Source organism: Gadus macrocephalus, chromosome 9, assembly GCF_031168955.1.
Source record: "Gadus macrocephalus chromosome 9, ASM3116895v1".
Taxonomy (NCBI): domain Eukaryota; kingdom Metazoa; phylum Chordata; class Actinopteri; order Gadiformes; family Gadidae; genus Gadus; species Gadus macrocephalus.
This window is the reverse complement of record NC_082390.1, coordinates 21,579,229-21,711,296: the sequence shown is the minus strand read 5'-3', so window position 1 is coordinate 21,711,296 and position 132,068 is coordinate 21,579,229. Positions and strand designations below refer to the sequence as shown.

The 132,068-nt window shown below is 44.9% G+C and overlaps 4 protein-coding genes and 1 long non-coding RNA gene across 11 annotated transcripts in view; 2 read left to right on the top strand and 3 right to left on the bottom strand.

Moving 5' to 3' along the window:
* The first annotated feature begins 10,543 nt into the window (after nucleotides 1-10,543).
* Nucleotides 10,544-20,056, top strand: LOC132464816 (GTPase KRas). 4 transcript variants are annotated; one of them, XM_060061424.1, is made up of 7 exons: nucleotides 10,544-10,803; nucleotides 13,402-13,519; nucleotides 14,158-14,336; nucleotides 14,860-15,019; nucleotides 15,735-15,848; nucleotides 16,039-16,173; nucleotides 17,959-18,175. In XM_060061424.1, exons 2-6 carry the CDS (start codon nucleotides 13,409-13,411, stop codon nucleotides 16,156-16,158), a joined length of 684 nt encoding a protein of 227 aa, XP_059917407.1. In that variant the 5' UTR covers nucleotides 10,544-10,803; nucleotides 13,402-13,408; the 3' UTR covers nucleotides 16,159-16,173; nucleotides 17,959-18,175. The 4 variants fall into 4 exon arrangements, with proteins under 4 accessions (XP_059917407.1, XP_059917408.1, XP_059917409.1 ...); XM_060061425.1 differs by having other exon boundaries at nucleotides 16,790-18,043; XM_060061426.1 differs by lacking the exon at nucleotides 15,735-15,848 and having other exon boundaries at nucleotides 10,546-10,803.
* Nucleotides 20,057-26,020: 5,964 nt separating this feature from the next.
* LOC132464818 (uncharacterized) lies at nucleotides 26,021-27,338 on the top strand. Its single transcript, XR_009527356.1, has 2 exons — nucleotides 26,021-26,127; nucleotides 26,618-27,338. It is a non-coding gene; the product is annotated as an uncharacterized LOC132464818 (long non-coding RNA).
* A 13,368-nt stretch (nucleotides 27,339-40,706) lies between these two features.
* Nucleotides 40,707-69,276, bottom strand: ampd3b (adenosine monophosphate deaminase 3b). 3 transcript variants are annotated; one of them, XM_060061423.1, is made up of 16 exons: nucleotides 68,930-69,275; nucleotides 60,619-60,923; nucleotides 58,672-58,885; nucleotides 57,101-57,248; nucleotides 56,567-56,732; nucleotides 55,780-55,999; nucleotides 54,369-54,498; nucleotides 50,988-51,182; nucleotides 49,882-50,013; nucleotides 48,375-48,538; nucleotides 47,571-47,697; nucleotides 46,946-47,109; nucleotides 46,056-46,176; nucleotides 45,564-45,737; nucleotides 42,113-42,223; nucleotides 40,707-41,354 (listed from the first exon to the last, which is right to left on the bottom strand). In XM_060061423.1, the coding sequence occupies exons 3-16, from the start codon at nucleotides 58,881-58,883 to the stop codon at nucleotides 41,172-41,174; spliced, it is 2,247 nt and encodes a 748-aa protein (XP_059917406.1). In that variant the 5' UTR covers nucleotides 58,884-58,885; nucleotides 60,619-60,923; nucleotides 68,930-69,275; the 3' UTR covers nucleotides 40,707-41,171. The 3 variants fall into 3 exon arrangements, with proteins under 3 accessions (XP_059917406.1, XP_059917404.1, XP_059917405.1); XM_060061421.1 differs by lacking the exon at nucleotides 60,619-60,923 and having other exon boundaries at nucleotides 68,930-69,276; XM_060061422.1 differs by lacking the exons at nucleotides 60,619-60,923; nucleotides 68,930-69,275 and adding an exon at nucleotides 66,274-66,517.
* A 5,417-nt stretch (nucleotides 69,277-74,693) lies between these two features.
* On the bottom strand, nucleotides 74,694-76,472 carry LOC132463916 (pro-adrenomedullin-like). The gene is made up of 4 exons (XM_060060039.1): nucleotides 76,248-76,472; nucleotides 75,704-75,862; nucleotides 75,230-75,364; nucleotides 74,694-75,130 (listed from the first exon to the last, which is right to left on the bottom strand). Exons 1-4 carry the CDS (start codon nucleotides 76,361-76,363, stop codon nucleotides 74,896-74,898), a joined length of 645 nt encoding a protein of 214 aa, XP_059916022.1. The 5' UTR covers nucleotides 76,364-76,472; the 3' UTR covers nucleotides 74,694-74,895.
* A 23,176-nt stretch (nucleotides 76,473-99,648) lies between these two features.
* Nucleotides 99,649-132,068, bottom strand: part of swap70b (switching B cell complex subunit SWAP70b) — a 58,619-nt gene continuing 26,199 nt past the window's right edge. For both annotated transcript variants that reach the window (XM_060061420.1, XM_060061419.1), the window contains 6 exons: nucleotides 124,205-124,386; nucleotides 112,812-112,919; nucleotides 112,263-112,429; nucleotides 107,845-108,043; nucleotides 104,628-104,724; nucleotides 99,649-100,392 (listed from right to left, as the gene is read on the bottom strand). In XM_060061420.1, the coding sequence (XP_059917403.1) occupies nucleotides 100,283-100,392; nucleotides 104,628-104,724; nucleotides 107,845-108,043; nucleotides 112,263-112,429; nucleotides 112,812-112,919; nucleotides 124,205-124,386 (863 nt within the window). In that variant the 3' untranslated portion in view covers nucleotides 99,649-100,282. The remainder of the gene's footprint in view (nucleotides 100,393-104,627; nucleotides 104,725-107,844; nucleotides 108,044-112,262; nucleotides 112,430-112,811; nucleotides 112,920-124,204; nucleotides 124,387-132,068) is intronic.

Genomic DNA, 132,068 nt, shown 5'->3' with positions numbered 1-132,068 from the left:
TAGGCTTCGCCTTATGGGCTAAGGTGAAGCTGCGAACGGAGCCCGATCAATGTACTCCTGCTGGACCCCAGTCAAAACGACTTAAGTCATCAGCACATTAAGGCTGTGTCCCAATTCCTAGGACGCATCCTTCGAAGGCTGCATTCGAAGGATGCGTCGACGCCGATTGCGTCACAGCGACGCGCCAAGTGCTGTCCCAATTCCAAGGGTCCTTCAAATGCGGCCTACGAATGCAGCCTTCTTTTCCCGGGCTGTGTCCCAATTCATAGGACGCATCCTTTGTAGACCGCGTCCTTCGAAGGATGCGGCCTTCGTAGACCGCGAAGGACACTCCGAAGGCCGAAGAAATGGGACGGTCTAGCCTACGGAGCATTTCTGGTTTACGTAACAAACCGTTACCGCAATTTCACTTGCGTGACCACGCGCTGCTCCTGTCACCTAGCAACCCTGACAGCTGAACTGACCTGTTAGTAAACAGAAGTTAAACCGGACAGTGCGAAAAAAAGAAACCAACAAAAATTATTATTGATCATTATGTTTTTGTATATAGTAGTTTTATAATAATTGTTGTAAATAGTCACATGAATGTTTGTTGTAAATAGTTTTATTGTTGTATATATGTTTTATAAGTTATATACGAATACATTAGTCAATACAAAAAAGTTAGTAAGGGTTTTAATAAATAGTTAATCAAAAAAGTTAGTTAAATAGTTAGTTAAATAAGTAAGTTTCAATAAAAATTTAAATAATAATAAACAATGTGTTAAATATAACAGAACATAAGTTATTTGTCCACCAAACGCTCCAAATTTGAGAAAAACCTATCCATTCTTTCGCTGCTTTCCTGGGCTCTTCTCTCCTCTGCCTCCCTTTGTAGCCTCATGTCCTCTTATTAACTGGAACATTGACATTTAACATTTAGGGCATTTAGCAGACGCTTTTATCCAAAGCGACTTACAATAAGTACATTTGTCATAAGAAGTGCATCAATATATCGCTGTCGGTACAGAAAGGATGTTCATAGAACCAAGTGCAAGTACCACAATCGCTAGGCTAACCCATTCCCCGTGTTACAGCCATGATAGCAGCTACTGCAGTTGCTACACAGTTAAGTACTATAATACAATACAATACAACACAGTGTACAATGGTTGCCAGAAGGGGGAGGGTGGCTATGCAGTCGAGGTGGACTCTGAACAGGTGAATCTTGAGTCCTTTTCGGAAGATAGTGAGCGACTCTGGAACATGTCTTCCTCTCTGTCCCTCTTTCTGGACCTTGGCCCTCGCTGTCTTTCCTCCTCCTGATCCTTGTCCTCAACCTCCTGATCCACCACTGCTGTACTTGCTGTACTTGGCCCTGGTGTGTTCTCAGGGATGGAGGCAATTAGGACAGGGGGGTTGGTGGAATGCATCTGTCACAATACCTCATCCATGGGGACAAACCAGGTCCAAGTGGCAGCAGTGGGTTTCCCACCTACCCCCTCTCCTGACCCTGGATACTTGCAATCCTAAGGCAGAGGAAATCAATCATGGCAGTTAACAACAAGAGCAGTATCAAAACTAATTTCAGCAAAAGTTTTTCTTTGCCAGCGGGGGAGTCACCTTACCCTGCAGGCCTATTTTCTCCAGAATTGTCCTAAACAGTAAACACAGAGACATTATTAATCAGAGAAAACAAGAGACACATTTATCAATCATGTTAATAGCCCATGTTAACAATAGGCCATTTATAATATATATATTTGACCATCTTGTAAAGGTTACATTTAAATTAGCCCTCATCCTATATGAAGCCCATAATAATAAGACAACCAGTAGAAGTCAAAACACCCTTTTTCTTTGTGTGTTTTTCTAGTGCTGTCTAATAATAATAATGCATTGAATTTATATAGCGCTTTTTCCTAGACACTCAAAGACGCTTTACATTGAAGGGGGGGACCTCACTCACCACCACCAGTGTGTAGCACCCACTAGGGGTGATGCGAGCTGTGACTTTTTTTTGTCTTTCTTTCTTTAATAACCCAAAATAGGACATCGTAGTAAAGGATTTCTGGGGATGTTGTATCGGTCCTGCTGTTTAATGAGGGCTAATTTAACTAACCTTTACAAGATGGTCAAATGAAGATATATAAATGGCCTATAATAATTTTTATAAACTAACTTACGATATAAATAAACGATTGTTTCTTTACCCCCAAGCCACACTTGCTGAGTATTTCACCCCGGTGAACAGCTCATCATTCTCCCCCCTCAATAGAATAAACCGAGCAGTATGCTGCTGGCCCCCTAAACCAAAACCAAATGTTAGAATTAGTTTTGCTTTACACTACCAAACCAAAGCAGCTTAAATAGCAAAATAACCAAGTTAACTGTGTAATCAATCCCAACGTCTGTAACGTTACGGTCTGAAAACCAGGGTCCACAACCTGTGTTCGCGTTGGTCCATTTATCTAACGTTACAGAATAGCAAATTATCTATATAATCGCCACAATTTCGGTAAATATAACCATTTTAACCTCTTAAATTTGAAACTATAGGACTTAACGGGTGTTCTTAGTTAACGTTACAGCGTCACTAACTGTAACGTTACCTTACTTATATTGCCTATTACTTTAATGAAAAAAGTTTTAAGGGCCCTTGTATTTTTAACATTTGTATCGTTAAATACTCGAGTGACTAGAAACCAAATACTTACATTTAAATGCAGAACTTAAATCGCCATTCTCCGCCATCTCCATTGATTGAATGCGCAATGAATCTTGGGAGGGATACGTTGGGCCGTGAAGGATCTTGGGATACGTTGGGCCGTGAAGGATACAGCCGATGCATCCTTGAGTACACGGTTAACTTGGTTATTTTGCTATTTAAGCTGCTTTTGTTTGGTAGTGTAAAGCAAAACTAATTCTAACATTTGTTTTTGGTTTAGGGAGCCAGCAGCATACTGCTCGATTTATTCTATAGAGGGGGGAGAACGATGAGCTGTTCACCGGGGTGAAATACTCAGCAAGTGTGGCTTGGGGGTAAGGAAACAATCGTTTATTTATATCGTAAGTTAGTTTATAAAAATGATTATAGGCCATTTATATATCTACATTTGACCATCTTGTAAAGGTTAGTTAAATTAGCCCTCATTAAACAGCAGGACAGATACAACATCCCCAGAAATCGTTTACTATGTTACGTATTTTAAGAATCTAAGCTACCCACACATGGACACAATGAAGCAGGACCAAACATATAAGCCGTAAATACTATACATAGCCACAAGGGGAGCAAGACCTTATTGGATGCTGCTCCAGCCACAGATAGCAGCGCTTTTATATATACGAAGAAGCCGAAGCCAGTACGGCACCCCGGCCACGCCCACTAGGCCACGCCCACTTGACGGTCGCTACCTGAGGACACGAGGTGGGGATCGCCAGCAGAGTTCAATAGGTAGATGACAGAGAGCCACCCGGGCTGGCCCGGGGGCTTGAAGTAGATCACAGTATTTTCCTCTCACACGTGTTAGATTAAATTCCCTCCGTATAGCTTCACTTACCATGCCGAAACATGCCGACGACTTTATAATAAATGAAGTGAGTTAAAGCAACCCAGGATTGGACAACTTTCTTCGAGAATATGCAATAACTACGATGTCCTATTTTGGGTTATTAAAGAAAGAAAGACAAAAAAAGTCACAGCTCGCATCAGTACTAGACAGCACTAGAAAAACACACAAAGAAAAAGGGTGTTTTGACTTCTACTGGTTGTCTTATTATTATGGGCTTCATATAGGATGAGGACTAATTTAAATGTAACCTTTACAAGATGGTCAAATATATATATTATAAATGGCCTATTGTTAACATGGGCTATTAACATGATTGGTAAATGTGTCTCTTGTGAAAATAGGCCTGCAGGGGAAGGTGACTCCCCTGCAGGCAAAGAAAAAATGGGACAATTTAAAAAAATATATAAAGTATGTACATGTCATTTTATATATACATTATTTGTTTTAACCATGCAAGTTAACCATGCTGAAATTTGTTTTAATACTGCTGTTGTTGTTAATAGCCATGATTGATTTCCTCTGCCTTAGGATTGCAAGTATCCAGGGTCAGGAGAGGGGGTAGGTGGGAAACCCACTGCTGCAACTTGGCCCTGGTTGGTCCTCATGGATGAGGTATTGGGACAGAGGCATTCCACCAACCCCCCTGTCCTAATTGCCTGCATCTCTGAGAACACACCAGGGCCAAGTACAGCAGTGGTGGATCAGGAGGTGGAGGACAAGGATCAGGAGGAGGAAAGACAGCGAGGGCCAAGGTCCAGAAAGAGGGACAGAGAGGAAGACATGTTCCAGAGTCGCTCACTATCTTCCGAAAAGGACTCAAGATTCACCTGTTCAGAGTCCACCTCGACTCTGCATAGCCACCCTCCCCCTTCTGGCCACCATTGTACACTGTGTTGTATTGTATTGTATTGTATTGTATTGTATTATAGACAGTACTTAACTGTGTAACAACTGCAGTAGCTGCTATCATGGCTGTAACACGGGGAATTGATTAGCCGATTGTGGTACTTGCACTTGGTTCTATGAACATCCTTTCTGTACCGACAGCGATATATTGATGCACTTCTTATGACAAATGTACTTATTGTAAGTCGCTTTGGATAAAAGCGTCTGCTAAATGCCCTAAATTTAAATGTAAAATGTAAATGTTCCAGTTAATAAAAGAGGACATGAGGCTACAAAGGGAGGCAGAGGAGAGAAGAGCCCAGGAGAGAAGGGAAAGAATGGATAGGTTTTTCTCAATTTGAGCGAACATAACTTATGTTCTGTTATATTTAACACATTGTTTATTATTATTTACATATTTATTGAAACTAACTATTTAACTAACTTTTTTGATTAACTATTTATTAAAACCCTAACTAACTTTTTTGTATTGACTAATGTATTTGTGTATAACTTATAAAACATATATACAACAATAAAACTATTTACAACAAAAAACATTCATGTGACTATTTACAACAATTATTATTAAACTAGTATATACAAAAACAATGATCAATATTAATTGTTGTTGGTTTCTTAGTTCTTTTTTTCGCGCTGTCCGGTTTAACTTCTGTTTACTAACAGGTCAGCTGTCAGGGTTGCTAGGTGACGGGAGCAGCCCGTGGTCACGCAAGATAAAGGGCGGTAACGGTTTGTTACGTAAACCGGAAATGCTCCGTAGACTTGACCGTCCCATTTCTTCGGCCTTCGGAGTGTCCTTTGCGGTCTACGAAGGCCGCATCCTTCGAAGGACGCGGTCTACGAAGGATGCGTCCTATGAATTGGGACACAGTGTAAGACTCAAAAAGCCAAGGAAGTGTAAAACACAACAGCTTAATAAAAAACTAATTCCTCCTAGATCAAGCAAGGCAATGATCAAGAGAGAAAAAAGTGAGTCTGTATAGACTCCGGCTCAAATCCGTGCTTCATGGAACCCATGAAAAGGAAAAGAAAAACCAGAGCAACACGGTTTCCATTAGGTCCGCTACCACCGGGGGCGGAGCTACGGAATCCGGCTCTCCAATAAGGGGTCTCTCTCGGCCGTTTCTTATTTGAAAGATGGCGGGAGTGCCATACTGGCAAACAAAACCACCTGACAATTGGCGGGCCAATAGAAAAAAACCCTAGCCTGTTTTTCATTTGAAAAACGGTGGGAGAGTAAGACTGGTAGTCAAGCCCAACTCGCCAGCCGGCGAGAGGAAATCCAACCACGCCGCTTTAAAGAACATGTCTATATTCTTTAGCCGTAAAAGGGGTCCCGGACTCCAGCACAGAGTTGTCGAGTGAACCCCTGGACATGTCTACCATGTAATAACGGACAAAGGGGCCGGGCGAAGACCAAGACGCAGCCGCGCAGATGTCTTCCACCAAAACACCCTTGAGTAGAGCCGTTGAAGCGGCCACGCTCCAGGTGGAGTGAGCTTTAACGCCCAACGGTGGCGCCAAGCCCTGCCGAGAGTAGGCTAAGCAAACACCCTCACATACCCAGCGAGAAAACCGCTGTTTAGAGAGAGCGCGGCCCCTGCTAGCGTCGCTATAACACACAAACAACTGTTGTGTGGAGCGGAACGCGGCCGAGTGATTCACGTATATAGCCAATGCCCGAACCGGGCACAGGAGATGCAACTCCGCCTCCGCCTCACTAGAATGAGGCGGGGGGTGAAAAGCCTTAAGCACAATATCCCTCGACCGAAAATAACTATTAATGTTCTTCGGGAGGAACGCAGAATGAGGTCTGAGCAACGCGAAGGAGCTGTTCTCGTTTAGCAACAAGCAACTCGGGCTGACAGACAGAGCGGTTAGCTCACCGGCCCGCTTGGCAGAAACCAAGGCCAACAAGAGCGCCGTCTTAAAGGACAGGGCATCCAAAGGGGCCTGAGAAAGAGGCTTGAAAGGATCCCTGGACAATCCGCGCAACACGGTGGGGAGATCCCAGCGTGGTGTAAGCACGCGTGAAAACAGGACTAACCCGTCTAGCCCCACGCAAGAATCTCTTGACCAGTGGATGGCTGAAGATCGGTCCACCATCACAGCCTGCATGGCCAGCCGAAACGGCTGCCGCATAGACCTTGATAGTGGAGAAGGCCAAACCTTTCTCCAATAAGTTTTGCAGAAACGAAAGCACGCTTCCTACTTCACATTGAGATGGGACAGCGTGGTTCCTCTAACACCAATTAGAGAAGGCGCACCACTTCGCCGCATAGAGGGAAGAAGTAGAAGGCGCACGAGCACTCTGAATAGTGTTGATAACCGTCTCAGGCAAACCTTTGCCCTGCAGGATCAACCTCTCAGGAGCCAAACCAACAGCCGTCCCGAGACATCGGGCAGGTGGTGCACCGTCCCGTGGGCCTGTGAAAGCGCATCCGGCCTGAATGGTACCGGCCACGGCGCCGACCGCGCGAGCGCGGCCAGCTCTGGAAACCACAGAGCTGATCGGTTCTCCGGGGCCACTAATATCAGGGACAGTCTCTCCTGTCTGACCCGTTCCAGAAGAGGAAGGATCAGCTGGAGCGGGGGAAACGCATACAAGAGAGCCCGCGGCCAAGGTGTGTGTGCCAACGCATCTACCCCCAACGGGGGGAGATCCCGAGGGAGAACCACCACCTGCAGTGCGTGTTCTCCCTGGACGCGAAGAGGTCCACCTGCGCCGTCCCGAACCTCTGCCAGATCAGTCTGACAATGTCGGGATGTAGCCGTCACTCGCCTCGGCGGGGACCGCCTCGAGACATGAGGTCCGCCCAAAAGTTCTGGGCACCCGCGATATGCAGGGCTCTCAGACTGAGGAGATACTGATGAGCCCAAAGCCAGAGCTCGACCGCCTTTCGGTGGAGAGCAGGGGAGCGGACTCCCCCCTGTCTGTTGATGTACGCCGCCGTCGACACGCTGTCTGTCCTGATCAGAACGTGGCGGCCGCGCACCAGGTGAAAGAAATGCAACAGCACTTTCCTCACAGCGTCGAGCTCCAACACATTTATGTGTACTGCACCTCTCGCCAAGGAGGTGAAAGCATCGCAGTCATGGTGGCTGAGTCTAGGCAAAGCCCCGAGTAGACTGTCTGCCGGCTGGGGAGCGGGGAGCTCTTCTCCCAGTTGATGGCAAAACCCAGGAAGGAGAGATGGTTTATCACCAACATGGTGTCCCTTCTCGCGGTCCCCTCTGAGTTGCTCAGAATAAGCAGGTCGTCTAGGTAGAAGAGAATCCTCTTTCCCTGACGCCTGAGCGGTTCCAACGCCGTCCCCACACACTTTGAGAAGGTGCGCGGAGCCAGGGAGACACTGGTACTCGTACGCCATCCCCATAAAAGGCAAAGCGGAGAAACTTCCTGTGTGCCTGCCGAACAGGGACGTGGAAGTAAGCATCCTTGAGATCCAGGGATGTGAACCAATCGCCCTCTCTCACACACCGGAACAACGCTCTGACAGTGAGCATTCTGAACTTAGGGGCCTGTTGAACGGTAGGGGCCTGCGGTAGGGGCCTGTTGAACACGCGAAGATCCAGAATAGGTCTCTTTTCCCCTGACTTCTTGGAAACCAGGAAGTAGCGGGAATAAAACCCTAGGTATGACTCGTCGGGGGGAACGACAGTGATGGCCCCCTTCACCAAGAGACGGGCCACCTCTGCTGCCACAGCCGTGCTCGCAGCCGGGTCCCGTAGCGTGGTCTCCACCAACCCCATAAAGGGTGGGGGACGACGATTGAACTGTATGGGATGGCCCCATCTCAACGTGTTGTCCAACCACGATTGTAGAACGCACCGCCGACAATCTGTCTCTGGAGGCGGCTTTTCGTTAGGGCGCCATCCGGCGCCCGGATAGAGAAGCGCTGCCAGGGGAGGCTCCAGGCGAGGGATCCCCCTCGCCTGGCGTCGGCGTCGTCGTCCAGATCAGGGCCGGCCCTGAACAGGTCGATGGCGTCAGCGAGGTCAAACGCAGGAGAAAAGAAGAGATGCCTGGAGAGGATCCCCTCTTCAGGCAGCTCCCGGCAGGCGACACAGGAGACGGGGGCCGCCATAGCAGCCGCGGCATGGTCGGCGCCGAAGCACCGAAAGCACGCCAAGTGCCCGTCACCCGGTGCCAGGGAGGCGCATAGGGGTCCTGAAAAGGACCTAGCTCCAGGAGCGCTCTCAGGTGGCCCTGAAGAGGGCCGTTTGTCCAAGGCCTCGCCCGAGCCGCTCTGTTATTTTGATAACAGAGTTGCCCAGTTTGTGACCTATGGTTTACACGCATGGACTTTGCGGAATATGAAAGTTTTACTCAATATAAAATAATCACCATCATATCACATACTTCATTGCACTGCAACTCGGAAGGCTGGCGTCCGACGATTTAGGAACACACCATAAATTCTGTTTAGTTCTGACCGTTTTTTATCAAAAAAAAAAAACCTCCTGTGAAGAATTCCGATTCCGAACACAGTGCCCATGAACAGTCGCTGTCGGGAACACGGGTTAGCATGAGCGACATCACCGAGGAGGCATCTCGTTCTTACCAGGAGGACAATGACCCAGGCTCCGCAGTATAAAGGCGCGTACACTGTCCTGGTGATAACGAGATGGCTCGCCAGTGATGACGCTCACGCTTATGCGTGTTCCCGACAGCGACCGTTCATGTGCACTGCATTGGGAATTTAAGAGTTCTTCACAGCAGGGGTTTTTAATCCAATAAAAAACAGTCAGAACTAAACAGAACTTTTCAGTTTCAGTTTTTAGGATCAGTTTCATGTTTGCATGCCTTTATTTCCTTGATGCCTATCACCTCCTATCCTCTTGCTTTTAATTATGAGAAGCACATACAGTATTGCCACTGTATGGAAGGCAACACTTCCCCTTATCCTAGAGCCGGTTTACCAGTACACAACGTTTAAAACTGAGCAAAGTCATGCCAACAGATGTTACAACGTCAATCAATAGTAAAGTATGTGATATGATGGTTGATTATTTTATATTGAGCAAAACGTTCATGTTCTGCCATGTTCACTAGTAAACCATACATCACCAACTGGGCAACTCTGTTATCAAAATTTGGCCCGAGTTGCCGAACGGAAGTAGAATCATAACAGCGTCATGGGGTGTCGTTCACGCGAACTTTCCGACGTCGCGAAAATGTTTTCCCCATAATTTCCAGCTGTGAACGCAGTCAACTGTATCGGATCTTTCGTCACAGGGTGCGGGACACCGGGACTTCCTGTTGACCAGTTAGACAACTTCGAAATTGTTTACCCTTTGTAGTTTATTTTTAATATTTTTTAAAAGACACAAATCACACTGTGGTCTAATGGTTTAGATAGGTTTGGAAATCCCATTAAACGTAAGAATTACACTGAGTGACTGTAATATTAATGTTCGAGAGAGTAAATGTTTTCATTGTCACCTATTTAAATCCCATTTTGCAACTCTTCAGCACCCTGTAGCTGTGGGTGGGGCCGACATCAGGAATGGACCGACGGATTGTTTCCTGGATGACGTCCTCAGCCCGTTGGTTATATTTAGAGCCTATATAAAGAGAGGCGCCCCCTGCGCTCCGAACACTCTGCAGGCAGAGAGCTGCATGCAGAGGGCTGGGCCCTGCTCTGACACCACCTTTCCGGCATGTGAAACTGGTTCACAAGCAATAGTTTCCCCATTTGTTTTATAATGTTTTCAGACATATGATGATATATTTGTTATTATTTACGACTTAGTATATTTTAGGAACGAATGGTCGAATCACAAGCCATGCGTTACTACATCTAGGATCACCCTGAACGTAGCCCCTAAAAAAACGACTTGAAGTTTAATTTTATTTTCATATCCTCATTAGCATTGCATTTATATCGTATTTATATTGTATTTATGTGGGCCTCTGAAGGCTCTAACGAAACAGGGCTGTGTGGAAGTGTTGCCAGATTGGGCCAGATTTCCCGCCCAATCTGGCAACACTGGCTGCAGCGCGCCTCAGCCAGTGTTGCCAGATCGGGCAGGAAATCTGGTCCAATCTGGCAACACTGCTGTGTGGACGCTGGCTGCGGTGCATTGTGGGTAGCAGAGCTCCACCCGTCTCCTCCGCCCGGACTCCACCTCGACGTCAGGCCGATCGCCCGGCCCAATGGAAAGTTACACCGATTAATATCCAAACCTTCCTATATTCCTGTTTTCCTACCACCCGGCCGTGCGGAGGTGAATGAGGGGATCGGGGCGGACAGGACCCTCGGAGCGGGACTGAAGACGGAGGATCATCCGCCTGATCGTCGGTCGACACTGCGGACGCGGAACTGCTCAGCTAAAGGTAAAGCGACGCTAATGGCCCGGGTGGGGAACAAACGGGAGACCAGTACGGGAATCACACAGTGAGAATAAGATCCGCCGTTAGATATTTAAACTAGTGGGGTTACGTTTGAACCCTGACCGTTAGCGAATCGGTATCGAGTGAAAGAACTGTTCTGAACGCAAACTACGCCCAACACTACCCCGCCGTGTGGCCCTGACGCCTCCAGCAGCCCGGAGCCCCACCGCTGTTCCCCGTCTACACCCGGTGCAGGGGTGGGGGTGGGGGGGAGGGTCTGGACCGCTGCTGGTCTCCGTCTACAACAGGTATGGGGGGGGGGTCTGGACCGTCTTCACCCGGTGCAGGGGGGGGGGGGGTGGGGGGCTGGACCGCTGCACCGGTGCACCGCTGCTGGTATCCGTCTACACCCAGTACAGGCGGGACCCTGGACCGCAGCGGACACCGGTCCTCATGTCAACATTCTTGTGCTATATTGTTATTGAGATGAAATGGCCGTAGATTTGGGTAATCTCGGTCACCTCTGCCACTGGGCTGCTATGAGCTGCTAGGCTAACCAGTGGTGCTGCTCCGCGACCGACACAAGGGCCACACGGCTCTCGGTGGGCGGCTAACCAGTGGTGCTGCTCCCCGACCGACACAAGGGCCACACGGCTCCTGGAGGCCGGGCGTTAAACCACCAAATAGAAGCACACTCGGTTCTTCCTTTAAATAATGGCTGTTATTTGCTTGTCAACAGTAGTAGGGTCATAAGTGGGAAAGTTGTATGGCCGATTGAAATCCAGTGTGATCTGCCTGCATTGTGTTCAGCAGTAGGCTGTTGGACCACACTGTTCACTTCTGGATACACTTGATGCTCCATAAAAAGCATCAAATCTTGCTACTTTCTGCTACACACAATGCGTGTTTCTATATAGGGACTCTTCAAAGTGGTTTAAAATGTTGAAACCCACAGTCAAGTGTCAATCTAGCTCAGCATGACGGCTATTTGCAGACCGTTTATTGACATCTCTAATGGGAACTGTTTTTGCTTTATCTTTGTTATGTCCAAACAGATACGAGCCTGTTATAGACAAAGGCATACGTTGAAACTGCTCGATTATTCCTTGTTTCCCAGGACTAGACTTCTTCCTTTAGTGTAGACCAGAAGGAGTTGGTTCATCCTTCTTCGTTTTTTCGTCAATTTATTTTATTTATTTTGTTGCAGTTCTCAAATATTGTCTGGTTTTAAGTCATTCACTTGTCTCTGTCTCCAGGATAACATGCTAAGGGAACTCCTCCTTGACCCTAGGGCTATCCACACAAGTATGCAATGTACTGGAAGGTTGGCCTGACACTAATGATTGTTTTCAAAGCTGACGCCCATTTTCTCGTCTTTTTTTTTTTTTGCCTTAATGATTTGTTATGGATTTATGCCTGGCTAAAGTTTTCATTGTTTTGACAGAACATGCCATTAATATAATTTCAGGAGAAACCTTAATGCTAGCTTTGAGGCACAGTATTCAATAGTTTGGTCCGGACCAGAAAATGTGTATTTATTACTTTCCCTTATAATCGGGCACTGGTGGTTTAAGATCTTTCAGCACACCCTCATTAAAGCTCATCCTAGTTTTCTTGAGGATCAATTTTCAAACAAATAACGTTTTCTGAGCCTTTGGTAATTAATCCACACATTCTTCACAATAAATGGCAGAACCAAGTACAGGAAGGAGATATTTATTTATTTATTCAACTTCAAGGAGTGGGAGTTTCCAAAGATGGCCTGACTCCACATTCATTCCAGTATGACTTCAATATTCAAATCAATTGTTTATATTAAAACCACATTTAGTGCACATCGTTTTGTTTTTATATTTATCTATAAATAATCACATGAACGGCGCTCTGTGATTTTGTTACAGGGATTCCCTCAGTGTGTGGGGTGCTGTCTGCATACATCCTCACACACTGACACAGCCTCTTGATTTCTATGGAACGCGCATTCCCCGACTCAGTTGGGGATTGATGTATTTTTTAAATGTATATATCAAATATCAGCAATGTATTTAAAACCCATCACTTGTAGTGCTGGACGATAAATCAATTATTTATATTTGATTTATCTTCTAGCATTACGAGTTACACAAATATATCCTCTAGTTCTGTCATGCATAACAACACACTATTAACTAGCATAACACGATGCGCAATAATGAACAATTAGGGTTATCATTAACAAGATAACCCTAATTACCACAGTCTTCAAAAATCTCCTGGTGGAGATTTGTTTTTATTGCATTGCTGTATCTGTAGAACTACTGTTTTGTCTATAAATATTGTCTAGACCCAGTAGGCCATCATACCTCCACCTTCTACTAACTGCTTCTTACCTTCCATCCCTAATGTTTAGGTTTTTAACCTGAAGCATACTGACTCCTGCTCATTGTGTAACATTGGACCATCCTTTACTGCGCACAGCTCCGCCTGCTAGTCTTTTTCTAGCTGGCAAACACTTTGGAAAACCTCCTCTTTGAAGTTAAATAGTACCAAAAAACCTCTCTATATATATGTCTCTATTGCTATCTATATGTTTAATAAAACAGTATTCCTGCTATTCCCCAGGTGAATCATGACCGAGTATAAGCTGGTGGTGGTGGGGGCTGGAGGCGTAGGCAAGAGCGCATTGACCATCCAGCTCATCCAGAACCATTTTGTGGACGAGTATGACCCAACCATCGAGGTAAAGTCCATTTCACAACGTCGACGTACGTTACCTTCACATTAACCTCTTGGTCCCAGTATACTTGCAGAGTAGGTAGAGTAACAACCCTGTATCTCTACCCCCCAACAGGAAGGAAAATAGGGAGAATGTTGAAGGAACTTGTACCAGTGACCACAGTGAATTGCTAGGAGTGAAATATTGGCAGAGTGTCAGGCATATTATGTAAATTGACTTACAATTAAATCACATTTATGTTAAAGCTAAAAACAAAGTGTGTAGATGTCATGATGGACTGTCTCTTGAGGGTAGGATTATTTGAGTCCCTAAAAATGTTTTGTTTTCTAATTAGAGTCGCTTAAGAGGTAATTTACTGTCAGTTTAAGTCCTTTGGCCTATTTTCTCCAGGGACAATGCAACAGTATTTGGGTGTTTGGAAATTTGTGATCTGAATACAATGTATCTTGTGTATGCGTTATTGGAAGATCAACCAGTGTATAACTATTTAAGATGATCTGGAGTCAACATAATGAAATACATTTTATTAAATTTCTAGCACCCTGATAATTTGAATTAATCCAAATTAAAAATGGACAGGAATCTTGATCATATGTCTCAGAGGTAGTGGTTGACCCTGCCCGTCCTCCTCTTGTCTCCAGGACTCGTACAGAAAGCAGGTGGTGATAGACGGGGAGACGTGTCTACTGGACATCCTGGACACAGCGGGCCAGGAGGAGTACAGCGCCATGCGGGACCAGTACATGAGGACCGGCGAGGGCTTCCTCTGCGTCTTCGCTATCAACAACACCAAGTCCTTTGAGGACATCCACCACTATAGGTGAGTCCTTACCCCGTCCTCATGAGTTACTAAAGGGATCCACACTATAGGTGAGTCCTTACCCCGTCCTCATGAGTTACTAAAGGGATCCACACTATAGGTGAGTCCTTACCCCGTCCTCATGAGTTACTAAAGGGATCCATACTTGAGTCCTTACCCCGTCCTCATGAGTTACTAAAGGGATCCACAAAAGTGTTTAGTGATTTATTTTATTTTTGTTCAGTGATTTATTTAGTCTGAATTAAATATGAGGAGACTTCAGAAAAAATAAAATGCAGGTTTTTTTTAACCAAAATATTTCACAAGAAGCAGTTACGATGCATATAATAAATGAATATGAGACTCGATAAACTGAGCAGAAGGGAACATTATCCATCATTAAAGAAGCATTTAAATAACACAATCAAATGCTAACAGATGTAATAATATGACGGTATTATTAAATACTGTCTCAATGCATGAGCCTCTCCTGTGCGTCCACCTTAATAACCCTGGATGATAAAAGCTGCCCTCCTGTCTCCAGAGAGCAGATCAAGAGGGTGAAGGACTCCGAGGACGTGCCCATGGTCTTGGTGGGCAACAAGTGTGACCTCCCATCCCGGACGGTGGACACCAAGCAGGCCCAGGACCTGGCCCGCAGCTACGTCATCCCCTTCATCGAGACCTCTGCCAAGACCAGACAGGTGGGGGTCCTGGGAGCATGGCCTGGACACAACGTGCTCCCTGTGTATCTATAGAGACGTAGATCATATTACCTGGACCCTTCATGGTTTCAAATGCCTCCGCCGCCCTCCTTGGTACTAACTGACCTGCCATCTTCTCATGATGACATTTGGTCTGTGAAGCATGCAAACACTGGTCTGGTCACGGCTGGTGTCGTCGCCTCAGCTCTTCATAATGATGGTGCTACACATTGATCTAGAGTGGTATTCTTCTTGCGGTGCCTGTATTTTGTGTTTCAGTGGCTCTCTGGGCCCTTCTGATGTTCTGCCTCTCGGACCACGCGCTGTTCTGTACTTCCTCTTTGGATTGATTATAAATGGGCGATGAGGGTTTCGTTGCATGCTACCCTATCATACTCATGGAAATTAATTAATCATGGCCTAAAATGGATTACGATTCTTAATTAATCAACAATAATCATTAAGATTGGGTCATGGAACCTGCACGACGGGACATGTATTATTGGTCATTGTTATCGTGGTTTTAATTATTCTGGTGTGTGTGTGTGTGTGTGGCGTTGTGTATCTGGTGCCGGAATTCACGACATGTATTCATGACCTTTCCTGGACCTTTATCAATGAGGGCAATCAGACTCTGTTGGGCGCCAGCTCCAGTGATTCCTGTCCGTGCCGATCTGTCTCTCTCCTTGTGGCGGGCTTGTTGTTGACTTTCCAGAAGGCGTTTCTGTCCCGGCATACGTTTGCGTGTCCACCCCCCTCCCCAACGACATGGTTATCAGACCACACTGAAGCCACCAACTCCCATTTAACATTTCCTACTCCTACAACGGTTGAGTACAAGCCAAAGGTCCTCCTGGTCCTAATGTAACACCCATGTTAATCTATCAGACCAACCCGGGCCTTATCATACTGAATGTGTGTGGCTTGTGTACACACAAACCTTTTGCTTTGTAAACCATTGGTGCTTGTGTGCCCCCTGTGTACCATAACATTGAGGGAGGTTGTGTCTCGCAATGCAGAGAGTGGAGGATGCCTTTTACACTCTGGTGCGGGAGATCAGGCTGCACCGACTCAGTAAGCTCTGCAAGGAAGAAAAGACGCCGCGCTGTGTCAAGCTTAAAAAGTGTGTTGTGATGTAAAAAAACAAAACAGGGGTAAGTTCAGCCCTCCTCTGCCAGGTGTGTGTGTGTGTGTTTGATTTCTAGAGGTCAGTCAATGAGAGGCTGGGGCATTATGCTTACTTGCTAGGTGGGGCGGGGCTGTCTAGCTGCTTACTAACCAGGAAAAAGGGATGGTTGGTCTCCTCCTTTCCTCTTCTGGTAGTCTTCTTGTGTTTCGTGGTTGATCTCCCCCCCCCCAAAAAAACAACAACAACCAATCAACATGCTGGACAATCTGGGAGAGGTTAATGTCGTGATGTTGTGCGTTCCTTGGCCTGTGCGGTCATCTTGAGTGGGGCGCTGAGGGGTCCCTGCCGGGTCAGGTAATGAGCGGCTCCTGGATGGTAGGATCACACTGGGCAGAAAGCTGTGTGCTTGGCTTTTTCTTCTAATGCTCCAGACATCTGTCGCTCAAATCAAAGTGTTCCTGGTTCTCTTTGTCTTTTACACCTGTGTTCTGCGCCCCCCCACCCCCCTTGTCTTCAGAGTCCTTTCCCTTGCAATGGGTTAACCGTTCGGTTCTTTCCGTGTCTTTTCCCTGTGTCAATAAAATAATCATAAACCATCGAGCTATGGGACAGAACACTAATGGCGTGATTTCCATCTTCAGATATGCAACATTAATTGTCACCAAACCTATAGCGCAACTTCTGATGGGGAGGCATGCGATTTCAATCAGGATGACATCACAATCTGGAGACATATTTTTCGTGGTCACCATGGTGACTGAATATGTTGTAGGATATAGGGGTAGTGGTGGGCTATGTACACAGTCCTCTTGGTGCATCTGAGTGCTAACCTACATTCATACACCTGTAAATATCAGGATCTTGGAATATGTATTGATTATTCACCTCAATAGAAGACAATATTTCCCTGCACTGCAGTACTTGAATATAGGTTGTTTTTGGATAACATCATGGTGTGCAGTTGTATTGTAACAGGTTTTTTTGGGTACCAACAGACTGATTTAAGATTATACCTACTTAAAATTATGCTGGATTATGCTGCATATTCCTGTTGTTAATGTTAATGCCTGATGCCATTTAGTTATTTTATCTTTGTTTATTGGTTGATTCTTTACATATCTGCTGTGGAAGGACCTTTACTCTCGGCCTTACTCATTAAAGATAGGGTAGGCAATATATTTTATTGCCTGCCCTTTTTTATTATTTTCATATTTTTGGAAATTCTCTTAACATCCCGTACATAAATTGTACGTGCTGACACAAATAATCCAAAATTACAGTATCTGTGGCTCACAGACCTGAAATAAACCTGTCAAATAGCATTTGCATTGCGCCCGATCGAGATGCCTACCCGTCGGTGTACCTTCCTACACTGCTAGCTGTGTGCACCCTGCCCAAACCCTCATCCTCCACAAGGCTAGCCAACCTAATGCTAGAGCTAGCCAACTAGTCCCTGGTTCAGGGGAGCATGGAGGCCTGGGTTTTATTTCTATGGCATAGTTTAAAGATCTAGCTGCCTCTGGATGGTTTCTCCCAGAGATCGACCCTAGCTTTAATCGTACCATCTAAACACATCGTTTACGGGTCGATGTTGAAGTGTAATTCTCAATCCTAGATTGAAATATGGCACAGATTTGATTTGTATTGTTAAATGGCTTCCTCTCTACTTCTGTTTCAAATTGCATTCTATTTGAGATTCTGTTTCCAGAATATAACCCAAACAGCACCTCAGCCACGTGGTGGTGACCTGCTCTTGGGAGCCCCTGGCGTGCTGCACCTGTAACAATGCGTCTGTGTTTGTGTTTCCCAGGGCGTGGACGACGCCTTTTACACATTAGTGCGAGAAATCCGGAAACACAAGGAGAAGATGAGTAAGGACGGCAAGAAGAAGAAAAAGAAGTCAAAGACAAAGTGTACTCTAATGTAAAGGAACACGCCAACCTCCCCCGCACGCTTCAAGACAGACTGGAGAGAAAACAAGTTGAACATTTTAAGTAATACATTTGTACATTACACTAAATTATTACTCTATTTCTTAGTGCCCACCGTACTGAATTCTAAAATGAGCTAGATTCAGCTGCAGTTATTTTATTTTATTTGTTTTGCTACTAGGTAACCAGTAAGCTTGATCTGACCTTCCGTCTAGAACCAGGTGCCCCGTGCACTGGTCAGGAGGTCTTACCTGCTAGGAGGAAACTCTACTGAGGTGGGAGGAACTGATCTGAGTTTATGTCACTACTCCTTTTGGATCAATGTGTTAAGTAGCAACTTGTTTTACTCTTCATCAGGCCATGACCTACAGACGTTTGGTGATTCCTTCAGATCCTACGGGATGCCAAAGAATAAATTAAAATCCCATTGAATTAGAAATAAAAGAACACATGGAAAATGGACCAGCACTTACCTGGATAAATCCAGATGTACTAGCCACTGTGTAATATCCCATTCCTCTTTGAACTTCGAGATATGACTTGATAATGTCATTAAAGTTATGTTGTGGATCAAAGTATGCATGAGAACTCCTACTCTTCCCAGAATGTTTTAACACCCTAATTATCTCCTAATTACTTTGAAATTCATCTGCCTTTTGTATTGTGTGGGTAGTGATCTATTGCCTACAGAAGATGTTGTCCTTGCATGCATCGTGTCCTTAATGCCCTTAGAAATACTCGTTGCTAATACTGTATAGAGGCAACAGAGCCAGGAATGTGGAACTGTGACCATAGTGGAAATCTGTCACTTTCAAGTGATCATTACTTTTGCATTTCTGAGAACCAAAACCACCAGAATAGTTGGGTTTTAATAAATGTATGATTTAATGAAACCGCTGTAAGTAGACCTACCAGACCCATGCTTTTATATTCTCTTGCTTCTTAGCTCATTTCTGTGAGATTTGTTAAATTTCCACATTAGCCTTTTAAAATACTTCCTTCCACTAATTTCCCCCCAAATTCTTGTAGATAATTAGCTTAGTCTGGTGTCATGGAGGACGTTCAATATGTTGGTGAAATTGAGCTTCCTCCTGTTGTTTGGCCTTTTCAGGTTTTTGATTTACTTGCTCATCTTCTCAAATTGTTTGCTGGGCTGCCTTTCAAACAAGTTATTGTCCAGTGAAATAATTAACCATAATCACTCGCGTAACATGTGAAATGAAGTGATGTAACTGAAGCTATTTTTGGTAAATGGGCACAAATTGCCAATCATTTAGTTTTGAGACATTCAAATTTGGAGGGGAAAAAATTAACGTTCTCCTTGGAATCTTCTCTTTTCTCTGCAAATCGTAAACCTTCTGCTGGGAATTCTACATCTTTCAAAACTTTAGCATTAGTTGATGTGGGCGTTGGAAAATCAGAGGAACATTCACTGTCAGGCTTAATACGGTTTGTGTGGAGGAGAGACATGGAATATGATTAATGGATTTTAACCCACTGTATTACATATTGCTCATGAAGTAGATAACTGTTAATGCGATTGAATTCTAGAATCCACTTGTTCACAATACTGTTTCCTGAAAAATAGTTTTACTGAAAATGTTAATGTCCCTCTTATTGCGTGCCAACCGCTGATTTTTTGGAAATGTATCATTTATACCTTGATCGTATTTTAACAACCTTTGTATAGTTGTGATACTGAAAGGTGCATATTTTGTAAATTGTGCTTAATTTCTTTGGTGTGTCTAAATGAATGTTGCTTTAACGGAGCCCGGCTCCTGTCGGTGTATGTGATTAGGGAGTGCGACTGGGTCCTCTGGGAGTGGGTGAATGGATCACGACTCCACGCCCGTTGTGGGTGATGTCGTGCTGATCGATCTCAAATGAGTCTATTTTTTTGCCATGAATCTCACCACTCCTATTTAATGTGTAATAAAGAACACAAATAAAGAGGAGCTTATGTTGGTTGTTCTTGTTCATGTTTAGTAGTTCTTTAAGAAGCATTTACGATTCATGTTGGATAATATTCATTCACTTCAACAGCAGAAGCCTGTACGCAAACATTACTTCTATCAGGGAATACTTGGATACATTTTCACAACCATTCAATATCATCGCAATATCTGAAACCTGGATCAATAAGGACAGAGAACTGGACTTTGACATGGCTGGTTATGAACTTGGTTATATAAATAGACAAAATAAAGGAGGAGGTTGAGTAGACATATATGTGGACAAGACATTAAACTTCAAGGTGCTGGACAGTATTACAACAGTAGTGGATAATGTTTAGGAATGCATATCAATAGAAAACTGCAAAGAAAAAAGCAAAAATCGGATAATTAGTTGTTTTTATAGGGCACCTGGCTCTAATATTGAGGTTTTTAAAGACTGGATGGAAGACATTTTCGTTTCACTCAAGAGAATAATATCGAACCATCATAAAATGATGGTTCGATATTAATAAATTAACGTTAAACTTGAGCAAAACAAAATGTATGTTATTTGCAATCTGCAGAACAAATGAACAAATAAAGATACCGATTGATGGCGTAGACATTGAATGAGTTAGTCAAATAAAATTCCTCGGTGTAACAATTGATGAGAAACTAAACTGGAAATCTCACATAAAACATACACTCCAAGATGTCAAGAAGCATTGCAGTAATTATTCAAAGCTAAACAGGTTCTGGATCATAAATCACTACACATTCTCTATTGTTCACTGGTTTCACCTTATTTAAGTTACTGTGTAGAGGTTTGCGGCAATAATTACAAAAGTACATAACACTCACTGCTTATTCTGCAGAAAAGAGCTATACGGACTACTTTCAATGCTGGTAGGGATCACACAAACTTATTATTCATACAGTCAAAAATACTCAAATTAACTTGAATTTCAAATAGCACAATTAATGTTTAAAGGTCCCATGAGATGAAAATCTCACTTTATGAGGTTTTCTAACATAAATATGAGTTCCCCTAGCCTGCCTATGGTCCCCCAATGGCTAAAACTTGCGTTTGGTGTAAAACGAGCACTAGCTGTTCTGCTCGCCTTTGAAAAAACGGAGGCTCAAGTGCGCTGATTTGGAATGTCTGTATTCATGACGTCATCAGGAATCTCAGCTCCTCCCCTTACTCTGCCTGGCCCGCCCAGAGACGTTGGCCCGCCAACGAGACTCGACCGTGCGAGCGCCACATGTGTGTGTGTGTGTGTGTGTGTGTGTGTGTGAATACACACACTGTAACGCAAGTGTTTCTTGTTGGTTCTTTGACGTGTCTTGTATTTCCACAACGAGACTGTTGTGGGGGTTATCTGAGCCATGGTTGAGAAGGAATTGGGGGAAAGGAACTTTGGCTTTGACTGGCTGAAGTACATGAACTGCGACATGCCGCCGGTTGCCGCGAGGCACCATCGCCCGGCAGCGGGCAGCCGGCAGCAGGCAGCGCCCGGTTCAGTCGACTTCAGGTTGATGTGAAAGTGAAAGAACCAGAGACGTCGCAGAACCCGACAAAGTCGTTTGTGATTCATTATATCGTCTGGAGGCGCACACAGCTTTTGGCCGTGATAATATGTATCGTCTCTGGTATTTCTACAACGAGACTCGTATTGGGGGTTATCTCAGCCAAGGTTGAGAATGAATTGGGGGGAAGGAACTTTGGCTTTGACTCCCTCAAGAACATGAACCACGACATGGAGGAGAAAGGGATTGTTGGCGGCGAATGTCTCCAGCTTGAGACCCGCTGAGGGACCACCGCCGGAGGCGGAGGTGCCTAAGCGCTGCCCGGCAACGATCCCTTTCTCCTCCTTGTCGCGGTTCAGTCTACTTCACATTGATGAGGACGTTGAAGAACCAGGAACGTCGGAGAACCCAACGCGGTCGTTTGAGAATCATAATATCGGCTCACACAGCTTTTTGCCGTTATAATATATATCATATGATATAGATATCTATGTAGGCTATATGATAATATTTAGATATAGAGCTCCAGGACTCCCGTGTGTTCTAGAATATTTACAGAACACGGCTAAAGTCTGTGTGCGCCTCGCCATTGCGATACATCCACTGTAAACAGAGCGCATGGTACCGTGGCTGCAAGCTGCTCAGGGCCACACCCCTATGGAGTCAGTTTCCTGCCATAATTCAAACCTGAAAAAAAATGTTTCAAAGGCTTGTAAGTCTGGGTTTGAAAACTCAACACCTTGTGAAAAAGGTTTTGCAACACTGAAAAAAAGAGATTATAACCTGAAAAAAAATAAAACAAAAATTCAAACATCTGTAAACATCATTTTGTGTTCTATTTTATCTTCTTCATCATTTTCACCAAGACATTTTCAAAGTTCAAACAATTTCACCAGCGCATTTGCAGAGTTTCAAATCTGGCACTGTTCTAACAGTGTATTTCATTGTTGCCCGGTTTTGAAACCTTGTAAATGGGATTCTGCCAACAGGTGTTCATACATTGAGAAATACGTTTTGAAAGTTTGAATATTTAGTTTTAAAAACTTGTAAAGGTGTACGTTTACGACATTGCAACGTATTTTTTCAGAACTGACTTTTCAGCACTGACTTTTCAGAGATTTGACCACACAGGCGCAAGCTTTGAGTCACGTGAATATTGGCAGTGTTCTGACGCCACTCGTTTTGAAACTCCTGACAGTCGAATCTGAAAAAATAAAAAACGTTCCTGGGGGCGGGACCATTTAGCTCTAAACCTATTGGTTGCTCTCGGCTGACGTACATTCCAATCACATGTGCCGAGGTGGAAAGTAACGAATTACATTACTCGCGTTACTGTAATTGAGTAGCTTTTTTGTGTACTTGTACCTTTTTAACTACTTTTTAAAATGTGTAATTTTACTTTTACTTAAGTACATTTTCTTTGGAGTAATGTACTTCGGTACATTTTACAGCACAAGCGTTACTGAGTAAAAAAAAATCTCACTGAAACAAAAAAAACGTGTTCTGGTAATGAATTATGGGATGTAAAAAACTGAACGTTGTGCCCCTGCGTGCCGGCAGCTCTAGAATTCTAGCCTAGAACCTAGTTCTTTTATAAAGAGTGTTGGCGCGTACGATCTGTCTCTCACTCAAACGATGATGGCTGACATGGAGGCAGACGATGGAGATTCACCTGCTACTTCAGAGGAGACCAACACGAGCCGTTCATCCTCTAACCTAGTGCACCCCTGGCCCTATCTTGAAAACATGTTCAGCTTCGTGGAGAAACGTGGAGAAAGCTATATCATGTAATGTTAACTATGTGTGCCGAAGAAGTCCAACATATCAGCTTACAAGAATTCGAAGTCGAATCTCCGAAAGCACGTTGAGGTAAGTCATGTTTCTCGTGCCTTTCCAGGTTTAAACTGACAACAAGCTAGCCATATCCCGAAAACTGTATGGTACTGCTAATACTGTAATACAATATTGAAGTAGCAACCTGTTGGCACTGTGATGGCAGTTAGCTAGAACTATGCCCACTAATGTGCTTATTCAGTTGGCTAATAATAGTATAAGCACGTTAGCTTGCTAACCTGCCGTTATCCGTCCTACCAAATGCATCCATCAGGCCAGAAAGCATTTTAAACAAAACAAATAAGCCCAATGTTTCAATTGACAGCCGCAGATATGTAAACGGTCAACTGTCAACTGCCATTGCCAATGCCAACTACGACAGATTTGAGCTGAAGCATACTATGACAGAGGTGATCCCGCGCTAGTTTGCTACTCCACTCTGCCATTTGACATCCGTTAGAGGCGTCGTCAGGCCCTTTTTACTGGGGCACGTGCCCCAGTAAAAGTCTCCAGTGCCCCAGTAAAATTCCATTGATCATCATTAAATTAATCTGCAGAAGCGCCGCTCTCGCTATGGAATCGGCAGGATTCATCAAGTGCATCTCCTGCTGCCTCGGGAGTCCTCAGTCGAGCCTGCCACTTACCAGCCAATCAAAAAACGAAAGGGGCCACATAAAAGCCAATCAGAAAATTTACGATTTAACGCAACAACCAATGAAAAAAATCAGTTATTTCCGGATTCGTCCACGTGACTCTTCTGAATGTTTCGTTGGAAACCACGGGAGCTGGAAACAGCGCAGAGTATAGTCATCTCCTGTTTTAACGTTACAACAAATGCACAACTTGTTTGACACAAACAATGACAACTTGATTGCTGTTAGAGAATGTTGCCCACATAAATAGCACCAGTTTTTCAATACTGAGCGTCTGTAGCCTGTCGTTTTATAACACACACACGCGCACGCACGCACGCACGCGCACGCACACACACACACACACACACACACACACACGGAAAATTAATAATCTTCAAAATTTGAGGAAGTTTTAGTGGCCAAAAACTTCCTTAACACTAAAAAGGAAAATACAGCTTAATAGTGAAAAAATAATCATTTAAAAAGGCTCTATGCAGTAGTGTATGGCCTTATTTAGTTAAATTTAAGAGCTTTGATGTTCTATAACATTTTCCAGGTTGATTGGTGACAATGAGCCACCTCACCTTAAGTCAGAAATTATATTTTAAACCTTGTTTCTGGCCTTTATAGTCCATGTCGTTCTGGCAAAATTATGCTGTTTCCACACAGCTTCTAAATAAATATAGATGTGTAGACTTCTCCTGATAAAGAGGTGAAGGTCATAAAGAGACTTTTTGTTTATTTGTCAGTTACCTTATTTGTAAATCTTTGAGATGTGTATGTGTTTAAATACATATCATTGTACGGTACTCATGAATCTATCTTTGAATCTTTACCTTTACCAGTGCTTTAATATAGCCTACAGTATGACAGTGACAATGATTTTGAAGCTCGTACATACCCTTCTGTATCCATCTATTTCATATTGTGCCCACGTAATAAAATAAAATAAAATAAGTATTGGCAGTTGGAGGCCTGTGCCCCAGTAAAACTCTAGGTCTAGCAACGCCCCTGGGGTTAAACACAGCACACTGATGATTAGCGAGTGCGAGACATGTTGCAGGTTTTGTGACCAAAATGTTCATTCAGATGCACAAAATATATAGTGTGTATAGATTCAGAAAACATGTCTGCATATAATAAATAGTTAAAATGCTAAATGTTAAATTAAGGTAATGATATACATACCAATGAAAATATTTGTGTATTTGTGTGTTTTCAGAGGAGACATCCGTCAAAAATTAAGGCCTTCATTGACTGCTTGGCAACACGAAAACGGGCATTGGACTCGGAGCCTCAAGAAGTGGTAGCCAAGCAAGTCAAACTGGATGAGATGATGGCAGCTGGTGTCGGCAGACGTGTGCCACAGTCAAAACTTGACAAGCTTGTGATGACCTTTATTTGTGATGGGCATCATGCCCTTTCTGTGGTAGAGCAACCAGCGTTCAAGGACCTCATAACCACGCTGAATCCCCAAAGCCATGTGATTTCAAGACCGACTCTTCGCATCAGAATACAGGAAGCAGCAAATCACATGAAGACAAACTTGATGTCACATCTCGCCAAGGTCCGTTATGTTGGTACCACCACTGACTGTTGGACGGCGCACCAACAAAGTTTCTTAGGAATGACGTTCCATTGGATAGACGAGCACACCCTGGAGAGGCAGTCTGCTGCACTGGCGTGCAAGCGGTTGAAGGGTTCCCACACTTTTGACATCTTGGCAGCTGCAATCGATGATATCCACTGTCAATATAAAATCAGGGGAAAAGTCGTGAGGACGACAACCGACAGTGGGTCCAATTTCATCAAAGCTTTCGCTGTCGTTGGGGAACACAGCCAGGATCCAGAGGAGTCCGACCCAGATTGTGAAGAACCCGATACCAATGAGCTGGTAGACGCATTCAGCATTTTGGAAGAGGACACTCGGCTGGAATTTCAACTCCCCTCACAACAAAGGTGTGCGTGCCATCTGCTGAACCTCGTGGCAACAACCGATGCAATGAAGGCAGAAGCCTTTGTGAGGTGAAGGAGGACCCAGAGCTCATTGCTGCTGCCATCCTCCTGCCTAAATTCAAGAGCAACTGGACTGACAGAGCCGATGTCATTGAAGCAGGTATAATCTCATTTTTTGACACTATGCCGTAATTATGCAGACATAATCTTTTGACATTATGCCCCCTAATTACTTGTGTTTCTACATTATTTGTGAAGTATGTGTGGCCCCGCTCCACTTCTACACACTCACTCACACACACACACACACACACTTGCGGCTGAGCATACAAAAAGTGATCATCCTGTATGGCTGTATTGGAGAAAAACTCCAAGTGCAGCACAGTAATTGTCCTAGTGCAGAGTGCAGATTCCTAGAGCAGAAAAGTTGTTCCTGATTGTTGGGGTGGGGTTATCCACCCAGGCATAATAATCCAGGTAGAAGCATGGGTGGTGGAAACAGCGACGAGAGGCATGCATGAATTCTGGAAATAAATTACTAAAAATTGTATGGTGATTTCTGCATTTGTATAAACTCCTCTTGTCTATTTAATCAAAACATGTCAGAAATACTCAATATGTGCATATGTTGTGTGTTTGGCTCTCAACAGGCCTGACCTATGTGAGGCAGCACCTTGACAGGATGGCAGAGGTGGAAGAGGTCGTTGGGGAAACTTCATCTGATGATGAGGAGGACTTCTTCACATCCATGAAGGTCAGAAGATCACAAGGCACGGGGGAGCTGGATGGGTATCTTGCCTGTGCATCAAGTAAGATGGATCTCCTCCAGTCATTTCCACACATCAAGAAACTCGCCCTCAAACTCACAGGTCTGCCTGCGTCAGCTGCCTGTGAAAGGCTTTTCAGCTGTGCCGGCCTGCTTTTCACCCCGAAGCGCGCTAGGATGAACGCAGTGAACTTTGAGAACCAACTCCTGCTCAAACTGAACAGGAAGTTTAGAGATTAATTCATAGTCCATCTAGCGTCTCTCTCTCTCACACACACACACACACACACACACACACACACACACACACACACACACACACACACACACACACACACACACACACACACACACACACACACACACACACACACACACACACACACACACACACACACAGAGCTCCCTCTCTCTCTCTCTCTCACACACACACACACACATAGAGCTCCCTCTCTCTCGCTCTCTCTTTCTCACACACACACACACACACACACACACACACACACACACACACACACACACACACACACACACACACACACACACACACACACACACACACACACACACACACACACACACACACACACACACACACACACACACACACACACACACAGAGCTCTCTCGCGCTCTCTCTCTCACACACAGACAGCCACAACAGCCAACAAGAGTATTTGTTTGTTTTCTATTTCCATTGTTTATTTATGGAATGTTTTGAAACCTGTTCTTTTTTTTTAAATGTCTGCACTTTTGATGAGTCTCTTTAGGTTTTTCTATGAAGATGTTCTGTTAAGATGTTAGATGTTTCTGTGGAATGTTTATTGGCGAGTTGAAACTGAAATGAAACCACAGTCAGTGCACAAGCACTTTTTGCTGAATGTAGCACTATGTAGTTTATGTAGCACTTTTTTAAATAAAAATAAATGTTTTGGAAATGATTTTACCGTGAGTAGTCATTTTGCCATTTGGGGCTGCTCCCTTGCATGGGTGAGGCATAAATGCAATTTTGTTGTGTGCAGTGACTGAGCACTGTGTGCTGTGTCACAATGACAATGGGAATTTGCCAGGTGGGCTTTCGATTTCCCAGGTGGGCTTTTGCACATCACAGTAGAGGCAGAAAACACTGATTGTAAAAAAGTTACTTTTTACTTTTACTTAAAGTACATTTTAAATTATTTACTTTTACTTGAGTAGATTTTTTGACCGGTAAATTTACTCGTACTTGAGTACAATTTCAACAGAGTAACAGTACTTGTACTTGAGTAAAATATTTTAGTACTCTTTCCACCTCTGTGTGCCGTTCACCGGGCTGTGCGGGATTATCACGCTTCCGGGTTCCGTTGGCGGGATTTGTCTTCGTTGTGCATGAACACTTCCGGCGTACTTCAACAATGGCTGAAACAAAGGCTAGATGTCACTGCTCTGTTCCACTTTGTACATCTAACAAACAACACCAACCCTACTTAAGTTTTCATGGATTCCCGACTGAATTTAGTCTATGGAAGAAGTGGATTCAAGCGGTTCGCCGGGATGAAGGGCCAAACTTTGAAATAAAACAAGGTAGCACGTTTGTTTGTAGCCGGCACTTTAGTGAATCAGACTACACTAACGCTACAGCTAGCAACCAACCGGGGTCACACCAAGCGACTGAAAATCGGGTCTGTACCCTCCTGTTTCCAGTGGAACAACTGGGGACTGCCAAGAAGTGGGTCTGTTTATAAAAAATCATCAACTCGCTTAGGCCATGACGTTCACCCAGCCCTCCCTCATGAGCAACCGCTGCCCTGTGAATAAGAGCCGATGGAGGAGATCGCAGCTTCGGTGGTGATGACAGAACATGATTTCGGTTCTGCTCCTAAACCAGGTTTGTCAGTGTTTGTTAGTGTTCTGAAATATTGGCCTACTATTACCCCATACTGTTCTTAAACCACCTACCTGACAGGATGTGCTACCTATGGTTTAATCACAGAATGGGCTCTTAGTAGGTTATACCGAGGAGGTAGGTCAACTTTTCAGAACTCGGGCACAAAATGTTTAGTCTTATTGATGTCCCAGCATTTGACCAAACCACAATGTGAAAAGCTTCATCACAAGTACAAATGTTGCATTCTATATCTGTAAAGGTGAATATTGAGCTATAAAAAGCAAATTTTAAAAGCAATATTGAGCTACAAAAAGCAATTTCTTTAGAGGTCCAAACTGCTTCCAATATGCAAGTCACAGCCAAAATCTGGGTTTTAATTTTTTTTCCTCATCTCATACAGGTGCACTGGATGCTGCTGCTGTACGCATACAGCAATTGGAAGAAACAGTTAAGGAGCTGATGAGAGCTGTCACAGCTGAAAGTGGTTCAAGACTTCAAGTGCCTTTTCACAGATTTTGTGTCTCAGACAAGGACATCCTTTTTTACACCAGATTCACATCAAGAGATGTTTTTTGTGACTTCCGGGAGGTTATTCAACCATCTGCTTCCATGTTGGTTTATTGGTCAAAAGCTCAGAAAAAGAAACAAACATTTTAACCCATTTCTCCCAATCCAACGTGTAGACTGCAACTGGTTGAGTTTTTTTCTCTTCTGCTGCCGGGTTGCTGCAGGCCTGCAAGAGAAGGTGCTGGCTGACATGTTTCAGGTCAGTGTGTTGTTGTTATACCGTGGGCCAACTACCGTTACCTGCTCCTTGGCTCCCTCCCCATCTGGATAAGTAAACAGCATGTCCACCATGCCAAGCAAATTTGTGCAGTACAGTCCAGATGATGATGTTCGGGTAATCATCGACTGCACCAAGGTGCAGTCGACGATTACCCGAACATCATCTTACAAGAACACAACAACCTTTAAGGCCTTGATTGGGATTGCCCCTTGTAGTGCTGTGACTTTTGTGTCAAATCTCTTCACCGGCTCCATCTCCGACCCAGAGCTGACTGAACGAAGTGGACTGCTGGATTTACTGGAGCCAGGAGATGGCTGCATGGCAGACAAGGGTTTCACCATCGAGAAGCCACTAGCTGATCGTGGGGCAACGCTGATTATACCACCCTTCAAGATGACAGGTAGGCATGAAAGGAATGAACATTTCAAATTAAAACTTTGACCCAAATGTGACCATTAAGATATGTAGACAAATGTTTAAGATGGACTGAAGCATTCACAATAATAATACGAATTAATTTATCTCTAACCACTGCGCAGTTCACCGAAGAGGATGCTCTGAAAACACAAGCAATCGCCCGACTTCGAATCCTCGTAGAAAGAGCAATAGGCAGAGTCAAGGAATACCGCATCTGGGAACGCACTGTCCTTTCACCTTGTCTGCGACAGTCAACCAGCTGTGGACCGTCTGCTGTGTGATGACCAACTTCCAGGGACCACTTGATTTAAAAGGCTACATCCCTGTTGAATAGTGTTTCTACTCAAACATGTACCTATAAATATAATATATAAATATTAAAACGAGAGGCACTGAACATTTGGAGTGGTCCCTTCATTTTTTCCGGAGCTGTAATTCTGTATACTGAAAACATTGTATATATTGAATGACATGTATGTAATTGAATGAGAAGTCTTTCATCTATAATCAATTTTAAAGTCGTCAGTCCATCCTGAAAGTATTCAAAATAATGTTAATATGTAATGTAGTAAATTATGTACTCAGAAAAAGGGAATGAATTAAATCATTTTATTCTTTCAGTTCCTTTATTCATTCAGTTCATTTCACATTCATTTCACTTTCTGCTGAAGATACACATTCATATATGTACCAAAGAAGTACAAGTCTACCTTATTTTTCATGTCTTATCATTTCATCATCCCTCCAGACTGAGCTGACGCCAAACTGACGTTAGCATAAGCCAACCTACCTAGCGTAAGCTAGCTTGCAGACACTCACATTCGTAGTCGATATATTTCTCGAAAAATAAACAATCCCTTGTCCAGTTTGGAGCGGGCTGTTATGGAGTGTTGTTCGGTAAGTCTGTAAACTTCAGAAAACGTGACTTTGGGTACATTTACCAGGGATGTCGTGAAAGTGAACTGCCGGTCCTCCATCATCAGTTCGCCAGAGTGATGAGTGATTCACCGGATGTCACAGTGCACAAAGAACACCGAATGCGGAAGTACTACGTATCAGCGTGATAATCCCTCTGCCGATGACACGAATAACAAGCGACTTTCGCGGTTGATTTTGATTTCCATTTTCTGGAACCAGGTGTGTTTGAAACCGCCTACTTGCTTACTGCTTACTACCTACTAAATATTTGGCTTAGGCCTACTTCTCGAATCCTTAAATAATGATTGAGCAATCCATTTGAGTAATCGACGTTCAGAAGACCGTCCTTACTTAACCACCTCAGATGACGTGAATCAAATGACGTGTCAATAACCTACCGCCCGGGCGCCGTTAATAAATATTATAAATAAATATATAAACGTCACATTTAACGTCACAGTACACCTTCAACCTAAGGATTTGCGGTGATATGTTAAAACAATTATTAAACAATTATTAAAAGCACTGCTGCTGCGGCTCCCCGTTTAGCGCCATTGCTTCCACTGTTCTTTTGAATAGACGCAGTGCATTCTGGGGCAGTTGAGTACGTCTAGTAAGCTAGCGATGCTTACTCAAAATCTTTCCGGAAGTAGAAGACATTCGGATACTACTCGCTTACCTAAAACTCGCTTACTACGTTCTGCTTACTCAATTTGACTTCATAGTTAGTAGGAGTAGTAAGCAAGTACGCGGTTTCGAACACACCCATAGTCTCATCTCCATAGGATGCGACTAGCAAGGACGCGTCCTAGCAAGGCTGCAGCCTTCACTTTGGGAAACAGCCATGGTTCCAGAAAATGGAAATCAAAATCAACCGCAAAAGTCGCTTGTTATTCGTGTCATCGGCAGAGCACTGTCAATCACGCACAGCCCGGTGAACGGCACATGTGATTGGAATGTACGTCAGCCGAGAGCAACCAATAGGTTTAGAGCTAAATGGTCCCGCCCCCAGGAACGTTTTTTTTCTTTTCAGATTCGACTGTCAGGAGTTTCAAAACGAGTGGCGTCAGAACACTGCCAATATTCACGTGACTCAAAGCTTGCGCCTGTGTGGTCAAATCTCTGAAAAGTCAGTGCTGAAAAGTCAGTTCTGAAAAAATACGTTGCAATGTCGTAAACGTACACCTTTACAAGTTTTTAAAACTAAATATTCAAACTTTCAAAACGTATTTCTCAATGTATGAACACCTGTTTGCAGAATCCCATTTACAAGGTTTCAAAACCGGGCAACAATGAAATACACTGTTAGAACAGTGCCAGATTTGAAACTCTGCAAATGCGCTGGTGAAATTGTTTGAACTTTGAAAATGTCTTGGTGTAAATGAAGATAAAATAGAACCCAAAATCATGTTTAGAGATGTTTGAATTTTAGTTTTAGTTTTTTTCAGGTTATAATCTCTTTTTTCAGTGTTGCAAAACCTTTTTTACAAGGTGTTGAGTTTTCAAACCCAGACTTACAAGCCTTTGAAACTTTTTTTTTCAGGTTTGAATTATGGCAGGAAACTGACTCCATACACCCCCACCCTCCTCCTTGACCCGCCTCGCTCCTCCTCATTTGCATTATAGCTACAGACACCAAAACAGCGCATTTGGGGGAAGCTCAATGTGCGACTGGCTCGGAGTGGCTGTAACTCTGCACCACGGCTGAATTTCGGGAACGTCTTTGAATACTGTGTTAGTTGCCCACTAATACCTATATTAAAGAATACATAAAATAGCATGTCATGGGACCTTTAAAGCAAAAAATAACAAACCGGCAAATATTCAATAAATGTTTGCTCAAAGAGAAGGGAGTTATTTTTTACGGGGATAATGAGCACGGGGAGACCAGTTTCCTTCGTCCCTTTGTTGGGAACTTGTTTATTTTGTAAAGCAAACATAACACATGCTCCAAACTAAATCATAACGGTCGATCCATGCGCTTCCTGGTTCCATCGAGGTCTCCGGATCTCTCTCTCTCACAGGTAACACCTCTCTCACAGGTAACACCTCTCTCAGGTAACACCTCTCTCAGGTAACACCTCTCTCAGGTAACATCTCACTCCTACTGCAACACAAAGCAGGCACATAAATACACATTCCCTGATTGGACCTGATCGCGGGCACCTGCTCGCAACCAGGTCCAACCCCCCCAGCCGATCCGGTGTTTTCCCAACCGTCCCCTACCTCCCCCTGCAGGCCAGACGTCGCACGTTCCCCCCTACATACCCCCACCGCCCGACACAGGCCGGGACATATCCGGCCGCCAACCTTCTCCCCCCCCCCGGAACGGGAGAGGAAGTCCGCCACGGCCATCTGCGCCCCGGGCCTGTGCACGACCCGAAAGTTGAAGGGCTGCAACGCGAGATACCACCGGGTGATCCTCGCGTTGACGTCCTTCATGCGGTGGAGCCACTGGAGGGGGGCGTGGTCGGAGTAGAGGGTGAACGCGCGCCCCAGCAGGTAGTAGCGAAGAGCCGACCGCCCATCGGATGGCGAGACATTCCTTTTCGACCTTTTCGACCCTCCCGATCCGATAGTTTTCTGCTCAGGTACAGCACCGGGCGGTCGACCCCTTCCACCTGCTGGGTCAGGACCACGCCCAACCCCCTATCAAACGCGTCCGTCTGCAGGGAAAAAGGGAGATCAAAGTCAGGAGCACACAGGACCGACTTTCCACAGAGGGCTGTTTTAATAGCCTCAAACAACACCTGACATGGCTCCAACCACTGGACTGTATTTGGGGCCCTCTTACGGGTGGGGTCGTTCAGGGGGCTGGCCAGGTCGGAGAAGTGTGGTACAAACTGCCGGTAGTACCCTGCCAGCCCCAAGAACCGCCTCATCTCTTTCTTGGTCCTGGGCCGAGGGGAGGCGGCGACCGCTGCGGTCTTCGCGACCTGTGACCGGACCACCCCCCCCCCCCAGGTGGTACCCCAGATACTGGATCTCCCTCCGCCCGATCACGCACTTCTTCGGGTTGGTCGTGAGCCCCGCCCGTCTCAGCGACTGAAGAACAGCCGCCACCTGCCGCATATGCTGCTCCCACGTTCCACTATAGATGACGATGTCATCAATGTAGGCAGCAGCATACGCGGCGTGGGGCCGTAACACCCGGTCCATCAGCCGCTGAAACGTGGCCGGGGCCCTGAACAACCCGAACGGAAGCACCTTAAACTGGTACAGACCGAGCGGAGTGGAGAACGCCGTTTTTTCCCGGGCTGCTGGAGACAGCGGAATCTGCCAGTAGCCCTTCGTGCAGTCCAGGGTCGTGTAATATGTGGCCATGCAAAGCCGGTCCACGAGTTCGTCGATCCGAGGCATTGGGTAGGCGTCGAACTTCGACACCGCATTCACTCTACGGTAGTCTACACAGAACCGGACAGACCCGTCCGGCTTCCCCACAAGCAGGACGGGACTGCACCAGTCACTGCGAGACTCCTCGACCACGCCCAACTCCAACATGGTTGCCAATTCACGCCGCACCACATCTTGTTTGTGGACGGGTAGCCTGTAGGGGCGTGTCCGCACCGTTAACCCGGGCTGCGTCTCGATGTTGTGAGTAATTAGCGGGGTGCGACAGGGCAGGGGCGAAAAGACGTCGGCGAACCGTAGTTGCAGACCGGCAACGTCCCGCGCCTGACTCCCTGAGAGACCCTCGCCCTGACCAACAGGGGGGGTGAGGCCTGGGCTAGGGACGTCCGGCCCGAGCTCTTCCTTCTCCGGTAACGTTGGCGCAAACGCGACAGGGACCGCAACGTTACACCTCTTTAGGAGGTTGATGTGATAGACCTGCTTGTTTTCGCCCCGGTCCGTCCGCACTACCTCGTAATCCACATCCCCAACCCGCCGTGTGACCACAAAGGGCCCTTGCCACTTCGCGAGTAATTTGTTGCTAGAGGTGGGCAATAGTACGAGGACCTTATCCCCCGGGGTGAGATGGCGTAATCTAGTCCCTCTGTCGTACAGGCGTCTCTGACTCTCCTGGGCTCGGTGCAAGTGCTCAAGTGACATTACCCCTAGTGAGTGAAGCTTCGCACGCAAGTCCATGACGTACTGGATTTCGTTCTTGCCGTCACTGGACCCCTCCTCCCAGTTTTCTTTAATGAGGTCCAGGACGCCCCTGGGCTTGCGCCCATAAAGCAACTCAAATGGGGAAAACCCTGTGGAAGCCTGGGGCACTTCCCGCACTGCAAACAACAGAGGGTCTAGCCATTGATGCCAATTCCGAGCATCCTCGTGTACGAATTTACGGATCATGGACTTTAACGTTAAAACGTTAAACCTCTCACACAAGCCGTCCGCGGCTGGGTGATAGACGCTTGTGCGGATGGCTTTGACCCTCAATAACCCGTAAAGTTCCCTAATCGTGCGTGACATGAAATTGGTGCCCTGGTCAGTGAGAATCTCCTTCGGGATTCCCACCCGCGATATGACCTGAAACAACGCCTGCGCAACACTCTTCGCGGAGATGTTGCGCAACGGAATTGCTTCCGGCCTCCGGGTTGCGTAGTCGATCAGGACTAACACAAATCGATACCCGTGTGTGGAACGTTCTAATGGCCCGATAATGTCCATGCCGACGCGATCGAAAGGGGCTTCCACCAGGGGAAGGGGCCGTAAGGGAGCCCTGGGGACGGCCGGGGGATTCACCAGTTGGCACTCGGGGCAGGATGCGCACCACCTGCGCACCTCTGCCCGAATCCCCGGCCGATAGAAGCGGGTCATTATCCGGTTAAGTGTTTTGTCGTACCCTAAGTGGCCCGCCATTGGGTTATAATGCGCCGCCTGGAAAACCATTTCCCGGCGGCTCCTGGGTACCAGCAACTGGGTGACAACCTCCTCACTCGGTGTCACGACTCACCCGATAAAGCCTATCCCTAACCACTATAAAGTGTGGGTAAGTCAGCGTTGCGTCTGGCCGGGCCTTACTCCCATCAATAACCATCACCTGGTTGTAGGCTGAGCTCAGTGTGGCGTCACGAGACTCCTCGAGGGGGAAATCCTCCACCGGTGGGAACCTCGGCGCTGGGACCTCGGGTTGGGGATCCCCCACCTCCCCCGATCCCTGAGCAGCGTCAGCCGCCCCCGCCTCGGCGCAGAACACAGCAAACGACTTACATGTCCCTACCGGTCGTGCCCGCACCCCCATAGTCCCCCTAAAAGCCTGTGGAAACCCAGCCCAATCCAACTCAAGAATCAGGGGATGCGTGAGGCTCGAACTAACCGCCGCCTTAACACTATGCTTTTTCCCCAACGAATTTCGATAGGGACCCAAGGATACTCGTGCACATCCCCGTGTACACACCTCACCACAACGCTCGACGCCTCTGTAACGGGCTCAATGATGAGATTGATTTCTTGGTCTCACAATCGATTTATTTGATCATGTTTTCTGTAACAGACAAAACACATTCCGTTTCTGGCAACAGTTCGCAATGAACGTCTTTCATTCAGAACTCGCGATACATTCTATTTCTTCATAAAACACAACAGGACGATCCCCTTGCGTGGTCACATGACCTTACTGGAGGGAAACATCGGCTACTACTACGCGCCAATGACTAGTCCGCAAACACATCGAGTCTAACTTAAACAAATGGCATAATTAACCTTTACATGTTATATTACAATCTATTAACTGATAGCATCATTGTGCACGAAACTAACACCAGCTCACCTGTAACAGACAAAACACATTCCGTTTCTGGCAACAGTTCGCAATGAACGTCTTTCATTCAGAACTCGCGATACATTCTATTTCTTCGAGCTCTGGTGATGCGTACCATAGCGCTGCTGCCCCCTAGTGGAATGGCTGGTGCATTTACAACCAACCTAACAGAAACTGGTTGAACTCAGCAGAACTACTAACTATCCTGAACCCAGGGTGCCACACCTCCACCAATGCCTCGGACCGCACCAGACGCTGGTGGATCATGGTTTGCATGCAGCCTGAGTCCAACAGCGCCTGGTTCGTACCCCGCTGTATCGTCACCGGGATTCGGTACGCCTCACCGGGACCGTGGGGAGGAGACGGGGCACCGATGACGCGGACGACCTGACCCACCTCCATCATAGGGCATTCCCGCCGGAGGTGGCCAGGCCGGCCGCACCGCCAGCACCCCTCCCCTGCCGTCTGAGCTCCTGTCTGTGGAGTGGGGGGGGGAAGCAACTCATGTGCCCGCTCTGGACCGGGCTCCCCCCTCTCGCCCTTGGTGCCGGTGTTGGTCTCTCCCGCCGCAGGGCCGCCGCACCGGCCCGTGGGCCTGCTACCGGCAGTCGCTGGCTCGCCGTTGGTGGAGGCAGGTGGCTCTCTGCTTGGACGACCGCAGCGGAGAGACTCTCGGGCCGGTGATATCGGACCCAGGCGGATGTCCTCGCCGGCAGCCCCTCCACAAATCTCTCCATGGCGACCTGCTCCACCACCTCCTCCGCTGTATTCCGGTTTGGAACCAGCCATCTCCTGGCCTGGTCCCTTGGCTGTTGGGCGAAGGCGAAGGGCCTGTCCCCCTCGCCGAAGGCCAGCGCCCGGAACCGCCGCCGATGTTCCTCCGGGTGCAGGCCCAGCCGATCCCGGATGGCTCGGGTGATGGCGTCATAGTCCCACTGAGCCCCGACCGGCAGACTGTGGGCGGCTAGCTGCGCCTCGCCCGTCAGGAGCGGTAGGAGACGGTGCGCCCACTCCTGGCGAGGCCACCCCGAGACCTCGGCCACCCCCTGGAAGGTCCCCAGAAAGACCTCTTTCAATCAATCAATCAATACAGTTCATACTGGCAAGTGAACTTCATCAGTTAAAGGTGCAGCAATTTCAGTATTTTTTTCAATTGACACTGCTCAACAGGCTATATTCATTACTACGTACTAACGTGTATACTACGCAATACTGGATACTCAGCCTGAAGTCAATGCTACAATACTAGATACTGAATTCTATACCACTTACTTAATACTCTACTAGTCAAGACTACAATACTGGGTACAGCAGTCAACACTACAATACTAGGAGCCGAAGACTACCACTCAATACCCTGTACCAGCAAGCACTTCAATGCTGGTACCAGCTCGACACGACTCGACTCAGCTCGCATTTTTTGCGTTTCCACCGCGAAAACATGGTATCTGGTACCTGAAGTGGCTGCTTTTTCTAGTACCGCCTCGCTCTAGGTTCCAAGCGAGCTGAGCCGATGCTAAAAGGTGACGTCGGCAGACGGCCGGCCACTGATTGGCCAGAGAGTGTGACGAAGTCACGAGAGCGACATGGCAACCATGCTGGTAACAGCCATAGCAGCGCCGCAGCCAACATATTCCACTTCTTCAACTTCTTCAACATGCCAGCTAATAATACGAACACGAATACCATCGCATCGATGTCCTCCATTGTTGTTATGTGGGTTCTGTCCATGTGTGGGTTGCGTAGGTGTTGTTTGCGTCGCGTACAAAAATACGTCACGGCCCTTTCGCGCAGCCGACCCCGCCCACGTCCAGGAGGTATTATTTGCGGTGGAAAAGGACCCGTGCTGCTACCGTGTCGAGTCGTGTCGTGTCGAGTCGTGTCGAGTCGAGTCGAGCTACATGTGCGGTGGAAAAGCGGCATAAACGACTCAATGCTGGGTACTACAGGCTACACTAATCACTAATGGGTACTAGAGTCTACAGTTATCCTATACATAGACGCAGAATTGGCTGCTGGGACGTGAGAAATGCGGCCGCCATCTTGAAGTTGGGATGGGAAGACAGGGAGCAGCATAAAGTCAGAGGGGAGATTGGAACAGAGGATGTATTTCTGCTTGGGGAACACAGTTTGGCATCGACAACCACCATTCGGACTTGCTCATTGGTTGTGTCTGTGTTTCATAAGATAATGCTGCACGGTTGCACCACATTGCCAAACTCGCCTCTCTTGAACTTCAGAAAGGATGTACGAAAAAGAAGCTATGCAAAACAGTCCTCTTTCAGGGTTTTAATCCCACACAGATATTGACATTTTTTACATTCACATTGCCTTGCGTACACTACATTGGTCAGTCTGCATTTACCCTTACTGCTTTTTATTTTATTTTGAATTTCACTCTTAATTCATGATAATCAGGCCTAATGCAATAGATTTATTTTCCACGTTAAACATTTTGTAATTTATTCTCTTATTTTTCAAACAGTGTAAATGGTCAGTCTGCATTTACCCTGGCTGCTTTTTATTGTATTTTGTCTCGTCCTGTATCAATTCCCACCTGCAAACTCCAGTCCATTCCATCCATCCATCCACAAATAAACATTCCATCAGCAGATTTGTATCATGACGCATTCTCATTTTAGTCAAAGTATAAGATAAAAACTTTCTTAACAGTATAATTGTAACCATGATATAAATGGAGTAATTTAAGTAACAATATTCAAATACTAACATTGTTGGGTAAGACAGAATTTGGTTTTATCTGAATCCAGTGAAACAGTTTTAGCTGATATAAAAACTTTCAGGTGTTTATATATGTTGTTTAAGTATTTGGCAGACGCTTATATATAAAACAATCAATATAAACATAATAATCTAAGGAAAGAATGTTGAACGATAAAAGTAAATACAAAATATCAATACAAAGCCCCAAGACAGAATAAACTTTGCTGCTGCAGCAAAGGTCAGACATACAGTCTATTAGCAGTCCCTCCAGAAAAACGTGATTATGTAATCGCATAATTCAACGCATAATCATACAAAGTCTGCATATTTATGCGGGGGCCGCATTTTTTCAAATATGCCGCACTTTCACCGAATAAATTGCTGATTTCCGCGCAAAATATGTGGGGCTTGCATGATTTCATAATCCCTGCATTTTCGTTGCAAAAAAGTCACATATATTTGTGACTTGTAGCACATATATAGTTGGAAAATTTTGCGTTTACTTCACACAAGAGCAGCCATTTCCCCCTGTTGCCATTGGAATGTTATGAAGTGACGTTATAACGCGACATGAACGTCATCGAAAAGCTGCATTTTTCGCATGTTCCCGCATTTTTCGCAAGTTCCCGCAATTTTTGCATGTTCCGGCAATTTCATTGCATAAATTGCAGAAATATGCCGCATATTTCATCGCATTTTTCAAGAAAACGTGCCGCATAATCAAGGATTTTTGGCCGCAACAATCACAAAAATGCCGCATTTTTCTGGAGGGACTGTATAAGGTAAGATATATAGATATCTAATGTATTCAAATTCATAAATTGTTTATGTAGGATATATATGTATATATAGCCTAAAGTAATCATATATTGTTGCTTCAAGTTAAAAATAGCTGACCGTTTTTTTTCCCCTTCTCTGGGATTATGTTCCCAGTTTTGATCTCGGACGTCTGGTCACTTGTAGCATATAAGAATATTCTATTACTGTTAAGCCAACTATGAATAATAAAACACGCTAAACCATGTGTCCTTTATCATAGCTACACATATGACGAAAAAACGCGTGAAAATCTGTGGTATTAAGTGAGGTACGATTAATTAAATGCGCTGACAGTTCATTGCTCCTGCCAAATGGATTGCACTGAGTGGAGCGGATCACCATTCCAAGATGGCTGCCCCGCGTCTCGTCAGCGCCAAGAGGGAATGCGTTCGATGCTCCGCCTATGATAATTTAAACTGAAATCTCATTGCTGGAACAGTGCTGGAGGAAATCCATTCAAGCGAGACCAAAGCCCAGTCTATGGACAAGAAGGCAACCTCCTGCAAAAAAGACCTATATGGAACCTTAGTCCTGCTCAAACTAAGGCCTAAGAACGCCAGCACAGGTACATATTCGTATTGTGAGCAGCAGAGTCAAAATTGTTGCGACTCTATGCTGCTGAATCAGTACCCTTCAGGTACGGAAGTTTCCGGAATTGTTACTGTGAGCACGAATAGAAAACCCCACTTTTGATTCCCCATGATCTGTAAGCATTGCACAAAATTACACTAGTATATCAAATAACGCTATGCTTTATTAATCATAGTTTCAAATGCAAAATACAGCTCAGTTAAGGATGGAGGATGTTGAACTTTAGGTGGCAGCAAACTCAAACAGAAATAGTGCAGTGTCAACTGCTCATATTGACCAGTTGAAGTCCACTGGTCTCAACTTGTAGGCTGTTCTGTTGGAACATCCTGCATCTGAAAGTCTCACTTGTGTTGTCAAAAATATATTGATTTTGAAAAAGTTCTGAAATGGTCAATCAAAATAAAACACAAAATAAATCATGGCGCTTAATAAAGCAGGAGCATTAAGCCAGTGCCGATGCAGTCACTTCCAAGACAAAGTTGATAAAAAAACATAAACAGAACACTCAAACTGGCAGGGCACTGATTGTTAAACGGGACGTCACGTCACTACGTCACGTCACTACGTCAGGTGACCTGTATGCACTGGTAGAATGTGAAAGGCGGACATCACTGGTCCGGGACGGGTGTAGTGGCAGCATCCATCTTCATGGCGTCCACCAGGAAGCTGAGCTCGTTGCACAGCGTCTCGTAGCGGTACGCCAGCCGGATCTGGGCCACGTTGGTCCGCCGGATGTCATTGCCCTGGTGGCCGTCCTGCAGGTAATTTGGACCCAGGAAGTGCTGTTTCTCCTGGGGGGGGGAGGTTGTTAATCAGCATCCAGTTAGTTAGACTAGTGTTATGCTAGCTAAAGGTGTATTCCTCAACGGCTCCTCCGGCAAAGTGCCCTACGTCCAGCCCTACACCACACACCCCCTGGGGGTACTTATTATTATATATTTATATCCAAAAGTGAGCCCTAAGGACTAAGGACTCACAGACTTAATTGATCTCAGGTGCTAAGTGAGTGAGTGTGTGAGGCCACATGGGCTCAGATTGGTATAAATGGGATTGGGACAGCACTTCACGATAGCACATGTTACCTTGACAACATTTAATGTCAAAGATGTTTTGTATGGACACTTCTCATTTTGAGATTTTTTTAGTTTTTTTGTAAATACAATGAAAACAATCGGCTACAGCAATTTATTGATATTAGAAAATATAATTTTTACTTTTGAATACTTCAGTATAAAGGATGTATTGAATAATGTAGGTGATTATTGGCCTACACATACTAATCATAAGTCAGAGCGGGCTACATTTGGCTGGATTATAAAAGGTACAAGTAGTAATATGATGAGCCATTTTGGAGCCAAAAGAGCAGGCTCTTGTTGGTGAGCTGATCCAAATTATCCCACAAAAAGGTTTGTGACGTACTACAAAAGGCCTACTATATACCAGTCAAGTATGAGTATTCGGATGCAGCCTAGTGTTATACTAGTTAGACTAGTGGGGTGCTAGCTACACTGGCAGGATAATAGTATCATACTAGGTAGGGGTACTGTACCTTGTGTGAGAGGCCGCTCTGCAGGACACTGTTCCTGGCTATCTCACACACATCACAAGTGCTTAGCTTCCACAGCTGGGCGGCGATGGCGTACTCCTCCATCAATGCTTCCTAAGGAGTAAGGACATGACTGTCAGGGTGTGTGTGTTTCCCTCCTGTGTTGATTACTGTTCCCTCCCCTAATGTGTCTCAGCTGTTCCTCGTTGTGTTTGTTATTTAAGCCCTTGTCTTTCCTTTGTTCCTTGTGCTGTCATTATAGTTTGTTGGTCCTGCGTGCTCTCTGTGGCTACCTGTGTTCCCTTACTCCTTACTCCTTACTCCTTACTCCTTGCTCCTTGCTCCTTGCTCCTTGCTCCTTGCCTTAGCCTTTTGGCAGAAATAAAGTGCCGTTTCCTTTACCCGTCTGCATCTGGGTCCTACCTGCCTGCCTGCACCCTCAACCTTAACAGAATGACAGCACCAAGTTTGGACCCAGCGGACGCTCTGTTTTTCCGTGAGTTGGAGGATTTGTTGGTGACGATAATCCTAGCTATGGATGGCTGGGAGAACATTCCCAGCAGGAAGGAGCAGGAGGCTGTGTTGGGGCGTATGTGCAGGGCTGTTGCGTCAAGGCCAGAGTTGGAGGACGCCTTACCCGAGTGGGCAGTCGAGCTGCTCAACCCCACAACCTTTTGGCCGGAGAGCTACATGCCACTGCCACCGGACTTTGGTGACCGGCCTAAGCCTCCACGCTCCTGCTCTCAGCCTCTGATCCCCAGCTACCGGCCTCTGCCCCCAGCTACCGGCCTCTGTCCCCGGTTCCCAGCTACAGGCCTCTGCCCCCGGCCCCCAGCTACCGGCCTCTGTCCCCGGTTCCCAGCTGCAGGCCTCTGCCCCCGGCCCCCAGCTACCGGCCTCTGTCCCCGGCCCCCAGCTACCGGCCTCTGTCCCCGGCCCCCAGCTACCAGCCTCTGTCCCCGGTTCCCAGCTACCGGCCTTAGCCCCCGGTCCCCAGCTACCAGCCTCTGCCCCCGGTCCCTAGCTACCAGCCTCTGCCCCCGGTCCCTAGCTACCAGCCTCTGCCCCCGGTCCCTAGCTACCAGCCTCTGCCCCCGGTCCCTAGCTACCAGCCTCTGCCCCCGGTCCCTAGCTACCAGCCTCTGCCCCCGGTCCCTAGCTACCAGCCTCTGCCCCCAGTCCCTAGCTACCAGCCTCTGCCCCCGGTCCCTAGCTACCAGCCTCTGCTCCTGCCGGAGGTGGCCCGCCCTCCAGACCGTCCAGGGGAGGCACGCCCTCCGCTCCTGCCGGTGGGGGCCCTCCTCCACTCCTTCCCGAGGGGGGTTCCCCTTCAAGGCCTTCCTCCTGAGGGGACCCGCCCTCTACCTGGCCTGCCTCCTGAGGGGACCCGCCCTCTACCTGGCCTTCCTCCTGAGGGGACCCGCCCTCTACCTGGCCTTCCTCCTGAGGGGACCCGCCCTCTACCTGGCCTTCCTCCTGAGGGGACCCGCCCTCTACCTGGCCTGCCTCCTGAGGGGACCCGCCCTCTACCTGGCCTTCCTCCTGAGGGTACCCGCCCTCTACCTTGCCTTCCAGTGGGGACCCGCCCTCTACCTGGCCTTCCTCCTGAGGGGACCCGCCCTCTACCTGGCCTGCCTCCTGAGGGGACCCGCCCTCTACCTCGCCTTCGCCGGCCTCCTGAAGGGTTCCGCCTTCACCGCTGCCGGCCTTCTGAGGGGGTTCTTTGCCACTGCAGGCCTCCTGAGGGACTGAGCCCTCATCGTCCTTGCCGCCGGCCTCCTGAAGGGTTCCGCCTTCACTCTGCCTCTGCTTGCCCCCCAGGCCGTCCGCCTGAGGCTCCCTGCCATGCCCTGGGGCAGTTTTCTGGCCGCCCGCCTGACGTCCCTCGGCTCTGCCCCAGTCCATTAATTTTTTTTTTGATTCCCCCCTCCTGGCGCCCCTCCACCCACCCGTTTTGGGTTTGACTTTCTTTGGTTTTTTTTGCTTGTCATGGGTCGCCTGGGAGTCGACCCTTAAGGGGGGGGGGTACTGTCAGGGTGTGTGTGTTTCCCTCCTGTGTTGATTACTGTTCCCTCCCCTAATGTGTCTCAGCTGTTCCTCGTTGTGTTTGTTATTTAAGCCCTTGTCTTTCCTTTGTTCCTTGTGCAGTCATTATAGTTTGTTGGTCCTGCGTGCTCTCTGTGGCTACCTGTGTTCCCTTACTCCTTGCTCCTTGCTCCTTGCCTTAGCCTTTTGGCAGAAATAAAGTGCCGTTTCCTTTACCCGTCTGCATCTGGGTCCTACCTGCCTGCACCCTCAACCTTAACAATGACACTTCAAACACAAAAGATAATACAAGACAAAAATGGAAATAAGGAATGTAAAACAAAAGATACAAATAATAGAAGGTAAAATTATAAATATATCACTGCTATCCATATTATTAAAAATATTACATTAATACATTTTCTGATGCTCAACGCACACCTTGATAACCCATAATACATAATTAGAAGCAAATTAAGGATATATGTTCACATCAGAATTCATTCCATTCTGACGCTATGACGTCACTATGACTTCTTGAAGTAGAGTGCGATTAATGAAGTTGTTTTCTTTAGCGCCACTGAGGGTGAAAATACCTAATGTTATCTTCCCAATTTACAACTAATGAGTCGTCTACTCGGACAGCTGTAGACAACGCTATTGGTCTGTGGTGAATATGACCGCTGGGTTATCCGTGGAGAAAATAATCATGAATAACATATTATAAATAATAAGCCTGTTAAACATTGTTTTAATGTTATAACGTTAGCCTATGTTTAAGCTTGGGGGCTGGCATGAACCACCAGAATAGAACATGATAGTAAGATAGATCAATATTGAAATATCATAGCAATAAATTATCTCTACTGGATTACTGCTCTCTCTGGTTCCCCGGAAGTTAGAAGGTAAAGAACGACCATCAAATGAAACAGTATTACCTTGAATAAAACAACTTATTTCTCTGGGTCGGCTTACTAGTACTTTGATACTTGAACGTAAAATGATACATATTATACCTTTCAGAGTCTCCAAAATCTCTTGGCCAACAGAATAACAGAACATGATCAACCGAAACGTTGATAAAACATACTTACATTTCTCTATAGGGATCCTTTCCATAATGATGGATGAATATAACTGAGCCAAATTAAGCACTTTTAGGGGACGGATTATGGCTGCAGTGCTCCTACTCAATGCCCTACCAATTTTTTTAAATGTAGCCCACATTATTCATGTAGACCCAAAATTATTAAAAGAAAAATCCAGGTTGAACAATTTTCAAACAAACAAAGTAAAATACCAAATTCCTCATTCTCTTGGTTAATTGGCATGTAGAGTTGCATGAAAAAAAAACAGTGATGGTATGAATGGGTTGGGTAAATGGATGATGCATCATTAGATGGCCGGTACTCAGGCTGGGAGGGCTGACCTTGGTGTAGTGGAACAGCAGGGGATCGTCAGTGGACAGGGACACACACAAGCCTTTGTGGAGGAACTCGCGCAGAGGGTTCTTGGAGTACTCCAGGAACAGGCCGTTGTTGCTCAGAGGGGACATAGCGATGGGCACCTGGCAGAGGTAGTAGAGATACTGGAGCACTGGACTCTGAAGAGGACAAGAGGACACTTAATTTGAAGGTTATTCTTGAATGTGTTACTGATGCATTTATATGAATACCAGAGGTTTAAGGTCGACCATTTAGATCCCACCTCCACTGCTTGATGAACATGTTTTCTTTTAAACTTTGATATCCAAAAGTCATTACTTTCATGAAAATGTTGTGCCAACCAAAATTTTTACAGATCAAATGCCTATCCAAAAGTATAAACACCAGAGACCAACTCATCTAAACAATTCCTGGCTCTTTAGAAATAACCATTCACACTTCAACTGGCCCCGCCAGCAGTCAGGGTTCTGGCCCACCTTCTTGAGGTTGAGGCCGTGGGAGATGTTGTCTGCGGTGAGGAAGGCGGACACTAGGTGGGTGATGGATCCAGCCTCGCCACAGTGGGGCCGGAACTGGAAGGTGTTCAGGCCTCTTTCCCTTCAGACCCGAGACAGAGTACTTCACTAAGTAGGACTGACCTTCACATCTTCGTTTGATGAAGGTCAGACTCTGAGTCCTTTCATACAACAATGAAAGGTGTACCTTTCAGGCTCAAATGGTGTTGGACGTTTGTCAATAAAGTTCGAAGACCAAAAACGCTCTTGTTTATCTATCTGATGAATTAGCGGTTTCCGCTCTTACAAAGTTCTCTTTGAATATGGTTTGGCACTAGCCTGGCTCCGCCCGCCTACGTGCTACGCTCAGTTTTAATTTCCCTTCAGTACTACGTCTGGATTTGCGGTATATTCGTGGGTTTTCTCCGGCCAAATTTTGCCAGTCCAATCAGAGAAAAGATGGAGTGGCTGAGAAAAATGACATTGAGGGCGTAAGCTAGTTTCAGTTGTAGTAAAATGTTAGCGATTGGTTATGGCAGATCCAGAGTGGCACTGGGCAGACTCAATTGTTCTAAACTCCAACCGACACCCGCCTTCAAGTGAGTTAACGTTTTTCAATGTAGAGTGGCCTAACTCTCTGTGCAAATGAAAAAAGTACGAGAGTCTGGTAGGACCAGGCTAGTTTGACACTAGTTCCCTCCCTCAATTTCTGCCATTTTTGATTAGTAATTGAATAAACCCTAATACAGCATGGAGACATTCCAGTTCATTCATCGTTAAAGAGCCTGTTAGCATGTGCCTGTGCTACTACTTCTGTTGCTATGTATGCAGTGCACCCATCCATTAGACGGGGGGGACTTAGGAGGACTTACTTGCGCAGGTTGTTGAGCACCATGATGTTGGCGTACATGTGGAAGAGGTAGTAGCTGTAGGGGGGGTTTTCCTCTGAGGTCCAGCTCTCAGGCTTGGGACTACTGAAGGAGAACATGTGGTCGCTGTGTTTGGACTCGTCGTCCACACTGTCGAACCCTGTCAGCTGCAGCGGGACAGGACCGTGTTAACAGTTCAACAGATCCTCCTCCAAGGGAACAGAACATTAAGGGGGGGGGGGGGGGGGGCTTCATGAACCGATGTGTAAAGAGTTCACAGTGTACAGTAGCTACGGGAACGGCTTTATGGGAGCAGGGTAGTCTAGTTGTGGTACTCCACTACCAGTTGAACGGTTCTGGGTTCAAATCCCATTTCCACAGCATACCTGTAGGCATCCTTGAACAAGATGTCTAACCCCTACCTGTCAACTGAATGACCAAATAGTGTAATTAAATAATCCAAATCAATAGCAGCTTAACATTCCAAGACCTGGGAGCCGTATCTAACCGTATATATAACCATATCTGACAAATATCATTCAAAGATCAGTTTTTCAATTTTCAATAACAATAATTTTAGATGAACCCATATTTCGGCAAATGTATTGAATCCTCTTGCATGACTTACGTATTTCAAAAACACATGCACTTCCTTGTTCTGCTGTGGGTTGACTGTGGCCTCAAACAGTGGGAGGAAAATATTCTCCAACATCTTGGCAAAGTTTGGTATGATCTTCTTGGCCCTGAAAATATCACTGAAAGACAAATATGGTAACATTTTTTGTTTTATCAACATTTCTCACTTTGAGATGTAAATCATTTCCCTACCTGCCACAGTTAGTACAAAAAGCTCTGCTTGCTGAACATTTAGCTGACTTAAGATTACTTTATTGATAGGTAAAGGTTAGCCACTTGTTCGCCACTATTAAGAAAATGTCTCAAAAAAATGTGTTCGCTTAGAACCCAACACTGGGTTACATAAAACCTACATTTTGTGAAACACCTCAGAAGGAGGTTCAGCATTATGGACCATCTGGAACAGCGTAACTAGCAAATAATTATGTCCAGTTTGCACCCAATGCTGACAATGCTAACCGATGGGAAAGAAACATAACAGTATATTGTACGTTAACCTAAAACGATACTTCTGTTTAGCGAGTCATTCACCAGATGTTTTTCGAAAGTGATCTACAGTGAACTCAGTTCCATGTCATTAAGAGCTTCTTGCTGAAGGACACCTCCAGAAGGCCTGGCGGATCAGGTGGATCATCATCCCGTTGGGCCAGACTACCCTAACCACTATACTAATGTCAGGAACCCCTTGGTGGGGTAGGGGGGACCTTCAAAACCTATAATCCAACCTTCAAAGTCAAACCCACACTTAAATGTATGTATACATCCCATAGTTATAGTGATGGTACGAGGAGCTCACTAGATGCGTGGGACCTGGATCATCCATTGCAGGTTGGGGGAGTGGAGGCGCTGCTGGACGAACCAGGAGGCCAGGGTCCGCCACTCGTCTGGAGAGCGTCCGTAGATGGAGAGGCGTGGCTCGGCGTGCTGGTATTTGCTCTCCTCCAGCCCATGAGCCACTTCCTGTTGGAGGATACCAAGCAGTCCATTAATGGGGAGACATGGGGGAATCCCTTCTGATGCTGCTGCTACCCCACGTCTGCTCCCACAAGCAGCACTGCACTAAGTCACATGCTGCCGTGGATACAGATGTCTTCTATATATTTTATGGCTCTTTATTCATATTTTTAATCTATAAAAATAAAATATTAGACCACTGTCTAGTACTTGCTGCTGTGTAACCCAAATATGTATGTCTGGAATAAATAAAAAATCGGTTTATTATTAATTCCAAATCAAACGATAAACTTCAGAAGGAATTCTATTTTCGGATTTATAATTTATAAAGTGTTTTTCTGGCACTGACAGGCTGGATATTTGGACATATAAGACAATTAGACGTTTATACATGCCACTAAGCTTCTATTGGTGCATAAAGACTGATTATAACTAACACAAAGCTGGCTCGCGCACTTTGTTAGTTTGTCACAGTCACATTTCACTTATGTTTTATCTTCTGGATCTTAAATCTCACCCTAACGAACGTGAGGTATTTGGGAAGTGAATGCTTAGTTTAAATATGTTAACAATTATTGTTAATAACGTCTACATCAAATGTCTGTAATGAAATGGACGGCATGGATCTTTTTGCATATTGCTACTACTATTAAAGTGTATATAGTAGGGCTGTCAAGCGATTAAAATATTTAATCACGATTAATCGCATTAATGCCATAGTTAACTCACGATTAATCGCAATTAATCATTATTTATTTTTTTGAATTGAATTCTTTGTCCCATTAATTTTTCTAATTGTAATGCTCTTATCAACATGGAGAAGTGCATCGGCTTGCCTTGTGCAAATGTTTTTTTATTGATAACAACATTGGCATATACTGATCAAAACAGGACGGTACAAAAAAAAAGCCTATGATGCAATTAAACGATGAACATACAAAGATACCCCTTGAACATAGCAGTCAGGCTATTGCTTCTTTGTTTTGAGCACAAAAAAAAAAAAAAAATGTTATTTTTTCAAAAATAATAATTTGCGTTAATCGCGTGTTAAAAAAATTGACGTCGTTAAATTTGGTTTGCGTTAACGCCGTTAATAACGCGTTTAACTGACAGCTCTAGTATATAGATATATTTTCTGCATTGTTCCTTGTTGTTCTTACTTTAACTTTAATTGTGTATCTCTTATTCATTTAGTGTCAACTAATGTCTTTCTGCTGGGATACCCAAATTTCCCGTCTCGGATTAATAAAGTACCCTATCATCTTGTATTTATGGCATATGAGGGACTGTTACCCTCTGAAGGCAATTTCACCCTGTTGTTCATATTTGCGGAATGATTGATACTGTACCTTAATCAGGCGTGCAAAGTATTCTCCATTGATATAGTTGTCTGTCTTCAGGTAGATTTCTCTCAGCTCGCTGGCCCCTACAGGGTTGTATTTGGAGTTGAACTTGTCAAAGCGGTGAAATGTTTGTCTTCCCTAGGGATTGGGAAGATGTGTGAGCTGTGCAATCAGCCAGAAAACATCAAATCACTCTGACTCTGAAGACCTTGCATGAAGCCCAATCAAATTATATCAACAGATTAAATGTGTCAACAACACATTCTGTGCCCCTGTGCCAGGAAATGCTGTGTGTTCTGTCCTTACTTTTTAGTTCAAATGTATAATTAAATGTTATAAACCTTTAATTAAGTCATTCATGAATTAAATATTGAATAGTATTGTAATGGAATGGCCACATTAAACAGATACTTATAAAACAGGCTTCAATGGAGTCTATTTGAGTTCAGTTAAAATGCTCTTTGTTGTGGTACTTTCTTCTTGTTCAATTACTTTGTCTGTAGCCTTGTCTTATTATCTAGTCTGAATCAGACTTATTTAACTCATCATTTAACACATCAGTAGGTAGACCGTTGCTCTCTACGTTTCTCTTCTACATAATCAATGGTGACATGTCCATTGATTGTGGTGGTGGTCTTTATAATGAGTTGTATTGATTAAATAAATTACCCAGATAGGTCATCGTGTTCATCGAGCTGACCGACCATCTGACGGCCTTCGTGCTGCCCAACCATCCGACCAACCATCTGACCAACCATCTGACCAACCATCCAACCGACCATTCAACCGACTATCCAACCGACCATCTGACTGACCATCTGACCAACCATCTGACCGACCATCTGACCAACCATCTGACCAACCATCTGACCGACCATCTGACCAACCATCCAACCGACCATCCGACCAACCATCTGACCGACCATCTGACCGACCATCCAACCGACCATCTGACCGACCATCCAACCAACCATCTGACCAACCATCTGCCCAACCGTCCAACCGACCATCCAACCAACCATCTGACCAACCATCCTACCGACCATCGTGCTGACCGACCATCTGACCAACCATCCAACCGACCATCTAGGTAAGTAGGGAGCGTTTCTTACGGCGTGCACGTCCAGGGAGTCCACGGTGAGGTCGTAGGGGTCCATGGCCAGGTTCTGGAACACCTGGCCCAGGGTCAGCTTCTCCCCGCCCCTCTCCAGCACCACGCGCTCCGCCTCCGTCTTATACGTTGTCTGGATGAACTTCAGCAGATGTTTCTGGTTCATGCAGGCAGCTGCATGAATGTGCGTGTCAACCTGGTTGAGAAGTGCATCCACACACACACACAAACACACACAAACAATGATGTCCGTGAGGTGCAGCAGATCTCTGGAGAACAAGCTTCATCCATAAAACATAGTTGAGAAGAATGTGCTGAATGTGCTGACGATTTTGTTGAGTTTTTGCTATTGATACTGTGGAACTCTTGCTGTTCTTGCACAATCTTGTGACTCGATATCCCAAGACTTTAATATTTTCTGCTAATAAATGGATTCGGTCCACTCATTGTCACGTGAAGAACACATGTTTTTAGTGGAATGTGCACTAACGGGAATAAGATACCAAACAAAACGACCAGCCCGGAGCCAAACAGGAAGATGCAATCATCTAAGCAACACGCAAAGACACGTTTTTCAAGTTTCATTTCCAGCACTACCCTAGATGGCCATGGCCCATGTCCAAGGACTAAGTTCAGTTGCTTTGCAGGAAGCGGAACAGTAATATCCCCTGACAGGCATCCGCCCGCAACTCAAACAAGGCTTGGAAAGGGAGGAGACAAGGCAGGCTCTTATCACACAAGGACCCAATGCAGGGAGCACTGCGGCTGGAGCCGGGGGCTGGAGCCAGGGCCTGGAGCCCGGGGCTGGAGTACTGAGGCTGGAGCCTGGATCTGGAGCCTGGAGCTGCAAACTGGAGCTGGAGCACTGAGGCTGGAGCACTGAGGCTGGAGCCTGAGGCTGGAGGCTGGAGCCTAAGGCTGGAGCACTGAGGCTAGAGCACTGAGGCTGGAGGCTGGAGCCCTGGGCTTGAGCACTGAGGCTTGAGCCCGGTGCCTGAGGCTGGAGCCGGGGGCTGGAGCACTGAGGCTGTGTCCTTACTCCCCTAGTGTCGACTAACCAGAACCTCTGTTTGTGGAAGGATTTTCAATTCTGGAGGTCATCCAAAAATGTTCGAGAAAAGTTTGATATGATGAGATAGCAAGCAATTGACAGTGTGTTACTTCCTGTGTAGTAACCCTTTTCATGAGCCAGATAAACAGACTACTAGGCCAGTTTAGCTAACACACAAAAGAGTATTAGTCATTGTCATGAATGATTGTTTTTACTTATGATCATTATTGCTACTACAGTTTCCGACTTTTTCTCAACCTCTAGTTGTAATTAAACCCATAGCTATAATGTGGAAACCCCAGTCGATAATGTAACAAATTTCTGAGTGCATAATATAATAACAATTTGCCTATCATTTTACAATGTATAACATTTTTGGTTCACCTGTTACTTAATGAAGCAAGCATAATCATTTTCACCTTACGTTATGAAGCAAGCATAACATTTTTCTACTTATAAGTCGTTTCACCCATGACCTCAGCATTTTCGCTTTATTTGTATATCAAGAGATTCGATCCTGAGGGTGATTCACACTTGATGGAGATTCCTGCTTTATATGCGGACATCGATGTCGTTTAGATATCAGTAGAATCAACAGGGGGTTTAGGGGGATGGGCTTGCAAGTAGCGGGATATGGCGTAGGGTCTAAGTTTGCAAGAGATAAGTGCGGCCGCTGACACTGTAGTTTGTTTTGGTTTGACAACAGACAACATGGAGGCAGAATGGGCAGAACTTATCGCAATCATCTTAAATGTTGCTAAAATTATGCATCATATATTCCATTGCATCCACAAAATCCGAAGCATCGATCGATGAAAGATTGGAGCATGAGTTGGAGACAAATAGAAGAAACGACGAAGAGGAAAGGCATCACAAACGACTGCGTTACCGGAGAAAGAGCGTCTATTTTTGCTTAATTTCACATATAACAAACACTGGGACAAATATAGTAGATTTCTGTGTTTAACTTGGAAAACAGAGAGTGGAAGGACGTTAACCTATAATGTTCAGCTAACTGTTGTCAATAATATATAATAATAATAAAAATTACATTTTTTATATACGCGTGCAGCTGTGAACTCATGTATTGTAATTTATTGTACGATGTGTACTTTTAGGATTATGATAAGACCTATTTTTTAGCGTTCACCCAAAATGACTCTTAAAACCAGTGCCAGCATTTAAATATCTTTTAACCATTCACTGAACAAAAGGCAACAGGCTGACTATCATTTAGGGGGCCACTCAGTGAAATGCAGAAGTGTCATCACGTCATCATGCGACTTTCTACTCCTCATTCACATATAAGGTAATTTACATTTCTTACGGAGAAAATACTACCTCTGCGGTAGAATTATTCAGGAGATTTTCAGGGAACAAATGTCAGGATATGTTGTTCGTTATAGGACGCTGTCTCTTTAAGAGATCGCGCGACTTGTTTGTTGATATGCCGGTCGGCGCAATGCTTTAACTTAAAGGGGTAGTTCGGAATTTTGGATAAGGGCCCAATACCCAGTTAGCCTGGGTGTTCTTTATCATTGGAGACAGTTTTCAACACATTTCATTCAGTCCTTCTAGTTGCAGAGTTTGCTCGTGCTAGTCTAGCGCACGGCAATACTAGCCTGCTAATAAAACAGTCTTACCCACTCCACAGTACACCCGAGGCAAATCCACTATAACGCCAGACGGTCGATGTAAATGTCTGTGTTGATAGAATAATGTTAGAAATAAAACCAACCTTGTATTGCATTGTATTTTGAGGGATTTGCTGTGTCTCGGCAACAGTGTAATATTCCTGGTAGTAGGCTACGGGGGGCCTGCCCGTAATTCCGACACCTCATTGTTCCGACGTCTCAATGGTCCGAAATATTTCGCATTAGATCGAAATCTGATAAAATAAACGACCTGCCGTTGCGTTGTCGACGTGAGAAAGTGTCTCTTCACTTCCTTTATCGCCATTTCTACAGTCTATAGAGAGAACGACTTTACTGGGAGAGTTTGTCAACGGCGGGTCCGTTAAAAAGATATCAATATCGCAAGACATTGTGGGATGCTCAAGGAGAGATGGGTAATATTGAAAAATAAATGCAGTTTTTTCTACGTGTATGTGGTGTATGAGGTGTGTGTGTGTGGGCGTGAGTGTGTGCGTGTGTGTGTGAGCTGAAGGCTGCTTGGCACATGCGCACTTGACCAAGTGTGCAGTAACTTGACAGGCCTGCTATTATATATTAGTAAGATAAGATATTCACAGGCCAACATTTAGCAGGGGGTGTTTGATGTTGGGCTCTATTCATGTGGGTATGTGTTTCAGGGAGTGGTGGAGGTTCAGACCTTTCTGACGTTGTAAAAGTCTCTGTGTGGGACCTTCTTCAGCTCCTTCAGTTCAGCCATCTCATTCAGCATCTCATGGAGATGGAACTTAGACTCCAAGAAGTTCAGCCTTCTGTGGCAGTAGGTCTTTCTGCCCGGCGGCGGTTTGGAGATCGGGTAGAGGGAAAACAGTAACAGTAACAGTAAGGAACCAATGTACTGGTGAGGAGATTGAACTGGGAACGCCCTGTCTCCTCCTCCTCCTCGTCTCCTCTATAACGCATGGGTTCTCCTCCTCATCTCCTCTATAACGTATCTCCTCATCTCCTCTATAACGTATGGGTTCTCCTCCTCATCTCCTTTATAACGTATGGGTTCTCCTCATCTCCTCTATAACGTATGGGTTCTCCCCTCTTCTCCTCTATAACGTATGTGTTCTCCTCTTCTCCTCTATATCGTATGTGTTCTCCTCATCTCCTCTATAACGCATGGGTTCTCCTCATCTCCTCTATAACGTATGGGTTCTCCTCTTCTCCTCTATAAAGTATGTGTTCTCCTCATCTCTTCTATAACGTATGGGTTCTCCTCATCTCCTCTATAACGTACGTATGGGTTCTCCTCCTCATCTCCTCTATAACATATGGGTTCTCCTCCTCTTCTCCAACTATAATGTATGGGTTCTCCCCTCTTCTCCTCTATAACGCATGGGTTCTCCTCCTCATCTCCTCTATAACGTATCTCCTCATCTCCTCTATAACGTATGGGTTCTCCTCCTCATCTCCTTTATAACGTATGGGTTCTCCTCCTCATCTCCTCTATAACGTATGGGTTCTCCTCCTCATCTCCTCTATAACGTATAGGTTCTCCTCCTCTTCTCCTCTATATCGTATGTGTTCTCCTCTATAACGTATCTCCTCTTTTCCTCGATATCGTATGGGTTCTCCTCATCTCCTCTATAACGTATGGGTTCTCCCCTCTTCTCCTCTATAACGTATGGGTTCTCCCCTCTTCTCCTCTATAACGTATGGGTTCTCCTCATCTCCTCTATAACGTATGGGTTCTCCTCCTCATCTCCTCTATAACATATGGGTTCTCCTCCTCTTCTCCAACTATAATGTATGGGTTCTCCCCTCTTCTCCTCTATAACGTATGGGTTCTCCCCTCTTCTCCTCTATAACGTATGGGTTCTCCTCATCTCCTCTATAACGTATGGGTTCTCCTCATCTCCTCTATAACGTATGGGTTCTCCCCTCTTCTCCTCTATAACGTATGGGTTCTCCTCTTCTCCTCTATATCGTATGTGTTATCCTCATCTCCTCTATAACGTATGGGTTCTCCTCATCTCCTCTATAACGTATGGGTTCTCCTCCTCATCTCTTCTAGAACGTTTGAGTTCTCCTCATCTCTTCTAGAACGTTTGAGTTTTCCTTACGTGGGTCCGTCCACGATCATGGCGAGGACCTGGCCCATGTCCACAGAGAAGGTCTCCAGGTCGGGGTAGGGGAGGTCCCGGGGCTGCTGCTGCTCCAGGGTCTCTGGGCTGCTGTACACACGCACGATGCCGTCCGTCATCTGCAGCAGGTAGCCCAGGTCCTCTGGGAGGTCCTCCAGGGAGTAGGGGTCCTGGCCCGGCCCCGGGCAGGGGCTGACGTCTGCTCAAACGCAGCGTTAGAGTTTAGAGGCAGACGGAATCCCCCCTTAAAGTGCATGTGACCCCAAATCCTCCTCTTTTTATTTTAAACAGCATGTCGTCTGTTATCTTCAACAGAGTAAGCTTTGCCATTTTATCCCACTCACTAAAATAACAATGCAGGAAACACAAAGCTCCGTATGGGGAAAGGTTAGAGGTGATGTTTGCGATCAAGAGTGTCAAGCTCATAGAATTTAACGCACAGTGCAGTTCATACAGAATATTACTCATTATAACGTTCATACCCAACCATGGGTGCAAGCTTAAAGGAAGGATGTGCTGGGGGCCATGATGGGTGTGTACTCCCCCACCTCTGATATCTCCGCCCAAAGCTATTCCTCCAAAGATCTTCCCCAGGTGAAATCGTATGAAAGGATGCCTTCCTGATTACTCCACACACACACACACACACACACATACACACACACACACACACACACACACACACACACACACACACACACACACACACACACACACACACACACAAAACCACCCACATGCACACATGCACAAACACACACCCCACCTGGCAGGACCTCGTCCTCCTGGCTCCAGGTGCGGTCCTCTGCGCTACGGAGGAAGTGCGCTGTGGTCCGTGAGAAGCGGTGGAAGGCCAGCCTGGAGTACTTCTCCCTGATCTGGAGAGCTTTCAGCAGGCTTTTGGAGGCCTGCTCATAGTCCTCCACCGTGATCTGGACCAGGGTGGACCACAACACTTTTAGAACATGTCTCAAACACCTACACACAAAGACGGAGCCTTTTTGGAGACAATCCATGGGATTGCCTCTGGGCCCAGCGTGTCAAAGAGCATGACCCTGGCTCAGCTGACCTCTGGCCCCTGAGCTCGGTACTCAGCTGATCTTTGACCCCTGAGCTCGGTACTCAGCTGATCTCTGAACCCTGAGTTCCGTATTCAGCTGGCCTGTGACCCCTGAGCTCGGTACTCAGCTGACCCCTGACCCCTGAGCTCGGTACTCAGCTGACCTGTGTCCCCTGAGCTCGGTACTCTTAGTATGCTTAGTATTATAGTATGATAGTATAGTATAGAGTTCCAGTTTACCCCCGCACAGTAATCCCCACTGATGGTCACTCTCTGGTAGTCTGGGAGGTCCTCTTGGGGCGGGGCCTGGCCAGTGGCCGGGCCGGGGAGGTGCGGCTCCGATTGTAAGAACAGAGACTGAGAACGCTTCATCTTAAAGCTCTTCATTCTGGAGGAACATGAGAGCAGAGCAATACAAAGGAAGGTTACCATGCTGGTCTGATGGAGCTGGATTGTCATTATACACCATGGATGTATCATAAGAACGCTGCAAGGTCAGGGGTTTAGTCCCAGTGCGGCCGTCCATGATAAGATGGTACCATAAAGGACCCTGCATTGATGGCACTCATTGACGTTTCAGATAAAGGAAATCAAACAATAGCGCAGGATATTCAAAGGAAGCTGCAGCATAGGATGAGGTTGTATAAGTACATTGGGGTCCCTGTCTACTGAGAAGCATTCCAACTGCATGGTGTCCCTGGCCACGCCCACTTAACACTTCTGGACATGTTGTGTGACAAGGATGTAACCCTGTGTTCGTACACCTTGGTGTGTCGTTAAGGTCTTATCCCCGGTGTGTCAGTAGTTAAGGTCTTATCCCCGGTGTGTCAGTAGTTAAGGTCTTATCCCCAGTGTGTCAGTAGTTAAGGCCTTATCCCCGGTGTGTCAGTAGTTAAGGTCTTATCCCCGGTGTGGCATTAGTTAAAGGTTGGGTATGGAATTCGCTTTTTTGGCAATTTTTGCAAAATTACTTGAAATCCTTAACATAACCCACTTACAGCCACTGAGTCAGAAGTACTGACATGAAAATTAAACAAGTCAATCATCTGTGGAACGGGCAGGGCTCGAAAAACTCCAGCCAATGATTTCCAGAGCCACCGAGTTGCATTGGACAGTAAGTACGTCAATCAAACGGTCGTACTGCACTCCCCCTCCCCCGCGCCCCGCGCGCGACCCCTTTGTGCATTACTCGTGACCCAGAGCTCGTGACCCAGAGCAAGCTCCTGTTTGTTGTTATCCTGCGGTAGCTACTGGAACTAGTTAATCCACATTTGGACCTAGCAGTAGAAGACAATTTCCATGGCAGACAAGACGCCACCATCCCCACCACCAACACCACCACCAGCAAAGAGAAGGAAAACCCTACGCTAGCCTGGCTCGCTCTCGCGCATCTGTGTTCGCGCTCGTGCATGATTGCGCGTCCAGGTACTTGGAATGGGTGGAGTCAGAGTCAGCGTTGAAGGAGACCATTTGAGTTGTGTATTTTCAAAATCTGCTGGTGTTTCGCAAATCCCATACCCAACCTTTAAGGTCTTATCCCCGGTGTGTCAGTAGTTAAGGTCTTATCCCCGGTGTGTCAGTAGTTAAGGTCTTATCCCCGGTGTGTCAGTAGTTAAGGTCTTATCCCCGGTGTGTCAGTAGTTAAGGTCTTATCCCCGGTGTGTCAGTAGTTAAGGTCTTATCCCCGGTGTGTCAGTAGTTAAGGTCTTATCCCCGGTGTGTCAGTAGTTAAGGTCTTATCCCCGGTGTGTCAGTAGTTAAGGTCTTATCCCCGGTGTGTCAGTAGTTAAGGTCTTATTCCCAGTCCAGACCTCCTGGCCGAATCCTCGGACCGCTGCTCCTTCAGGCCCTTCTGCATCTCCCTCTCGCGCTCCTCCTGCAGGCCGATGGGGCAGTCCTCGGGGACGGTGAACAGGGCCAGGGCGTCCCGGTTGTTCTCCTCCTTCAGGGCGCAGGCGTACACCCTCTCGGCCAGCTGCCGCAGGCCCTCGTCCATCTCGCTCTTTGGGAATAGCTTCAGCATCTCTGAGACAGAAAGAGAAGAGAAACAAACAAACCATGAACATTATATTGATATTAAGACTTTAAAATATCATTTTAATCATCATGATAACGTAAGGCTTTATTTTCCATTATTTTATGTCCAGTTGCAGCACATTAATTTCGTTGTTGTTGTTGCTATTCAGATTTCTTGATAGTACCATGATAGGTTCCATGGTCTTTGCGGTCACTTTAGTCACAAAGCAATGACTTTCTGCTCGCAGAACCTCTGGGGCAGAGGGGCGGAGCCTGGGACCAGGTCAGCAGAGCCCCGCCTTGTTCCTGTTCCGCTAGAGGGACCTTCTACCCAATAACAGTTAGAGGCTCTAATGTGTCTGCCCTGGCCAGTCAACACAGTGACCATATGGAGCCTCTAAACACGCTTTACAGTTAGCTGCTGCTGGCAGAGGTTGTTGTCCCCAACTACGCTCTCACAGGTCCTGCCTCCTGAACAATGAGGCAACGTGAAGCGAAACGCTCAGCTCACAAGACCTCAGCTGGTCTGCCATCACATTAAACATTATCCTCCAACATCTGATTTGTGAGGCGATAGGGATTCAATAACGCAATACATTAGAAGTACCAGACCCTGAATTCCTCTTCATACCTGCACAGACACAAACACACACACACACACACACACACACACACACACACACACACACACACACACACACACACACACACACACACACACACACACACACACACACACACACACACACAGACACACACTATTGTAGTGTGTAACGTTGGTTCAATAAAGATAAGTTGAATAAATACTGTGGCTCTCAGCCTAACAGGAAGTCGATTCAAATCTGGGTCAATCTTCCTCAAACATCTCAAAACAAGCCGGGCCCTCAAAGGATTACTTTGTTAAATACATAGCAGCTTATTTACATATAGGACATGGCAGTGTTTATTCAACAAAACCTAGTTTTAATATTCTGTTTAATTCTAATAACATGATCTGTGTATTGTTAAGGAGTGCCATCCTTTTTGGAGTTAATCTGCCTTGAAACCCGATGGAGTGACAATCCATAATGGAGGTGATGGTGAGTCATGTTCACTCGCTGAGCTAGGTAGCCTAGCCTCATCTGAAGACTGAGACAGGAATAAACACGCTGCATAGCCAGCATATTTGGTGTCAAGTGGCACAGATTCCCAGCCACTTGAGAAGCCACAACAACTCTGCCCCACAAATGAATGCTACAAGTGGTACATTTGCTACATGTGCTACATGTGTACATGTGCTTCCTTCCTGACACTTGTTCTATGCTCCATGTTCTGGTGCCTGCTTTCCTAAGAGGTCTTTACGGTACAGTGTGCTCAGCTCACTGACCCACTAGGCAATCTAACCAAATAACATGCACACACACACACACACACACACACACACACACACACACACACACACACACACACACACACACACACAGACTCACAGGCTACATGTTTTCACTGCAGCTTTCAGTTTTGTTCAGATTTCTTTAAAATGATGTAGTTATTATAATAAGCATATTTTGCAGTTTCCTCCCCATCGCTAACATAACATCCTCTGGGACCAGAGTTTTCCCTGCATCATTTTCCTTGAATGAACATGATGGCTGAAACAGTACAAATTCAAAAACGTCAGGTAGCGGACCACAGCATGGTTGTGACATCATTACACAACTGGTTGAGGAACAAACAGGAAGTGAAGGTATCTAGTCCCTTACCTTCCACAGTAACCAGGGCAAGATCTTCAAACCCAACTCTCCCTGAGTACCAAGTGAACCACAGACCCTGTGTGGACTAAGGCTGAGACCTCCTTCGTCTCTCAACGTATTTTTGCTTTCTTATTGCTAGATCTCAAGGTCTGCGCTGTCAGAGCAGGTCTGCACTGTACAGTCGCTCTGTATTAAAGTGCCCTGAGAACAGCATGGCTGGGGAGGAACCCGTCTGGCTGGTTTGAAGGGCGTTGCCCGGGGGCATCGGGGCGGTTTGTAAAGACTGGGAACGCTTCAGTTCAGGGCTCTTCATTCTGGAGGAACATGAAAGCAGAGCAATACAAAGCAAGGTTACCATGCTGGTCTGATGGAGCTGGAATGTCAGGCATTATACACCATGGATGTATCATAAGAACACTGCAAGGTCAGAGGTTTAGTCCCATTGAGGCCGTCCATGATAAGATGGTACCATAAAGGACCATGCACTCAGGGCACTCATTGACGTTTCAGATAAAAGCATCAAACAACAGCGCAGGATATTCAAAGGAAGCTGCAGCATAGGATGAGGTTGTATATGCACATGAGTTAACCCTGTCTACTGAGAAGCATTCCACTTGCATGGTGTCCCTGGCCACACCCACTAAACTGGTCTGGTCACGCCCACTAAACTAGTCTGGACACTGTGGTATTATGGAATAATAGTGTAAGGAATGCCTTTATTTTGTAGCAACCGGATGGACGGCGGTACTGAAGAAAGGAGGCATACAGTCATGATGACCAGACTGAGGTTGGGGCATTGTGGACTAGCATGGGACTTACACAAAATTGGGAAACATGAGGATGGACTGTGTGGGGAGTGTGGCAAAAACCAAACAGTGGAACATGTCCTGATGGAGTGTGCAGGACTCGCACTGGAGAGGGAACGGCTGTATGCAGCGGTGGGCACAACACCCGTTACTCTGAGGAGCCTTCTGGGTCCCATCGAGGACCAGCGTGGGATTGTAAAAGCTGTGCTGGAATTTATGGCAGCCACTCGACAGATAAAAATGGACTGATTGCGGTTTGGAATTTTGTTTTTGTTTTATTTATTTTTTTGTTTTATTTTTGTCCTGTGGATGGCAGCAATGTGGCGCAAAGGCATACAGTCTGCCGGAAATTAAAGGAAGAAGAAGACGGCGGTACCGGGGGCGGGGTTATCTGGAGTCCCGTGCATGCACACTAGTCTACGACTGCTGTACAGAGTTGATAATAAAGACGGACTCTGATAACGTTGTTGTACGAGCCTCATTATAATAATAACACGACATGGTGTCAGAACTGTGCAGCTTGTAAGCAGAGAGAAAGTAAAAGACGAAGAAGAGGAAAGTGTATGTTTTGGCGGATGAATGGGAGACGAGCTGGCAGCTATGGCGCAACCTACACCAACTGCTACGTTCACAATACAACCTCCAGAGCCATTCGATTTTACCAAGTCTCAAGATTGGGAACGTTGGATTAGGAGATTCTTCCGCTTTCGGCTTGCAAGCAACATAAACGCGACGTCGGAAGAAAACCAGGTGAAAACGTTAGTTTAACTTTAGTGCATGGGCGATGAAGCTGAAGATGTGCTAAATGGGACAACGCTAACTGCGGATGAGAGGAAGATATAATCTACGAAAGAGCCGAGTTCAATCAGCGTGTGCAACTGCCAGGAGAAACACTGCTCTATACGGACTAGCTGAACACTGCAAATATGGACAGTTACAGAACGAGCTGATCCGCGACAGGTTAGTGGTCGGGCTGAGAAACGTCTCATTGTCAGAGAAGCTACAGTTAGACAGAGACCTAACCCTTGAAACTGCTATAACAAAGACAAGGCAGTCTGAAGAAGTAAGATGACAGCAGTTTGACAAATGAAAATGGCGGGGCTGGCAAGTGCTCTAATGTCGATGCTGTGCATGCTAAAAGCTACAGAAAACTCAAATTTCCCTCAAAGCCTCAGTCACAAGCACAAACACCAGGCAAAAATAAACCTACTGCATGGCCACAGTCAGGCTCAAAGGCCTGTAATAGATGTGGAAAAATGCCCTCGCATGGAATATTGGAATGCCCTACTAAAGATGCTGGGTGTCACAACTGTGGCAAAAATGGACATTATGGCAAGGTGTGCAGAAACAGTGCTAAATCTCTGAATGATGTCACTACAGAGGAAGAAGAGAGCTTTTTCCTGGGCGCCGTGGATGCTGGAAAAGACCCGTGTCTCAGCTACAACTGAGACAAAAACAAGTGTGCTTTAAAATAGACACTGGTGCTGATGTCACCGCCCTGCCAGCCGAGGTGTACCATGACATTACAGGGGGGCATGATGTGAAGCAACTGGCAGTGTCGACACGCCCTTTGTTTGGACCAGGTGGCAATGTACTCTCTGTCCTAGGTGTAGCCAGAGAAACGCTGCGCAGAGGCAAAAAGACAGCCATAGAGGTCATTTATGTTGTAAAGGACCTGCACACTGCACTGTTGGGAAGGCCTGCCATAGAAAAGGCTGTGCCCTTCTCTCTCCACACACCACGCAGAGTACCTCTACAGCTTATGGGAAAGGTGAAGGAGGAGATAGACTGTATGGAGAAGATGGGCGTAATCACCAAGATTGAGGAGCCGACTGATTGGTGTGCCGGGATGGTGGTGGTGCCGAAAAAAGCAAGGAATGTTCGCATTTATGTGGATTTCACAAAAATGAATGAATCAATATGTAGAGAAAAGTTTATCCTGCCTTCTGTCGAACAAACTCTGGGCATGCCAGCTGGCGCAACAGTATTCAGCAAATTAGATGCCAACATGGGCTTTTGGCAAGTACCATTGACAAAAGAGTCTGCCAAATACACCACCTTCATCACGCCTTTTGTGCGCTACTATTTTAACCGTCTAGCCTTCGGCATAGCATATCATCCTGGGAAGACCATTCGAGCTGGAAACTGACCATAAGCCGTTGGTGAGTCTGCTGGGAGGGAAAGCTTTGGATGACCTCCCACCAAGAATCCAAAGATTTAGGATGAGACTCATGAGGTACAACTATACAGTCAATCATGTCCCTGGCAAAAGCCTGTCGACGGCCGACACCTTATCTCTTGCTCCTCTGAGAGCCGCAAGAGCACACACGGATACAAGCCTACTAGAGGTCACCAACATGTATGTAGACTGTCATCAGCAACATTCCTGTCATTGGAGATTATCTTTGCAGCCTACGTGACCACCTGAAGGCAGACAGCACATGCTCTGCAGTGACGGAGTACTGCACAGACGGCTGGCCTGACAAAAGCCAACTGCAGGGAGTGCTGAGACATTACTGGGCTGATAGAGCAGTGCTGACTGTGCACGATGGACTGCTGCTGCGGGGCACGCAGCTCGTCATCCCATCGGCCTTACAAGGTGATGTGCTGCAGAGGCTGCATGAGGGACACCTGGGGGTGACAAAGTGCAGGGGCCGGGCCAAACAGACCATATGGTGGCCAGGACTCAGCAGCCAGCTGAATGACATGATGCTGAAATGTAGGACCTGCATTCAAGAGAGAAGGAACGTCAAAGAGCCGCTGATGCCAACAGAGTTGCCAGACAGGCCTTGGCCAACCTTGGGAGCTGACCTTTTCACGCTGAAAGGCAAGACCTATCTACTGGTCGTAGATTATTTCTCAAGGTATGTGGAAGTTGCGCTGCTGTCACCCACAAGGTCCACAGATGTGGTGGTGCACCTGAAATGTTTTCTTGTCATGGAATTTGTGAATTTCTTAAAAGTGACAATGGGCCCCAGTTCTCAGTTAACCACTTTAAAGCCTTTGCAGCTGAGTATGGCTCTGTGCACATCAGGAGCAGCCCCAAGTTTCCTCAGAGGGGAGGCAGAACGTGCTGTACATACCGTGAAAAACCTGCTAACAAAGGCATCAGACCCATATCTTGCATTGCTGGCCTACAGAGCAACCCCTCTACAGAACGGCTATAGCCCAGACGAGCTGTTGATGGGGCGCCGCCTCCGCACTACAGTTCCTGCCCTTCCAACCCTGCTGAATCCAGTTTTGCCTGACTACAATGTGCTGGAGGCCAAAGAAAGGTAAAAGAGGAGGAACGACGCAAGATCCTTCGACAAGAGACACAGAGCGAGAAACCTGGAGCCACTCGTACCTGGGGAGGATGTGTGGATCACTGATGAACGAGTCCAGGGCACAGTGCTATCTACACACAGCACCCCTCGCTCTTATATCGTCCAGGTGCTCAGGGCACACTGAGGAGGAACCGGCATCAATTGGTGCCACTGCAGACCAACAGTGGGGTAGTCGACGCTGATGAGCAACCGGTCGGGAGAGGATCACCTGCACCAGAGCCAGCTCCACCAGTGACAACATCACCCAGCAGAGAGGGCCCCACCACAGAGACTGTGCGGACCAGGTGTGGGAGAGAGGTTAGAAAGCCGCAGAGACTTGATTGGTGATTTATTGAATTGTTTTCTACAGTAAAAAAATGAAATAAAAAGAGAGTGAAATGTGATTGTTAAATTGTTCTACTTTACTGTTTACATTTACCTGAAACCTGAGAGTTTACATTTTGAGAACACAGCCTGCTAAAGTAATAGTTCACAGTATGGTAATGTGTAAGTTATTTTATTCATATTTTGCATGCTTGAAACAGGGACAGATCAGGGACAGATCTTCGAGCAAAAGGGCCGAATAAACCCCTTAATACCTGCAGAGACAAAGGTAGTCCACACTTTGTTCTCAAAGAAAGAGAGATGTGGTATTACGGAATAATAGTGAAAGGAATGCCTTTATTTTGTAGTAACGTCGTTACCAGGTCGGGTTAGCTGGAGTCTTGCATGCACACTAGTCTACGACTGCTATACAGAGTTGCTAATAAAGACAGACTCCGATTACGTTGTTGTACGATCCTCATTATAATAATAACACGACAGACACGTCACTGGCTGTAAGCCTGTTGCATGACGCGGCTGTAACCCTATGTTGGTAAACCTTTTGTGGACAAACATATCCAGCATATTTGGTGTCAAGTGGCACAGATTCTCAGCCACTTGAGAAGCCACAACAACAACTCTGCCCCACAGATGATGCTGTCAACATGTGCCGCTGCACCCCTGAAACATGTTCCATGGTCCCTGACACATGCTCCATGGTCCATGTTCCATGGACCCTGACACATGCTCCATGGTCCATACTCCAATTTCTAGTTCCTGCGCTCCTAGCAGGCCTTTGAGGCACAGTATGCTCAGCTCACTGACACACTATGCATTCTAACGAAACACGCACGCAAGCACACACATACACATACACACACACACACACACACACACACACACACACACACACACACACACACACACACACACACACACACACACACACACACACACACACACACACACACACACACACACACACAGGCTACTGGTTTTCACTGCAGCTTTAAGTTTTGTTTAGATTTACTTGATAAAGTTATAATATTGAACAAATGTGATAGCTGAACGTGAATGAACATGATGGCTGCGCAAGTATGAATGCAGATACATCAAGTAGCGGACCACGAAGAAATGTATAACTAAAGCCATGAACATGTATATTTATGGTACAGCCTGGTCTACACAACTGGTTGAGTAACAGGAAGTGATGGTATCTAGTCTCTTACCTTCCACAGTAACCAGGGCAAGATCATCAAATCTAACCCCCCCCCCCCCCAGTACCAACTGAACCACAGGTCCTTTGTTGATCAACGCTGAGACTTCCTCTGTCGCTCACTGTTCTCCAAGTCTGCACTTAACCCTCACTCTGTGGAAACCGCTAGACTAGAGTGGAGCCTCTTCAAAGCTCTGACTGCTCTGTGTTAAGGAATTCAATGGTGTCCTCTGCCCAAGTGCTAATCTTCTGGTGTGTGTGTGTGTGTGTGTGTGTGTGTGTGTGTGTGTGTGTGTGTGTGTGTGTGTGTGTGTGTGTGTGTGTGTGTGTGTGTGTGTGTGATGCAGTTGTTGTTGTCTTGAAGGCCTGCCCTTCTTATTCCCTGTTCTATTTTAGGGGTGTTGAGATCACCATGGCAATCCAGACTCAATCAAATATGTATAATATATATATTATATAATATATCATTAATATATTCATCATCAAGATGTTGTGATCGAACCGCAGTGAATGTGCTGCCTGACTTCCCAAGGCCAGTTAACAGTCCTGAAGCAGGACTGTTAACTATCTAACTAACTAACTACTAACTAACTACTAGCTATGACTACTTCTCTGTATGTGTGGTTTGATTCTGAAACAAAAGTGTAACTCTATTTCTCCCCTGGTTTGAATCTTTAGGATTGTTTTAATGAATTGTTCAGGGGCGGTGAACAGCAGCTGTTAACAGATCTTCTATTAATATCATCAGTGTACTGTAAACAGGGGTTGATGAGAGTCTGTCCATGGAAAACATATCTAGGGTATGATGCTTGTTGCTATTTCAAAAACCAGAAACTGTTACCATTCGCAAATTACCAAAGACATTAAAGGTCCCATGACATGCTATTTTATGTATTCTTTAATATAGGTATTAGTGGGCAACTAACACAGTATTCAAAGACGTTCCCGAAATTCAGCCGTGGTGCAGAGTTACAGCCACTCCGAGCCAGTCGCACATTGAGCTTCCCCCAAACCCGCTGTTTTGGTGTCTGTAGCTATAATGCAAATGAGGAGGAGCGAGGCGGGTCAAGGAGGAGGGTGGGGGTGTGGACCTGAGCAGCTTGCAGCCACGGTACCATGCGCTCTGTTTACAGTGGATGTATCGCAATGGCGAGGAGCACACAGCCATTAGCCGTGTTCTGTAAATCTGTAAAAATATTCTAGAACACACGGGAGTCCTGGAGCTCTATATCTAAATATTATCATATAGCCTACATAGATATCTATATCATATGATACATATAATCACGGCCAAAAGCTATGTGAGCCGATATTATGAATCTCAAACGACCTCGTTGGTTTCTTAGACGTTCCTGGTTCTTCAATGTCCACATCAATGTGAAGTAGACTGAACCGCGACAAGGAGAAGGATTGTTGCCGGGCAGCGCTTAGGCACCTCCGCCTCCGGCGGTGGTTCCTCAGCGGGGCTCAAGCGGGAGACATTCGCCGCCAACAATCCCTTTCTCCTCCATGTCGTGGTTCATGTTCTTGAGGGAGTCAAAGCCAAAGTTACTTCCCCCCAATTCATTCTCAACCTTGGCTGAGATAACCCCCACTACGAGTCTCGTTGTAGAAATACCAGAGACGAGAGTCCGACGTGTTATGCGCCATAACACCAAAAGCAGAACGGTTATCCAAATAACAAGGAAGTGTACAACACTTGCGTTACAGTCCTGGAGCTCTATAACTAAATAATATCATATAATACATAGATATCTATATCATATAATACTTATTATCACGGCCAAAAGCTGTGTGCGCCTCCAGACGATATTATGAATCACAAACGACTTTGTCGGGTTCTGCGACGTCTCTGGTTGTTCCACTTTCACATCAAGACTGAACCGCACGCTGCCTGCTGCCGGCTGCCTGCTGCCGGCTGCCCGCTGCCGGGCGATGGTGCCTCGCGGCAACCGGCGGCATGTCGCAGTTCATGTACTTCAGCGAGTCAAAGCCAAAGTTCCTTTCCCCCAATTCCTTCTCAACCATGGCTCAGATAACCCCCACGACAGTCTCGTTGTGGAAATACAAGAGACGTCAAAGAACCGACAAGAAACACTTGCGTTACAGTGTGTGTATTCACACACACACATGTGGCGCTCGCACGGTCTCATTGGCGGGCCAACGTCTCTGGGCGGGCCAGGCAGAGTAAGGGGAGGAGCTTAGATGCTTTATGACGTCCTAAATAAAGACATTCCAAATCAGCGCGCTTGAGCCTCCGTTTTTTCAAAGGCGAGCAGAACAGCTAGTGCTCGTTTTACACCAAACGCAAGTTTTAGCCACTGGGGGACCATAGGCAGGCTAGGGGAACTCATATTTATGTTAGAAAACCTCATAAAGTGAGATTTTCATGTCATGGGACCTTTAACACATTACTATTTTTGCAGCTATTTTTCACAAGTTCAATCCTAGAGGTTTCAGCAGGCCAAGCCTTTTACATACCCCACTGAGCACTAACATGCAGTGAAGAAATCCCAATCCCAGTTTGTTGAGAAAGAAAACCTTCTAGAAAGGTTTCGAAGAACCGTCATAGACCTGTTGAGGTGTTCTATGCTGAGAAACATGATGAAAAAACAAACACAAAACATGAAGTCATGAAGTCCGGCTGGTAAAGTCTTCCTTGTACTCACCGTGTGTGGGGAAGCTGGCCATGACAAGAGTCCAATGTGAGGAGGTGAAGGGTCTTACTATAGTGGCCGTAAGCAATCCAATGTGAGGAGGTGAAGGGTCTTACTATCGTGTCCGTAAGCAGTCCAATGTGAGGAGGTGAAGGCTCTATCTATAGGGAACCTTACACAGCTGCCAACTTCTGCTTCCTTCCGCACCACAGCCACAGCCACAGCTTAACTGCTGTTAGTCTGCTGGTTGAGGCCCATGAGATATCACTAAAGAAAGGTAATGAACACATTTTTCTTGGCAAACAGCCAGACAGTAGAATGAGTGCATCAGGAAGTGAGTTTACTTCTGGGACCCGGAGAAGAGGGGGAGTAGCACAGCAGAACTATTTATAAACAAACCACATTCCACCAGCGACCTTCCCAGTGTTTTACAAGATCCCTTTTCATTTGGGCGTGGGAACTGAAGAATTACCAGTCAGAAGAGCCACCTGGGGCCTGATAAAGTCTGCCCATTAGATAAACACCGGACTTAACAGTCAAACGGTGGTTGGTTTGCATAGCGTTACCATGCAGAGATACAGGGCAACAAAGGAGTAAAGTAGAGTTATGTTTATGAGGAACCACTCTGCCACCAGCCGGGCAGTCAAAGAAAAACTTCCACTCAGATAAATAATATAATAAATATAACAATATCGTACCCGACTCGCGTGGGAGTCGGGTACAGTGCCAAAGGAGTGGCAAACCGGGGTGGTGGTTCCCTTGTTCAAAAAGGGGGACCAGAGAGTGTGTGCCAATTACCGGGGTATCACACTTCTCAGCCTCCCTGGTAAAGTCTACTCCAAGGTACTGGAAAGGAGGGTTCGGCCGATCGTCGAACCTCAGATTGAAGAGGAACAATGCGGTTTTCGCCCCGGACGTGGAACTACGGACCAGCTCTTCACTCTCGCAAGGATCCTGGAGGGGGCCTGGGAGTATGCCCATCCGGTCTACATGTGTTTTGTGGATCTGGAGAAGGCGTATGACCGGGTCCCCCGGGAGAAACTGTGGGAGGTGCTGCGGGAGTATGGGGTAAGGGGGTCTATCCTCAGGGCCATCCAATCCCTGTACTCCCAAAGCGAGTGCTGTGTTCGCGTCCTCGGCAGCCAGTCAGTTTCGTTCTCGGTGGGTGCTGGGCTCCGCCAGGGCTGCGCCTTGTCACCAATCCTGTTTGTGATATACATGGACAGGATATCGAGGCGTAGTCGTGGTGGGGAGGGGTTGCAGTTCGGTGGTCTGAGGATCTCGTCACTGCTTTTTGCAGATGATGTGGTCCTCATGGGATCATCGGCCTGTGACCTTCAGCACTCACTGGATCGGCTGGCGGCCGAGTGTGAAGCGGCTGGGATGAGGATCAGCACCGCTAAATCTGAGGCCATGACTCTTAGCAGGAAACCGATGGATTGCTTACTCCGGGTAGGAAATGAGTCCTTAGCCCAAGTTAAGGAGTTCAAGTACCTCGGGGTCTTGTTCGCGAGTGAGGGTACTATGGAACGTGAGATTGGCCGGAGAATCGGAGCAGCGGGGGCGGTATTGCGTTCGCTTTACCGCACCGTTGTGACGAAAAGAGAGCTGAGCCGCAAGGCAAAGCTCTCGATCTACCGGTCGATCTTCGTTCCTATCCTCACCTATGGTCATGAGGGCTGGGTGATGACCGAAAGGACGAGATCGCGGGTACAAGCGGCCGAGATGAGTTTTCTCAGAAGGGTGGTTGGCGTCTCCCTTAGGGATAGGGTGAGAAGCTCAGCCATCCGTGAGGAACTCGGATTAGAGCCGCTGCTCCTTTACTTAGAAAGGAGTCAGCTGAGGTGGTTCGGGCATCTGGTAAGGATGCCCACTGGGCGCCTTCCTTGGGAGGTGTTTCAGGCACGTCCAGTGGGGAGGAGACCTCGGGGAAGACCCAGGACTAGGTGGAGAGATTATATCTCAACACTGGCCTGGGAACGCCTCGGGATCCCCCCGTCAGAGTTGGTCAATGTGGCCCGGGAAAGGGAAGTCTGGGGCCCCCTGCTTGAGCTGCTCCCCCCGCGACCCGACCCCGGATAAGCGGAAGAAAATGAGAGATGAGACAATATCTAAAACTTTTTAACAACCAAAGCCAATGAGGAGTCTTCCTCTTAATGTAGGTCTAATATTAGTTATATTTATATATAAATATAACTTATATTAGACCTACATTAAGAGGAAGACTCTTCTTAATGTAGGTCTAATATTAGTTATATTTATATATAAATATAAATTATATTAGACCTACATTAAGAGGAAGACTAAATATATATAACTAAAATATATGTTAGTTATATATATTTACAATGTGCCTCATGTGGTTGTCTTTCCACTAAAGGTTGTCATGGAAACCTTATTGGTAGGAACATATTATAAAAGGTTTCTGTTTAATTAATCTACTCTAATCTGATTGAATCTAGATTACATTTTAAAACTGAATCACCAAATCACATAATTCAGGTTCATAAATGCACACAAAAAGCACCTATTGATAACAACATGACAACACAACTCAAGCACCTTTTGATAACAACATGATAACACAACTCTTCACCTGTTGATAACAACATGACAACACAACTCAAGCCCCTGTTTACAGTAAATAACATGCCAGTGAATTCACATTATTCACAAAAGACTATAGGTTGTAAGGCAATACGACAAATGTATGCTAAATATGACATGTTATTATGACACCTGCTAGGCCCTGCTCCTATTATATTACTACCACCACCTCCTATGAGCCCTACGACCCCTCGTCTACCCAGTATCTCAGCTCTGACTCACCTCCTGTTGTGAGTGTCACCTGGAGCCTCACACAGTCAGTTTACGTGTACTGATTATTATTTGTGTAAAATGCATTACAGATTACAATGTACTATCACGCCTATAGGTGTACATATTATGTTGAATACATTGAACATATAATGCGTTGCAACATGTAATAGGGTCCGTTGAGAAGATAGGGGGCAGCAGAGCAGTTTCATCAGCTCACCGCCAGATGACTGAGACGTTTGCACGCCACCGACACGAGACTTCTGATGGTCACCAATGGTCCACCACTCTAATAATTTCATATCATCAAATGATGATACGGTCCATTTCACATTTCGAAAAATAGGCCGTTAAAGTGTAATTCCGGCGCAAATTGAACCCAGGATCTTTGTTTTGGCATTAAAACCCATCAAATAAGCCTCCCAGATACCTTTTTCATTGAAAATCGAGTATTATAGTTTGCCGGGCGCAATGTTTGGCGTCCATGTTGTTGACTTGGGGCATAGTGTTTCGCTTCTAAATCCGCATTTTTGAACCACTAAATAGCACCAAACCTCTGCAGTAGCATGACTAGGGTCCCTACACATAAAACGAAGCACAAACAACTTAGTTTGCAAACCCGGAGTTTATTTAAAAAGACAGTTTAACAAGCATTTCCGGGAGGTCCGTGTTTACAGGAAGTCCACACAAGTCGATTGCCGAATGCGCCGGAGTTCAGTTCAAGGAGGAAAGTTTTGGAATTTATAATTTATATAATATATATTTATAAATAATATATAGCAAGTGTTGACACGTAAATTAAAGGAATTGCATATGTAAGTTACAGTTACAAAATAATTGTTCGCTACAATCAAGCATGGCACGTTGTTGACGGAAGACGCACTGCACACGTGATTGACGCATAGAGTGAAGGACAGCTCAAGCACCGGAGAAGACGACCCATCCACAGCTTGAAGTCAAGAGAGAGATGGTTCGTGTTTGCGTCAAGAAACAAAGTTATAAGCCCTTACTTCATTCGAGGAAGTGAAAGATGATCTTGTGAGTTGTCCAGGTAGGTTAACCTCGATTTATTGTGTATAAGGATTTGTGGTGGGAATTTACGGACCACGTCAATCGTTTTCTGCGTCAACCGGGTAGAATAAAGTCATCAGAACGTTTAACAATTGCGGTCATATTTGTGTAAAAACGGTACAAGACCATACAACAAACAATAAAACAAACGTTGCAAGGAGAAGTCCATTATCAGCTTCCACTGATAGATTACCATTTTATTAACCAAATGGTAAGGTAGTATTGGGGGGCAATGCTGTCTTGGCAATGTGCATTCCTGGCTTTAGCCAATGCAATGGAGTTCTCCTTGCAACGTTTGTTTAATTGTTTGTTGTATGGTCTTGTACCTTTTTTACACAAATATGACCGCAATTGTTAAACGTTCTGATGACTTTATTCTACCCGGTTGACGCAGAAAACGATTGACGTGGTCCGTAAATTCCCACCACAAATCCTTATACACAATAAATCGAGGTTAACCTACCTGGACAACTCACAAGATCATCTTTCACTTCCTCGAATGAAGTTAGGGCTTATAACTTTGTTTCTTGACGCAAACACGAACCATCTCTCTCTTGACTTCAAGCTGTGGATGGGTCGTCTTCTCCGGTGCTTGAGCTGTCCTTCACTCTATGCGTCAATCACGTGTGCAGTGCGTCTTCCGTCAACAACGTGCCATGCTTGATTGTAGCGAACAATTATTTTGTAACTGTAACTTACATATGCAATTCCTTTAATTTACGTGTCAACACTTGCTATATATTATTTATAAATATATATTATATAAATTATAAATTCCAAAACTTTCCTCCTTGAACTGAACTCCGGCGCATTCGGCAATCGACTTGTGTGGACTTCCTGTAAACACGGACCTCCCGGTAATGCTTGTTAAACTGTCTTTTTAAATAAACTCCGGGTTTGCAAACTAAGTTGTTTGTGCTTCGTTTTATGTGTAGGGACCCTAGTCATGCTACTGCAGAGGTTTGGTGCTATTTAGTGGTTCAAAAATGCGGATTTAGAAGCGAAACACTATGCCCCAAGTCAACAACATGGACGCCAAACATTGCGCCCGGCAAACTATAATACTCGATTTTCAATGAAAAAGGTATCTGGGAGGCTTATTTGATGGGTTTTAATGCCAAAACCAAGATCCTGGGTTCAATTTGCGCCGGAATTACACTTTAAGCATCAGGGTGAAAGTAATCCTGATTACTCATCCTCATCCTGATTACTGAACAGCATAAATAGTCACAATGTTTGAATAAATGACACAAGGTTCATATATTTGAAAATATAGATTTTAATTACAGCAGTCATATATTTTGTACTTAAAATGGTTACATGTCAGTTAAACAATTACACAATGACATTGTTTTAAATAGTTTAACATACAAATGTATATGTACTTCATCTGAATGTAAGATTGTATAAAAATATATATACCTATATATATATATATATATATATATCTACAGCCTGTTTTTAACTTCATACATTTCCATATATACAAATGTGAAGCCTTTATAGCGGAACACATTTATAAATCCTTTAAAAACGCCTCAAATAAACACATATTCTCTCATATCTCATCACATCACTTCATAATTGAGTATAACTGTGTGCAATTTATGAAGAATGAAAGAATCCAGGGTTTGATTTGGCCCCTGAAGCCCCCCCCCTCCCCCCATGGCCCCTGAAGCCTCCCCCCCTCCATGGCCCCTGAAGTCCCCCCTCCCCCCATGGCCCCTGAAGCCCCCCCCCCCCTCCATGGCCCCTGAAGCCCCCCCCCCCCCCTCCATGCCCCCCCCCCCCCCTCCATGGCCCCTGAAGCCCCCCTCCCCCCCCTCCATGGCCCCTGAAGCCCCCCTCCCCCCCCTCCATGGCCCCTGAAGCCCGTCTCCCCAAACCTGCTCTTCAGCTACAAAGCTCTGGTGGGATGTGAGACTGTGTTGGTGCAAAAGATCGCCTTCCAGTGCGGAAAAAGGTTCATCGACGTGATCCCCAAGCTCTTCTTATTGGTTTCACATCGGCTGATGTATTTCGGGTACAAACCGCTGCGTGAACCTGCCTTAATCAGCCGCAAGTCTGTTAGTACCCGACGGAAGTCTTCCCTATGACGATGAACGGACAACCATGCGTCCCGGAGCTCCACGAAGGGGTCCGTCCTTCAGGGACCGCCGGCGACGTCCATAGCCATGGGGCCTGATCTTATCACCGGGGGCAGTGGGGTCGATCGTCTTGTCGTTGAACTGGTGGACCCGGAAAATGAGGTCGTGCACCGTGCACGTTATCAGATAACATCCAGAATTTTTGTTCGCTGATGACCTTGAAGATCTGTCAGTCAAACTGCGCACAAAAGAGGGAATGACATTAAAAATAATAATACTGACCAATTTACCATTTTGGGAAAACTATCTTAAAAAAGCTGTCCGTTCCTCCCCTCACCTCTGCTGAAGTGCGAGGGCCTTTGGGCCCTCCTCGGGCCTGGCCTCAGAATGAGGCGGGGGGGCGGCTTCGCTGGCCCTCGCACAGCTGTGGCACAGCTCCCTCTTCACGCGGCCCTGCAGCCATACTGCCAACCTGCCAGAGGGGGCGCACCTTCAACACCCATCAACACTGTCTGCCATTATATCACCGGAGAGTACATCAGAAATCAATTTATTCCCTTCCTCCCTCTCTGCTAAAAGAGGGCTGCTTGGTTCCAGTGAAACTGAATAGAAACGTTCCCCTGTTGCTCTCAAACACAAACCCTACCTCAAATACACACACTCTCACTCTATCTTTCTCTCACTGACACACAAACACAACAGAACCACTTCTTTCCCTCCCTCTCACACACAAACACAAGCTAAAGAAAACCTGCCCTCAGGACTACAAGAGGACAAAACTTTAATTCATGATTCATTCATCTGGACTCACCTCCGTTTCAGAGTGGCGCTGGCGGTGCCTGTGTCCGTGTTCCTCTCCAGAGCGAGGAAGGAGGAGAAGACGCAGCAGCAGATGACGGCGTGCAGGGAGGACCTCATCCTGGCAGAGCGGTGGCAGGAGGACAGAGCACCAAGGTGGGCTCTTAGCCGCCTGCAGAGCCACAAGACGAGAGAGTGAACTAGAGTCTGAAGAGAGCACCTCCAGCTACGGTGGAGGCAGGGTGAGGCCAGGGTCCAGGGAGAGGATCAACACTATGAACAACCCATAAGCAGTCCAGTTTAAACACAAATATGTATAATCCATTACTTATTATGATTGGATCCATCTGCCCCCATTAAAACAATGACATTAAGGCTTGACAAACAAATCAACTATAATCAAACCATAAAATACAATGATTAGAATACAACTAATACTGTTCATTCAGTTTCACATTCGGACAGATTTATACCATAACAAAAAAAACTTTTCTTTTGGAAGTTACTGTAAACGCAGTTAAGGTTCGAATAAGGACTACAAGAGATGTCAGTCTCACCTTTGAAGAAGTCGTTGGGAGATGCCTCTGCAGAGTGGCTCGGCTAGGAGAGGAGATGAGGCGAGGAGATGAGGAGAGGGGATAAGGAGAGGAGATGGAGCGTCTCTGAAGCCCATGCTGCCGTGAGAGGCTTTATAGACAGAGGGCGGGAGCAGTACCTGGATGCCAGACCCACTGGGAGGGGCTCCCACACGGTCCACCACTGGGCCATCTCCATGATCTCATCTGGCCTCTTGCAAATCACACTTATGGATTCTGAATTTGAGTAATGAGAATTACACTATTCCCAAACGCAAAATGTTCATATTATTAATTATTCAACAATGTTTTGAAATCTTGGAGTTGATTTGACCTCTGACCTGACAGCTGCTGTGAATGTACATCCCCTAAATCATGAGTCAAACCATCAGATAACAATCATGTTTGATTCTACGAAAATACAGATGACCATTTACTCTCGTAAGATGCTATTTTATAGCAAAACCACATGAAAACCCTCCTGCTGTTTTCACGGCCAGGGGGCTGTTGAAAAGTTCCATGTATGCGTCAACCAGACAACCAGAATACTGTGTAGACATGTTTGTGAATAACTTTAATACGGGATGACCATTAAAATCCAAGCTCACTTAGTCCCCTGTGCCCCGAAAAGGACCAACCGTATTTCAATTGGCTTTTAGATAAGTACCGTTGTTATGGCAACTGCACGAAACCCAGATGCATTGACAAGCATGGAATACTTTAATGCCTTTCATCCAGACGCCGTAGTGCTGTACGTGTTCAATTACCTTGAATTTTACTTTATAGTAGAAAGTAGAAGAGATGACCCCAAGAACAGTCTACCAAGAACAAGGTTTAATAAATGCAGTGCAGCATGCAGAATGTGCTATTAAACATAATTAGTTAATGGATGCTAATATGGTTGACCTTACGCCGAAAGGGGAAGACAACCTTTATAACCATTGGCCCTAATACGACCAGAAGCAGCTTGTGGATGTAGAAACCAATGACTCAACAAGTTGTGAGTCGATCGGTCAGCCAGTATCAATCCAGGGATTCTAGAGACATTTTCATGCAATGGGACATCAGTCATTTTATAAACCTGTCCTTAAGTTGCAGGAGGTGGATGAGGCATCTTGCTCTACAGGTATCTATCTATCTGCTATCCACTCGACCACTTGTTTTTTTCAACCTATGGTATGTGGATCACTTGTGTTACGTGAGGTTATTGCACTTGCCATGTGGAATTGTATTCTTGAAATGCACAGTTGTACAATAATAGAAAAAGTAATGTAGATAATTGAAAATAACTATATTTGAGATATTGTTCGGTATATTATGGCTTGATATTACCTCAAAAGTAGTTTGGCTTTTTTCATTCCAACATATGTTTTCCGTTGTAATGTTTTTCATTGATGTTCGTGTGTTTGTTAAATAAACACTCTGGGAGCATAAGCAGCATTGCTGACTTTATCTTTCCACTGATTCTCACCGGCCGTGAGACTCTTGCAGTAATACTTCTGTACAAAGAGGGCGCTGGCTCTCTTTTCTCAGACACTGCGTGTGTTTCTATTTATTTTTTTACCCTTTTCCTAAGAGGTCCGCGAAAGGTCTTGATGACAATTTAGTTGTACACATACAGTCCAAGTTCAGAAATCACTTCACTACACTATAGTTAGGTTCCTACAAAGCAAAACCTACAACAAATATAAAGTATACAATTCAGGCCTACAGTGAAGATCCTCTTATGAGATTATGTTCACTTTGCGACTGCTGGAAAACCATTCAAATGGTAGGCCTACATTTTATTCTATTTTGTTGTACAAGATAATCATGACAAATGAATACCGCTTTAAAATGTTTTGAAGCGTGAAAGCATCAATAAATTAAATGGAAAACAACGTTTTTCAGAAGACTGCTAAAATGATCAACATGGGGAGTTGTAGACATACAAGAAGTAATGCAAGCAAACCCCATTGACGGGCAACAGAAGTAAGTTAGTAGGGTTATAGTCAACCAAAGACAGTCTTAGTAGACTGGAATTCGACCAACTATATGACAATGCACTCTCCTCTACCTGCTAGCCTAAATATCACGTAAGTGCCGTTTGGAGGTTGGCTTCAGATCCACTCCTGGGCCCCGTTTCCCGCAAGCATCGTTAGCCTAAGTGGATCGTGAAGTGCGTTGCACGAGCATCGTACATTTTTCACACCGTTTCCCGAAAGCATCGTTGGTAACGAACGCCCCTGAAAACGCTCGTAGCTAACGAGGACTCCAGGGTACTCGTACGATGCTAAGAGCATTGTTAGCCTACTATAGCCTCAGTGGCGTCACCAGCGGACATTCCGTGTATTGGATGCGTTTTATTAAAGGGAACATATTATACCACCAGGTGTGAGTGTGATTAGCAGGGGTTAAAATTAACTTTTTTTCACCACCTTCCCGGAAACGTCCCGAAAAACATTTTGAACCGTCCCGAATCGTCCCGAATTTTTCCCATAAATATTTTTTACATTTTGAGTCGTTACTTAGGCCTACTGATAATATAATAAAAACACAATACATTATGTTGATGAAATAATATATTTATTTCCAGATGACAAGCAACACCCTTGCAGAACTGTGGTCTATCTACGTGACCACAGTGTGTGTGTGTGTGTGTGTGTGTGTGTGTGTGTGTGTGTGTGTGTGTGTGTGTGTGTGTGTGTGTGTGTGTGTGTGTGTGTGTGTGTGTGTGTGTGTGTGTGTGTGTGTGTGTGTGTGTGTACATAGAACAATGTGTGACGCAGCGCCACAGAATCAACACCGAGCGCCACAAATTGATTCTGCTTTTTTTTTTTTTTACGTTTTAGCGATTTTGAAATATAAATATCGTTCCGTTCGTACACCCCGCGTAGCAATCTTTCTCCCTGTCATTCTCGTTCACAGACGCACAGAGAGACAAGCGCGCATAGGCCTACGTGCCAATGGTGCGCGGGTACACTACCACTTATTGGATAAACCTGCGTATCATGCACACGCACTGACAGCGGATTCGCCCGCTCATCCTCTCAATGCACCTACAAAGGCAAACCCGAAGCAGCAGGAATGTAAAAAGGGATAGTGTATAGAAGGCCGGTAATTATCGGGGAAAATAAGCCCCGACAGGGCGAACTTGCTTCGCCCTGAAGGGGCTTATTTTCAATCATGACCGGCGATGTTCTCTACATATCCCGCTTATTACACGGCTACTTGCCAAAACGAAACAATAACTTCACATGGTGTGTCTTTTTACAATTTATTTGATACCACCAGCATTCGTAGTGTTGATCAGCAGAGAAATAGTCCGCCAAAGACGTTGACGTCGCTTAGCAACCGAAGTCGCTGGGATGACAAGTTACCGGTACTTCCGGAATGAGACTTCATTAGAGGCGAAAAATCCTTGACAGCGGTTGTTTTCCTTGACAGCGGTCAATCATACTCATGATTATACTTAGCAACGGTGACTTATCAAATATAATTCACCGCCGGAAGTTGTGAAGGTCCCATTGCAAGCGAACGGAGCGTTCCATGGCATTGAGAAGACCCATGTAATAATTGCAATTAATGTGAAATGCAGCTGCTATGTAGCCTATATATATGAAATTTAGATAAATTAAATTTAGATAAATGACGGTGTTAGACCCCCAGGCCGTTCTGCCGGCGATTTAAATTCGCTCTGCAGCATAGGCTGGAGATCGGGAAGTCTCCCGGTGGGCCGGCCCACTTTTTTTTTTGACTCTGTGCGCAGCCCCGCCTTCTCCAGTGAACCAAGAAAGCCTGACGAACGGGGGATTTTACACCCGCTGTCTCACTGAACAACACAAACGCGAGCGCGCCAACCAATTGAACGAAGCCCTTTCCATTAAATAAGTTTTTTCCACCGATCGCGAACATCACAGAAAGAGTTGAAAACGTAAACAGAAAAATGAAGTCAGTGCCCGCAAAATTCTCTTCGTCCGAAGTCGACCCGCGAGAGAATAAAAATCCTCCCGATGACAATTAATTACGTCCCCGGGACGACGGGACGTCGTTAATTTTAATCCCTGGTGATTAGCCTTACAAGCCATTTCGAAAATCTGCCCCATGTGACATCACTAGTGGGCGTGTCCACCTAGATCTGTGCTGGATAGATGAGCAATGTTTACTTCAGTCCACTGGGTCGGCTGGTTTACTGCTCTATCCAACACAGATCTAGGTGGACACGCCCACTAGTGATGTCATATGGGGCAGATTTTCGAAACGGCTTGTAAGGCTAATCACACTCACACCTGGTGGCCTAATATGTCCCCTTTAAAACACATCCAATACCACGGAATGCCCAGCTGGCGCAATTTCGCAAGCAAAAACAGTGTTTAATATCGATATATTACTCATAGACTACTGTTAGATTTAAACAGCAAAGATAGAGACATGTTAGAAGTCAACAACAACATAATTTATTGCAGCAATTTAAAATTCCAAAAATGCATGCGCAGCCGAAATGTACCGATCACGTCACGTCACAAGGCATATATAAATCAAATGATTCCATTGCTCTTGTGTGGGAGGTCGCTTTCGAGCTGCACTTGCTGTCTCTCTCTGGTTTTAATTCAACCATCGTGGTTAAAATGTCCTCATATTGATCAATGGCAGAAGACATAGGCTAATGTAGACATGAATCATGCTGAGACCAGCGGGTGTCGGAGAATTTCTGCAGGCGTTTTTTGTTGCGATTGTTTGCATTAAGCACTGTGGGCGCTTCGGTGAGGCTGTGATGAAGTTCACTATTTATTGGACCGTGTCTAGACAGTACAACAAAAATCCCTGACCATAGTTAATCGTGTTTGCAGTCTACAATCAGACGTGCAATCATTATTGCATGCAGGTGTCTTCATTCATAAAAAAATTATTCTAAAGAGGTCTAGACTTCGTGCGCAGCCCCGCCTTCTCCAGTGAACCAAGAAAGCCCGCCCCTTGACGAACGGGGGATTTGACCCCCTCGGTTTTACACAGGAAACTTGAGATAAGAAGGTGAAATCGCCGGGCATGCCAAGGTGCGACCGAACCGGCTTGGCAGTGTAAAAAGACCTTGATCCTGATCCTGCCCAACAATATGGGCAGGATCTAGACCAACCTCTCCTAATCGGGTCAGCAATAGCCGTGTGTCAATGCCTATAGCCTCTGCGTTTGAATGATAATAAATGAATGGAACGTTGCATTTTTAATGTCTACAAATATTCTAGACTAGAGAGTGCGCGCCAATCAATGAAACCGGAATCAGATAAAGTCGCCTCTCTTTGCTGCGCAAAGCAGGTTTCTGAAATCAGCACATTAAGATAAATGTAGTTGTCACACAAGCTATTTTTGATTTTTGTATTATGGAATTATTTCAGGGGGGCAAATGCCGTGAAAAAATTTACGCACAGGGCATTCAGGATTAGGACTGATATCGGCCTAGGCCTAATCAATTGTGTTTTGATATCTTTAGCATTCATATTATTGCAGTCTATTCTTTTCGTAGGCTACTCTGCTGTTGGCCTTGATGGGGAGATATTTTAACGCTTTTTAACCCCATTTTCCTGCAACATTCCTGCTTTTCCCCCTCCTACGGAGCTCATTTCAGCACTGTGTCAGTAGACAGTTCCAATCCTACGAACGTCGTGAGTGCAGTGAACACGCGTTCATGTTAAGACGAGTTTCGGGAAACGCTCCAAAGAAATTGACGATGGATCGCAAGATCCATCGTGAGAATGATCGTACGAGCGTGGATCCATCGTTATCGGGAAATGGGGCCCTGGTCCAAGTCTTTTTTAGTTTTGGATTGGGTCCCACTGGATGACGCTGCGATGCGGGTCAGGTCTGGTAGTCATTTATATTCAAAGCCTATTGTGTGTTAATCACCATAGTTGACAGGAAAAACAGGAAAAGTAAGCAGTTTGTCGTCCTTTTTAACCAAATGCTGCCACACCAATGACTTATTAGACAACATGCTGTAAAATAGTTCTTAGCCGAGTAAATGCTCAGTTAGAAGAATAGTTTGACCATCTTATTATTATAACTAACTAAATTACGGAGCCTTGAATATTATTTTTATTCTTATTGAATGTTATTTCTAACAAAATATAGCCATCACTCAAAAAAAAAATACATTGGTCGGCATGTATCCCTCATATATTTTTTGTTTTGTAGACCATCCCTGCGTTCCAAAACCCTTACTACTATACTATTTAGTATGCCAGAAAAAGATTTAGCATGTCCCAATACTTATTATGGAAAATGCAGTATACCAAAAATACCTGGATTTTTTACCACATCCGGTCGCATTTTGCAGTATGCAGCCAGAATGCTCTAGGCTCTTCAAAGACACAATCCTCTGCAGCAGAGGACACGTCACATCGACTGAGCCCTCGAAGGTTGTTGAGTGGTGTACAGGTATTCTGATCAGTGACATCAGCTCTTATTTGACTTTTTTTGTATTGTATTCGTAATGTGTGCAACACTACGTACTTTGCTGTGGCGGCTGATGTTTTTATTTATTTTTTTTATCCTTTTTTATTGCAGAGTAAGATAGACAGGAAGTTATAGTAGAGAGAGGGGAAGAGATGCAGCAAAGGACCATGTTCAGGAATCGAACCCGGGTCGCTGCAGTAAGGACTGAGCCTTTAATGGTACGCGGTCTACCCGCTGAGCCACCGGGGCGGCCCTGCGGCTGATGGGTTTTAAAGTGAAGGAGGAAGGACTGCACACTTGGTTGCCATTGCCCTGCTTGCACTGTTGGTGGTGTATGATGGCATAAGTATATGAGACTCTAGTTGTTTCAGGGTGTTTTGGGGAACTACAAAATAGCAGGGAGGGATAATTATGTGAATAAAATTGATACAAATCCACTATACAGCATTATACTTTGAAAGCTTGTAGACAGCATGTGTTGGACTGTAGGACAGAAGAAAAGGGTGCAAAGCCAATAGGTCAAATCAGGCCTACTCTTGACTTGTAAAACTAAATAAAAACATCTGGGCCTATTTTTGCCCTCAATGACTGAAGCTATTGGTGGTAATTTGGTTATGTTTATTTTCTGCTACAATTGTTTTAAGACAAAATTAAGAAACAAGACCAAAAGTGATGATTCATGCTCTGAATCATTCACTAACATCCTTTCCACAATATTAAACAGAACGGTCAGAGTAACAAACAATTAAAAGAACAACAAGAACATTATTTCACAACTATTTACATATGCTGTAAGCCTAATATTGTTTGAGGCAAATGGATGTTGATAAATGTTTCAGAATGTTGGTCATTGTGTTAAGACAATTAAGATTACAGGACTTCTTTTATAGATCAAGTCAATCCTCCTCGCTTTTTGTGTTGCTAAGATATCAGTGACCTGGACATACCAAACACCTTTTTTTTTTAAAGTGATTTCAGAATTACTGCTTGTGTAGCTCAACGTTTTCGGCACCCTTTCAGGCGGCATGGTAACCCGAACCGCATCGCTCTGTGGAAACGCCAATACAAGCAAACAGAGCAGCACCGTACCGCAACGAACAGTAGCGAACCACTCGGTGGAAACGAGGCATACGACAGAGCGGGTTTGTGCTTCTCATATATATATTCTCATATTCTTCGCGATTCAGACCCCTTAGCTAGTTTCACCCACTCAGTGGAGGAATTTCCTTCTCTCAGGCATTTATTCCCATGTTATTCACCGGCCGTCAACACTGCCGGGGAAATGAAAGGGAGTCGATGGAAGCTGAGGAAGGAACGTCCTCAAGCAGTCATTTTCAATAGTTGATAGGGGGTGCTAACGTCCCTTTACCCAGGGAAACAAACATTACAGTAGTCATATTTAAGGGCCTTTATTCATTACAGTAGTCTGGTTAATCTACATTTTTTATTCTCAACAATGTTAAGGAGGATCTTCCTCCCTCCCTGGAGAAGCCTCCACTTTGTAAAGTTAGCTGCAGTACGCAATACAAGTAAACAGAAAAAATATGCAGTTTGGAAAGCAGCCTATAGATAAATGTAGCAAATCAATGCATGGGCCTTTATAAAAGCACACGTTTCTATCTCCAACTCACCTGAAATGGGGAACTTGAATCAGTCGCCGTTTTATCTAGTGGCTCAGGGTTCCAAAGGCGCCCAGGGCGGGTCTAACGGCCAAGTTCCTAGGGGCCACTCACACTCACACCCTTAGGGGCCTCTAATGGATTTAGATGAAGTTATTGCAATGCCATTTATTTCAAAACCGTTCCATTTGCTAATTTTGGAAAACAGTCATGCTCCTTTATCGAAAAACTGAAACAGAAAAATATATTTTTCGTCAAAGGAAATACAAATCTTGAAATAATTTGACTGGAAATCCACTCTAGTGCCCTTAAACTAGTGTTTTTTAATCCCCATTTGCTCTATGCTAAGTTCTTAATAAAGCACTAACACAATTGCCTCTGATTTTCTCATGAAATAACTGCTTCTAATATCGAGATGCACTGTAAGTGACAGCCTAATGTGAAATATTGATGAATAGAGCACGGTTATTAGGAACATATTTGTTTACATTTGTGTGAACTCTCGGCTAATCAAATATTGAAGAAAATTATTTCTTACATCCGTGTATCCATCAATTTAATTCAGACAAAAACGGAAAATAGATCCGGTATCTGCGGCTGTCGCAAACCTGCAATAAAGCCATCCAATCAATTCAGTTACCCTTAATGGAATGATTTTATGGACTACCTGTCTCTCTACCTACCCGGCTATTTAGTGACACTAGATGTCACTAAATCCTATACAAGACACCTTTAAGTTAAGGTGCTTTAGTTAAGATTTGAGAGTTGCAAAGAGACATTTTGGGTTGCATTTCACAAAAATGTGATTAACAGGCAAGAGTATTCCCTGAACAAATCCCAGAAAAGATATTGTAATCAGAAATTAGCCGGGAGCAGGTGCAGTCAACTCGAAACAGACATTCTTGCAACACACAAATAGCTGAGCGATGGTTTGGCCATTTGTAACAAATAATACTTAAAGCACCTTCAGGAAAATAATTTGTATAATTGAAAATGATGAATGACTAGACTAGTCAGTTAAACAGATACATTAAAATAAAAATCAATGTTTTGCCAGGCAGTTACAATAATGTAGCTGTAGTGTTTAGTGCATGATGGGGTTGAAGAGTCAACCATCTAATCCAACATACATCATTATTGTCATGTTCATGAGCTGTACTTCTTCAGGAATGTGCTGAAATGCGGCTTGTTTTGATACATTTCACAAGACCAAGCAGACATTCTAAGTTTGTTAGTTCTTTAGAACCTGTTAGTCACGTTCTTGGACGATGCTGCTGATAAACATGGAGGCTTCAATGGCAGCAGCTAGCCAAAGTTTGGTTTAGGTTCCTCTGCTCCTTGCTTCTTTGAATTGAATGATCAAGATGTAGTGCATCATTAATGTTGTTTACATTCTTTCCCTATCAAAAATAAGGTCTACTTCAGTTGGTATCTCCGCTAATGTCCATATACATATTGGAATTCCAGCAATAAAGAGCTTTCAACTATTGTCTGTTCCATGATGTCCTCATCTACCAAGGACTTGTACCATGTCTGGTCTAGCTAGATAGCTTGAAGGTCAAGAGTGTACAATTCAGAAGCAACTTGCAAGTTTATTAAAAATAATAATTTGCGTTAATCACGCGCAAAAAGGAGCACTTGAAGCGCTCCGTCTTGCACCTTGGGGGAATTTAATCTTTGGCTAAAGTTGCTCCTAATCTGCCACAGCTCAACATAGAGGGAATGGGAGGGGATACCTTAAATGGACTTGAATTTGTCCCTCAACCTCTTCTCCAACACTACCTCTAGACTGTCGAGTTCTAGTCCCACAACAGAGCTGGCCTTCCTCACCAGCTTGTTGAGTCTGCTGGACTCCCCAGCCTTGATGCCTCCTCCCCAGCACGCCCCAGCAAAGAACAGCGTGCTGGCTACCATAGACATCTAGCCTGCCTCACACGTCAAAGGACCTGAGCATCCTGAGTAAGAAGAGTCTGCTCTGACTCTTCAGGTAGAGGGCCTCTGTGTTGTCTTTCCAGTCCAGTTCATTGTTTATGTGTACTCCGAGGACCCTGCACGAGTCCACTTGCTCTATTTCAACTCCCTTAATGGCAATGGGGATTGGCTGCTTCCTGCTCCGGCAGAAGTCCACCACCAGCTCTTTGGTCTTGCCGATGGTGAGCTCGAGGTGGTTCTCCTCGGACCATCTGACAAAGCCCTCCACCACACATCTGTACTCATCCTCCCCGTCCATCTGACAAAGCTCTCCACCACACATCTGTACTCGACCTCCCCGTCCATCTGACAAAGTCCTCCACCACACATCTGTACTCGTCCTCCCCATCCTCACGGATGCATGCCAGCATGGAGGAGTCCTCTGAGAGAAGCTGGAAGGAAAGGTGAAAGGTAGGGTGAGGGTTAGTGTTAGGACCGGCATGCAGATTTTTCATAATGCTTTACCCAAATACACAAAATACGCTGTTTAGTATAGCTTTAAATAGCTGCCGTGACTGCTGTGCTGCCTATCCCCAGACATCTCAAGTCCCATTCAAGTTATTTCAGAGTAAAATGAATCCAAGTGAGACAGACCTAACATATATATCTATGTATATATATATATATATATATATATATATATATATATATATCCACAGTATATATATATATATATATATATATATATATATATATATATATATATATATATATATATATGACTGGGGATAGGATAGGTTAATTCACAGGTGGTAAACAATCTATGTTTTTAAACCGTTTATTCTCTTGCCAGAAGGACTATCTAGGAGGACTAAGCTACTTTATTTTGAGATGCCCCTGGAATCCCCATGTTTGTTTCTAGTGTAAAGCAAGCAAGCAAAAAAAGCAAAAAAAAAGCAAGTTGATCTTTTTTCTTTTCTCTTTTTAACCCAAAAATTTGATTATGGGCTAATTAAAAAAGATCCGGGGCTCTGCCTCTAGCCCTGAATAAAACAGCCTAGTGACGCCACTGGGACCGGCTATGTAGCTATAAAGGGTTAGGGTTAGGTTAGGACCCACTATGTAGCTATAAAGTGCTCATTCTTAAGTTAACAAATCAGAATTCTTATTTAAGGCGATTACACACTGATGAATATTATATTCAATTTCAGCCAAGCCTGCACAGCTAAATGCAACCAAATTGTACGCACTGTAGATTTAAAAACAAAGCCTTTGTGGGTTTTGCACACTTTGTGGGTTTTGTTCCTCTGTAAACAATGGAAAGTCACCGCCACTGCGCGGCTGTGAGTGGAAAAACCCCAGGCTGACTGTTGGCCCCCTCCAGGGGGACCTCTGGAAGGCTGAGCACTGGCCCCCTCCAGGGGGACCACTGGAAGGCTGAGCACCGGCCCCCTCCAGGGGGACCACTGGAAGGCTGAGCGCTGTCCCCTCCAGGGGGACCTCTGGAAGGCTGAGCGCTGCCCCCTCCAGGGGGACCACTGGAAGGCTGGCGTCGTCAGCCCCTTTTTACTGGGGCACGTGCCCCAGTAAAAGTCTCCAGTGCCCCAGTAAAATTCCATTGATCATTATTAAATTCATCTGCAGAAGCGCCGCTCTCGCTATGGAATCGGCAGGATTCATCAAGTGCATCTCCTGCTGCCTCGGGAGTCTTCAGTCGAGCCTGCCTCTTACCAGCCAATCAAAAAACGAAAGGGGCTACATAAAAGCCAATCAGAAAATAGCCCTATTGTATCTGGGTAAGATTTAACGCAACAACAACCAATGAAAAAAATCAGTTATTTACGGATTCGTCCACGTGACTCTTCTGAAAGTGTGTAAAGTATGACCAAGTGTTTCTTTCTGTTCAATAGTCTAGATAGAACTTTATCAATCCCCTGTAGGAGAAATTTGTTAATAAAACAATAATGGTAAAAAAAATAAGGAATCTCCCACTTCCGGCTTCCATGAAAGAGAACCATACTAATTCACACAATAGCGTTGATGCAAATCTAGCATTAAAGGTTAATTTAAGGAAGTTCTCTCCAGTCACGCTGAAACTAGTTTGCTAGTAGTAGCGCTTTAATTTGCAGTGTAAGAGAATTCTGGGAAATCTGAATGCTGACAAAATTCTCAGAATTCTGACACTGCAATTTATTTGCACGCTACGACTAGTGAACTACTTTAAAAAAAAAACTTGACACTGCGACCAGGCGACAAATGACTGGTGAGAACCTTCTTAAATGAACCTTTAATGCTGGATTTAATTATCAGAATTCGGATTTTATCCAAGTATTCTGACTTTATTATCAGAATGCTGAATTTTATCTCACAATTCAGAGTTTATTAGCCTATTCGATTTCTGAATTAAAATTCTTGTGATGAATAATCTACATTTGTACAGTCGATGTGCAGCACTTTAATTCCCGTCAACTATGTTTTCTAACACCAGCATTTCCACAACTATGCTCATGTTCGTGACTGCTATACAAAACCATTTATAGTGCATCTATTTTTCTGCTGGGTAGTGATAGTCGCCCTAAATGCAGCTTTAATTTGGGCTCTGATTCTGAATAAATGCCGCTGCTGAACTGTGTGAATAAATAAAGGGAACTGAAATCTAAAGAAGACACGTGGTTTTGATGTACCGTGAATTCCAGCTGAAAGTGGAACATTGCTGCCATCAGGGGAAATTAATGTAACCTAGGCATATTTTAAGTAGCTTTCAATTCCTTGTTTTTTTGTTGATCATGTTTAGTTGGAAACCACGGGAGCTGGAAAAAGCCCAGAGTAACTCATCTCCTTTTTTAACGTTACAACAAATTCACAACTTGTTTGACACAAACAATGACAACTTGATTGCTGTTAAAGAATGTTGCCCACATAATTAGCACCAGTTTTCAATACTGAGCGTCTGTAGCCTGTAGTTTACACACACACACACACACACACACACACACACACACACACACACACACACACACACACACACACACACACACACACACACACACACACACACACACACACGTGCACGCACACACGCGGAAAATGAATAATGAATGAAAAATTGTCTGTCTTCAAAACTTGAGGAAGTTTTAGACAAAAACTTCCTTAACACAAAAAAGGAAATTATGGATATACAGGGTGTTTTTAACATACTGGATCCAACAATGATCCCAACATTGACACAGATAATTCAGATCATTGCACTCACAATTCCTGTAAACAGTTGTAGTTGTGAGCGATCTTTCAGTGTGTCGAGAAGGCTCCACACCTGGCTTAGGTCAACCATGGGGCAAGGAAGGCTTCACCAACTTTGTCTTTTGTCCATTGAAAAGGAGCAACTATGCAAAGTGAGTCAATGCCACGTTATTGACCGCTTTGCCACCATGAAGGCGCGGCGATACAATAATAGTGATAATAGTGAAAAAATAATCATTTAAAAAGGCTCTATGCAGTAGTGTATGGCCTTATTTAGTTTAATTTAAGAGCTTTGATGGTTCTATAACATTTTCCAGGTTGATTGGTGGCAATGAGCCACCTCACCTTAAGTCAGAAATTCTATTAGTTTTAAACCTTGTTTCTTGCCTTTTTAGTACATGTCGTTCTGGCAAAATTATGCTGTTTCCACACAGCTTCTAAATAAATATAGATGCGTAGACTTCTCCTGATAAAGAGGTGAAGGTCATAAAGAGACTTTTTGTTTATTTGTCAGTTACCTTATTTGTAAATCTTTGAGATGTGTATGTGTTTAAATAAATATAATTGTACGGTACTCATGAATCCATCTTTGCGTCTTTACCTTTACCAGTGCTTTAATATAGCCTACAGTATGACAGTGACAACAATTTTGAAGCTCGTACATACCCTTCTGTATCCATATATTTCATATTGTGCACACGTAAAAAAAAAAAAGTTTTACGTTTTAAGTTTAAAGTAAAACTCTAGGTCTAGCAACGCCCCTGGGCTGAGCGTTGGACCACTGCTACAGGTTGGCCCCTCCCGGGGTTCCCAGTGGTTTGTCCCACTGCCTCCAAGGATGGAGGCTCTGAACCGCGGTACGTTGTGCATGTGTCGAGTTGTTTGCATTGTGTGTGTGTGTGTGTGTGTGTGTGTGTGTGTGTGTGTGTGTGTGTGTGTGTGTGTGTGTGTGTGTGTGTGTGTGTGTGTGTTTGATGAACCACCCAAAGGGACCGACAGAATATATTAGGGATCGAAAAACATTACTATAATATTATATTAATATTATAAGTGGCCATGTGACTCAATTTAAAAAAAATTAAAAGTAAGTAATTAAAATTAAAATAATTATTTGCTGCTTTACTTTCAGGGCTTTTAGGGCCTAGCTCACGTTAAATGTTAAAGAAATCAAATGTACCAAAAGCTATTGCAGAGGATTGTATTAATATTCTGCAACTAACTAAAGTAAGACGGTGTGTTTATGACCTCAGGGTAAGTAATTCTGCATGTTGTCCAAATTCCCTGAAAGTAAAACCGTACATGATTAATTCATGTGTCAGATCTGGGTTGAATAAATACGTGACAGTGCATTCGAGTATTGTTTTAAATTGCATCAAATCATGGACTGTGTTAATTTCTTCAGTAGCTTTCTGTTAGGTATTTGACAGCTAGAAGAGAAATATTACTTGCCAGTAATGTTTGCATGTTATTTCTTTTGAATGTGATTAATTGTCTTAGTTTGTTATTTACTGTTTGGAGAATGGCAAATTCATCCCAGTAACACTGGCAAAACGTATGTTAAGCAGTCAAACAAACCCTCCAATCGCGATGGATAAACTATATCTTATCGTAATCTGTTTAAATATTTCTTTATTCAAAACTTTTTATTTCCCCCTGATATTTGGCCTCTCCTTATTCTACAATTTTACCATAGAAACGCTATTTCTGTTTCTCGCCAGTGTTAAAATAAGCAAGAGGGTTGAATTGCTCTTGCTAAAGCAAATAGCATTAAGGATGAAGAATAGAGATGGCCAGTAAATATCAGAGTCCACCCAGACAAGGGTGATGGCCAGAGTAGACGTACCACCTGTGTGCTGCAGGTAGGGACATCCTAGTAGACCGTACCACCTGGGTGCTGCAGGTAGGGACATCCTAGCAGACCGTACCACCTGTGTGCTGCAGGTAGGGACATCCTACAGAGTAGACCGTACCACCTGTATGCTGTAGGTAGGGACATCCTACAGAGTAGACCGTACCACCTGTGTGCTGCAGGTAGGGACATCCTACAGAGTAGACCGTACCACCTGTATGCTGCAGGTAGGGACATCCTAGTAGACCGTACCACCTGTGTGCTGCAGGTAGGGACATCCTACAGAGTAGACCGTACCACCTGTATGCTGCAGGTATGATCTTAGACTCACTTCAAATCCAGGTTTATTGGACATATTCAACTCATTTACATTTACATTTAGGGCATTTAGCAGACGCTTTTATCCAACTCACATCAAACATTAAAAAGATCGATTATTAATCCATTTGAATTATATTCTAGGTTGGTGAAAAAGGTTACCACAATACATGACAAATATGATTGCCTCCCTTCATGGCCTCGGGAGGTCTGAGTCCCAGCTGAAGGCATTGGGTTAGATCCCCACTGGTGTCTGAGCCCCAGCTGAAGGCATTGGGTTAGAAACCCACTGGTGTCTTGAGTCCCAGCTGAAGGCATTGGGTTAGATCACTGATGTCCAAAACATACAGGCGTCCCAGCACGTTGCCCAGACCTGCTGCTGGAAGTCTGCTAAATGAATAGGGAATTGACATTGATATTACAACAGAAGCGTTTATTCAAAGCAACTTGCATTAAAGTTTTGGCCACCATTACAACAATACAAGTGCATTACAATTCAGGAGTACAAGTAGGGCCAGATGCAGTAGTCCCTGCCAGGTGTGTCAGGGCAGGGACGTACTGAGGACTGCAGTAAGATCCTCCGCAGGGTTCAGTCCCTAGTACTTTGATCATTTGTGTAACAAACGCAGGTACTTGTGTGTACTGACATCTCAAAAGTAGAAAAAAACAAAGAGTATATTTTGTGGATCTGGATGGGGGAGGTCCTGTGATTTATATGAATTAATCCATGAAACACAAACTCATGGTAAAAAAACTCAGTCCATCTCATCTTCACCGCGGAAACGATCCATCACACAACATCACCGATGATAATGTTCGGTTCCACAATAATTGAGCCAGATGAATCATCTTTTCATTATTTTGTATTTTTATTTTTTGGTCAGACATAAATTAAATATGACATCTCTAAACATGTATGAGATAATCCCAAATATTTGACTTAAATCCAGCAACAGCATATGGGAGCATCCATCATGCCAAGACTGAAATGGCTCAGAGAGAGAACCGCGTTTCAGCCTCACCTCTAACTTTGTGTTTGTTAATAATGGAGAAGCTGATCCATCTCTTCTGAGCCCCAGGTTATATTGTCTGAGGACCAATCACGACTCGAGGAGGCACTCAGTGCTGGTCCAAGAACCTTTAGTTTGTTCAACAACAATCTCCGACCTGCCGCATGTACCTACAGGAGATGCCACCCGACCAAGGCGGCCACAGGGTGGTTAGTTCAGAACACTTCCCCGTAGGCTGAACAAATGACCCCCACATGGGGCCCATTAAGACCTCAGGCTGCTCGCATCGCAAACGAAGGACAGGTCTTCATGTTGCAATCTGAAAACAAGCGGCCTCAGCGTCGGTCTTCATCACCACCTGCTCCTCGTGCAGGCTGCTGGGGGCCCCATTCACTTACACTCAGGTTTATAAATAGCCCCTTTTGGCTGGACTCCATGTTCTATAGTGCACTGAAAACATGTGTGATATTTCAGAGTGGAGCCCCCCCCTCACCCAGAGGGCTGCTGACCTCCCCTGGAATCTGTTTGTAACGGCCTACTTTAATGTCCGTCCCCCCCCCCCCCAAAAGAAGAATCCAACTTGCTTTGTTAGCCAGGAATGTACCAATAATACTTCCTCCTCACCGAATTAATCTTGTGAAGTTATACTTCAGCTTGGATTCTCACGAATGCAGGTTATTTGTTCTTCGTGAGAATCGTGACACATAATACATCATACTGTGTCAACAACTGACATTCAACATTTTTGATAGTTTGGTCAGTGGAAAAATGTTGATTGACACAAAATATTCTTCCCCATTAGAGTGAACATGGATTCCCATCTGTCATAGAGGTCAAGGTTGGATGTGTCGTCTGCATCAACTCTGGTCCCAGCGCATCCCTTCAATGGAACAAAGAAAGATTTGTTTAGTAAGTTCTCTACCCTAGAAGGTACAGAGAGCTAAGTGGTTGTTCTAAGCTTGGACTTCCTGTAGACATGATGCCTAACCCTTAATAACATGTGAAACATTTGACTTTATGTCACTTTGAATAAAACCTTTTGAATGACAATAATGAAAATAATGAGATAACAATGAATCTGCAGTGGTACAGAGGACATGTATTAACCTGTGAACACGTTCCAATCAAACTGTTTTCAGTGAAGTTAATTCAGATTTATATATTTTCACTTGATACTACCTGGGTCATGACCCACTAGAGGTGGAGGGAGGGGTTTCTACCTGGGTCATGCCCCACTAGACAGGCCTTGAGGAGTATCGCTGTTGGATCCACGCTGAGATGGTTCCGCCGTGGTCCGCTGACTCCGGTACTGAGCGGATCGATCTGCTCTGCCTAATTAACCGATAAACACCGCTGGCAGCGGGCCAATCACAAACTCAGAACACTTAAGATGAAGTCAGGCTCAGGGGAAGCGGAATAACCTAATGCTGGCAGACGTGTGCTCACTGTCCATGGGGGTTGGATTTTCTTTCCTGCAGAAACACTTGTGTTTCATATTTGCGCCTTGCCACACATTCCTTTGTGTTTGCGGGGGAGTGAGCGGATCAGAGGCCCCTTGTCACGTACACCATTCCACAGAGAGAATGCAAGCACATTCTAGACTCTCCCTGGACACGCTCCGCCATAGCCCCGCTTTCTTCTTGCTACACTTGAAGTTTGTGTGTCTATATGCGTGCAGGACAATGCGTGCATCTTTACGAACGCAATTGGTCACTCGTCTGTGTCACACCTGTGCGACTGTAAAACCAAACCTGATTGATGAAATGCATGAGAGTGGCCCGCGTCTCAACTTTATCTCATCTCTTCGTTTTAAGACTATTTATATCTGAGGAGCTTTTGGAACTAATCAGGCTGTGCTCCCCTCCCGTGGCCCCGGGCTGCCTGTGACGCGCTGTATGCTTCCACGCGCTGATTAGAGACAGATCTTTCCGTCCTGTATTCTGCCTCACCACGGCACCTTTGAACCTCACAGGCTATCTAGAAGCCTTCACCGCTTGTTGTGAGTCCGTTTTATAAACGTAGTCGTTCAAAACGACTACGTTTAACAGCCAGAGCAGGCTAATGACACACCTGCAGAATGATGGCTGACTGCGTCGCCGGCAGGTATGTGGTAGGAGGGGGAAGACGACTTGGAGTGATACTCTACACAGCATGGTGCACAGCGCCGTTAGTTTGACTTTTGTTGTTTTATAAGGCGGAGAAGAACATGTGTTGCCGTGGTCCATCCCCGCGCCTCCTTGGGGACGATCCTCAGTAACACTGAACGTTGCAGCGAGAGGCTATTTTGGTAACTTTCATTATTGAGGTCGCTGCAGCTAGACCGAGCCGGAAGCACCTCTGGGCTCATCAGTAGGGGAGGTGGGGGTAGGGGCCTGTTCTTTACCGAACTCTGTTCTTTACGGAACGCTGTTCTTTACCCAACGCTGTTCTTTACCAAACTCTGTTCCTTACAATAGGAACTATTCCTCGCCGTTTACAAACCTACTGTAAATACCCCGCATTCCTGAACGCTTCAGAATTCATACATATATATAACTTCATATTAGTATATGTATTAGTATTATACCTATACTGTATATCTATCTATATATAGTATCTATTTTTCGGATTCCTCGGCCGTTGTCAAACACATTGTATTTGAGATTTGCACATACTTAGAAGGTGAATCAAGTGGTAGGAGGGGATTGTGTGTGTGTGTGTGTGTGTGTGTGTGTGTGTGTGTGTGTGTGTGTGTGTGTGTGTGTGTGTGTGTGTGTGTGTGTGTGTGTGTGTTCGGGGGTTCAATAGGACCACGACCCAATCGACCCCTTTATTTCCCAACCGCTCCTCGGCTCGCTGGCCCCCTGCGATGGATTCCAGATCGAGATTTTAATGCATTTCTGCTTCGCATCACCACGATGGAATGCGCCACGCGTGCCACAAGCCTCGCAACCCGGGGCTGATGAGTGCGAGGAGGTTTAAACGAGACGAGCGAGATGATGGGATGCAGACGCTGCTGGGGGTCCCGGCGGAGAACGGGAGGGAGAGGGGAAAAAACGGAGGGCGGGGAGTAGAGGCTCGCCTTTTACGACAGGGCATCGCGTTGCGTAAAGCGGAGTTACCGCAGAGGCGCGGAGGTACGGCGCACGCATCTGGACAACAGATTGAGTGGGACACGATCAGTGGGGGTTTGTTTGGTCTTTCCCGTTGTTCTCTCTTGTCTCTTCAACCTGAAAGAGCAGCGCACGAGATTAGGTGGAGGAGACATTGAGGAAAGTGAGAAGATCGGAGAGGGTGGGTCACCATGGATCTACAAGGAGGACCTTCTCCATCCAAGGAGGCATCTGGAGTGGTCGAGGTTTGAAGAACGCCACAAAAAGTCACTTTTAAAAGCAGGATTTACAGAACAGTCTGATCAGTTTGAAGATACCCCAAAATACAGACAAAGCAAACAATCTTTATGAGAAATCACTTTATGAGAAAGGTCTTCCGCCAACCTGATCGGACTAACCCTTCTCAGCAGTCGGAGAACATTCAGGGAATAATCAATCAATAATCTTTGACGTCATCAGGCTGCCCCAGCAGGCTTTGAATTTAATGAAGTAGCCTTATATATATACACACACATATACAAATATTTAGATGCTAGTCTTACAGATCAACGTGGGCGCTAGGCATGTATTTTCTTATGACGTAGGCCTTAAATAAGCTAAGGTTTTCAAATGGATTGTATAGACTCAACAAGGACGGAAATGTCACCTATCCTATAATGTAAAAAAAATCTTATTTAGGAAAACGAGAGGGTCTACTCGAGACACGATGTCATGAAGACCCCGACTAGTAGAGATGTGACATAGTGGGAAACAGCGCCACCTGGCGCCAAAACAAAGGTCATCTGCGATGGAAAAGAAATCCGTTTAAACAGAAGGGGACAAGAAAACCTGAATAAATGTATTTATTGCCGACTTCAGTGTTTACTTATATTGGCCCTACATACAATCCAAATTAGCAATGCAACATTCAACGTAACTACACATGATAACAATATCAAAAATGTGAAAACATAACATTAAAAATAATCAGCAATTAGCAAGAAAGACTACATTGTGTGAGCCGTCTGTTAACTGTTTAAATAAAGGAAAACATTACAAGCCCTGGATTAAAGAAAAATCGTCCAGGGAGAAGAAAGATCAATTGTTGATGGGTTTCAAACACATGTTTCATCCTCAGGGAAGTGTGTTTTGAATTACAGGTGTGTTAATATGTCAAATATTCGTTTTTCAACCATATTTTTGAATTATGTCTGCTTCCACTCAACACACACAAACACACACGCACACACACACGCACATAAACTGTAACAGGTGTCCATTTCAAAAGCCTCCCTTTGTGACATCAAAACGTCAGAGGGTCCCCCCCTAGGAGAAGGGTCTGGGTGCGTGCTGGGAGAAGGTGGTTTATAACGACACCTGAGGTTACAATGACTCTCTTTTAATCTATGAACACAAGTCCCCTCCATCTTCTTAAAGCTGTTAAAGTAAAGTAAGCTAAAACATAAACAAGAATTGTTCCCGACTGATCAGGTCCTCACACCTCTCTCATCATACTCTCCACTAAACTTCAGCTGACGGAATGGCGCTGCTCTGCTGGTGACACGACAATCCTATGTGTTGAGGATTGAAGAGATGTGTAATGCAAGACAAATTTCTGTGTAAGTAGACATTAAAGTTTATCTAATCTAACCACTTTTTTTTTATGTTACTGATACTGTAACTCAACCAATCAGAGAGACCATCTCTCAGTCAGAGACCAACCCATCAGAGAGACCATCTCTCAGTCAGAGACCAAACCACCAGAGAGACCATCTCTTAATCAGAGAGACCAAACCACCAGAGAGACAATCTCTCAGTCAGAGACCAAACCACCAGAGAGACAATCTCTCAGTCAGAGACCAACCATAAGAGAGATCATCTCTCAGTCAGAGACCAACCCATCAGAGAGACCATCTCTTAATCAGAGAGACCAAACCACCAGAGATAATCTCTCAGTCAGAGACCAAACCACCAGAGAGGCAATCTCTCAGTCAGAGACCAACCCATCAAAGAGACCATCTCTTAATCAGAGAGACCAAACCACCAGAGAGATAATCTCTCAGTCAGAGAGACCAACCCATCATAGAGAACATCTCTTAAAGGTCCCATGACATGAAAATCTCACTTTATGAGGTTTTCTAACATAAATATGAGTTCCCCTAGCCTGCCTATGGTCCCCCAATGTCTAAAACTTGCGTTTGGTGTAAAACGAGCACTAGCTGTTCTGCTCGCCTTTGAAAAAACGGAGGCTCAAGTGCGCTGATTTGGAATGTCTGTATTCATGACGTCACCAAGAATCTCAGCTCCTCCCCTTACTCTGCCTGGCCCGCCCAGAGACGTTGGCCCGCCAATGAGACTCGACCATGCGAGCGCCACATGTGTGTGTGTGTGTGTGTGTGTGTGTGTGTGTGTGTGTGTGTGTGTGTGTGTGTGTGTGTGTGTGTGTGTGTGTGTGTGAATACACACACTGTAACGCAAGTGTTTCTTGTCGGTTCTTTGACGTGTCTTGTATTTCCACAACAAGACTGTTGTGGGGGTTATCTGAGCCATGGTTGAGAAGGAATTGGGGGAAAGGAACTTTGGCTTTGACTCGCTGAAGTGCATGAACTGCGACATGCCGCCGGTTGCCGCGAGGCACCATCGCCCGGCAGCGGGCAGCCGGCAGCAGGCAGCGCGCGGTTCAGTCGACTTCAGGTTGATGTGAAAGTTGAAGAACCAGAGACGTCGCAGAACCCGACAAAGTCGTTTGTGATTCATAATATCGTCTGGAGGCGCACACAGCTTTTGGCCGTGATAATATGTATTAAATGATATAGATTTCTGTGTATTATATGATATTATTTAGATATAGACATCCAGGACTGTAACGCAAGTGTTGTACACTTCCTTGTTATTTGGATAACCGTTCTGCTTTTGGTGTGATGGCGCATAACACGTCGGACTCTCGTCTCTGGTATTTCTACAACGAGACTCGTATTGGGGGTTATCTCAGCCAAGGTTGAGAATGAATTGGGGGGAAGTAACTTTGGCTTTGACTCCCTCAAGAACATGAACCACGACATGGAGGAGAAAGGGATTGTTGGCGGCGAATGTCTCCCGCTTGAGACCCGCTGAGGGACCACCGCCGGAGGCGGAGGTGCCTAAGCGCTGACCGGCAACGATCCCTTTCTCCTCCTTGTCGCGGTTCAGTCTACTTCACATTGATGAGAACGTTGAAGAACCAGGAACGTCGGAGAACCCAACGCGGTCGTTTGAGATTCATAATATCGGCTTACACAGCTATGGCCGTGATAATATATATTATATGATATAGATATCTATGTAGGCTATATGACAATATTTAGATATAGAGCTCCAGGACTCCCGTGTGTTCTAGAATATTTACAGAACACGGCTACAAGCTGAGGTGGCTGCAAGCTGCTCAGGGCCACACCCCCACCCTCCTCCTTGACCCGCCTCGCTCCTCCTCATTTGCATTATAGCTACAGACACCAAAACAGCGCATTTGGGGGAAGCTCAATGTGCGACTGGCTCGGAGTGGCTGTAACTCTGCACCACGGCTGAATTTCGGGAACGTCTTTGAATACTGTGTTAGTTGCCCACTAATACCTATATTAAAGAATACATAAAATAGCATGTCATGGGACCTTTAATTAGATAGACCAAACATTCAGAGAGACCATCTCTCTCCAACTAAGCTAAAAGTAAAGTAATGTTGGTTTTAAACAACAACGAAGAGTATGTAGTGCGTGAGTACTCGTGTCTCTTCAGCGCTCCGCCAAGACAGCCGTAATCAGAACCCCTGCCTTCCCAGATGACCCAGGGCAGAACGCTGGTGTATAGTGGGACTCTCACTGGGCCCACTGATTCCACTCAGCGCAGGGCAGTTGAAACCAATCAGAAACATGCATTAATAACCTGCATTTTGCGCTCTCATCATGATATCTAAGGTTTTATACGAAAATGTCCATGTTTTAGATTAGTCATAAAGGACTGCACTTCACAGACAAATGGACAGACTGAATGAACATGTTCTATTGAGTCACTTATCAGATGCTCCTACCAAACGTGACTGTAGGGGTACTCTATTCTCTCTGAGAGATGATAACAATGTCACCAGCAGAACTCAGACAGCTCGGTGCAATGAAAGCCGTGACGATCGTGCGACCAAATCACGCACACAAATGAGTTCCAGGTCGGGGATTGCTCAACAAATTCCGTGAATTCTTTGGGCCAATGCTGAATCAACCAAACTGGAATCTGATCAATACCAAAACTGATCAAAGCCAAAAGGTTTTCCATGAAAGATTTAGCTTTTGTCATTTTTTACTTTGTCTTTTGATTACCCAACAATATGACTGATATAGCATAAAAAATTGACCTATTAATGATATTAAACATGGAAATGTTTTTGTTAGTTATTAAATACTGAGCCCTTGTATCTCTCTACGCTAACCATTCTTCAAGTACTGCTGTGGACCTGAGACTCCGACGGGGTGCAGAGCGGGGGGCCCGGTGGCTGGTCCTGGTCCCCCTGAGGCCCCCAGTGGAGGGCCGAGGCCTCCTGCCTCTACTGGGCCGGCCTCTTCCTGTCCTGCCACTCCTTCTCCCGCACGCTCAGCTCCACCTCGGAGAAGGCCGCCGGGCCCCAGTTGGTGATCCTCTGGGGCCCCTTGTTGCCTGGCGACAAAACCACAAAAACATTTCCTCAGCTGATATCTAGGGACCCTGGTCCTCCCACCCTCCCCTCCTCCCTCCCTCCCCACCTCAAACCCTCCCCTCCTTCCACCCTCCCCTGCTCCCCTCCTCAAACCCTCCCCTCCTCAAACCCTCCCTCCCTCCCCTCCTCCCACCGTCCCCTCCTCCCACCGTCCCCTCCTCAAACCCGCCCCTCCTCCCTCCCTCCCCTCCTCAAACCCTCCCTCCCCTCCTCAACCCCTCCCCTCCTCCCTCCCTTCCCTCCCTCCCCTCCTCCAACCCTCCCCTCCTCAAACCCTCCCCTCCTCCCTCCCTCCCTCCCCTCCTCCAACCCTCCCACCCTCCCTCCCTCCACTCCTCCAACCCTCCCCTCCTCCCTCCCTCCCCTCCTCAAACCCTCCCCTCCTCCCTCCCTCCCCTCCTCAAACCCTCCCCTCCTCCAACCCTCCCCTCCTCAAACCCTCCCCTCCTCCCTCCCTCCCCTCCTCCAACCCTCCCCTCCCCAAACCCTCCCCTCCTCCCACCCTCCCTCCCTCCCCACCTCAAACCCTCCCCTCCTTCCAACCCTCCAACCCACAGTTCCTTTACCGATGGGATTCGTCGTTGTCTGACGTCAATATTCAGCGCAATCAAACAAGATCTCGATCTCCTCAGAGACGGACCACTGTATGATTTCAAAGATGTATTTATTTGTTGATACATTATAATATTCTATATTATAGAATATAAGGCTATAGTATGGAAGTAAATCTGTCTCATCAGATTTTGAAAATAAAAAGCCATTGAACATTAAGCACTGAATATTAATGCATGAGATAACAGATCTGGAGTTTCTGCCTCTGAATTTAACTCTTTATATTTTTAAACAAATCATTTTCACCTATATTTTTCAATGTTAAAAAAATATAAATCATGAATCAAATATTCAACGTAAATATTTTCAACGTCCCAAATTCAACATGCCAAAGTCAGCCGCAAATTGCTATGTATGAAATTCAGCATTAACATCGGGGGACCCAAGGAAGAGCAATCGATCCTAGATGCTAGATCGCGGAGAGGAGAGGAGAGCGAGCGACACAGAATTCTGCGACCCACCAAAAAGTGTGACCCCAGAGGGCGCTGTTTCACATTTTCTGCAACATGCACGAGTTTGAAGCGTAGACAGGCATGAAGTCGTTCACATGCGGAAACATGCACGAGCTTGAAACGTAACGTTTGTATCGTCACCGATCACTCGATTGGAGGTATTCGTTTTGTCACACCCGGCGCACGTTAAGTGGCTGCAGCAAAACGATTGATATGCCTGTGTGGTGGCATATCAACGAGAGCCCGAGAGCGCAACGAGCGTGCAGAGCCAAAAGTATTCCGCTCCGAGTTTCATGAAAAGCAGGTTGCTGTCGGGCGCTTCTTCCCGAGGCACGCCGTGCTTCCACTGAAACTACAGGCTGATGCCGCCACAGTTGCCACTCAGTTTGCAATAATGTCGGCTCTGCTGCGCTCTGGTTCCACAGTGGGCAGCAGGCTTCAGATCACCCCCCAACATCACACCAAACGTAGGCAAAGGGACCTCGGATCGCCGAAATTTGGTGCCATAATAATTGGGCTCCTTAATCCACTACAATTACACCTTAAGCTGCATACAAATCCAGCCAAGTCACTGCAATCACACACACACTTCTCATACAGGCATTAGTTCATTGTTCATTTCATACTGCAGTAAAAAAAGAAGTTTGCATTATAACAAAAACATAAATAAAACATAAGATCCCCCCCCTCTCCTTGTTATTACATTAGCTTAAGAAATACATTTGATTTAATTTGATTAGCATTTTACAGACCGATACAATGGATAAGGTGTTTAGTAAGGTCCACCACCGTTGTTTCTCTCCCCATTAAAAGCTACAGTCAGTGTTTAATGACTTTGATTTAGCCTATCTGAGCATGGGTGTCAGTTTGGTTTGAAATGTGCTGGGGACAGAGACGCATTGTCAGAAGTGCTGGGTACAATGAGGATGCACTCTTTTTTCTCTCTCTTTAGTGCAGGTAATGAAAGGTTCTGAAAGACAGCATACCCATGTTGCTAATTACTAAGAAATAAAATGTATACAAATCTGTCTGGCACGTTTTATGAAGAAAACGTTTCGAAAAAGCATCGGACGTATGTTCTGCTACATGTATCCAATGGTGACAACGTGACATGATAGGCTAATCTACAAACATAAACAAGAGGGGCTAGGGAAGGAAATTAACTGTGTGTTTAAGTTCAGAAGGGGCAAACGTGTGGCTACACACAGCACTACAAAAGTCTTCAAGATTGAAAAAGAAAAATATTAGTTGCACAGCTGAACGCTGTATCACATCATAAGCTGGCTGTTCTCAATTCACAACACGCATTCCATCCAATCTAGCCTGGTACGGAAGAAATGAATCAGAGGCAAAAAATCCACTTTCCTTGACAGCGACCAAATATGCTGGACATGAGCATTCCACGGCATTGAGAAGGGCCGTGTAATAAACAAAAATAATTGACAGCTGAACGTTGGGAAGGCCCATACAAGTGAATGGAGCAGTCATCAGCATTGGGTAGAGCCGTGTAATAATCCATAATAATTCAATTCGAGTTTTTTGTTTTTTTACAAGTGGTTGGTTGAGCATTTCCTATTATAGGCTACTGCTGTTTAGAATTAAAGTTTGTATCAAGAAGGAAAGACCCAGCGAGTGACGCTCTTATTTAAGCTCTCCTTGCTTGACTGCGATCTACCATCTAGAATTGATTACTCTGAATTTCATACATTGAATTTTGCAGCTGACATTGGCATGTTGAATTGGGGGACGTTGAAAATATTTAAGTTGAATTATTTAACATTGAATATTTGATTATGTAAAGGTGAAAATGATTTGTTGATAATTGAAAGAGTTAAATTCATAGGCAAGAAATACAGATGCGTTTCTTCATTGAATAAATATTCAGTGCTTAATATTCAATGGCTTTTTATTTTCAAAATCTGATGACACAGATTTACTTCCATACTATAGTAGCCTAAAGTAGAATCTGCATTCAATTTATTTCAAATTGACATTGCTGTCATATTGTGGATAGTGGATAGTGATTACTTTCAAGCTTTCAAACCACGTAAATGTCACAACAAATTAAGAATAATTGAGCCACATATATATAAAAAATATATTACATATTATTCGATGATGGGAGATTCCACAACCTGTTGGAAATACAGGTGCATCTAAATAAATTATCATATTGTGGAAAGGTTAATTAATTTCAGTAATTCAATATAAAACGTGAATCTTATATATTATGTAGATTCATTACACCCAAAGTGAAATATTTCAACCCTTTATTTGTATACATCTTGATGATTATGGCTTACAGCTCAAGAAAACACAAAATTCAGTATCTCAGTATCTTTTACAATATTCTAATTTACTTATTTCAATTAGAATATTGTACAAAATACAATATTGTAGACTCAAGATGTCAAACTCTAATCAGCTAATTACATCAAAATACCTGAAAAGGTTCCTGAGTTATTTAATGGTCTCTCACAACGCTCTCTTATCATTATTTTTTTGCATTTAGTATAAATTATTCTGAGTTACAGAATTTGGGCTTTTCATGAGCTGTAAACCATGATCGGCAAGATTAATACAAATAAAGTCTTGAAATATTTAACTTCTTGGTCAAATTAATCTATGCAATATATAAATTAGACTTTTTATTAGTTACTTTTTATTTTGACTAATTATTGAAATGATTGAATTTTTCCACAACATTCTATTCATTGAGATCCACCTGTATATTATAATCAAATCAAATCATTATTTTTTCTACCTAGCAACCAAACTACAGTACATTTAAGATAAATGATAATCGAATCTAAACCCCTTGTCACCAAGTAACTAAACAACAATACATTTTAAATAAATCATAATCTAATCTAATCCCCTCGTTACCTAGCAGCCAAATGCAACATGTTGAAAATGTACATAGTTATCTAATCCCTGAATGGTCCTGTATTTTTCACGGCACTTTTCCCAATTTACTACAGCTGTCTGAATTATATTATTATCAGAGATAAGTGTACTCCGACCTCAGATATGAAACCCTTGAATATGTTACCGTTTAATTATTTAAATCACACAGACACATAAAAAGTCTCCCCCCCCCCACACACACACACACACACACACACACACACCTGGCTGGATGAGGCGTACGAGGCCCTCGTGTTCGGCCACCTTGTGCTTCCAGGTCCTCGTGTTGTTGGCGGCGTCCTCTAGCTTCTTCGTCACCGCCTTTAAGCAAAGTCATATTGGAACACGGACAGGATGTTTCGTTCCACTGGTGATAGTTCAGAACAGATATCAGTTTAGGCGTCCAATTTCCTTTCTCCATAAATTCAATAACGTGCATCGTTTAAAAAAAATCGAACATAAATTACAGCGGTTACAAAGGGAGTCTGAATGATGTCTAATTAATCAACTGGCACAGGGCTTGTTGAAAGGGGAGAGAAAATAATGGGAACTGAATTGTTTGAGTCCGTTCATTCGGTTTTATATTAGTAAGTGTAGCATACCGATGAGCGGTAGGCTGTTGGGAACAGATTAGATGGCTCAGTCGTAGGATCGAATTGTTTTAAAGAACACAGCACACAGAGTGGGACATCGTGGATGTATTTTCTTACTTGTATGTTCTGCAACTTAAGTCTTAGAATTTATTTTTCCTTAAACCCGGTTTATGATGTTCAAGATGCATCGTCGGATTAAAGGGGTAGTTCGGAATTTTGGACATAGGGCCTAATTCCCAAATTAGCCTTGGTGTTCTTTATCATTGGAGAAAGTTTTCAACACATTTCATTTAGTCCATATTTTAGTTGCAGAGTTTGCTCGTGCTAGGGGGGTCATCCCTATGTTTCCCGGGTCCTATGTGCCCCGCTCGGGGCACATAGGACCCTTTTTTTAAAAAAAGGTCCTATGTTCCCCGTTTTTCCCAAAAAGGGTCCTATGTTCCCCTGTAGCCATACATACCGGGGAGCATAGGACCCTTTTTGGGAAAAGTGGGGAACATAGGACCCTTTTCTGGGAAAAGGGTCCTATGTTCCCCGCAATCTATCAATCTTTAAAAATATTTAAACTTTGACGCGACATTCGCGTGATGACAGCCAATCGGCGTTCAACACTGAGTGACATGTGTAACGTAACAGCCGATCAGCGTTCAACCGGCCAACTCAGTGCAGTGCAGTGCGGGGTGAACTGCAGCATGGAGGAGAAAGTGATTGTTGCCGTTTGTGACTCCCGGAGTTCTTTATATAATAGTATATAATATAATATAATTGTATAATAATATCACGGCCAAAAGCTCTGTGCGCCTCCGGATGGCCGTAGCGCGGGGAGCTCTCGTAGGGATTGGGCTTCTCGGGGTTTGTTTACCGGCGTATGAATAGACTGCGTCTATTCTCCGACGTCTCTCCCTCTTCCACAAAAGGTAAAGACATGCAATGGTATCTCGGCTGGAATTTGGCAGTAATGGTGGAAAAAGTAACAGACCGGGTAACATAGAACCCTTTTTTTTAAAAAGGGTCCTATGTTCCCCGGTCACATACATATCGGGGAACATAGGACCCTTTTTGGGAAAAGCGGGGAACGTAAATCAACTTAGGATAGTTCTGTAATGGATAAATTCCTATCTTAAGATAAGATAGGATTTCTTCCTAAGTTAAGTTAGGAAACCTCCTTCTGTAATACCAAAACCCCTAAATGCCTTCCTATCTCAAGATAGGATAGGATTTCAGAGTGAGGAAGTTTCTGTAATGAGGCCCCTGGGGCCTCATTACAGAAACTTCTTAAGTTAGGATCCCTAAGTTAGGTGGCCATACACCCTGTCCTAAATTCAAAATAACTGTCAATAAAAGAAGAAAATGGTAGCAGCACTGCTAGTAGGTCTGTATGACAATGAAGACGAGGAACATCACAACAGAAATGTGATGGCTAAAAGGCAACCGAGACCGCATAATGATTTGTTACATTTGTATTTTAATTTCATTTTATCGCCTGCAAAGACATTTAATTTTGAATTTGGTGGAAGAATTACTTTACTACTTTATTACTACCTCTTGTTCTCTGTACCAATACCCGCCATGTACTAGTGCTAGCTTGCCGTTATTAACAAAGATCCTCAAAAGTCTCTGTTAACGTTAAAAGTAACTCATTCTATCAATCTCACGCACACTCTGAGTGCAGAAACAGACATAACCTGACGATTGCCGATCGAAAAATCTGATTGAAAGAACAGTTAGGATTACCTAAATTAAGATAAGATAGGATGCCAAAAATAAGATAGGAAACTGCCAACAGGTTAGGGACTGCTTCTGTAATAGGAAATTAGGATTTTTCCTATCTTTGAGTCCCTAATTTAAATTAGGATGAGAAGTTAGGATTTTTTCTGTAATGAGGCCCCAGGCCCCATGTCCAAAATTCCGAACTACCCCTTTAAGACCCCTAGATTATTAGATCGATAGTCGCATTAATCATGTATGTATACATTGAATCGGATTGAAATGCATCCAGTGAATGCGTGCTTCGATTACACCCCATTTACCAAAGGCTTAATTAAAAGTACATGTTTTTCTAATTGTCGTCATCAACAAGGTTGTAAAGTAGTAACTTCGGGAACATCTGTCAAAATAAATGTTTTTTTCTTCCACAAAGACAAATGGGAACGCTATAAGTGCTACAAGCCAGGAAATTACGTCACAAGTGCAACTCGTGCGGGTGGTGTACAATGGACACACTATTACTTGACGACCCCTGGTTTGGGAAACGTGTGCAGGAGAGTGAGATCTGATGAACCAGGGAGAGTGAGACACGCTGAACAGGGGAGAGTGAGACATGCTGAACAGGGGAAAGTGTGATATACTGAACAGGGGAGAGTGAGACATGCTGAACAGGGGAGAGTGAGACACACTGAACAGGGGAGAGTGAGACACGCTGAACAGGGGAGAGTGAGACACACTGAACAGGGGAGAGTAAGACATGCTGAACAGGGGAGAGTGAGACATGCTGAACAGGGGAGAGTGAGACATGCTGAACCGGGGAGAGTGAGACATGCTGAACCGGGGAGAGTGAGACATGCTGAACAGGGGAGAGTGAGACATGCTGAACAGGGGAGAGTGAGACATGCTGAACCGGGGAGAGAGAGACATGCTGAACAGGGGAGAATGAGGTTTGCTGAACAGTGGCGGCGTTCAAGCAGCCCTTCAAGGTTAACATAAAGTTCAAACTCAGCTGCAAATAGGAGGAAAAAAGCTAATGGGGTAATATTACAATTCTTGGGCATGGCGTATCTCAGCCTATAGTGGCTGCCGAACTCAGCTGTTTAAGTACAGAAGGCCTGGTTCCCCGTGGTCCTCAGTGTACCTGATACTGCTCCAGCGCCCCCTGCCTCTCGCTCTCCAGGTGTTCCAGCTGCTGCATGGCGTCCTGCAGGGCGCTATCCTTGGCCCTCCTCTCCTTCTCCAGCTCCTTTTTCTCCGCCTCCGTCTCCGAGATTGCCCTCTGCTGCCGCAGGTGGATCTTCTCCAGCTCCTCCCTCTTTGTCGACTCCTCCTCCAGTAATCTGCACACACACACAGAATGAGCCCGTCCCCTGCTGTCACCATGGCTGTTTAGTTAATGGCTGCTGCGTAGGTTTGGATGTCTACTTGATCTCTGAAGATGTGTGAACCTTGCGGATCATCTCCAGAGTCTCCAGAGATGGTCTTGAGTTCCTGTGAGAAAGGCCTTAAAGGTAATGGCAGACATGGACGACTGTTTCTGATTAAATGAGGCTGCTATACATTTATCTACATTTATCTACTTAACAGTTTTATAGGATTTCTGGTTAGACAATATTCTAAATTAGAAGAGTAAGAAGCAGAAAGGCAGATGGTTGGACGCACAAACAGAATAGGAGATGTAGTTCAGCTCTGCGTCTCCAGGGGGCACAATAGTACAGGAAATAACAACTACATTTCTTCAGGAAAAGCTGCTACAAGATAACTCACTAGCTACTTATATAACTACTATTGGAATCATCTCTTTGTCTTCATGATAAGACCGCAGTAGAGAAAAACAGGTTGCTGACACACCAGCATCTGAGTCTGAGCTGAGGAACGCAGAGCTCAGCAGACAGGAAGGAACCGGGACCAAAGAGGAAGTAGGAGAAGCCCCTGCATGCTGGCTCTGATGACAACAGAGCCAACATTTAGGGGCTGGAGAACAGAGTATATATGAATTGGAGCTCAGATATCCTGAGATCGTATTTGCAGGCTGTCAATTATGGAAAACCGCCAAAACCACAAATGTGGTTTGATAAACCACATTTGTGATCTTGTTTTGTTTGTTACAAATGACCTCCATGGGGTATTATACAGGGGAGGCTTCTCCAGTGTGGAGAGGGAGGAAGATTCTCCTTGACATTGTTGAGAATAAAAAATATAGATTGCCCAGACTACTGTAATGAATTAATGCCCTTAAATATGATTACCTTAATGTCATTGTATATGTAATGTTTGTTTCCCTAGGTAAAGGGACATTAGCACCCCCTATCAACTATTGAAAATGACTGCTTGAGGACGTTCCTCCCTCAGCCTCCACTGACTCCCATTCATTTCCTCGGTGTTGACGGTCGGTGAATAACATGGGGCTCAATAGACCTCTGAAGAATAAGTCCCACCTCTGAGGCTCCTGGTTCCATGTTTAAATGTCTATGGAAAATAACATCTGGTATTGCAGCTGTTTAAGCGGGCTGTGGACGGGTCCCTCGATTCATAGAGCACAGAAGTGGATATCTCCGTTCACTCCAATACAGTTGGGGAACAGGAATGTGTCTCCGCAAAAGAAATCTGGATATCAATCAAAGGCTCATAATTATCTTTATATCATGTACTAATAAAATGTAAGTTTTCTCTTTTCAAAACGCTGTCACGTTAAAATTGTACCGGGGGCGAAAATTGTACCGGCCTACGTCATCAGTTGTTGACAAATTCCAAACCTGCCTGGCAACAGACGACGCGATCGTCTGTTGCCTGGCAACGGGCGATCGTGTCGAATGACGTAGCAAGGTTCTGGAACATTCGCAAACTTTCATGCTCGTTCATTGCACTCCTTCATTGAGCGTGACAAGACAGGTTTTTGAAACCTGCTTTAAACACTCAGTTTACTAGCTAAATTCGATCAAACAATTCAATACAATACAAATATAAAGTAAAAACAAGTGTTATCTAGCGATCCGTTATCTGTATTATGTTATTTCGTCTTTGGAAACATGAGCCAAATGTTTTTTAAAACCTGCCCGGCAACGGACAACCCAATCAAATCAGTTGTCAAGTTGTCAACAACTGATGACGTAGGCCGGTACAATTTTCGCCCCCGGTACAATTTTAACGTGACAACGCCGCCTCAAGCGTTTTATTTTATTTATGTATTTTTTGCAGGAGAAGGAGGAGTGGGTAGCTGAAAGGGGTCGGTAGTGAAACATGCCGGCCCGGCATAATAATTGTTAAATACTAATTGTTGTCCTGATGGCAGGAGGGGTGTAATTTAAAGATCACATATAGAGAATCATCGGGGGGGGTTATTAACTTATACTTCCATTGTCGGTAAACAATGCGACTGTACTCGCTCAGACCTCTCGCTGATGATGCTACAATGCTAACAATGCTAGTTAACGAGAATATTTCTGCATCCGGCAGGTCATGCACGAGGGAGTGGCTAGGCGCCCATGAGGCAGAAGAATATCTCTCCTTGATGTTCCTCTGCGCCATTGAGCAGTTTACATAGGAATGAATGGGCGGCCATTTTTCAGTCCGCTGTCCATTCTTTAATAGGTCCATGGGCGGGAGTTATTCGCAACCATTCACAACCTAACGTGATTGACATTTCACACGTGAATAGACGAGCAGAGTTGGTGCAACCTCCTCCGTAGGCGGGCTCTGGTGCCATTTCAGTGAAGACAAACTATGAAACATTGCCGTTGCTATGCAACCTTGACTGGGAGAGTCGTGACGTCCTAAGTCGGAGCAGATCCGCGTTAGCATAATGCTTCTTCATATTAGTTAACTACTTTAACGGCCCCGACAATCCAAAACCCAAGTGGAATCCAGAAGGAAAAAATGTGTGGTTCAAAACCTGAGCAGCTTTAACTTCCTCGCCACGTACAGAGTTTGTCACGTACAATCATTCAAAACCCCCATGTTATTTTCCACAGACATGGAACCAACAGCCTCGGAGACGGGACTTATTCTTCAGAGGTCTATGCGAGAGAGAAGGAAATTCGTCCTCTGAGTGGGTGGGACTAGCTAAGGGGTCTGAATCGCGCCAAAATATATTCATGAATAGGCTGGAGGCTCTGGCTGCGCTATGTACCAATAAGAAGGAGTCCCGGCTGCGCTTTGAACCAATAAGCAGGAGCCCTGGCTGTGCTATGAACCAATAAGAAGGAGTCCCGGCTGTGCTTTGAACCAATAAGCAGGAGCCCTGGCTGTGCTATGAACCAATAAGAAGGAGTCCCGGCTGCGCTTTGAACCAATAAGAGGAGCCCTGGCTGTGGAGCAGCCCGGAGGGAGCGGTTATCCCCTCAAGTCTAGGCTATGAAAAAAAACGAACCCGCTCAGTCGTATGCCTCTATTCCACCGAGCGGTGCTGCTTTGATCGCTTATATTGGGGTTTCCAGCGAGCGGTGTTGTTCTGTGTGGATCGGTTCACTTATATTGGCGTTTCCACCAACAAAAGTTGGGCAAGGTCCCGAAATCCCCAAAACGCGCTGAGCCTACCTATTTTTCGGCACTCCTCTGTTGGGTTGCCAAGCCGTCTGAAAGGTGCCGAAAACGTGGACCTACACACGGCGTAATTCTGAAATCACTTTAAAAAGGTGTTTGGTATGACCAGGTCACTGATATCTTTGCAACACAAATAGCGAGGAGGATTGACCCGCTTAACACCATTACCAACATTCTGAAACATCCATTAACAACCACATTTGCCTCACATTTGCAACGTTAGGTTTACAGCACGTGTAATTAGTTGTGAAATAATGTTGTTGTTCTTTTAATTGTTTGTTTCATTCTGTTTGATATTGTGGAAAGGATGTCAGTGAATGATTCAGAGCATAAGGCATTTTAAATGGCATCACTTTTGGTCTTGTGTTGTTTTTCTTAAAGCAATTGTAGCTGAAAATTAACATAGCCAAAGTACAACCAAAAGCTTCAGTCATTGAGGGGTAAAATAGGCCCAATGATAGGCCAAGATTATTTTATTTAGTTTTACAAATCAAGAGTAGGCCTGATTTGACTAATTGGCTTTGCATCCTTTCCTTCTCTCCTTGTATTCCAAGACACAAGTACAATGCAGCCGCTGGTTGATTTGTATCAATTCACATAATTATCCCTCCCTGCTATTTTGTAGTTCACCAAAACACCCTGAAACAACTTGAGTCTCACATAGTTATGCCACCATACGCCACTAACAGTGCAAGCAGGCCAATGGCAACCAAGCGTGTAGTCCTTCCCATGTGTGTTTGGATGTGACGAGTATGTGTTGGACCGAGTGTGTGTGTGACAGATTGTGTGTAAAGGAGTGTGTGTGTGTGACCGATTGTGTGTGTGACCGTGTGTGTGTGTGTGTGTGTGTGTGTGTGTGTGTGTGTGTGTGTGCGCGTGCGTGCGTGCGTGTGTGCATGTGTGTGTGACCGTGTGAGTGTATGTGTGTGTGAGTGTGTGTGTGTGTGTGTGACCGTGTGTGTGTGTGTGACCGTGTGTGTGTGTGTGTGTGTGTGTGTGCCTGTGTCTGTGACTGACCGCGCCTGCAGCCGGCGCACCGTCTCCTCGTCCTGGCGTGCCGCCCTCTCCTCCTCCAGCGCGTCCTCCAGCCGGTGGTACATGTCCTCCAGCTCCCGCACCCGCTGCAGGTACTGCTCCAGCTCGCTGGACTTCAGGGCCACCTGCTCCTCCATCTGCTGCCGCACCTGGGGACGCACGCAGGGGACAGATGAAGGTGACAGGGTGGGTGTGAGGCCGTAGCCTCCACGAGCCGCTGAGACCCCCCTCATGTGTTCACGCTGATGACAGGGTGGGTGTGAGGCCGTAGCCTCCATGAGCCGCTGAGACCCCCCTCATGTGTTCACGCTGATGACAGGGTGGGTGTGAGGCCGTATCCTCCATGAGCCCCCTGAGACCCCCCTCATGTGTTCACGCAGATGAAAGGGTGAGTGTGAGGCCGTATCCTCCATGAGCCGCTGAGACCCCCCTCATGTGTTCACGCTGATGCAGGGTGAGTGTGAGGCCGTATCCTCCATGAGCCGCTGAGACCCCCCTCATGTGTTCATGCTGATGACGGGGTGAGCGTACCGTCTTCTCTCTCTCCAGGTCGGTCCGGTAGCGGTCTTGGAGCTCTGTCTGGGTCTGCAGCCGCCGCCGCTCCTCCTCCGCCGCTCTGGCCGCCGCCTCCTCCAGGGCCTGGCCAATAGCAAGCAGGCAGGAGATATGTTAGCCAATTGGAAAAGACCCTGCAGACTATTTTCAAATAAACATATTGACATTTACACAATGTTCAGGCACATAAGTAGAAAAAAGCAGAGCGCTAAAAGCACCTTTAAACCCTGACCAGGAAAATTCGTGTTTATGCACGTAAATTATACATACATCATACACGTCATAGGAATGAACTGTAAAGTACAGTGTTTTTTGGGGTGTTTTCTGACACCAGAGTCCCTTTGGGCGCAGGACCGTATAAACACAATGCGGTGTCCCTGGGAAATATATCTCAACTATACGCCCGCCCCCCCCAGAAGATATCAGACATAAGCAAGGGGATCTTTCAAATGTAATTTACTAACTTGTCCAACTACCTACATGTAGGCATATGATCAGTGAACAATATATTCAAATGAAATGTCTATCAATTCAAAATGTGTATCAATTCAAAAAGAACAGCACTCGTTTTTTGAACCTTTAGGTCTCCTCCTCACAGAGGCGGAGTGGCCGTCGGGACGATCGGGAGATTTCCCGGTCGGCCGGCCGGCCAGCGAGGTCAGGTGGACCGGCCCGCAATTGTGTAGCGGCCTGCGAAGTCCGTTGGACCGGCCCACAGTTGTGAGCGACCGCGAAGCGTCTGCAAGCCGGCCCTGAGCATAATTTATTCCCCGTCAAGACGCCGTGAAAATCCCCAAAATAAACAAAATATGTCTCAAGAACATCCAACCAATATTTATACCACTTGCTTACTCTCCATGTCTCATTCATGTTTTTTTTTTTATATTATTTTTATTTACTTAATTTAATTCTTCATTATTCAGGCGTTACAGAACTTTCATAGCCATAAATAAATAATACGAACTACAGTTTACTTTAATTTGTTTGTTCTTGAATTGACGTAGAATGGAGCAAAGACTCCTGGGATTGGGAAATGCGTTTATCCAATTAACAGCTTGCAGGGCAAGTCCATTTTCGGAAATGTAGGGGGATATATGAGCCTAAAGACACGTCAGACAGAGAAGGCGAGCAAGTTCGTGGTTGCTTGCTTTTGTTTACCGGCGTTGCTATGGTTACCGGTCTTGTAAGGAAGTGCGCCAATTCTCGGAGTGCCAATTCTCTTCCAAACAGAGCAGAACTGTGGCCTATTTTACACATTTTTATTTTCTTAATTATAATTATATCATTCATTTTTACAGATTTTTTTTTATTACTGAAAAAACAAACAAAAAAAAACGTTGTTGGCGGGGGGGGGGGGGAGGGCTGGACCGGGGAGGATTCTCCCGGTGGCTATTAGTGTCCCACTCCGCCCCATATAGGCAAGTAACTCCTTCAATATCTCAAACGGCAATATGATAAATGAGTAATGATTGGACTTTCAACAATTTCAAATGAATAAATAATATTTTTTCAGGTGGTGCCCCCCCTCAACTGGTTGTTAATGGTTGGTGCCCCTGGGCACGGGCCCAAGTGCCCTTATGGATGATCCGGCCCTGTTTGGGCGCGACTTAAAGGTTTGCTGAGGTCAGCAAACTCTGGATGAACGATGAACCAGAGGCCGCAAAACCTTTCATTCAATCAACACACCATCTCATGAACAGACTTGTTTTGTGCTTTGGTAATCAAAGCGACCTGGCCCAATATGTTCGTCTGTGGATATATTATATGATATATAAATATATATATATATGGACAGGATTGAAGCTCAGCTTGTTTTTAAATCCCTCAGTGGCATGTTGGACCATGTGTAGTAGAGACGTCTTTAGATAGAGACTCACTAACCACAGACTCTTGTTACCAGTCTTAGCCTGTCGCTTTTTATTCATTAGTTCTTGGTGATGGAAATATGGACAATCCAGTCATGATCCTACTGCTGATAAGCAAAACCACGTTTCATTGGAACAAACTGTTCTTGTATATTTGTGTGTGTGTGTATATATAATATATAAACTAGGCACAAAAAGTAAGGAAATTTGTGTTTGGTTGATTCTTTCGTTGTTGTAACAATGCTTCTTGCCAATAAATCTTATACCGTTGGAAAGCCTGAAGCCTTCCCTTTTAAATGGTACCACATGTGTAAGGAAGATGCATTTGTGGGATGAGTAGCAGAGCTGAGTAGGTAGGTTGCGCCCAAGAAAAATGTGCAATCTTCTCTGCCAATGCCAAACAGCCAACTCTGCCATTGACTCTTGTTTGGTGTTTGGTGCATTCGATGATTGAAGTTTGAAGAAACAAGAAATATTGGCAATTTATGTTGAGTGTTGAGTCAAGATTCTGCCTATGGCATTTGGATCGTAGGGTCAATGTGTGGAGAAGATGCAGAGAACTCTATGTTGATTGCTGCACCGATAGAGTAACATATTATGGTGGAGGCAGTGTGATGGTTTGGGGCGGCATTTGCCTCACTGGAAAAACATGGCTTGTAATCATTGGAGGCAATCTCAATGCAGAGATATCGAGATGATATTCCTTAACCGGTGGCAATCCCATACCTCCACAGTCTGGGACTGAACATTGAGGCAAGGCAATATGAGGCTTACATGAGAGCTTCTCATCAAGCCACAGCCCAAGATATTTATATTCATCAACTCTCTCTATAAGAGAGTCATCATCAATAAAAATATGAAGTTTCATAAAATCAACATGAAGCTCTTGAAAAAAACTTTTAAGCAAGTTAAGGACAAGTTTAAGGTCAGAGAGAGTGTCCTGTAGTAAGTTTAAAGAAAGCTGCAAGTTATCAGTAGCAGCCTGGGGGGTATCTGCAGTATTGCAGAGAATAGTATCATCTTCGTACAGATGGGCGAGGCAACCAGTTACAGAAGAGACCAGGGGTCTCATTTATAAAACTGTGCGTGGGATCGGTACTAAAAGTGTACGTACGCCCAAAAGCCAAGTTTTGCGTGCGCCAAAAAATATTCAGACTTATAAAAGCCTGCATACGCACACCTCTAAGCAATCTTTGCTTTATAAATCACAGAGTGCCTTCAAGTGTGTGCAGCTGAATCAGCTTCACGTTCCGCCCTGTACACGCCTTTTTATCCATAAATGGTCAATGCAAACAACCTCATGAATGTGCATATAAAACGGACTCAGATGCAAGTATTATGTCTTGTCGGAAACAATGGCACAAGGACTGAGAAAAGCAAAAAAGCAAAATTTCTCGGAGGTTGAAGTGGAGACACGTGTGGGTGAGGTGGAGGCCCAAAAATTTGTTTTGTTCAGCGGTCACGGGACTGGGATCACTAACAACAAAAAGCAGAGTGAGTGGCAACATGTTGCTGCAGCAGTAAACTCTGTCAGTGGCACGGAGCGCACAGTCCCAGAATTAGAAAAGAAGTGGTCTGACATAAAGGTACATATTTTTAAGTACCAATAAATCGTTATGGTCCCTGAAGACCCTCTCCCTCCGAATCCTGCCATTTGCATGGTCCTCCAGCAGTGCCAGCAGTGCCATGGTGCAGCATTACGCACAGGGCTCACCGCTGTATTTATAGGGTTACGGTAATAAGACTGACCGAGAACACCTTGGATAATCAGTTTGTAATCCCCCACGTAAAATGTTCTTCAACATAACCCCTTTTTAATGCCTGATTTGTCATGAAAAGCATCAAGAGGAACGGACAATAATATAACGATTGTGATGAGGAGTATGTGGCTTGGTTTACCCAACTTGGGATTTAATTGACATTTGATTATGTGTTTACAGGGTCACATAAAAATATTATGTTATTGTCACATGTTGGACGGATGTTTTATTCCATGCAGTCGCGCCGTCAGTGGACAGTATGGAGTGACGGGATTAAATATAGATTATTTTTTTTTCATTTTGATTCTAAGGAGATGTTTCTGGAGTTATAACTGAGAAATAACGCAGTTGACTTCAATTATTCTGATTAAATAGATTTAACGCATGATACGGGTTGAAATTAAATTTATGAAGGGCGATGATAAAACATAATCGTTCTTCTCACTCTACATTTCTTCTGTCTGACTTCAGTTCACCACCACACCGTCAGCGTCGCCAATTCTCCTTTTCCTCCAAACCATGCGTACGCATGGGTCAGAGTTTGCTTAGGGCTGTGCACATTCTCCCGCAAAGTTAGTTTTTTATAGATCACAACCTTGGCGTGGGAAGTCACGTACGCCACTTTCAGCCCCGTTTTGTGCGTACGCAACCGTTATAAATGAGACCCCAGCTCATTAATATAGATAATAAAAAGTACAGGACCCAATACTGAGCCTTGAGGGACACCTTTTGTTAAAGATAGGTTGTCATTAAACCACGCAGAAGCACCTGTATCCAAGCCTACGTTGTTGGTTACAAGTGTGATAGCAGTGATGTTTCTATGGTTAGGTCTGAAACCGGATTGGTGAGGACTAAGAATAGAGTGGCTTGACAAGACACACTTGAATTGAGAGTTGACTAAGGTCTCAAGTACTTTGGCCAGGCATGGAAGTGTAGAGATCGGACGATAGTTATCCAGATTCTCCTAACCCTTGTGCAATGGAGTGACACGTGCAGATTTCCAGACCAGCGGAAATAAGCCCGGAGGAATGGAACGATAAAAAATTTAAGACAGTGGCTCACTGATAGTTGGAGCAGCAAATTTGACCAAAAAGGAGTCTAAGGGCCCTATTTTAACGGTCTGAAACGCAAGTGGGAAGCGCAAAGCGCAAGTAGCTTTGTGGGCGGTTCTACGGCGCTATCGCTATTTTACAGGCGGATAAATGACACTTGCGTCGCGGCGCAAGTGTCAAAAGGGTTGGTCTGAAGCAGCCTAGTTACCCGTAGGTGTGGTTTGGGCGTAACGTCCAACAAACCAATGAGAGTGCCAGCTCCCATCCCCTTTAAGAGCCATGAGCGCATTTGAATCGGACGAGTTGATATTTTGACAGCGCGTCTGCAGTCTCCGATGAGACAGATGCACATGAATTTCAAACTGCAAATGGCTCAGTTTATTGCCAAATAATATGGCCTAATTCACACATGGAATAAGGGGTTTTCTTCCACGACTTCAGAAATACTGAGTCCTCAAATAAATTTCGGCAAAGAAAACGTAGGCCTATATGAGATAACATATGATATGCGGTAACTGTGGTTCTATTTAATGAAATACGCAATACATTATAAACATTGTTTCTTATCAGTATTGTATGCTATCCTAATATGCATGTGTCCCCGCGGTAATAGACATTGCCATTGATTGTATTATGCGTTACGTGTTTAGTTTGCGTGTGTTTAAACAGAGCACACACGCGCGCCCGCATTCATTCATTCTTTTTAACACTCACTCGCGGTAAAACAATGTTTTTCACGATCAAATACTCATCAGTCCTAAAAGTTAGGGGCATGTAGGCCTACACGATGTCTCTGTCAAGAAAATATGTGTTTGCTGTACGGTGTTTGCAGATGCATTGATTTAAAAGTACAACTTATTACCGCTGCATCAGCTGTTCTTTCCCAAATAATTTACCAAGAATGTGCGGCTAGGTAGATGGGAGAAGCAAAGTGTATGCGCGAGGTGCACAAGCAATCCGTATGCATCGCATGCGCATGTAGGCATGCGCCCTTAAAATAGCGTCTGAACAACGCGCCACTGACTTTAAACCAGGTATTTCCTGGTCAGTAGCGCAATGGTATTCAGAGACGGCAAAATACCGTTTGCGCCAGAACACGCCTCCTCCTTCCGCCGAACCGCCCCTTGGGGCGCAAGATCATTCCCTAATTTACCGGCGAGTGGCGCAGGTGGCAAAAGAGCGCTCTGCGCCAGTTGTAAACTAGCAACGACACATGCGCCAGTGACTAAGTCACTTGCGCCGGATGCAAGATAGGGCCCTAAGTGATCTTCACCAATCTATGACTTAGGGTCTGTAGATTGTACGGTTCTGAGGACCTTAGTAGATGTAAATGGCTGAAAGGAGAAATGCGAGACACGGTCCAGGGGGTGACCACCATTGAATAAATGACCAGCTTCAGAGACCTCAGAGGGGGAGGGACCAGGAAACAGCTTATCCAATAAATGACGAGCTTCAGAGAAGTGTTTATAAAAGGCAAGTCTAATATCATTTGGATCAGAGATCGCACATTCATTTACTTCAATATTGAGGGGCAGAGCACTAGAGTCCGATTTTTTGTCATGTTGATTTATGGTATAAGATTTATGCCAAAAAGCATTGTTACAACAATGAGATTATCTACCAGACACAAATTTCCTTACTTATTGTGTTTATATATATCCTACCTAGTTTATATATATATCAGTCGAGGCTTCTGCAGTGAGGAGAGGGAGGAAGATCCTCCTGAACATTGTTGAGAATAAAAGATGTAGATTGCCCAGAATACTCTAATGAATGAATGCCCTTAAATATTACTACTTGAATGCCTCTGTATGTAATGTTTGTTTCCCTGGGTAAAGGGATATTAGCACCCCCTATCGCCTATTAACAATTACTTCAGGAGGACGTTTCTCCCGCAGCCTCCGTTAACTCCCATTAATTTCCCCGAAAGTGTTGGCGAAAGTGTTATTTGTGAAATAAGGTTCTTGTTGTTCTTTTAATTGTTTGTTTCTCTGACCATTCTGTTCGATATTGTGGAAAGGATGTTAGTGAATGAATCAGAGCATGATGCATTTTAAACGGCATCACCTTTGGTCTTGTGTCTTCATTTTTCTTAAAACAATTGTAGATGAAAATATACATAGCCAAATTACAACCAATAGCTTCAGTCTTTGAGGGCCCAAAATAGGCCCAATGCTAGGCCCAGATTTTTTTATTTAGTTTTACAAATCAAGAGTAGGCCTGATTTGACTAATTGGCTTTGCATCCTTTCCTTCTGTCCTTGTAGTCCAAGACATGCTGCCCACCAGCTTTCAAAGTACAATGCTGCCACTGGTGGATTTGTATCAATTCACATAATTATCCCTCCCTGCTATTTTGTAGTTCACCAAAACACCCTGAAACAACTTGAGTCTCATATGCCACCATACGCCACTAACAGTGCCAGCAGGCCAATGGCAACCAAGGGCGCAGTCCTTCCGCCCTCACTTTAAAAACCACCAGCCGCCACTGATATATATCAAATCAAATCATCACAAACACACACAAACATAAACACACACAAAATGTTTGTTAATTTGACAAGATTCCACCCTTCAAAGGATTGAATCCAAAACACAAATGATCACGTCAACCACAAAAATATACATAAAAACCTAATTCTAATCTACTCTTTAATCTTTTTCTCATTCATTTGAAAAACAAATGTCTTCGTTCTTCCTTCATGGCGTTATAGGGATTAATGTAAATAATTCAGGAAGTAGGAGGGTAGTTAGTAGTGGTAGTTAATTTTCCAGTAAAACATGAAAGTAAAGTTGTTTTTAAAGCATAATCAAACCCGAGATCAAGTTGGGTGAACCAAAATACATAAATCATTTTGGAGCACCATGGCTGAGGAGGTTTAACCTCAGGAACACAGAATCCTTTCCCTGGATCCTCTCCTGCCTTCTTCATGATCTCCCAGTGCCCATTAGAAAGTTATATACTGATATTAGTTTGCATGCCGGACTGTAGAGGATCTGGTTTTAAAGGAAGTTAAAGAAAGAACAGCCGACTGTGACTCACTATGTTAAAGTCATATAGCGGGCAGGGAAAAATTGTTGAACACTTTAACCACACAGCTAAAAGTGTGGACTGTGGGGTGACGATTTCCAGTTCCTCCTAACGACTAACTGACATTTGTTCCTTTTGATAGTTTGTGTTAAATAACTTCTGCTTATGCTAGTAGCCTCCCTCCACTGGCGTTGCAGAGCCAATCTGTTTTTAACATTCTAACCAGACCTTTGACCTTGAACCTCAGTTGGACCAAATGTTCTTTTGGCCGGGCGGTACATCCTGATGACATAAAACCTCTTTTATCACCAACGTGTGAGCGCTAAGCAGACATCAGTGCAGGACAGTGTGTGAGCACGGTGTGTGAACAGAAACAGCACCACACTCACAGAGACAGTCTCTCTGACTGCTTTGTGTCTGCTGTGTGTATGTTTGTTTGTGTGTTTATGTTTCTGCTAGTTCGTCTAGTTGTGCTCGTGCCAAGAGTGTTGTGCGACCGTGACTTGCAGCTCAACAGAACACTGTTGTGTGTTTCTCATGCTTTCAGGACAAGTCATGTGACAAAAAGAGATTGTTACGGGGGTGAAACCAGTATATGTACTCATCTGCATATACGCTATGGGTGTCAGTCCTTTGTGTGTGTGTGAGCCGTTTGTGCTATAGTGTGTTCATGCCATAGTGTGTGCCATTGTATTTTGTAGAGGCTGAAGTATGACCAGACGGTAAACGTTTTAACACTGCCAATTATCCCTGTCTTATGCACGCCTTTTTCCCGGCATGGTTTGCACGTTTACACTGCCCGAGGAAAGTCCCCTTCCCGGGTGGGTAAATTGATTTGACCCTCCTGGACCGTACACACATTGGCGGTTTCTTTCTGATGTAAATGCGACTAGACGGCTCTGCGGTTCCAGGGGCAGGACTTGGGTTGTGTTGTCTAGACAGATACACTACAGCAATATCAACATGAGTAGTTCTAACTGGCGAGACAGTGAAATCCATGGGAGAGAAGGTGATGCAGTCGAATTAAATGAAGACGGGAAAAGATGGTGCGATCTACAAGAAAGACGTTTTTTATCCTCTGGATAAAAAACAAGCGGTCAGAAAATGTTGGCGTTTTTGCACTTGGAAATAGTTAATCCCGTTTTTATCCTACACTCAGATGTATACTAATTCTTGCATATGAGTAAAAAAATTAGAACATTTGTTGAATGCAAACTATTCTAAAGAGGTCTACTCCCTCGGTTTTACACAGGCAAGGCAGTGAAATTGCCGGGCGTGCCAAGCCGTGGCTTGGCTGTGTAAAGAATTGTTTAAGTTGTTTTTATAAAGAAAACAGACTGTTTGTGTTTGAATCTAACTGAACCACAAGCTGTGTGTCATTACTGATGGATACCCCGTTTCTTTTCGGACGTTTCTTTTTTTTTTTTCAGGGACATTGTTGTGATATGATAGAATTATATAAGAATTACTTACAACCCATTAAACCTTAAATCTGATGCAACGTTTCAGTTTGAAACAAGATGAGGAACATATTACCCTCCAACATTTGATCATCCACACTACACACTACGCAACATCACACTATGCACAACACACAACACTACTAACACACTACACACACACTACAAACAACGCACAACACTACACAGACACTACACACACGCTACACAAAACACACCACACCCACACACAAACTACACACCAACACAAACTACTACGGTCTATAAATGTGGTTTACGCCTCAGCCTGCATGAGGAATGTGTATAGAAACATCGACCGGGCGTTTCTTCACCTTGTCCTAGCACTTATCCAGTGTTCACTGTGACTAGGCCTAACCCACCTGATTGGTTCAACTGGTTTATCCGCTGGCTAGAGTTTGGAAAAATCTAAACTGTTAATATTAATGTTGCCTTTTCTTTAAACAGACAGACAGACACACACACACACACAGATAGACAGTGGCAACCCGACCCGGGCCAATTAAGGACATGCAGCGCACCTGAGGAACAGGTGGAGAAGCAGGGCTTAAATAGCCTGCTTTTATGCACTCATTCGGGGCTCTCCCAGCCCTGGAGCTCCTGTACGGAGAGACCGGTCCTCGTGGGTGAAGGGATTCCACCCACGGGGGATAGGACCGTCGATTCCTCCCAGGTTTTTTCGTTGTTGTATTATTTTCAGTATGAGACTTGTTTGATTTTGGATTAAACATGCCTTTTTGGCTTTTGCCCAGCAAAGTTGTGTCCTGTTTCGGGAGGTGGTGGTTCGCTCACCGTGCCGGGTTGTCACAACACACACACACACACACACACACACACACACACACACACACACACACACACACTCACTCACACGATTCCCCCTCCCCCCGGGGGTCTCATCCACATCCACAGTGTGTGTAATTATTTATGAGGGGGAGGGGTCTCCTGCTGTTCATATTCATGAGGGCAGGCAGGGCTGAAACTGACCCCTCCCACAGAGAAGTTGTTCTGCTTTGATCTTTTTCAGGTCAGCTCATTAAGGCCCCGTCCACACAAAGCCAATTTCATGGGGAAACCGCAAAGGTCTTGTACGGTTCGGCCTTCCGTCCACACGAAGCCGGCGAATCCGCTGACCGAAACCGTAAACTTCTGAAACCACCCTCGGAGGTGGTTTCAAATCTACCCAGTTTCGTTTTGGATTTGTCTAGACGCCTGAAACCGTAAATGGTGGTTGCACTTCGGCCCAGCACGCCTCAGCCCAGCAGTGAAGTTGTGGTATAGCCCAGCTCAGTTACGGCTCGTGTTTCCACCGCCGACAGTACCCTTATGGTAGGGCGGGGTTTAAGCCGGATGGTGATAGCCGTGGCAGCTACTTAAGCATAGCACGTAAGCATGACCGCATAGCAGCCCCTCACAGTGTAGCCTGCAAATAAATCCAAGGAAAAAGAAGAATGCGAAACAAGAAGGACGTCTAACTTTTGCGCAACATTTTCTTCAATAAACGAAGCCTTCGCTGTTGTCTAGAAATACCTTGCGGATAATGTGTTTATTTGTTATTATCCCCCTGTCACACAAAAGTGATGATTCTGTCGACCAATCAACAGACGGCGTGTGTAGCTCAAAGTTGTTGGCACCCTTTCAGACGTTTCAGTACCCCAACGGAGGAGTACTGCGAGATGAGTACGGCTCAATACGGCTCAGTCCGGATCACGCCCACTTTTGGCCCGCAACCGCCCTTGGAAATGCACCATAAGTTCTTGTTGAATGTTCTTGTTCTTTATGTGGAGGATTTCTTTCTTTGATGTGTGTCTGTGTGTATTAGAGCGCTGGTCATTCAAAAAACATAAGGGTACTGCCGGCGGTGGAAACGCGAGCCACACCTAACCGCACCTAATCAAAAAATCTAACTGCAGCGCTCAGTGGAAACGCGCCATTAGAGAACGTCACCTGGCAGAGTTGAACGGTAGCAGACTTGGGGAAACATACAACCTTAATCAGGTCTAATTGTATTGATTATGAATGACACCCGACACAGCCCGTGATTTCATGGAGAGGAAGGTTAATGTGCAATTCTGACGTGAGCGACTTACCCTTAACCCTGACTATAAAATGATCCTACCTCCAGGCTGGGATCATTCGCAGGGTGCAGATCTAGGAAGAGGGTTGGGGTTGGGGTTAACCCACCTTCCTCATGGCCTCCAGCTCCTGCTGTTTGGTGTCATTGGCAGCCGTCAGCTCCTTCATGCGGGCCTCCAGGTCCTCCTGCTCTGCCTGCAGCCGGGCCCGCTGCTCCCTGCGCCTCAGACGGGCCTCGCGGTGCGGGGCGGGCAGGCCCAGACGCAGCAGACTCACACACGTCTGGATGGCTGTGGACCAGAGACCACCAGGTCAGAGGGAAATGATGGAGAGATATGAGATCTAGAGGTATGGTGTGATAGAGATATGATGGAGAGATACGAGATCTAGAGGTATGGTGTGATAGAGATATGATGTGGAGATATGAGATCTAGAGGTATGGTGTGATAGAGATATGATGGAGGGATATGAGATCTAGAGGTATGGTGTGATAGAGATATGATGTAGAGATATGAGATCTAGAGGTATGGTGTGATAGAGATATGATGTAGAGATATGAGATCTAGAGGTATGGTGTGATGGAGATATGATGGAGAGATATGAGAGCTAGAGGTATGGTGTGATAGAGATATGATGTAGAGATATGAGATCTAGAGGTATGGTGTGATAGAGACATGATGTAGAGATATGAGATCTAGAGGTATGGTGTGATAGAGATATGATGTAGAGATATGGTGTTATATAGAGATATGTAATATATAGATATATGGTGTGATCTAGAGATATGTTGTGATAGAGATATGATGCAGAGATATGGTGTGATATATAGAGATATGGTGGAATATAGAGATATGGTGTGATACAGAGATATGGTGTGATATAGAGATTGGGGGCCCTATTTTAACGGTCTGAAACGCAAGGGAGAAGCCCAAAACTGAAGTAGCTTTGTGGGCTGGGCTCTGGCGCTGTTGCTATTATCCCGGTGGATAAATTACTCTTGCGCCCGAAAATCTAAAATGGGCTGGTCTGAATACCCGTAGGTGTGTTTTGGGCGTAACATGCAATAAACCAATGAGAGTGCCATCTCCCATCCCCTTTAAGAGCCATGAGCGCATTTGAACCTGACGAGTTGATATTTTGACAGCGTGTTTGCAGTCTCCGATGAGACAGTTGCATGACCACATGAATATCAAACTTCAAATGGCTCAGTTTATGGCCAAATAATATGGCCAAATAATCTGGCCTTATTCACACATGAAATAGCGTCTTCTTCTACAACTTCAGAAACACTGAGTCGTCATGTAAATATCGGCAAAGAGAACTTAACACATATATGATATGCAGTCCTGTGGCCACAACTGTGGGTCTATTTAATGATATGCGGCAATACATTAGCAAACATTGTTTCTTACCAATATTGTATACATTATCGTTATCTGCTTGTGTTCATAATATGCATGTGTCCCCCCGTTAATGTACATTGCCATGGACTGTATTATTCGTTGGGTGTGTTTAAACATATGGCTGCACACGTACAACAAGCATCACCTGCATTCATTCATTCTTTTAAACACTCACTCGCAGTAAAACTATGTTTCCTCCCGATCAAATACTCGTCAATCCTAAAAGTTATGGGCTTGTACATGTTGTCTGGGTCAAGAAAATACGTATTTGCTGTACAGTGCTTGCAAATGCATTGATTTAAAAGTACAACTTATTGCCGCTGTATCAGCTGTTCTTTGTTTTCCTATTATTATTATTATTATTATTATTATTCTGTCATGGGAGTCTATGGCAGCCCATAGAACGCCTTGGTCAAAAGTTGTTAAATTTGGCACACTGGTTCAGGACCGTCCCATTAGCCCATCGGGCAAATTTGAGGTTGCTAGCTCATCAGCTCTAGCGCCACCAACAAGTCAAAGTTGGACATGCATTCATGTTTATAACTTTCGACCCATTCATCCAATATTGACAAACAAGGTGTCATTTGATTCCTTGTTCCAAGCCGAGTTCAACGCACCCTATGTCGTCGTTTTGCACCATGATGGATTTTCCGCCATCTTGGTTGATGTAAAAAACCTTCAAAATGCATCTCCTATCACAAATTTGGTCCATTCCTCTCGAAACTTGGCACACATGATCTTCAGGCCAGATTTTGACCGCAAAGTCGCCAAACTGGAAGTGAGCCAATATCTCAGCAGCCCTTTGACACATCAAAACCAAACTGTTTTTAATGTAGCGCTGTTATTAATGTAGATGTGTTTGAACTCCTCTCTCTATTCACATGTAGCCTAGAAATCTAGACGCCCTAGCGTCAGCAAATTGAATTTGCAGCCAGGGAGGTCTAGCCTTCTGTCGGCGTTTTTCGCTGCTGGAAACAGAAAATGTGAAAGGCCAATCAGATCGTGAGGGGCGGAATCTAGCCGAATGACGACAGAGCTGCGACAGTTCCGTGTTAGAGGTAAACAATAATGGCTGCTGCTGCTGGCGAACAGCTGTCTTTCGACTCGGCTTTGGCCGCGACTCTTCAAGACTTGAAGTTATCCTTTTCTTTGAGAAATTAACAAAGAACTGCACTGAAGTCTTTCCTGGAAAAGAAAGATGTATTCAGAGTTTTGCCGACCGGATACGGTAAAAGTTTGATTTACCAACTAGCTCTGCTGGTGGGGAAACGTATGGGACTCTGCCACAGCCCTCTCAATCCAGCATTCGCAACACTTCCCCATGGAAATTTCCGTCGCTCCGACTACGTCACCTTCTTCGTTGCTCTGATTGGTTGTAGCGCTATCCTATTGCGTGCAGAGGGAACTTGAAAGACAACCGCTTATCCCGCCTACACTGCCACCGTACGAGACCAGGCTAATTCACATGAGTATATTTCAAACAAATTTTCAATGTCTGGTGATACTATCAGACTTCCCCTTATAGCGAGTAAATGACTTCTCACGGAAACATCCGCGACAGCTAATCATATTCGACCACAAAGCCGCCAAATAGGAGGTAAGCAGATTTCTCAGCAACCCTTTGACATATCATAACCATATATGACCGCCCCATATAGCTAATAAAATATATATTAAAATATTGCCAGAAATTGGCCGCCATGTTGAAAGTTGTCAAAATCAATAGTACATATCAACAGGCCACAGATTATGTCCAATCATCATGAAACTTGCCATACATGATCTTCAGACCAAGCTGAACAAAAGTGCCCAACAGCTTTTTCTAATTCAAAACTTTCTGGCCGTGACAGCCATCAAACTTGACAGCAAAGCCGCCAAACAGGAAGTAAGCCTGTTCTCAGCAACTCTTTAACATATCGTAGACAAACTTTGCCACATAGACTCATGACACCATTCTTGGGACACCCAAACAATTTGGTGACCTTTGACCTCAGGGGGACGTCAAACAACAATGACTTTATTTACCATTCCGCCCAATTACAATATAAAATGCAATTCTTACTGGATTAAGATAAAATAAAATAGACTTTATTGTCATTGTACAGTCACCTATACAACGAAATTGGGAGATTAGATGCTTCATGAACCACCTCAACATTGGATGCTTGTTAACATTGTGTTTCTGTTAGGGATATTGCTCCTAATACCCCTATGTATTTGTGTCATTTGCTCTGTCAGGCAGACGATAATGCGCCCTGCCGCCCTTACGCCCGTAGGGTAATTTTTCCACTTTGTAAACATTGACGCGTACTCGCATAATGCTGTAGTTCATTCCACCAGCTGTTGTTATCACTAATTACTGAGACGGACATCATGTAGCCACCTAGCCGATTACGTCTTAGAGAATTAGTTTATCGAGTCCTATTCTGCTTGACACCCACATTGCTGCTCGCAGCTATATTTAGGGGTCCAAGCCAACAGGTTGGATCCCTATTGTTTTTGTAAGGATTTTTATTGTTATACTTACCTCATTAGAAGTGGTACCACAGCCCAAACCGTAAATGGTGCCGACAAGCCAATTGCATGACTATATCCAGATCTGTTCGGACTACGCAGACGACAAAATCCAGAAACACCGGTCACTAGGTGGCGCTATACCAAGGAATACGCGTTTGGGGCTATAAGTCCCACACCGAACATCCCACAGTCCAAAACGTTATACACACAGATTCACTGGAGTCTGCTGCATCTTTTGGCATAGGCCACGCCCATTTGCGTCCATAATTTATTTTCACAAAATCGCGAAAACCGCTAAACTGCCTTTTCCCAACTCCTCTCACATTTCTTTACCAATTGACACCAAACTTTGCACACGACATCTTCAGACGCACAAACTATTTTGACTCGACCGTCGATGACGAAACGGCAGCGTTTGGAATATTTGTTTATTAGCTACGTTAAACATGGAAAATCATTAATCCCCAAAAATCCAAAATTAGACATCGGATCGAGTTCAAATTTTACCTTTGTCTAATCTAACCTTAATGTCGTTCGATAAAAAAATCGTAAAAAATCGCCATTAGGGGGCGCAATAAACGAGAGAATTGTTCATCTCCTAACTGGCCAAAGGAATGTTCTGAAAACGCGTTTGGGGATATAACTCCCACACCGAACCTCTCACAGTCAAAACCTTTATATCCACAGGTTCACGGTAGCGTTTTGAACACATGCTTCGCGTTGTGCTGGCGAAATGCACATTTCTTGGACCCCTGCATAACTGCTTGCAGTTCTAGTTGTTATTATTATTTTAACGCATGGCATAGCCTACTACAGTTTTCATTCATGCAGCCCCTATGGATTTTTTTTTTCCACAATCCACATGCTATCTCAAACTTTGACATCATAATATTTAAATTAGGCTAATTGTTTGCATGTTGGTCGTGTAGAAAGTAAATTGCGCTGGATGCAAGTTAGGGCCCATGGTGTGATATAGAGATAATATGTAGAGATATGCTACCATATAGAGATTAGGGCTGGGATAAACGATTAATCTAGCAATTATTTTTTCGATGCATCGATTAATCTAACGATTCATTTTCTCAGTCCGATTCGATTTGGATTCGATTCGATTATCGATTATCTCCCCATTAATTGACTAATAGCAATTTATACATGTTGATTTACACATCTGAATGAAAAAAACATGAATTCCTTAACATTGCAATACATGTTTATTGCCTTTAAATTCCAAAATAAAAGTGAAAAGTAATGCATTCTTATAATTCTACAGTGCTCGGTCATCTGCAGCTGCTCCCGGGTGGCGCCTCTTCGGGTGCTGGTGTATTGCCGTGGTGCTTGAATGGAAAGCCATCTCCATTTTGCAAAGGCGACATATCACAGAATCGTTTTCTTTTACATTAAAGAATTCCCATACTTTAGAGGAACGAGTGCGTGGCGCCTTGCGCTTATGAATGTCTGAGGAGCCACTCGCGTTGCTACTACGCTCCGGCGCCGCCATCTTTGTTTAGTTTTTTTCGAATCGACGCGCATTTTTCGTGTCAACGTAATTTATGCGTTGACGTCATCGATTACGTTGACGCGTTGTCCCAGCCTTAATAGAGATATCTTATATAAAGAGAAATGGCGGGATCCAGAGATATGGTGTGATATAGAGATATGGGGCCCTATCTTGCACCTAGCGGAATTTACTTTCTACACTGACACATGCATCGCTAGTTTGCATCCGGCGCAAAGCAGATTTTTCCCCGTAGTCAACTCGCACCACTAAATTTGCGCCCTGAGAGGCGTGTCGGCGAAAAACAGAGACGTGTTCCAGCGCAAATGCTACATGGTGCTATCTGACAGATCGATAACAAAGTTGCGCGTCTGACCGACAAATACCTGGGCCCCGTTTCCCGAAAGCATCGTTAGCCTAAGTGGATCGCAGAGTGGGTCGTACGAGCATCGTACAGTTTTCACACCGTTTCCCGAAAGCATCGTTGGTAACGAACGTCTTGAAAACGCTCATAGCTAACGAGTGCTCCAGGGTACTCGTAGGACACTAAGAGCATCGTTAGCCTACTATAGAGTGAACTCATTATTGCATGCGGGTGTCTTCATTCATAAAAAAATGAAAACATTCGGGAGTAAGCAATAATACAAATTATTCTAAAGAGGTCAGAGACTCCGTGCACAGCCCCGCCTTCCCCAGTGAACCAAGAAATCCTGCGGCGTGACGAACGGGGGATTTGACCCCCTCGGTTTTACACAGGAAACTTGAGATAAGAAGGTGAAATCGCCGGGCGTGCCAATAAGCTGCGACAGAACCGGCTCGGCAGTGTAGAAAGACCTATAGCCAGGGTTCGAGTTAGGTGGGAGGCAGTGGGAGCTGAGCTCCCATAAAGAGAGGTCTGGCTCCAATGAAAGCAGTTAACTAAAATAGCTATTTTCCCTTCCACATGCAGAGTAATATTGACGTTAAGTGGGATAATAGAACGCCGGTCATTATCGGGAAAATAAGCCCAGACAGGGCGAACCGGACACCGACTCGAAACGGAGGTGCTTCGATGATTTATTATTTATTTTCGATAATGAGCGGCTACTTGCCAAACGAAAAAATAACTTCGAAAGGTGTTTTTTTACAATTTATTTGTTACCAACTTCCCATACGTAGTGTTGATCAGCAGAGAAATAGTTAGCCAAAGACGTTGACGTCGCTTAGCAACCAAAGAAGCTGGCGTTGTTGTGAAGGGCCCATGCAAGTGAACGGAGCGTTCCACGGCATTGAGAAGAGCTGTGTCATAATAGCCCATATTTACGTCCTATTTCCCCCTCCCCCCGTCAAAATTCAGCACAAGGCCGGTACGGTCTCCCCCCACCGTCAACAACTTTAAGAGACCCCCACAGAGATGGAATCATAACTCGAACCCTGCCTATAGCCTACTTCATCCTGCCCAACAATATGGGCAGGATGAAGTAGATCCAAGCTCTCCTAATCGGGGTCAGCAATAGCCGCGTTTGAATGATAATGTATGAATGCAACGTTGCATTTTTAATGTCTACAAATATTCTATACTAGAGAGCCAATCAATGCAACCTTATGCGGAATCAGATAAAGTCGGCTCTCTTGCTGCGCAAAATATATGTTTAAAAAATCAGCACATTAAGATAAATGTAGTTGTCACACAAGCTATTTTGGATTTTTGTAATATGGAATTATTTCAGGGGGGGAAATGCCGTGAATAAATGTATGCACAGTGCGTTCAGGATTAGGACTGATATATATGTCGGCCTAGGCTTAATCAATTGTGTTTTAATTAGAGCTGTCAAGCGATTAAAATATTTAATCGTGATTAATCGCATTAATGTCATAGTTAACTCACGATTAATCGCGATTAATCGCAAATTCTTTTTCTATGCTAAATATCCCTTGATTTTTTTGTCCCATAATTCTTCTCATTTTAATTCTCTTATCAACATGGTGAAGTGCATCGGCTTGCCTTGTGCAAATGATTTTTTATTGATAACAACATTGGCATATACTGATCAAAACAGGACGATACAAAAAAAGAGCCTATAGTGCAATTAAACGACTGCTTTGAACAAATTTCATTTGAACATAGCAGTCAGGCTACTGCTTCTTTGTTTTGAGCCAAAGACAAAAAAATATATATATATTATTATTATTTATTTTTTTAATAAAACAATTGCGTTAATCGCGCGTTAATTTTTTTAACGCCGTTAAAATGGGTTTGCGTCAACGCCGTTAATAACGCCTTTAACTGACAGCTCTAGTTTTAATATATTTAGCATTCATATTATTGCAATCTATTCTTTTCGTAGGCTACTCTGCGGTTGGCCTTGATGGGGAGACATTTTAACCCTTTTTAACCCCATTTTCCTGCGACATTCCTGCGTCTCCCCCTGCGTCATAGCCCGTTTCAGCACCATGTCAGTGGACAGGTACAATCCTACGATCGTCGTGAGTGCAGCGAATGCTGAGGAGTTTCGGGGAGTTTCGAGGAGTTTCGGGAAACGCTCCAAAGAAATTATCGATGGTTCGAAAGATC

Coding starts and splice junctions, on each gene's coding strand:
- LOC132464816 (XM_060061424.1), top strand. CDS start 13,409: ATGACCGAGTATAAGCTGGTGGTGGTGGGGGCTGGAGGCGTAGGCAAG. Junction 14,337..14,859: donor GAGGACATCCACCACTATAG/GTGAGTCCTTAC, acceptor TCCTGTCTCCAG/AGAGCAGATCAAGAGGGTGA. Junction 15,849..16,038: donor CATTTCCTACTCCTACAACG/GTTGAGTACAAG, acceptor CTCGCAATGCAG/AGAGTGGAGGATGCCTTTTA.
- ampd3b (XM_060061421.1), bottom strand. CDS start 68,951: ATGGCCAGCTTCCCCACACACG. Junction 56,733..57,100: donor GTGGGGATTACTGTGCGGGG/GTAAACTGGAAC, acceptor ACCCTGGTCCAG/ATCACGGTGGAGGACTATGA. Junction 50,014..50,987: donor ACTCCCTGGACGTGCACGCC/GTAAGAAACGCT, acceptor CCCAATCCCTAG/GGAAGACAAACATTTCACCG.
- LOC132463916 (XM_060060039.1), bottom strand. CDS start 76,363: ATGGGCTTCAGAGACGCTCCATCTCCTCTCCTTATCCCCTCTCCTCAT. Junction 75,863..76,247: donor TCCCAACGACTTCTTCAAAG/GTGAGACTGACA, acceptor GTGGCTCTGCAG/GCGGCTAAGAGCCCACCTTG. Junction 75,131..75,229: donor GCCCTCGCACTTCAGCAGAG/GTGAGGGGAGGA, acceptor TTTTGTGCGCAG/TTTGACTGACAGATCTTCAA.